Source organism: Engystomops pustulosus, chromosome 1 (genome assembly GCF_040894005.1).
Source record: "Engystomops pustulosus chromosome 1, aEngPut4.maternal, whole genome shotgun sequence".
Taxonomy (NCBI): domain Eukaryota; kingdom Metazoa; phylum Chordata; class Amphibia; order Anura; family Leptodactylidae; genus Engystomops; species Engystomops pustulosus.
The window spans coordinates 62,402,033-62,546,211 of NC_092411.1; the positions used below are offsets into that span (position 1 = coordinate 62,402,033).

The window sequence follows — 144,179 nt, forward strand, 5'->3', positions numbered from 1 at the left end:
TACCAAATTTGCATGTTATGGGTGAAGAGTCAGCACATCATTCTACAGATTGCAGGGAGTCCTATTCTCTTGATTGGATGGCATTGAACCCTCATCAATCAGCTTTTTACCTGTTATTTGGTGGATAAGGGATGGCTTTGAAAGTTGTAGAACTTCTTTAAGGATTGAAAGCCCTGTACATGATCCCTTAAAAATGAATGTATCTGTGTGCTTTCAGTGTTATTCTGTGCAAATGCTAGCTTATCTAGTACAACTATAAATACCATACAATTGTCAGAACAATTGAGACTGAGGCTGTACATGAAAAGTAATTGTTTTGAAATTATATTGAGGCATCCAAAATTTAAGGTACTAATGACACACATTCATCCTATCCCTGTAGATATTGCATTGCATGAAGATGAACCTTATCTTCAGCTGCACTGGTGCACATAGCAAGAGATATCTTTTACCAAGTTTAGCAATGCATATTTTCATTCTCCAGCTTGTCCACTCCAGATGTTTTGGAGTGCTGCCTATTTTCTCCCATCTTTACATATAGCTGTAGATAGATAATAGATAGTCCTTGTAGATGAGATAGCACATAAGGTACAAAATGGCATACACAAAGAATAGTCTAGAACGAGAGCCAAATATCGGAAACCAGAAGTACAGAAGTATACTAATGAAGTGCTGACAATAGAGTGAGAAAGATAATATAACCGGCAAATAGTATAGCATACACAGGGTATTTATTATGGTATAGCTCTATGGTATAGATGATTTTGAGGGGCAATAAAGAGCTAGCTGGGAAAACACAGAGAGGAATGTTGGTCTAGGCCAGTGATTTTCAACCAGTGTGCCGTGGCACACAAGTGTGCCGCGACACATGGTCGGGTGTGCCGCGGGTAAAGTTCCCCAAACTATGGTGCCCCCTGTGTTTTGTTTCCCGGCAATGCCCAGCGATGCGCAGTCACGGCTTCTTACAATGCAGGAGACTTGTACAATAACACATGCGCAAGCTTTGAACCTCGCATGACAAAATGACGTCACCGAGGCCGGCGCATCATCCTGAGAGCGGAGAGACTCTCGCATTTGCCCACTGCCAAGGTAATGGCCACTAATAATGCTGACTATATGAGCTTTTGCCTGAGTATATGAACTGTTGGCAGAATACTCAGCATATGAGCTGGTACTTTTAGTACTCCAGCAGTATACTGCATATAACAATGAGAAATGTAAAATGAGAAATACTATAGTCATGAGGCTGGAGTACTACAAGTACCAGCTCATATGCTGAGTATATGAGCTGGCACTTGTACTCTGGCCTCATGGCCATAGTACTTCTCATTGTACCCCTTTATTTAGCAGTATATGAGCCACATAATAATCAGCACCATATACTAAAAACAGGGAGAAACTGAGAACTGTTGGGGAAGAGCTTTGTGTGTGTCTTTCCACCATTCCTGCCAGGATATCCCTTTTGTGATTATGAAAACAGGCCCAGGTTTCACACTGAGTGAGTAAAATAAATTTAGAATCATATTATTAACTATATGACTGTTTTAGTGTCATTTTGTGATGTTTTGGTTGGTGGTGTGCCCCAGAATTTTCTAAGTATAAAAAGTGTGCCGCGGCTCAAAAAAGGTTGAAAATCACTGGTCTAGGCAGATACAAGAGATGTTCTTGAAGTGGAGGTGGCAAAATGTAGTGGGAGCCTAGATGTGAGGGGAGCAGACTTTTTGGACCAGGGAAAATGTGAAGCAATTAATTGTGATAGTTCTGGTGGGATGGATGTGTTAGGTGGAGGAAAGATCATGAGTTCTGTTTTGTCCTAGAAAATAGCAAGAGAAGAAGAATGTGGCTCACAAGCACACAAAATCTTTATGTAGAAAAAAAAGTGGAAAAATATCCTAAGCCATATGAGCCTTACTGAGGACAAAATGTAGATGTCAAAAACAGTGCTGTCTACAGTTGGGAATCTGTTCCTTCGGGAATATATATACTGGTTTGATTTTAATCCTCATTAGGCTTCATAAGGTCATGCTTGATGTCAAGGGTGCTGCCTTCTTGTCCCATTCTGGAAAACTTATTTTCATAATTTCCCAGAATCCACTAGTGGAGCATTAATGCCTATAAGTCTCCACACACCTACAAGGCGGCCTTAATTGGCAGTCTCCATAAGGATCAAACAATCAAAGATTCCTAATGTGGGACACATGGGTAAGGATCCCTTTTTAGCTATTTTATATTAAAAATAATCATACAATACTTGTACAAGCTGACATATAAATCCAACGCTGCATCTAGACAAACCAAGGCAGAAGGTGAAAGTTTGGGATGGTGGGCGGTGGAAATATTTGAAGCAAGTTAAGATAGTTGTAATATTTCTTACTGTCTGCAATTCATGTCTTATAATCTTTTCTAGTAATGAATTAACATAATGCAGTTCTTTCTTTGTTATACTAGCTACCGGCATTTGATCTAATAATACAATAATCAGTAGGGAGCTGTAACACTGTGTGATCCCAAAGGAATAACAAAGCTATTATGTCATTGCTGTAAGAATAGCGCAGACTTTTTATCAGTCACAGCATTGTTCATTTAATGTCATCATCATTTTGCAGAAATCACATTGATTTCGGGTTTTGAGGGATATCTGAATGTAAAAGCAATTACAATAACCTATTAGTTATTGTATTTTATTCATTTTTTTGTTACTGTAGGTTGTTTTTGTCACCTAATGTAACCTAATGTTCCTTCCCTGGCATAACCCTGAAGGACACACACAAGCTATGTATTATATTTCCCTCTGTACTGTAAATTTTGAATTCCGTATCATCTATTCTTCTCTGTATTTTATGCACAGCCAGACATACTACATAAAAGAGAGAACTCAACAAAAGCAGCATCCACAATGCACATCGGCGCACAATTCACTGCTTATTAAGAACAACATATTAATTTGCAGTAAATGGTTACAGGGATGACCTCAGTATATTTCAAAGCATTCATAATAAAGACAATTTTGTGAACGAAAGTAGAGGCAATGTCAAAGTCTAAATTACTGCCAAAAAGAAATTAATATGAAACAATATACCTTCTTTTTCTTCTAAATGCTTGGGGCAAATGGAAGATTAAAGGGGTATTCTCGTCTGGGCACTCACATTCAGTTTCACTAATCTTCCCTACATAAACATTTCTTCAATTGGATGTTATTAAAAAGAATGTTCCTGTGTGAAGATAATTTCTCATAAATGTAGCCATTCTGTCCCTTAGAAACGAGATAGCTTCCTCGGATACGACCACGTCACACTCTGGCAGCGGTGGCCAGACTTGCGCTATAGGGTCCTGCCATACTACCAGGATTCAGCAATCATTACCTCAGGACGGATGTGGGACTTGCAGTAACTCCCGGACATTTCATATACAAAACCTTTTTGTTTATTTGTGCAATCTCTCAGGCAGAGGTGGCCGTATCCGAGGAAGCCATCTCGTTTCTAAGGGACAAAATGACTACATTTATGAGAAATTATCTTCACACAGGAACATTTTTTTAATAACATCTAATTGAAGAAATGTTTATATATGGCATAATTATCAAACTGAATGTGAATGCCCAGACGAGAATACCCCTTTAAGGCTTCTATCATTTCTTCTCAATACAGATTTTTACCTTTTTTATTTGTTCTAAATTATCCATATTAAAGGGGATTGTTGTCAGGGGTAGTGGACCCACTGAACCACCGCGACCGATGACATAAGCCAACACCTGGGAGCGGAGTCTAGGTGGCACTTGGTATTCACCAGAGCCCGCCACAAAGCAGGTTGGACTTGCTGAGGTAGAATACCACCAGTTTGCTCCACAGGCATGACTTTGCTCACGGTGGTCGACAAGGCAAGGTGCAGAATCGGAAAGGCAGAGAGGGTGTCGTGGTCATGTAGGAGGTAAGGACAGGCGCCACAGGAGTCAGGAACAGGAATCGGGGTCACAACGGGAAATCACAATAAACGAAGGAATAATACAGGGAAGCTTTCTCTGAGGCACGAGGCACAAAGATTCAGCAAGGGGCACAGGAAGGGGCCTGCAATTTATCAAGTCAGGCGGTCGGCCAGCGCCAACGATCTGCATTCTGGCCCTTTAATCGCCAATGATTGGCATTCTGACATGCGTGTGTCCTCGGAGACGGGCACCACTGCTGGAGCTAGAGAATTTGAGTGAGGTTGCAGACTAGCTCCAGGGACAAGAGAGGCCAGAGCCTCTTAGTGAATCCAATGTGCAGTGTGCCGGCAGGATGAAATACAGACTATAGAAGCTGGATCTATGATGCTCTTCTTATCCGAGGCTTTATCGCTAATGCAATTTTCCCAAATAATACACCTGATGAATGTTGTTTTAAATTGTTGTAAAAGAAGTATTTAGAGATGCCCATTAATATTAGGCTGGTGCTAAGAATCTACACAACCACAGGCAGTGTTGTCCAAAGCTTTTTTTCATATTGCTGTATGACAACACATTTTAAAGTGGAGACCACTATATGCTCAAGTGAAATATATAACTCAGCTAAAATGTATCAATTTTGAAGTCCCTAAAGGGAAAGATCCTGATGTGTAATTAAAATGGGATGGGAGAAAAGTAGTTTTTAGTCAGAAGTCTTTGGGGGTCATTTACTAAGGGCCCGATTCGCGTTTTCCCGACGTGTTACCCGAATATTTCCGATTTGCGCCGCTTGTACATGAATTGCCCCGGGTTTTTGGCGCACGCGATCGGATTGTGGCGCATCGGGGCCGGCATGCGCGCGACAGAAATCGGGGGGGCGTGGCCGAACGAAAACCCGACGTATTCGGAAAAACCGCCGCATTTAAAAACCGAAAATGTGTCGCTTGGGGAGCGCTCACCTTCACCTTCTATGGGATGGTGCATTCCGGGGCGTTAAGATTATTTTCGGCGCTGCAGCGCCACCTGGTGGACGGCGGAGGAACTACCATCTTAAATCCCAGCCGGACCCGAATCCTGTGCAGAGAACGCGCCGCTGGATCGCGAATGGGCCGGGTAAGTAAATGTGCCCCTTTGTGTTGATTAAAAACTGCAATACCTTGATAAAAGAAGTGACTTTCAGGGATGACCTGAAAAAAACAGGGAAAAAATGAAAGAGAACAGTAAAGGATAGATGCTGTAGAGCAGGGGTCTCAAACTCGCGGCCCGCGGGCCAACTGCGGCCCGCGGGACAACATTTTGCGGCCCCCACCTGGAAAAGCACCGCCCGCCGTGTATTCACGGCGGCGGTCGGGTCGCGCTGCATGGAGAGGGCTCACGGGCTCAGACAACCTAGGGTTAAAGTACCCTAGGGAGTCTGAAAAATAGTATAAATAAAAATAAAAAAAAGTTTTATAAAAAAAAATTATAATAAAAAAACATTAAATTTCAAATCACCCCCCTTTCCCTAGAACTGACATAAATATAAATAAACAGTAAAAATCATAAACACATCAGGTATCGACGCGTCCGAAAATGCCCGATCTATCAAAATATGATAACGTTTTTTACAATGCGTTTTACCCTGTTACGGAAAATAGCGCCCAAAGTCGAAAATGGCACTTTTTTGCCATTTTGAAAAATATAAAAAAATCTATAAAAAGTGATCAAAAGGTCGTACAGTCCTAAAAATGATATAATTGAAAATATTGTCATATTTTGCAAAAAATGACACCACCCACAGCTCCGTACACCAAAGTATAAAAAAGTTATTAGCGCCAGAAGTTGGCAAAATCAAAAAAATAATTTTTGTACAGGTTTTCATTTTTGTAAATGTATGAAAACATTATAAAACCTATACAAATTTGGTATCCCCTTAATCGTACCGACCCAAAGAATAAAGTAGATATGTCATTTGGGGCGCTCAGTGAAAGACGTAATATCCAAGCCCACAAGAAAATGGCGCAAATGCATTTTCATTGCATTTGGAATTTTTTTCCCGCTTCCGAGTACATGGCATGTAATATTTAATACCATCACTATGAAGTGCAATTTGTTACGCAGAAAACAAGCCGTCACACAGCTCTTTACGTGTAAAAATAAAAAAGTTATAGATTTTTGAAGGTGGGGAGTGAAAAATGGACATGAAAAAACAGTAAAGGGCCCGTAACCGGTTAATCCCCTTCCCTCCGGTACTTGAAGAAGATGAAGTCGCCGCTCTGAACCCACTTGGTGCAGGTCAGAGCGGCGACTTCATCTTCTTCGATGGGAGGGACACGGGGAGGCAAGTACCGGGGGAGGAGGGGGGGATGGAGTGTCCCTGACTGGGCTCAGTGCGGTAGGAGCTTGGGACCCCTCGGTGCACAGGACACGTTCATAGAGAAAACACGTCTCCCCGCTCGGGGCTTTCCTTGCGCTGGGAGACGCCATGACATTTGAATCTGAATAATGATATTTTGTAAGCGCATTTTGTGTGGAAAACTTGATGCGGCTCAGCCTTACCCAGAATCTACCTCCAGCGGCCCCCAGGTAAATTGAGTTTGAGACCCCTGCTGTAGAGGAAAAGCTAGCTAAGCTCTCTAAGGCTGCTATCATTATATTGGTTTTTTTTCACTGTTGTATGGATCATTTTATAATAATCCAGACATGTTTGTAACCTATAACCCTATAGATCTCATACTCCATTTATGGATTAAGAAAAAAAACTCTACTTCCTTTGTATTAACAATTCTGAGGCAACTTTTCTTACAACACTACATATTTTTCTGGATATTAATGAACAAACTGAAAACTTGGCATTGCTCAGTATTGTGACTATTATCCTTTATATACAGATAATACACAGTACTACTACTCTTACCCTGTATATACAGTTACTGCAAAGTACTACTACCCCTATCCTATATATTTAGGCAGTGCAATGTAATACTATTGTTATCCCACATATATGGGCAGCACAGGCTTATCCTGTGTGAGAGATATCATATTTCACTCCAGACGCTATTTTGTCCAACCAGACTTAGATGGGAGCCATGTTGTCCACTGTCCAGTCATACACCAAAAGCTTGATCACGAGTGATATACCACCCAGAAAAATAATTTAGCAACAAAAAAATACTTTATTTGTAATATGCCAAATGAATTAACAATAAATACAATTACTGGACAAACAACATATGTTTAAAACTCTGCATAGTGAAGTAAATGGCTGGACAAAAGCCTCAAGGTAGGTGAGACAGTCATACAGGCTGTCATAGAGCATCAATGCACTGTGATGCAAGGCGAAAAGACAGTCAATGATAAAACATACAAAATAATATGACCATGACAGTAACAGATACCATACCCAATAATAACCAGCAGAGGAATTCCTATTGTAATATATTCATATTTACATGTGCTGAGTGCTTAATACCTTGGTTTTTTTCTATATACACTCACCGGCCACTTTATTAGGTACACCATGCTAGTAACGGGTTGGACCCCTTTTGCCTTCAGAACGGCCTCAATTCTTCGTGGCATAGATTCAACAAGGTGCTGGAAGCATTTCTCAGAGATTTTGGTCCATATTGACATGATGGCATCACACAGTTGCCGCAGATTTGTCGGCTGCACATCCATGATGCGAATCTCCCGTTCCACCACATCCCAAAGATGCTCTATTGGATTGAGATCTGGTGACTGTGGAGGCCATTTGAGTACAGTGAACTCATTGTCATGTTCAAGAAACCAGTCTGAGACGACTCCAGCTTTATGACATGGCGCATTATCCTGCTGAAAGTAGCCATCAGATGTTGAGTACATTGTGGTCATAAAGGGATGGACATGGTCAGCAACAATACTCAGGTAGGCTGTGGCATTGCAACGATGCTCAATTAGTACCAAGGGGCCCAAAGAGTGCCAAGAAAATATTCCCCACACCATGACACCACCACCACCAGCCTGAACCGTTGATACAAGGCAGGATGGATCCATGCTTTCATGTTGTTGACGCCAAATTCTGACCCTACCATCCGAATGTCGCAGCAGAAATCGAGACTCATCAGACCAGGCAACGTTTTTCCAATCTTCTTGGAGCTTGTGCAAATTGTAGCCTCAGTTTCCTGTTCTTAGCTGAAAGGAGTGGCACCCGGTGTGGTCTTCTGCTGCTGTAGCCCATCTGCCTCAAAGTTCGACGTACTGTGCATTCAGAGATGCTCTTCTGCCTACCTTGGTTGTAACGGGTGGCGATTTGAGTCACTGTTGCCTTTCTATCAGCTCGAACCAGTCTGCCCATTCTCCTCTGACATCTGGCATCAACAAGGCATTTCCACCCACAGAACTGCTGCTCACTGGATGTTTTTTCTTTTTTGGACCATTCTCTGTAAACCCTAGAGATGGTTGTGCGTGAAAATCCCAGTAGATCAGCAGTTTCTGAAATACTCAGACCAGCCCTTCTGGCACCAACAACCATGCCACATTCAAAGGCACTCAAATCACCTTTCTTCCCCATACTGATGCTCGGTTTGAACTGCAGGAGATTGTCTTGACCATGTCTACATGCCTAAATGCACTGAGTTGCCGCCATGTGATTGGCTGATTAGAAATTAAGTGTTAACGAACAGTTGGACAGGTGTACCTAATAAAGTGGCCGGTGAGTGTACATGGTTCACAGACTTCAGACGCCTACATGTGCACCACCCGCCATGTGAATTGATGGAGTTTAGCAACACAGAGTTAAGGTGGGCTGGACTGTGCTCTATTTCTACTAATCTTAAATCTTCTTCTCATCAGACCAGAGAATCTTATTTCTCATAGTCTGGGAGTCCTTCACGTGTTTTTTTTGCAAATTGTATGTAGATTTTTATACGTTTTACACTGAAGAGAGGCTTCCGTCCGCACACTCTGCCATAAAGCCCAGAGTGTTAGAGGGCTGCAGTGATAGTTGAGAATCTTCCTACTGAATCTCTTGAGTTCAGCCACAGTGATCTTGGGGTTCTTCTTTATATCTTTCACCAAGGCTCTTCTATCACGATTTCTTATTTTGGCCTGACGGCCAGGTAGAGGAAGAGTTTTTGTCGTCCCAAACTTCTTCCATTTAAAAAAAAAATACCAGAGGATTGCCGAGGTCTCTACCTATTTCACAGAGGACCAAAATACAAGAATCCTCCAAGCATTCATTAATAAAAGCGAGTGAGAACATGCATGCACAAAGTTGATCTCGGGACGCTCAGCGCTACTCACCCAACTGTGAGTAACTTCTTATCAACATATTTGAGTCGTGGGACTTCTACAAACAGATCTTTAACTCAAAATGGACATATAGATCTCGTAATCATTGTTATTGTAGCATGTCTTCCGTTTGACTTTTTATTTCACAATACATGCTACTGGAGAGAAGCATACATTTGTGTGGAACCAAACCACAAAGTTATAAGAGTTCGTACATTTATATGTTCGTCATCATTCATCACCGTTGTATATATTGACCATTAGGTACTGCTGTCACTAGGGCACTTTGTGACCATGTACCTGTAGCCCAGCCTGTATTACATATTACATAATTTAATATGATCTACAATCAACATCAGTCAGCATGTTCAATTCTGTGTGATCAGTAGTATTTGGTATATATATATATATATATATATATATATATGTATTTTATGCATTTTATATGAATTTATGATTTTTAATTTTTAATAGAAAATCATCTATGTATAGTTCTCTTGAATAAATTTGCCAGATTTGTATCATAGCGGAAGTGTGTGCTTACCCATTATTACCCATTTTCGATCCATAAGACACACGGTCAAAATGATAATAGCACCACCTCCACTATTTACATCCACATTTTATCCAGATGGATGGGTTTTTAGTGCTGCTATTTTTTGGAGTTATTTATTCTTCCATTTAAGGATTATGGAGCCTTATGCTCTAAGGAGAATTGAGTGCTGCAGAAATTCTTTTTCAACCTTGGCCAGATCTGTGCTTTGCGACAATTCTGTCTCCGGGCTCCTTGGACAGCTCCTTAGACCCTAGGATTCTCATGTGCTCTGACAGGTCCCTTAAACATATGATTTATGAAAATATGCAAAATTTTCAAGTTCTTAACCTCATAGCATCTTAAAAAAACGTGAGGTTTCTTAAAAAAATGGCAAATGTTCAGTGTACGGCTAAAAATAAATCTTCCCCGAATAGCGCTCCTTCCCTTCACGTCTTGTGCCCACAACAGGGCAGTATTTAACACAAACCGCAGTACTGTTCCTTCATATAAGGCCAATCACATTCACTAGTGGGCAAGTGCCCCGAGGAGGGGAATACCTCTCATAGTATGAGCGTGAAAAGTAATATAGGGCCATTCGGCCAGTAGCTGCAGTGAAAATAGGAAAAATTGACAGTGTGGGAATGTGTGTACATAACAATTAGAGGTATGCAGTGAAGGTAAATCCTTCATTAAAGCCAGTTGGACTCAAAGATTTTAGTCGATGTATCCACCTGGCTTCCAGTTGAAGCAATCTACGGTCAGCGTTCCCCTGACGGGGTCCAACTTGTATTTGATCGATGGCCCAAAACCGGAGGGTGCTTGGCTCTCCGCCATGATATAGTCTCACATGTCTAGAGATAGGGGTGTCTTTGCCAGTTGTGATGGAACTAATGTGGTTAGATATCCTTCTACGAAGTTGCTGAATAGTCTTTCCTACGTATAGTCGCGGGCAGGCACATTGTGCCACATAAACCACAGCTGTGCTTTTACAATTCATGAAGCGTCTAATTGTAAATGTTTTGTTATCCACAGGGTTAACAAATGTTTTGGTTTTGGGCATAAATGAACAGAACGAACAAGTTCCACAGGAAAAGGAGCCTGGGATACGGTCTCTCAGTCTGGCAGTGGGGTCTGATTCTCCTTTAAAATGGCTATGCACTAAGAAGTTTCGCAGGTTAGGACCCCTGCGAAAAGTAATGGTAGGTCTATCCGTCAGTCTTTCTTTCAGATCGGGGTCCGCTAGCAGGATCGGCCAATACCGTGACATGATCTTCTTCATGATGTCAGCGTACGCATCAAACGTCCCAATACACCTGAAAATCTGTTTTGATGGTTGATGGTCTTTGCTGCGGAAGAGTGTTTCCCTGTCGGTATTTTTGGCCCTTGCATATGCTTTGTATAAGCATTTTTTAGGGTACCCCCGACTCCTGAACCTCTGATACAAATTGTCACATTCTTTTTTAAAAGAGATATCGTCAGAGCAGTTTCTGCGTGCCCTTAAATATTGTCCTACCGGGATTCCTGATTTGAGGGGCTGTGGGTGCCAGCTTTGCCATTGTAGGAAGTTATTGGTGGATGTGGGCTTACGATAGATGTCAGTTTTAAGGCCTTTTAGTAAATCTAGGGAGATCGTAAGATCCAGAAAATTGATCTGGCTAATGTTGATCTCAGACGTAAAACGCATCCCAATGTGATTGCGATTCAGAAAAGAGGTTCTGGCCACCCTCCCACAAAATCAAGACATCGTCTATCTATCTTCCCCAGTAAGATATATATTGGGTGTACTTGACCATGTCTTCAGAAAAAAATATGGTGTCCTCCCACCATCCAAGAAAGAGGTTGGCATATGAGGGCGCACAAGTCGCCCCCATTGCCGTCCCTCTAACCTGGTGGTAGAAGGACCCATTAAATAGAAAGTAATTGTGGGTAAGGACAAAGAGTAACAACTTGAGTATGAATCTATTATGTGCGCGGAACTGTATCCCCTTAGTGATCATAAAATGCTCAACCGCTTTAAGACCTAGTCGATGTTCGATATTACTATATAATGATTCAACATCAAGACTGGCGATCATGGTATTAGATGTAAAGGGTAGTTCCTGAATCTTCTTAATGGTATTCCTAGTATCCTGTAAAAAGGAAGGCAGGGCACTCACAAAGGGCTGTAACATTTTGTCAATAAAAACACTGCAGGATTGAGTGAGACAGTCACACCCAGAGACAATGGGTCTCCCGGGGATTGGTAAACGTCCCTTATGCACTTTGGATAGTGCGTAGAAAGTTGCTATTGTAGGGTGTTTATTAAAAAGGGCTTTAAATTCATCATCATTGATTAGATTCTCATTCTTTGCCTCAGAAAGGAGTATTTCCAACTCATGAGTGTAGACTGGTGTTGGGTCCACACGAAGGGTCTCATATGTGGACCTATCAGATAGCAATCTCATGACCATGAGATTGCTATCTGATAGATCCACATATGAGACCCTTCGTGTAGACCCAACACCAGTCTACACTCATGAGTAGGCGCACTAAGTCCCCTGACATGCGCACTAAGTCCCCTGACATGCGCAGATGAGACGATCGGGCTCCGCTCCTCCTGCTGACAGGAGGGAACAGCTGATTAGACCTGCACAATCACCATTGGCCTCCTTGGACCAATCAGTGAGCTGGAATCCGGAGGCTGGTCATTAGTTCACACTGCGGGTTGGCTACTGACCTGAATGTGGGAGGGTTTTTTTCCTTTATATACTCGGCGTTACCTAGCCGACATGCATTATTAGAAAATAGAAAAATAACATTTCTATCTTCAATTTGCTAAAGTTAGCTGTCATACTGAAGACCAAACCTTGTTTAGCGAACCACAAAGATTTTGAGCACTCTTGTTGTTTAACTTGACATAAGTATTTTGAGTGTTATTGAACGTTAGAAAGAGCTTGTCAATCTACTGCCCTTAAGGACTAAGTATGTCAAAAATTGTAAGTGATGGATAGTTTTATGTCTTAGGCTGCTGTCCAAAGCTTTCTAGGAATTAGAACAAGCCATACTCCTCATTTTGTAGCGTGCTCAAATTAATTTATGTCCTTTTACATCCAATGAAGCTAAATCTTAGGGAGGTTCTGTTGTCAAAAAATGTATTTCTTTTCTAGCTATTTCACAAGAATGAACTCAGCATGTCAGTTTATTCCAGTGTTCAAAGGTTTGAGTTGGGCAAAAGTACTTACTGGTAGGAACACACACTCAAGAACCTATGAGTGGGTTGTAAACTTCACAACAGGGGACAGTAAGATCTCTCCATTAGTTCAAGTTAAACTGAGATTAGAAGTTTCTGCTGTAAAGGCTAAGCAAATCTGGGATCAACTTTGTTTTAACCTTTCGCTGTAAGTATGTGTTGAGTGGATTCCTGACCTATACTTACTACAGAAAGCAGCTGTGACATACTTTGCAGGTGTCTGCTGCAAGTCTTGTTCAAGGAATGGATGCCATACAGTAACATCAGTCTCCCATAGTTTGCTACAGCCTCAGTTAAATGAATACTTTTGCTTAAAGGGGTATTCCCGAAGAGACAAGTTTTTTTTAAATGTATGCAGCATAACAAAATAACACATTCTCTAATTCACTGTTATTAACAAAAATACAGCGTTTTACAGATATAATTCCAACCTGATTCATCAGTCCTTGCTCCTAGACTTGACCCTGTAATTTCTGATTTTAGGGTCGGCAGCCATCTTGCCTGAGACTTCACGGAGCTTTTCTCTCTCTCTGCTCTGCAGACAGATAAGTTCTGTATCTGGGGAGTAAGGCTCAGGAGACCTAATGTGTTGTGGAATAGCAGAGATGTAGGAGAGCTGACTGTGTCATTGTGTGTAATAGGCATCTCATGGATCCCATCATCTCTGATCTGTCTCATCTCTCTTTCTATGTGTCAGATACCAGTACAATGTTCAGTAAAGTAAATGAAAGTGCATATAAACCTGTACCCTGATGATCTAAGCACATTGTCAACTCACATAACTAGATATATCATAATGTGTCTGCTTTGAGATTCCCTGTCCACACTCTGGAATATTACACTGCCCAGCCTGGGGAGTGATAGGAGCTAAAACAGCAAAAAACTAAGTGAAATTTTAAAGTAAATGGTTACAAATTATCTTATTGTGTTATCATCACTAGGGGTTGAGATTTGAGAATTTTCTTTCATGGATAAACCCCTTTAAAGTAATGAGCAATGATGAAATAGCCTATTACGTTATTCGATCCTGCCATTTGCCAAAATATACCGACCAGACAGCCGCTGTCTCACAACATAAGCCTATGGACATGCTTAGCATGTACGTTGGGAGCTTTCCTGGCATACACACTGAACTTACACACACAAAAACGAAATCTGAAAAGAGCCTAATTCTCACACAAAATCAGCATACGCTTTGCTTCATGATTACATGCTTTGCATTAGAATGCTGTGTAACAAGCTTTTAAAAAATTTGGGGAATGCTGTGAATTTTTAGAAGACTTTTATACTACATTTATACAATTGCACTTTGGCAATGATATCAACGTGTGCAAATGTAAAAATAGAATACAAGATCCCTCATATACAATACAATACTTTCTATTCAATCTGACCCTGCTACTTTGCTAGTCAGAGGTGTCAAGAAGCATACAAAAAAGAAATTACCGGATCCAGCTAGGTGCAGATTAAAATCGCCTTTATTCGATTTTCAGGGCATCCATCAGATAAAATACAGGTGGCATGGTATAATCGTCAAATGAGTGACGATTATACCATGCCACCTGTATTTTATCTGATGGATGCCCTGAAAATCGAATAAAGGCGATTTTAATCTGCACCTAGCTGGATCCGGTAATTTCTTTTTTGTGGACTACATCGCCCAGCAGCGGGGTGGATCCGTGCTAGCGGACTAAGTTGCCGCATGATCCAGGTGAGCTGGAGGACTTTTTGTATATGTATCAAGAAGCATGCCCATACAGCACATAGCATCACTATTTTGCCACTGAATAAAAGTCACTCCATGCCTTCCTAATGTACTAATTACTGCATAGGTATAGGGTAAGAAACTGCATCTAACACCTTGACAGATAAGAGCAGCCACATGGTTACTGAAATTATTCTTGTTTGTTTTCAAACACACCATAATAAAAAAAAATTATATATAGAATTGTGTAGCATTTTGCTGCATAGTACACTACAAGCATGGATCTAGCCCTATCGGAACACTTTTCTCAATGTCGACGGGTTTTCGATGTGAGCAAGCCTGGAATCATCTGTGGTTAGTTCTACAAGGTTGAACATCTCTGACAAGTTCCTTTAAAACCTATGTACATGTAGCCGGGTTGATGGAGTTTTGAAGGCCAAATGTGGTCACACCTGTGTCAAATTTTGACAGAACCAAGAAGGACATACTGTAACCCCTTATTACAAGCCAAGAACGATGTGAGACCTTCATCAATCATGTCTGCAATGTTCAAAGTTTTGTGTCCAGAGATTGGGAGAATGGACTGGAAGGACAACAAAAGGTGCCCAGATTAGAAGAATGGCACATAGTGATCCATTCTAAACTTCAAATGTTATTGGACATCACATAACAAGTCTAGAGCATCAAACAGTGTATTTAAGAATGCACCAGAGGACGATTACATGCCACTGGGCTATGAGCCAGCTGTAAAGCTACAGGTTTTACATTGACGTCACACCACTAAAAGGCTATTATGGTGTAGAACGAGATGGTAAGGAGGCAGGAACAGAGCTACCCTCTTTAGTGATGAGCTCTACCTATGTCTCTGACACACTTACAGTGGATAATGGTTTGGAGAATTCTTGAGTAACAGCATGAAAAGGACTTCACAAGAGAACATCATACTATCAGGGTTATTGGTGGTGGGTGGCATAGTGTATGGTACCTGGGTTCCTCTAGTCTTCTTTCCAGGTACTATCATTGTTTTTTCCATGGAACCAGTGGGGCAGTCATTTCAGCAAATTTTCCTAGAAACCATCTTTCATAGCAAGGCCAGACTAAATATTGCTTGTGCTACCATCAACAACCTGCATTATCTAAATGTCCTACCATGACCTGCAGCATCTTCGGACTTGGCATTGGTTGGTTGCCAATTGAAAATAGAGCTGCAGGTGGTAAGTCTTGATGAATTAGGTGCCCAAGTGCATTCAGCTTGCCAGATCCCTCATTGAACCTCATTGATAGCATGCCAAGGATAATACCTGCTTACATTTCTGTGCATGATGCTCATATTGGATAATCAGAATTTTTTTGCAAATGACATGTACATTAATTGTTACATTTTCATAATATCAGGAATATTTCCTCTTGGCGTTGGCAACTACTTTCCGTATTGTGGCAGCGGTATTCAGAAAAAGAATAAGACAGCCCTTTAAATTATTTACATCTGGAGATGGAGATTGATCACTGTATTCGGGTCTTGAGACTTCTGCCAACCTGAGTTCTACATTTTTATTATGCCTCAAATGTTCCCAAAGTATACCTTATTTTGTAATATTAATATAGTTTAGAAATGATGACTCTTTATTGTACAAATGTCTGTATCTGCTATTTTTTCTATAATTTCAATTATTTATTATGTCCGCATTGATGTCTTTTCTTCAAGGACATGAAAAAGGTTATAAAAAATTAGTATGACATCTTCTAGTCAGGTCAATTTACTGAGCAGCAATAACTCTTCACATCTGTCCTGTTTTCAAGAAATATTACTGACAGGCTCTTCTAAGGTCAAAATTATTCATGCAACCTTTTATTCATATTATTCATAATTCTATCTTTATCACTTATAGTATATTTACATTTTGTCAAAATGTTTCCTTAAAGGGAGTGTGTTAGGTTCAAAATTCCTCCCAAACAAAAACTTTGTCTATGGACAGCCGTAAATGTTAATCATTGAAAATAATAATCAAAGCTATACTGAAAGTGAATCAAAAGGGAATCAAGGGCTCTTGTAGCTATCTATAAGCAAGTGAGACAATGTGGACCACCCTCATTGCATTTGCATAATGATCTGCATATCCAAAAAAAAATATTATTTCTGCATCGCTTCATTGATTTGTGCCAACAAAGTTAAGTTTTTGTCCTTAAAGGGGTTTTCCCATGAAAGAAAATTCTCAAATTTTAAATCCCTGGTGATGTTAACACAATAAAGATAATTTTTAACCCTTTACTTCACAATTTTAATCAGTTTTATTTTACTTCACAAATTGCTGTTTTAGATCCTATCACTCAGTGATGGTCAGTGCAAAATTCCTGAGTGTGGGCAGGGACTCTCTAAGCAGACACTTTATGATCCATCTAGTTCTGTGAGCTGACAATGTGGTTAGATTATCAGGCTACAGGTTTATATACACTTTCATCTGGCTTCTGAACATTGTACTAGTATCTGACACATAAAAAGAGATGAGACAGATTAGAGATGATGAGATCCATGACATGCCTATTTTACACAATGGCAGGAAGTCAGTGTATGTGTATCAGTGTGAGAGCTCCATCCTGGACTGCAAGGGGCAGGGCTAGAGGCAGGAAGCAGAGAAAGACAAAAATCTCAGCTCTGGGCCATCACACAGGATACAAGATGTCTTCCCCGACCCTAAATCAGAAGTTACAGGGTCGTGTCTAGGGACAACTGAAATTGTGTACACCAGGACTGATAGAAAAAGGTTGGAATTATATCTGTGAAATGCTGTATTTTTGTTAATAACAGTGAATTAGAGAAGATATACTGACCCCCAGACGAAGGCTCATTTGGAGCTGAAACGCGTTTCTTTTTTTTGAGTAGACCTCCATACTACTTATTTATTGTTCAGGCACGGTATTCACTACCAGCATGTACTTTAGAGGTCCCCTCGGTATACATATTGACCCAGTCCTGTGTAACATTTTATACCACCATGTTCCTGTAATGTCCCGGTTCTTGACTGCTATTTTTCTGTGACCCACCACACTGTGTGCTATGTATCCTTTTCATGTATTTGTCATATTTTATGAAATTCTTTCTTAAATAAAATATTCTACTTTTTACATTATTGTCATAAATTAGTCGTTCCTCTCTTCCCTCCACTTTCGTTGGGGGGATACCATTAGTTTCATCAATTGTCTGAGGTACTATGGGTACACCATATGAGGGTTGCCACTTGGGCACTGAGTGAGGGATCCAGTACTATACACTTATAATTCATTGCTTTTCCCCCTTTTTCCTTCCCCTCGATCTGCTCCTTCTCGTTTGGTTCAAATATGTAAATGAGCCTAGAGGCGCTCCAGTGATATCAGGCCAGAGCGTGTCTTGCCTCCACCGGCTCATTAAGTATGCATAACCCCACTCATTATTCACTTCCCTCGTCCCCTTTAAAGATATACCATTTCTTAAAAAACTTTTGGCATCCATTCCTCATAGTGTTCAAGAAATCTACTTGTTGTCCTAGTGTAATGCTGCTGTTAGGGAATGGCCAATACAATGGAAAAGCAGGACAGACATGGACAGTGAGCCCTAAAGCTAGACCCCTCAAACCTCTCCCTACTTAATTGCCCATACTACCCTAAATGCCAGGTGATAACTATTCAATGTTCCTGCGCCAAATGTTCACCCTTCCTCCGCCAAAGTGAAAACATGGAGACAAAAGCAGAACAAAACACACACAGAAGAAACAAAGCAGTACAGAATAAATAGAAAAATGGATGGTCAAAAACAGGCAAGGGTAAATAAATCCAAGATACGGAAGTCTACAAAATGCTAGCATGCTCCAAGGATTGGACCAGTCCCCTGAAAAACAGACAAGCTAGAAGAGCAGGTGATGAATGTGAGTGGGGGAGACATCTGTTCATCACATCTAGTTTAACCAGCTGCAGCCCAGAACAAATTAAATAGGAGGCAGAAGAGCGTGGTGGAAATCAATTTAGACAGCCAAGAGTGTTTAGCAGTGCCACCACTTGAAGAAAGCAAATATTATTACTATTCAACAGTATTAAGTAGAGACTGTAAAAGCAGTGAACAATTGCTACAAAATGTGTTGTAACTTACTAAAAAGTTGCTAATGTGCCTGGTAAATTTGTACATAGTCATAATGGCATGTGCTTGGCTAAAATTTGCATACTGCTGAGAAAAACAAAATGACTTTATTATACCCAAATGTAACTGTTCACAATTTTGCACTTAATGGCAGAAAATTGAGCTGTCATAAAAGATTTATCTACCATGTCAAGGTAAAATAGCTATACATTAGAAATGGGAACAAAGAAAATAGACAAAATGTGCCAACCTTTTTTTTTACTTATGCATGTGCTTTATATCAACCATCAAAGCTTTTTATTTAACAGCAGGCACAAAAACTGAAAACTGCAACTATACTTATCTGAAATTCCTACAAATCTTCATATTGCATAAATGGTTCAGGATACACATCAAAAGATTCCCTGGAAAAGTGGAATACAATATTACCTGGTGTCAGCTTCTAATAGTCCCTTTTGGCGATGGCACTCCAAAGGTATATAAAATATGTTTTCTACCGGTGAAAACATACCGGTGCCTGCGTTCATTGCCCGACCCAGGGGCATGTGTGGTGGCCTCAATATAGTGCTGGGACATGTGTGGCAGCCACAATATAGTGCTGGGGACATGCGTTGTGGCTACTATATACTCCTAAGGGCACGTGTGGAGGGCACTATATACTGCTGGGGCATGTGTGGAGGCTACTATACACTGCTGGGGCATGCGTAAGGGCTACTTTATACTTCTGGGGCTTATGGGGGGGGGGCTACCTGTATACTGCTGGGGAACGTGTGGGGGCTACCTGTATACTGTTGGGGCATGTGTGAGGGATACCTGTTTACTGTTGGGGCATGTGTGGGGGCTACCTACATACTGATGAGCATGTGTTGAGAGCCTGGGGCTACATATATATAGTGGAGAGGCATGTGCTTGGGCTACATATATCTACTATCTTAATTAGGATTTGCTGAATTAATGAGGGGGAATTATATAGCAGTATGTATTATCTGTATATGCAGGGGGTACATTGTGGAACACTTAGTTGTTAGCTAGGGGACATTATAAACTGTTGAACTGGATGAACTGTTCTCCAGCTGTCACAATCACCAGGGTGACAAATTCTGCAGTAATAAGTCACGACTAGGAGATGTTCTACCTGATGGAGAAGGATGAGGAGACTACAGGATGAAGAGCTGAATGGACCAGGACAACACAGACATAGAAGGAAACAGCCTAACAGTAAGTGAGTCAGGAGTCATGAATAAGAGCTATTATACCGCTTGAAAAACGTTGACATTACTTTTATTCTTTGTATACCTGGATGATTTTACAAGCGCAATAAAGAAGTGATTTCCTCGAGCTGGATCTGGTTTTGTTTTTCCTAACAGTAAGTGATGTCTGTGACCCTAGAAGTCCATTAGGGAAATTTGGAAAGGACATTTCATACCCTACCTGAGGATACTAGCAGTTTAGTGGGGTAAATCCTTTAAACCCTGATTATAAAATGCTCTCCAGTCTGACAAGTGTAATATCACTACATCATTTCAAATATTGACTTTCATTCCTTGCTTTCTAAACGCCTGGATATTTGGATCACCTATCAACTATGGTGGAAAATGGAAGACAGGGAGCAGCTTTGTCTGGCCTTCATCCAATGGTCTAAGTCATTTGCTTCTGCCCTGGCCAATACATTAGCATATTGTCCAAGTTGTAAATACTGAGCCAAATTATACATCATACTCAAACAAATATGTCCATTCAATAACACCAAAGATCTTTGATGCACCCATACATCTTCCTTTCCAGCATTTTTCCAACGTGATGTTGAAAAAATAAAATAAAACAAAAAAATAATCTTCTGTTTCTTGGGGTGGGACCCAAAATCCCAAGCCCATAAGTATTTTTCCAGGAATCCTTAGGCTATATTCACACGAACGTATGGGGGACGTATATATGGCCGGCGCATATACTTCCCCCATAGACGGCAATGGTAGTACCATTCCGTAAGCGGGAGAAAGATAGGACATGTGCGCCATATATATGACTATGGAGAGGGGTGGGGGTGAACAGCGCTCACTCCCTCCTCACCACGGCGCCTTGTGCCCGCCGTACTACTATACTGTGGGCACACATCCTGTGAATGTAGCCTTAATAATGATTGTTACTTTAACGCTTCCATCAATTAAATATTTTCAGATTTTCTCTCATCTTCTACCATTTAACATATCAAAATGTGCTACAACTGGAGAATTTGCACAGAGGGAAGGGGGGGGGGGTTCCTTGATAATGAAGTTGACAAGGATTTTTTTTTCCAAAGAATTGTGAAAGACCAAAGCAAAATTCACATATGGAAACTTAATGGTGAGGATTCTACTTTGGGATATTTACTAAGGGCACCAAGTCGAAGGTATATGATGGTATATGGTAACAGAATGCCCGCACCTAAATAACCTGGCATAAGCTCTCAAGTGAGGTGCTGACAGGAACATGCACACACACATACACTCATCGGCCACTTTATTAGGTACACCATGCTAGTAACGGGTTGGACCCCCTTTTGCCTTCAGAACGGCCTCAATTCTTCGTGGCATAGATTCAACAAGGTGCTGGAAGCATTCCTCAGAGACTTTGGTCCATATTGACATGATGGCATCACACAGTTGCCGCAGATTTGTCGGCTGCACATCCATGATGCGAATCTCCCGTTCCACCACATCCCAAAGATGCTCTATTGGATTGAGATCTGGTGACTGTGGAGGCCATTTGAGTACAGTGAACTCATTGTCATGTTCAAGAAAGCAGTCTGAGATGATTCCAGCTTTATGACATGGCGCATTATCCTGCTGAAAGTAGCCATCAGATGTTGGGTACATTGTGGTCATAAAGGGATGGACATGGTCAGCAACAATACTCAGGTAGGCTGTGGCGTTGCAACGATGCTCAATTGGTACCAAGGGGCCCAAAGAGTGCCAAGAAAATATTCCCCACACCATGACACCACCACCACCACCAGCCTGAACCGTTGATACAAGGCAGGATGGATCCATGCTTTCATGTTGTTGACGCCAAATTCTGACCCTACCATCCGAATGTCGCAGCAGAAATCAAGACTCATCAGACCAGGCAACGTTTTTCCAATCTTCTACTGTCCAATGTCGATGAGCTTATGCAAATTGTAGCCTCAGTTTCCTGTTCTTAGCTGAAAGGATTGGCACCCGGTGTGGTCTTCTGCTGCTGTAGCCCATCTGCCTCAAAGTTCGACGTACTGTGTGTTCAGAGATGCTCTTGTGCCTACGTTGGTTGTAACGGGTGGCGATTTGAGTCACTGTTGCCTTTCTATCAGCTGGAACTAGTCTGCCCATTCTCCTCTGACCTCTGACATCAACAAGGCATTTCCGCCCACAGAACTGCCGCTCACTGGATGTTTTTTCTTTTTCGGACCATTCTCTGTAAACCCTACAGATGGTTGTGCATGAAAATCCCAGTAGATCAGCAGTTTCTGAAATACTCAGACCAGCCCTTCTGGCACCAACAACCATGCCACGTTCAAAGGCACTCAAATCACCTTTCTTCCTCATACTGATGCTCGGTTTGAACTGCAGGAGATTGTCTTGACCATGTCTACATGCCTAAATGCACTGAGTTGCCACCATGTGATTGGCTGATTAGAAATTAAGTGTTAACGAGCAGTTGGACAGGTGTACCTAATAAAGTGGCCGGTGAGTGTGTATATATATATATATACATATATACCCACATACATGCACACTGTATATGTATCGCTCTACGGTTCTTGTTTTTTATATCTGTGCTGTATTAAAAACAATAAACATATTCGTATTCTTCAATGTCACAGATTCGCAGTGCTGTCAATTAGCCATTGCTGAGGATACACATAACATAGTCATACGCTATGAAGTGTAAGAGATAATTAGGATAAAAGTCTATGGTGTGTAAATCCGCATCTCCAGCCCTGATAGATTTCATAATGAGCTTGTATGCCTGGGAATATGACATTTAGCTGTCACAAGAAAATGTATTTACAGATGTCCAGACCTTCCTCATTAATAAGAAGATATAAAAGCCACTCTGGGCTGTTTCCTTAGAAAATGTTGAGACGGCATCATGTCTTGTGTATAAATATGTCAGAGCATGTCAAACTTTTTCCATACATAGAGACATGTTATGTGTATAACAAGTGAAGGGAACTTGTACAGTATCATCACATAGAATAAAGAAAAATACTAACTCTGTTCTGTCCTTGTTCTAGCTTGTTCCAGTTCTTGTGGCTTTGCTCATGGCCACAGCAGATGGGCCAAGGAACCCAATTACAGAGGCCAATCACTGGAGCATAGAAAGCACAAACATTTTTCGGTGTGTGAATCTGGGATGACTGGATTTTACTGTGCCGGGAACACAACTCTGAGCATCAGTTATTATATATAATGTAAGAAGCCCCTGCAAAACCTCAGGAGAGTTCAGCAATGTTGTTCTGTGGGAAAGCAGGGACTCCTATTATATAGAAAAATGATTGCTTGGGGCCCAATACCCTGTAGAGTTTGGTCCATGAAATGCAGGATACAGACTGTGTATGGTTGTTCGTTTTAGCCCGAAGGTTGAGAGAACAGGAGACAACACTGGAGTGGGAAAGTAGGTTCCCTCCATACCTCATCCTCCTGGGGTTTTATGGTTTTCCCATAACCACCTTATAACTCCAGGGCCTTACATACAACACATGGAGAAGAAACCTAAACTATATTGAAATCTGTAATCAACTCAGTAAGTCAATGATAAAAAAAAAAAAATGCAATGACCTATCTCTATGTATGTATAACATGATACAACATGTTACTACTAGTGTAAGAGACTCCACACATCCGCAATTATGAGAGGAAATGTACCTGTTTGTCAACGTTACAATTTTATTTTGGTTTTAGCTCCTATAACTCATTGTAAAATTCCAGAGTGTGGGCTGGGACTCTCTGAACAGACACATTATGATTCCTCTAGTGCAGTGGTGGCGAACCGGTGGCACGCAGAACCATTTCTGTGGGCACTCAGACCAGGACAGAGTTCACCAAATGGGACCAAATCCACCAAATCTTCCTGCAGTCCCAGGCAAGAGATGCTGCTCTCAGCGCTATTAAAGCTGTTTGGAACTATGAAAATTGAGAAGGTGTTGAAAGAACTGCAATGCTGGACTCGCCATTCTTCCTCTACTGAGAGACCCTGGAGAGAAGCTACAATGTCCAAGTCTTAATTTGCCCTTCTTTTTTCAATTGTATTGGTTTCCTCAGGGGGCCGATACGATTGAAAGATTGGAAGAACAGCTAACAATAAGTTACTGCTTAAAATGCCATGTTGGCACTTCACAGTAAATAAGTGGTTTATTGTTGTAGTTTGGGCACTCGGTCCCCAAAAGGTTCACCATCGCTGCTCTAGTGCTATGAGATGCTGTGTGCTGACAATGTCCTTAGATTATTGGGGCACAGGGTTTATCTACACTTTTATTTAGCTCCTGAACATTCACTAGTATCTGACGCATAGAAAAAGAGATTAGAAATTATGAGATCAATGAAATTGATATAACACACAATGACACCCTGTCATCACTGCTACATCTCAGCTACACACAGTCAGCCCTGCTGCAGCTCATTCCCCTGCTATAAAGATCTTATCTGTCTGTAGCCTGTAGGTTTAGTCTCCTCACAATGCTGCTTGATGGCAGGAAGTGCCTGCGAGTGTCTGTGTGAGTTTGTCTTGGATTGCAAGGGGGAGGGGCAACACAGAGACACTGCAGGGAGCAGACAGGAGAAGATATTCATGAGAAGAATCTGCCATACCCGACCCCAAGACAGAAAATTACAAATTACATTTTTGTTAATGACAGTGAATTAGAGAATGTGTTATTTTGTTATACGGAGTACATTTAAGAATTTTGTTTACATGGGAATACCCCTTTAATGGCAATATAAAAGCTTCCCAAGGAAATGTACTAGAACTGCTGCAGTCTGCAGGATAAGAATACAACAGCAGTAGGTTTAATCCCAGACAAAAATATACAAATGATCCGTAGCAAAGAGAACAATCCTGTCTCAAAATGAAATATAAATCAAATCTCGAGCAGACAGAACAATAACTGTCCTATAGGCAAGGAGGCCAGAATCAATAGTGAGGGGTGAATGAGCATTATCCTGCTTTGTGAGCCGTTTCATCTACAGGTCTGTCAGTGCTTGGCTGAGCATTTCACTATCTAAAGTATTCTTCTGGAACGGAATATAGAGATCACTCTACCTTGGCAGTGATTTGAATCTTTTCCAAGGGCAGAGGATAGGTGATCATATTACATGATAGGGGTGATCAAGTCAAAGGAGCTCTTCAATCTACCAATGATCTTAGATTTTTCTAAGCAATAAAACTGAGTAAAATTGTAAAGTAAGGGGGTTAAAAATGATCTTTATGGTGTAAACATCACTATGAAATTTTGAGAATTTTCTTTCATGGGCAAACCCCTTTAACATCTTTCATTTTTTGGTTTGTAATTGATAGAGAAGCATGAAACAATAACCACTTAACATAAAACCATCACACCAATTTTGGCCACCTTAGAGCGTGTGGTCCTGCGAGCAAAGCTTAGTGCAGCCAGTCTGGAGATGAAATATGATGGGATCCAGTGCAATCTGCAGTCCTTTGTGAAATTATTTTTACTAATTATCTCTCACGTAACAGATGCTACTAGAATCACCACCATTAGAACCATGAGGCCTCAGTGGAAAGCTAAGTGTGGTAGATAAAGAGTAAATGTCCATTGCCACATATTGCACCTTCCAAGCTCCAATTACATAACACACAAAATAGAAGACGACCAGCTCCATACATACTGGAGAAACAGTCAGTTTATTCATTCTGTGTTCAATGCATCACATGAGATCTTTTGGAGAGGACTATATATTGGGGCCAACTTTTAGAGACAGCATACTATTAGTTTGTGTCTTGTATACTATGGTCCATTAGCCGGGAGGCCAGCCTAGCTGACGCCCTCCAAGAACATGCAGGTGAATGTGGTACACCGACTGGCCGCCATCTGGTCCTTCATTTACAACCATGCGATAGCCATTTGTCAAGCCCAGATCAGCAGCGCATTTTTTGCCAACAATCATCAGATGTCCGAGTAGCTGAAAGAGGAAAAATAATGTGTTAAATTGAATTACGCTCTTGTCTACAAAGTAATTAAAATATTCCACAATATGGAATAAAATGGCAGTGACCCCATCATACAGGGGGTACAGAAATTATTCAGACCCCTTTACATTTCTTCAAAGTTTCATTGCATCTAAATGTTATTATGATTTTTTTTTTCTTTTTATCTGCTCATCAATGAATACTCTGCCCCTCATCTTGACAGAAAAAAAACTGAAATGTTTAATAAATTAGCAAAAGTATCCACAAGAAAAAGTGTAGTATCAATATGGAAGAAAGGTGAACCTTCAGCCCAGTCTGAGGTACAAAACACTCTGAAAAAGGTTTTCATCAAGGATATCTCTGTACTTGGCCGCGTTCACCTTTCCTTCAATTGCAAATAGTCGTTCTGTCCCTGCCCCCATAGCATGATGTTACCATGTGTCACTGTTGGGACTGTATTTGGCAGGTGAAGAGCAGTGCCGGTTTTCTCCACACATACCACTTAGAACTAACACCAAGTTAATTGTTCATTCTTCATCAGACCAGATAATCTTATTTCTCAGTCTCGGAGTCATTTGTGTGTTTATTTGAAAACTGCATGCACTGAGGAGAGGCTTCCGTCGGCACACTCTGCCTTGACTGGTGTAGGGCTGCAATAATTTTGCAGTAATTATGCGAGTTGACTTTGTGGAACTTTCTCCCATCTTCCTACTGCATCTCTGGAGCTTTGAGTTGTAGCCGACCCAAATTTTTCCCAGTTAAGGATTATGGAGGCCACTGTGCTTTTAGGAACCCTGAGCGGTGCAGAAATTGTTTTGCAAACATGGCCCGATCTGTGCCTTGCCATAATTCTGTCTGAGCTCTTTGGGCAGTTCCTTACATATCACGATTCTCATGTGTTCTGACATACACTGTGAGGTCTTGTATAGACAGGTATGTGCCTTCCCTAATTAAGTCCAATCAGTTTAATTAAACACAACGGGTTCTACTCCTTTACTGGAGTCCATTTCAAGAAGGATCAGAAGTAAATGGACAGCCTGTTAGTCAAAAAAATAAATAAATAAATAAAAATTATATATGTGTGTCACAGAAAAGGGTCTGAATACTTATGATAATAGGGGTGCAGAGTGTACATTAATGAGCAAAAAAACTTTTTTGACCCAACTAATTGGGTGCAATGAAACAGAGTGAAAAATGTAAAGCCGTCTGAATACTTTACATACCCACTGTATGGACAGAAATTTTTATGGAAAAAAAATACATTTTTACCATAAAAATTAATAGACAGAATGAACCCCCAAGAATTTACAGTATATACATAAATAATCTCATACCCAATTCAAAATTAAAACAAAAGGTATTACATAGGTAAAATCTCCTAATGGCAAAAATTGTTCTTTTGTTCTATTATTTGGTTGTTTATTGTTATTAACTCAAATGTTTGAAAAACATAATAAATACTCATTTGTATATAGATCAGATACACCCCATCAACCCTCCCCTTCTCCCCTCCCTTCCTAGAACCAACTCACCCCACCAGTCACGATACCCAGTCCTAACCCATACCCCCCTTTTTCCCTCCATCTAAGGAAACTTCTAGAGCAAAATGCTCTCTTTGGTTAACTGAATGATCATTGATATTTGAATGCTCATTGGTGTACTTATATTTGCAATGTAAAATATAAAATCAATAAACAAAGTTTTTTTTTTAAAAAAAGAATTTTTCACTAACTTCTTGGTGTTAGCAAAGGCTCTACTACCATAAATTGGACTACCCTAGATTGTTTGATTGGCTTGCTTGCAGCCAAACAGAAGTTAGCATATGGCCACCATGCAAGTGCATTGGACATAATACAGTGAGCACAAAGAGTGTCACGTGTTCTGTGCCGCAGCCAGAAAAAAGATGTTTGCCATACGTATGGCACGGCTGCATGGCTCCCTATGAAGAGGGAAGAGGAGTGTTCACCCCTCCTCTTCTCTAACTGGCCATAGTGTACATGTGTGAAAGGGGCTTAAGGGATCAGAACCATTTTTTTTTTTACTACCACACCAATAATATAACCACAAAATTCACGACTCAAGCGCAACAATAAAAAAACAAAAAAACATTGATATTACAGGACTATAGCTGGGCGTGGAGCAATGGTGTGTGATAGATCTTCACTGAACACAGCACAGCCCCTCCCTTCTCAGTAACTGCTGTAGTATATAAACAGAAGCAACGGCTTCAAGCAAATGTGAGTGGCAGTGCAGCAGTATAGTGAAGAGATATTACACACAAGTGCCCCAGAGTGTTCTAACTCCAGCTCCAATTCTCAAATATAAATGCATTTTTCACAGTTGTGCTACTATAGACAACACACACAAAGGTATGGTTACACAGCTCTCCAGGGCTAATACCCAACACTGTCTGTACTTTTGTATGATTTAACAGAGTAGCAGTTTCAGCTCTGCTATAACTACAATGACAGATATGTAGCTCTGCTCACGTGTGCCATACAGCGAATAGATCCGATTTGCGTTTGGCTTTGTAACCAACACTTATCTTGGTGTAAAAAATCCCCTTTCCTATTTCTTTCTCTCCAGCAAACAGTATGATTTATACTCGAGGCTTCACGTTAAAAGCAAGTTGTCTTCTAGCTGTGGGTTTTTGTCTTCTGCTCCTGGTTTAAACAGAATACATGAAAGTAAATCTGTCCCTCTGCGATCCGTATGACTCGGGCTGTGTATCCTCAATGGGCTGAACGAGGCGGCTTCATAATCAATATCACAACAAGCATTCACTTACAGCTTCATCAGCAGGATCCGCTTTTGAAACCCCGCTAATGGCTTTCTTAGGCACCACTAGGAAATGTGTTGGCGCTTGTGGAGAGATATCGTGGAAAGCGATACACTGCAAAACAAGAAAATCAAGAGTCATTAAATAATGATGACGTACCTGAGACGCCTGGCGCTCATAAAATACAGGGACAAACCAACTCTATGGATTATGGAGGATTGTAAGGAAGGACGCTCCAGACTGGGGAAAAGGACTGCATATCCCAAATAGAGGCAGATCTCAGAGGATCAACAAAGGAAAGATCCTACACATATAGGGGGAGATGTACTAAGCAAATTGCACCAGAATCCTGGCATAATTTGCACAAATCGCTGACCAACATGCCTTGCCCCTGAAATGATCAACAGAGATGAGCAGACTTTATGCCCAGTTCTGGTTCAGTCGCCTGACCATAACATATTGAGGGACAGGCAGCCGAACAGCCAATCCGGAAAACGAACACAACTAGCCGTGGCTATAGAGTTTTCCAGGATATTGCACCGACACCTACTAAGAGGATGGACCCTCTTCGTAGATCTGTGCCGGAGAGAGGGGGGTTTTAATATCCCCCTATGTACTTCACTCCATGTAGTTTACCAGTGTCGGTGGTATCAACCCATGGGGAGGGATTCTGGGCTTCCACATTATAATCTGTGCTCAGCAGCAGGCAGTACCAAGCCACTACTGCATTTAGTGATTTTACTGAGCATGGATATTATATACTGATTTCACATAAAGAAAACCTCTCACCAGGTTTTACCTCATAAAACTAAAAGCCCTTTCGGGTATGAAAGGTCCTTTCTAGAATTCACTTTATGTGAAATCTCCCATTTACCTAAAATTCTCTTCCAAAGTCAGGTCAATTTGCATTGCTTTGGTCTGTAAATGTTTTACTTCAAGAAACAAGGTTAGAAAATTCTGGACTTTGGGATAAATCCTCTATGGAGGACACGTTCAATGTCTAAAATTTAACCAAAATGCAAGCATGAATGATAAAGCGCAATGAAGAGCATTCACATACAGAAGGAAACGGTTAATATATTGCAATTCCTCTATTATGTGTACACATAGACTTACTAATGGACTAACTATAGCCTGCACCACTGCCAGCGTGGCCGTCTATCAGATATAACAAAAGCCCAAAGCCTCTTGAGCAAGCAAAGGGGCAGTGGTTTCCAAGAAAGGTAACTTCAACTTCATACAAAAAATGTTAGCTATAGCATTTGGTCCACAGTTTAACCCCTTCAGGAAGCAACCAGTTTACAACCTAAGGGTGAAGACACACATGGCGTTTTTGGGCCGTTTTTACTAAGTGCGTTTTCAGATCGTAAAAAACGCATGCGTTTTTGTCCGTTTTTCCGAATTTGCGCAATTAAAAACGGACAAAAAACGCATGCGTTTTTTTGCACATGCGTTTTTTACGATCTGAAAACGCACTTAGTAAAAACGGCCCAAAAACGCCATGTGTGTCTTCACCCTAAGGCTCAGCCCCAATTTTTGGATTCTGACTTGCGTCGCTTTATATGGTTATAACTTTTCAACACTGTTACTTATCAAAGCAATTCCGAGATTGTTTTTTCCTCACATGTTGTACTTCATTTAAGTGGTAAATGTCATCATCTTTTCAGGCAGATAGATTTACCACCTAAATAAGTTGCTGAATAACATTTGCCATTTGTCTACTTTACATTTTCATCATTTTTGAAATGTCTGGATAATATATTTGGATACAAATCGAATATCGATTTTCCGTATTTGCAGAATTGACTATTTTGCAGAATAAATACGGTTTTGAATGAAATTTTTACATATTTAGCATTAAAACCCCCTATATAAATCAACCCATTTGCAAATGTGCACCCCTTAAACTATCAGAAACAGCTTTTAGGAAGATTGTTAACCCCTTTAGATCTTCATAGTAATTGAATCAAAATGGAGGTGAAATTTAGGATGGACCAATTTTGTCAGTTATACGTTCATTTAGCCCTAAAATTTTCACATTTGCAAAAGAGAAAACCCACCTTATAATTTGTTCTATAATTTCTCCTGAGTACAGAGATCCCCCACATGTGGCCGTGACTTGTTTTATGGGCGCACAGCGAGGCGCAGAAGGGAAGGAGCGTCCTGCAGCTGCCAGGATTTTAGTTTTCCCATTGTTCCCATTTTGCAGGCAATAAAATTTTCGCTTTTTCAATATTGGGGCCATGTGGCTGCATTTTTTTGTGGGACAAGATGCTTTTTCCAGTGTTACCATTTTGTGGTTGGTATCCACTAATGTTGAAAATGTATTACCTTTTTTTTTTTTTTTTTTTAGGTCAGGAGTAGAAAAGCATCAATTCTGTACTGGATTTTCCCTTTTTTGTGTTCACCATTTAGCCTAATGATCATGTTATCTTTGTTCTATGGGTCAATAAGATTACAGAGATAAAAGACATGAATATTTTTTCTTATGTTTTACCAAATTTACCAAATAAAACCCTGATGTGGGAAAAAATTTCATTTTTGCATCGCCGTCTTCCAAGTGGCATAACATTTTTACTTTTTTGGCTACGGAGCTGGTTGATGGCTTGTTTTTTGCGTGCCATGTTGTACTTTGCACCAGTATCATTCCGGAGTACATATGTATTTTTGATCACTTTTTATAGCATTTTTTGTGGGATTAGATAGGTAAAAATCATAATTATTGGCAGGTTTTTAAAGGTCTTTTTAAGGCGCTCACTGTGCGGGTTCAATAATTATTTACTTTTATTCTACGGATTGTTACAGATGCGGTGATACTATATATGTGGGGTTTGTGTTATGATTTCGACTTTTTTGAGCATTATATGTCTCTTTATATGTTTTGGGGCTTATGGGCATTTTTATTGATTTATTCATTTATTTTTTATTGAACAACATTTTTTTAATCTTTTTTATCATTTCCACCATGGGACATGAACAAGCAATCATCTGATTGCTTGTTCATGATAATACTCTGCATTACTAATGTGTTGCAGGGTATTAGCAGTGTCAACCTGAAACCTGTCATCAGGTAGTACCCCTGTCACTACTACCTGTTTATAGAATATGAGGACGCACATTTTCTACCACAAACACTCGGCCTCATTTACTTCTTTAGGCTCATGCACACTACTGTAATTTTCACAGCCTCGTGCACAAGCCGACTGCCAGAGTAGCAGAAGATAGAGCAGGTCCTATTCTTGCTAGATTTTGCGTACATGGCATTCATCTTCAATGGTCATCCGCACTTGAGCAGAGCTCATCCATGATTGACACACGGGATACAAACACAGCTCCACGGGAACCACGTTTGCGTCCTGTATATATGAACACGTTGAGTCTCAGCATGGAAATCAGTCCTCCGTCTCTCTGTCTTGGTTCAAATATGCAGATTTTTTAAAAAATCCTGGAGAAAATATTTTTGGCCAGTATAACAGCCTATTGTAGTGATCAAGATATTTTGAGTTCTGTAGTAAAACTGAATTCTTAAAGGGAACCTGTCAGCAGAAATTGACCTAATTGACTTGACTACCGGTATTTTGCCAAGTAGCTGAACAACTATCAGATTATCTTTTTTTCATGACACAGTGTGGTGGCCTCATCCAGAAAGTCAAGTATAAACTGGTTGTATAAAGTCAAGGAGGCGGAGAGTTTAGCACTGAAGTCAAGCTCTCTCTTTCTCACAAAGCCCCCCATCACTATAATTGATGGTCCTGCCTTCAAAGACATCACTATCCAGATCTCCTGATGTCACAGAAGAATAGGCGTTCAGAGCCCCCCCCCCCCCCCCCCTTAACTTCAGTGTAAATCTCTCTGCCTTCTGGACTTGTCAATATACTGGTAGTGATCTATTAGGCCAATTGCTGATGACAGGTTCCTTTTAATCCTCCAAAGGTTTTATGAATGAATATACATCTGGGCATTTTTAGTTTAGGGGCTTTGTACTTATCCTATCCTTAACCTTGTCTGTGCTAGGAGTGGCAACAACCACATGTTAATTTATTCAGAACTGTGTGAGAGAAGTGACAGAAAGGACCCACACAGCTAATCCTGAGCAGCGATTACATGCGTCTCTGGTGACTTTCCCTGTAACACACTAAAAATAAACCTTGGACGATCTCAAGAATTGAGATGAAATATAGGAAGATGAAACAGCTGATGGCGGGAAAAAATCCACTCAATCAATTCTGTGCATTATCCAATGTGGGAGAGGAGCTTGTGGCTGCAGTAACCTGCACATGGTGCCTGCACAGCCGGACCTGCATCGCACTACAGCCAGGACACACAGGCACAACACGCAGCCGCACACGTGTCACGGCTCCTGCTCCGCCACCTACTTGATCATCCTCATAGAAGACGTTGGCCGGGATTTCCTTACGGATTATTTTCCCGAATATGGTGTCGCCACCAGGACGGGCTTCCTGAGCCTTACTGATCTCATCCGCCATAGCTGCAGCCCGGAGGAGTGACAGGGCATGGGGCGTGGCTTATGGAGTGACATACGGCTCATGTGGGCGCTTACTAATGTCGTCACGAATAGAGCATTCGGCGGCCATTTTTGATTCGGGAACGACTTCGACAATAAGTTGCATTTCCCTTTTCAAATATGTCGTGTGAAAGGTCACGGGCGCGACGCGACAGGGGGATAGAGGCGGGGCTATTAAGTCTTTCTGCGATTGGTCAAAGGGAAGAGAGTAGGGGATTTGTGACCTGCTGTAGTATGTGAGGGGCATGGATGGCAAAATGAAGGTGAGACTCGTGTGCTGGTTGTGGGGGCAGCAGTTATGGAAGTTATCATATAGAATGTCAGCTCTTGTGAGCAGGGCCCTCACTTCTATTGTTCCTTATGACTCTGTGTACTCTATAATGCAGTATGTTATTTGTAAAGCGCTACGGAATATGACGGCGCTATAAATAAAGATTATGATTATATCTGTATAGTCTGACCGGTATATACCCAGCATGCAAATATTGTAAAAATGGGACTTTAGTTTTTGTTACACTCACCCTAAGGCTGTAGTGGTGACCTATATCTGTCCGAAAGTCGCAGGATATACCTCCTCAGAGACGGCTATGGAGCCAGGCGGCGGTACAGTGACGACACATGTGACACTTTTCCGTACTGTGCACAGGGAATATATAAAGCACGCTGTATCTTGTGCCATACATCACTATTGCGAGGGAAGGGATGAGCAGATCTTTCCCCTCCAGCGCTCACACGATGTGTGAAGGAATAAGAGATGTAAACAAGGGCACTGTGGACCTCATCCCATGTGTCATCTCCGGTCGAGCTCCACTCACGCACTGATGATCCTTGAAAATCCCAGATTTTGATGAAAACACAGACAGGAAAGGAGCTGTTCTATCTTTTATGTCTTGGAAATCCTGACATGCACGGGACATGATGAGCCCATAGAAGCAAATAAGAACGTGTTCTAGTTGTAGAATATACGGCTAGCATGCGTCATCATGTTTTAGTTGTGTGCAGGTAGCCTAAAGGAAGTCAAGCATGATAAACCAGGGACACTTACCCCTTTAGATCCAGGCACTGTGACTGTTTTAATCTTCCTATATTTTTTATTCATGGCCTCTTTTCTTATAAAATCAACTTTTAAAATTATGATTATTAGCCTGAGGATCTCCCCTAGTTACACTGTGATCTGCCTTTACAGGCTGTTAAACCATGTCACCCTTCCCCCGCTCCCTCAGCACAAGTGCAGTAAGAACTTCCTGCTTCCCATAGGGTTATCATGATTAATTTTGTTAGATTTCCTTAAAATGGAGAGTGTAATTTGAAGCCCATATGTTAGTGTGTAATGGGCCTAAATATATCTATATAGTGTTGGAGCCTCATATGGTTGGCAACCTAAAGGCGTTGTTCGAGTATGTTAAAAAATGTATAGGTGGCTGTATGGGGGGGGGGGCTGAGCAAAAAAAATATGTGTACTTACCTTATCCAGCGATCCAAGTGTATGCGCCGCCGTCCATTGATGCCATGCACTTCCAACTGTCCCAGCGCATGATGCACATTGAAACTATTGCAGTATCAGGCACTGGGAAAGGGGATGGGTGAGTGTGCCTGCCCCTGATAATAAATAGGGACTCAAGGAGCACTGGAGAAGGTTATTTTTTTATTTTGTACAATCCCCTCTAGGCCACATATATATTTTTAAACCTACTCTGACAACCTCTTTAATCTCTCTAGATTTCTGATGACTATGATCATGCATGTTGTTTACTGTATAGGTACTAAGGCTCTTCAAAATGCTGCACCGAACGAGACAACACGTTTTTCAAAATGACTTTCGGGCGTTGGAAGGTAAAAAATAATGAATATTCTATATCTTTTCTTCAGGTTCAGATTATAAGGGAAGGTCTTGGTGTCATAGATTAGCTTCTCCACTCGGTGTGATCCAAGTAATTGAAGCTACCAATAGTCACCAAATGGAAAAGTCCCTGCACACACAACTTCTTCTAATTAATACTATTTTATTGTAACAAATTCTTCAATGTTTCAGGACGCGCTTCAGTCCACCTGCCAGTCCTTCTCAACTGCATAGGTTGGGAACACCTGGCAACACCTATTCATCTTCTCCCTCGATTCCATAGTAGTCTTGCACTCAGCCTGACACACTTAGAATTCATTTCTCGGTTTCTTAATCCGTAAAACCACTTTTTGAGACCTATCGGAAGTGACTGCACAATTCATTGTGAATTTTAACTTTTTCACGACTGCCATACGGTTGTATACACCATATTTGCACATACCCAGTGCGGATAACACATGTATAGATGTGATGCCAGTGGTCCACTTTAAACGGCTATATATTATTCATGGTGGCATCTAGAAACCCAATTTAGTAATATAAAAGTGGAGAATCTTGTCTTTAATATGACATCTTGGATGTGTTTCAGAATTGGAAATATCTACATCCTGGTGTAATATTAAAGGGGAGATTCTGTTTTTTAATATGGCACCAGAACTGTGTTTATTGTGTTTATATTGACATCTGAAGAGTCCCCCCCTCCCCCACGCCTTCATTCTGTCCGCTGAAGGCAGAATGGAGAAGGAGCTGAAGGGAGACAAAAGTTATAGTTTTCACAAGTACTTGCATCCTCTGCTTTTGTAGCTAAACCTTTTTGTTGTTTTTTTTTAATTTCCTTCTCTCCATGTAAGGGGCTTGACCACAACTTTTTTAACTTCCTGAGGTGAAATTCTTTTTTAGATCATTCACACAACTGTTTCCCCTGCCCTACATACATTATATCTGAATTTCATCAGATGTACAATGAAAAAGTAGCTAATGTTCAAATATTAAACACCTTTGTAAACTTCTTCAGCTTATAGATGTGCTGTCTAATATTTTAGCTGCCAGACAGAAAATTAATGAAGAATTCCAGAAGAATAAAAATGAAAGTGCACCTGAAAAAATTTCTGAGGTAAGTACCCATTCTCTTATAGGGATTTTCTTGTTTAAGACTTTTATCCCCTATCCATTTTATATCTGATTACAATGTGCCTGAGACCTGCCACAACTGGAAGAACAGGGTATGAAACATCCCCATATACTGAATTATATAACCATGGACTTCTGGGATTGCATAGTTCTATCAGCCATCTTGGAGGTCTCCTACAAATCCATGGTTGTCCCATTCTCTGTTGATTTATAAAATAAGCTGATCTTGAAAGTCCAAGGCTTTAAAGGGAACCTGTCACCAGAAGGCAGAATTTCACTGGTGACCGGTCTGAATAGGCACTGCAGAGTACATTACGTGACACCTGCATTCACAGCTCTGCTCCCCTCCGTTCCCGTAATATCCCCTGATAAAGATTACCTGACTCCCTGCCAACAACTCCTTGCCATGTCCTGGGGTGATGCCTCTTTTCAAATTGCAATGCTTGCCTGCCCATTTACATAACCTTCTGCTCAGCCCCCGCTGCTAATTATTCATTCCCCCTCGAGCCTGCACGGTGAGCCGTGCAGCCTGGCGCCTGCGCAGTTTGCTGCTGTGCTCGATGCAGCTAACAGCGAACTGTGCATGCACGCCGTCTCTGCGCATTTTAACTAGGCAGTGCTCAGGTACGCAAACTCCCTATGCAGATTGCCTACCTGAGCGCTACCTAGTTGAAATGCGCAGAGACGGCACACAGGTGCTAGGCTGCAGGCGTGAGGTTTCCTGTGCAGTGAGCCGACATTACTATGAGAACCAAGTATGAGGGGAAATAAATTAATGATTAGCAGGTTATGTAAATGGACAGGCAAGCATTGCAATTTGAAAAGAGGCATCACCCCAGGACTTAGCAAGGACTTGTTAGCAGGGAGCCAGGTAATCTTTATCAGGGGATATTATGGGGACGGAGGGCAGCAGAGCTTTGAATCCAGGCCCCTAATTGTGTTGCATAAAGACTAGTGCAGCTGCGCTACAAAAGGCTTGCATCCAACACCTTTGTGGTACAGGCACTTTTGAAATAGACGTGCAAGCAGTTTGCACCTAAAAGAACGTGCAAAGTCCAATGGAAAACTGGCACAAGGGCTTTAGTAAATGTGACTCAATATGTCTGCCGACTCTAAACTCTGAAAGGGGCTTCCAAAATTGTGTACACCAGGACTGATAGACAGGTTGGAATTATATCTGTGAAATCCCGCATTTTTGTTAGTAACAGTAAATTAGAGAATGTGTTATTTTGTTATCCTGAGTACATATAAAAAAAAAATTATCTTTGTGGGAATACTCCTTTAAAAGGCAGGGGACTTGCTGTTCCCTGTTCTACCAATCACTGGGGGTCTCTCTGGTTTGACCAATGCCCGATAGCCCTCTGTCCGCATCAGTTAGACATTTTATCCCCTTTTATAGTGATTAGGGTATAAATGTTATCAGTGGGGAAACAATTATAAGAGAATTGTTTTTTCCCCTGTGCTGTACAGAAATGGAAGAAATAGAAATACACTTCTCACATAGAAATATTTATCTCTACCTCATGTACACATTGTCCAGAGTCCTGTTACAATGTATATTCATGTCTGGTATACGGTACCTAGATGTAGATCAGGAAGAGAGAGTCTAACCCCACAGATAACTAGATGCCACAATGCCGCTCCATTCAGATCAACAACCTGCCTATTGGGGTAAAACCATGTTTATATATTGCAGCATTTAAAATTGTATGTTGGCTTTGATACAGTTAGAAGTAATGTTTTGGGTCACAGATAAAGACCACACTATAATAATGTGACTTCTGAATATCTTCAACTTGAGTGACAAGTTTGTAGTAGGTTTTTGAGTCTTTTGGTTCCGTGTCATAGCTGATAAAGGTTTCAAATTGACATTTAAAGTGTCATTTCCATCAAGGCCTCTTATTGGTTAATAAATCCTTATATAATGTAGCTTTTCAATACTCCTAGCCACAGTGTAACTGCCTCACCTCATGACCCCATACAGACAAGTATTGTCATCACTTCTATAATGCGCTGAGAACGGAATACCCTAATGGCTAGCACAAACAGTAGTAAACCTTTTTTTTTTTTTTTTTTTTTTTACCTTTAGCTGCTAAAAATTGGACAAGATGTTGAACTATTGCTGAGGACAACAGTTATCCAAGGTGTTCACACGGATTCCCATAGAATAGGTAAGAGTAAAAAGGGGTACTGTTCCCAATTGATAAAGTGCAAAGTTATTTTACCGAAAACATACACAAAAATCAAATGTCTATGGTTTCTGCATGTCTTGCAAATGTCTACCTTCTGCATATCTAACAGGAATTACAAGTAGTTTTGACAATACAAAGCTGAATGCAGTTTAGGCAGCAGTTGTGGAAATCTGTGTAACTATATCTTTTGTGTTTTAGTAGCAGCAGAAATGTAAAAAAATCGATTCATATTCCAGGATTGAAGCTGGACTTGGGGCCTCTGTCATATATAAATAGAAGCCTGATATCAGAGTGACTCAGATCTGTACAGCAGTTTAATTAAAGGCCATCTACCACCAGGATGAAGGACTGTATGAAAATGGGACTAAGGGGCTCCACACTCCATAAGCATTAATGGAGCTTGGAGCTCCTCAGACTAATTTGCATACATGCTCCTTAGGAGTGTGCCCAAAGTCGAGCTACAGTCCTGAAATATAAATGCATTTTTCAGTCCTGCTCCTACTAACACGCACAAAGATCTGATCTCCATGGCTAGTACTGAACACGTACTGCAGGTCAAAACTGCTAAAAGATGCCCTTTAAATGTGCTTTGCATCTAAAGATCTGAAAATGAACATTTAAGCCAAAAAAATATTAACTGATGTTGTTTGGTTTACGTTTTGTTCCAGTTCTGCAGCCAAGAGAAGAGGTCCTTCTAGACAATATGCCATATTGTGACAACCCCAAAAAATAACACTACCTGTGTTTGAGTTTTAGCCTTTTATTTGTTTTCATTAATATAGGGAGATATATATTTATTTTTTAATCATTAATGCACAATGGGAAAACTTTTATCTGCTTTTATGTCCATGTGATATTCACATGTAAGAACAAAGCTTCTATTGTTTTATCACCTGGAACATTCTGTATATGATTGTACTGTGAATAAAGTATTTTACCTCACACTGGTTTTGTATGATTAATTTTGTAGTATTATTCTTTTGTTGTATGTGGTAATAAACCCAAATGTGATTTGTAGAAAAAGAGGCTTGATTTTCCTTGTCCCATCCTGGAAAACGTATTTGTTGGTTTTCCCAGAATCCCCTAGTGGAGAATCAATGACTATAAGTCTCCACACGCCTACAATGCGGCCTTAATTGTCAATCTCTGTAAGGAGAAATTTTACTTCCCAACCCTAGATTTATGTTGACATCCAAGTTTATTTCTCTGAAAAGTCTCACATTTAACCACAAGGTGGCGCTCAAACACAGACGGTGAAGCGAATTCCACATTTGTAGTGAAAGACAGTGTTCACACTGAACTTGGGTTCCAGGTTTTCGTAGATCGTAAAAGTTTCATGGCGTCAAGTTGTGCTGTTTTTTATTGCTAGTATCAACAACTTTTATGTTGGCCTAAAATCATATTCCTTTCCACTGAAGTGATGTGAAGTAGTAGGATCAGTACATCAGCGCATCGTTGTGTTGCTGTTCGGTCATGCAGCCTCTGTTTTGGTGTTCTTTGGTCTGGGTAGGTAAGACTTTGCTTTCTAAGTCATCTGTCCATTGTAGGTAAAACTGAGTAGCAAGTTGTCTTGTCATGACTTTCAAAACGAAGAACGAGACAAATAGCTCTGTCTTCAGAAATATGATGTAAATTGTGTGAACTACAAACTCCAGGGGCAAAATTATAATTTTTTCATCTGTTAAAAGGAATAATATCAGTGGCATCTGTATCAGCAATGTCAAGAGCAGAAACCCAGCCAGCTCTGGAACCTGAAAGTAAAGTTTTTTTGGAGACAAATTAGAGGAACCACCCCATCTAAAACAATTGGAACACCTCTAAATGGTACCGACAGTTCATCTCTTAAAGAGTAACCGTCATTTACAAAACCTTTTGATATGTTGTAGGGTAGATAATTTTAAGCCCTTTTGAAATTGGTTTAGTTACACAAATCTTGCTCCTTTCTTTTCTATTCTGCAGATTTTCCCCTGTTATCAGTGACATCTCAGATGGCCCTTCCGTCCTCACTGGGCTTAATACAGAGGGAGAAATTACATGAGACCCACCCCCCTCTCCCTGCTCTCAGCTGATTCCCCTTTATGGCTGCCAGGAGCCCTAACTAATATAATAACCAAACTCCTACACTCTTTTCTCTCCCTCACCTTTCCCTACACTTGTATATAAACAATCCACACAGACAGAATCTGTAGTTCATGCATCACAGTCCATTTACCTCATACTTCCAGCATGTAATGGCGGAGAGGAGAGAGAGATTCTCCAAGTCATGTGCTGAAGTTTTAAATGGATACATATATTAGATCATATCCATACATGGATGGATATTAGATTGAGCAGATAGAAGGTGTGATGGATGGAAGGGAAGTGGGACGTTTCAGTATTACACTCTTCACTAGTTACACCACCAAAAAAGGAAACAAACCCCAAAATGTAGAAAGCATAAATAATAATAGTCTACCATTGGTCAAATAACTAAATATACATAATTAATAAATTGCAGTAACCTGTATAAAAGGTCTAGTCCTCAGAACAAGTCAAGGTATTTACTTGCCGATTGTAGTTCTTTTTAGAGTTGGAAACCCTGGTTGTTATGGGCCTAAAAAGGTACTAAATGGGGTCTGAGGGGCAAAATACTTTGAGGAATGATTCCCTGGATACACCTGATGAGGCCTACGAGTTAGGCGATACGTGTGGGGCGTTTTTCTGTGCTGGACGATCACTGGTAACATCTTTTATGTACTAAGCTTTATAGCAAAGTTTTATTGCCTATGTGTTGTTTCCATCCATAAGTGTGTTACTGAAAATTGTGTGGGGTCACCTCTAATGTACTGTTTGGCATTTATCCCTATATAATACTTGCCATTTATACACTTACAAGGTCTTCCCCTCACACAATTTCAATTTTTATACCTGTTACCTTGCTTTTGTACATGGAGCACACATTTTATATTGGCTTTTTCTATCATGTACACTCGTCCATGCACAGTGGGTATTTTTACCACGATTTGTGTTTTTAATATTCTATTTTTTGTTGCTCAATAAAATTACTTGATTACTTGTACGCATCCTCTTTTTCTTTGTTCTTTATGTACTCTTATGACAATCCAACATACACATTCAACTTGAGAACAAACCTAGAGAATCTATCTTGTACGTAACCCAGGGACTGCATGTATTTAAAGAGGGACATTATTAAAATAGATAGCGTGGAAACGTCTGTGTATAATACATAAAGTATTGTGAAATGTTATTAAATTATCTTGTTGTCTATATTAACCAATCTCTGCATCTTTTTTCTTTTTTCTTGTGGTATTTTAAAAAGAATTATTAACTGGTAACTGTTGAACATTGCATTTATGTTTAGGAGATGATGTAATATTCTTTGGTCTTAGAAACCAACTAGATAATAACATTAAAATGCCAACCTTAAAGCAAAACCTAATTTGTTAACGTTGTCTCTACATACTGTATACATAAATGTACAGCCTATTATCAACAGCAGATTCACATGTTCCTTACCTTTTCATGTAGATTCCCAATATATCCCAGGTAGAGTCTCAGGCTTTCTATTACTGTGAGAATGGTGACAGCTGTTACTAGTAGGAACTGATAGTATCCAGGCAGCAAGTGATACTGGGGATACAGGAAGAGGAGGCAATTCATAGAACAATGGTTGGAAGGGATTGGCCAGATTGCCATAAACAGAAATGTAGCACTTGGGGGCATTTTTCAAAATTATTTAGCTATTGTTTGCACGTTTATTGCAACTTTTGCTACCGTTTCCACATGTTTGATGTATGAAAATGTTGCAAATTTTGGTACAAATCCGCTCAAAAGTTGCACAAAAAGTAGCCAAAAGACTCCAGCTCACTACTGGCGTTTCATGGCAAACAATGTGAACCATCACTTCCAGGGCTGTTTTAGTTACAACATAAGAAGGTTATTAAAACTGTTACTACTAAGGTTACTAATTGTCACAGATGCACTCGCGATCATTGTTGTGGATCGCGGGCATATCCGTGCCCCATGGCGCTGCGGTCCCCGGTCCAGACTTGCCTCTTCACGAGCCTGCTTCCTGATCGTCTAGGCTGCCGCGTCTCTCAGCCTTAAAGGGCCAGCATCCTCCTGATTGGCATTGGCTAATCTGGCTCTGCCCTTATAATCCGGCCCTCCCTTCCTTCCTGGCCGGATCTTCAGCATTCTAATGGAACTTCCAAGGTTTCCACACCTCCCTTCCCACAGCGGTTCCTGTTGAAGTGATTGCCCATCAACGTGACAGCGTCACCAGTGTTCCTGCTGTCATCCCAGGCTTGGATTGTTTCCTGCATATCATGTACCTTGGCTTCCACTGTCGGTCTCATACCATGTCCCACAGTGGTCCAGAGGGTCCACTGGTCCACAGACTCCTCCCTCCGGACTCTTCCCATAGACACTTTCTTCCCAGGTACTCCCAAGTACCTTCTGTTGTCTGTGTGACCGTTACACTAATAGGCTACTTTTTGCCTTTCCTAAAGGATTTTATTTACGAGTTTGTACTTGGTACTCAGGTTTGTGTTTGGAGCTTGGACTGTTTGTAGCATTGTCATTTTGTGTAGGTGTATAGCATTATTCAGAGGTCGCATTAACGCCTCACCACGCGTCATAGACGCGTTAGGAAGCACCATTACCCCCCATAATAATTGCCATGCGTAAAGTTGCACTTGGCAATTATTCCCTGTAGCGCTCAGGCTGAGTGGTTCAGCGCATGCTGCAAATGAGGTAAATGTCAGTAGCGCAATCATCCAGAGAGTCCCGGAGTGAGAGCACCAGCCCCGGGGGATACATGTGGGCCGCGAAGATGCAGCTTTCCGTCCTACTCCAACTCTCCCTGCCCGCAGCTGCCTGCATTTATGTGATCGACGGGACCTAACAGCAGTGCCGGGTGAGTGTGTGCAGTGTTGTGTGTGTAGTGTTCTGTGTGTGCAGTGTTCTGTGAGTGTACAGGCAGTCCCCGGGTTACATACAAGATAGGGTCTGTAGGTTTGTTCTTAAGTTGAGTTTGTATGTAAGTCGGAACTGTATATTTTATCATTGTAATCCCAGCCAGAACTTTTTTGGTCTCTGTGACAATTGGATTTTAAAAATGTTGGGTTGTCATAAGAATCAATATTAACACTAAAGCTTCATTACAGACACATTTGATAACTGTTATAGCTGTTTATTGTAGCTTAGGACTAAAGTAAAATAAATTACCAATATCCAGAGGTCCGTTTGTAACTATGGGTCGTATGTAAGTCGAGTGTTCTTAAGTAGGGGACCGCCTGTAGTGTGTGCTGCGCAGTGTTCTGTGAGTGAGTGCTGTGTGAGCGGTGAATGAGTGTGCAGTGTTCTGTGTGAGTGTGTGCTGTGTGAGTGAATGTGCAACGTTCTGTGTGCTGAGTGTGTGCAGTGTGTGCTATGTTGTAAGCGGTGAGTGTGTGCTGTGCTGTGTTGTGAGCGGTGTGTGTGAGTGTGCTATGTGTGCGGTGTATTACCAAAATTTTCATACTCTTCCTCGGGTAAAAATACTCCTCAAAAATGGTGAGAGGATTGATTTTTACCGTTCTGGAAAAATGTTAGTGCAGCATTATTAATTTGTTTCTCATATCTGCCTCTTGTTTTAATTTCCAATGCCCCTGCATTCTGGAGACAGCTTTGTGACATTTTGAAGTGGCTTGAGACATTTCTGTAACATTTGACAAAAAGTGGAAAAATTAAATGGGATCTGATACCAAAAAAAAAATGTAATACATATGGCTGGGAAAAAACACATAAACAGACGCAAATAAGCAGCAGACAGACAAAAACTATGATAAATGTCCCACGTAGAGCCCAAATAGTATGAGTATGAGTTAGTATGGAGCAGAAAAGGCAGTACCACAACCTCTATTGTTTCCAGTGTGATTGCTGGGCCCTGCCAGGTCTAGATCAGTTCTACCTCTGACTGGGGTCATGACACGGGGCTTACACAAAATTAATGCTACAAAGAGTGAATGTGATGGCAACAATATAACAAACAAAATAAAGGCTAGTCCCCCCTTTGACTCAATACTGTACATATAAAATATCAAAGAGACGCACAAAATAGGAAACTTTGTTATTCAACTTAAAAAAGACAAAACGGAATTAAAAGAGGAAGTTGAATCTCAAAAGGAAGTAAAAGTCCCTTTGTATGATAATAAAACATAACTTTTGTACCCATCATGGATACAAAAATGCCAAAAATGTCTGTTCTTCTTTAAAAACAACTTCTGTAAAATCGTCTATGTATTCTTACCTTTAGTTCCAACATGATGACTTCAGAAATAAACCATATAGGGAAGAAAAACACATTGAAATATAAGGTCATCTGTAGAGGAAGGCTTGACACCACTTCATGTCCTAAAGAAACACAAGATCCAGGCATCCTGAGCTGTACTGGTGTATATAAGGTGGGTCACTTACTAGACGGTAAGATATTGCTTCCATTAGTCAGGCCGATCACATGGTAAATAGTTACCTGTATGATAAGAATGACTTTCCCCACAATCTCTAGTCTTGTTCTGGATGAAAAAAGAACCACTGATACTTGCAAGGCCATGGCGGACATTACTGGGCAGAGGAGTATGAAGAGACATTGTCAGTGCTCTGGCCGCTCAACATTGTCATTCTCTTCTTAGCAGACAGGATTAATCCCATCTATTCTGCTAATGGTGATGTCTTAATGGGATTTTAACCTGCTGCACCACAGGGATTAGCCAGCTGTTGCTGAGAGATGGGATGTCTGAAATTATAAAGTCGGTCTATTTTTTGCAAAAGTATATGTACAACAAACATTTCATGCTTAAAGTTCCAGTCATTTAGAATGTTCAATTAGTGAAGCCCTCCAAGGAGACAACATTAGCATAATTTTAAAGCTTGATTTTAGAAGGAGGGAGGCCATGAATAACAAATTTAAGAAGATGACCACAGTCACAGTGTCTGCCTATGAGCAAATCTCCCTGGTTTATCAGGCTTGATTTTGATGGTAGGTTTCCTTTAAGAAATAAATATGTATAGAATATATATATATATATATATATATATATATATATATATATATATATATATATTAACCATAAATTAATATGTGTTTACATAGAAAACACATAAAAATATATAGATTAAAAAGATGCATCTATAAAGGCCCCTGACCTATATGAATTATCCCATACAGTTATAAAGTTCTGTATACAGTTTTATTTTGTTAAGCTTATATTTTGTTTTATCCAGTACAATATATATATATATATATATATATATATATATATACAGTATATATATTAGTGTGTGTATATATATATATATATACAGTATATATATTAGTGTATATATATATATATACAGTATATATATTAGTGTGTGTATATATATATATATATATATATATACAGTATATATATTAGTGTGTATATATATATATACACTAATATGTACACATGCACATATATGTATATGCAGAGAATGCAAATATGTGTTAAATGGAAAACAATACCTCCTTTTGCTACCTTGAAAGGCAGCCCCCTTAACACCAAGTATGACCTACAAAAGTCTAATACCATGATGTGGGATACATCATAGATATATATACATAGATATATTTGAGAGAGAGAGAAAGATTAAATTATTGGAAAGTAACATAAAAAAGTGTTTTTAACAGTTTATTATAAAAAAGTGAAATTCTACAAAGACTTTTACAATGACATTTTAATTAGTTTAGTATTATTGGCAGAATAATATCTGCAGACATTTTGGCTGACTGTATCAGGTCAGTGCTATATGTGGAGCTTTATAGCTCGTCTCTTGGTGCTTTCAGTGGAAAGTGCTGGAACTCTTTTGGGACCTCTTCTCCTTTTTCTGATCGCTTGTAAAACCCAGCTTCATCCAGTATTGCAGAAATTTGATCAACAGTCTTGTTCCTAATTTTAGTCACCTGGAACACATGCATAGAAGTTGAATTGCAGCCATGAAAAGATTTGGCAATGTAATTAATATACATATACAGTGATGAGGGAGCACAACCTCTTTGAATTCTATGGTTTTAATACATAAATATAATGTCAGATAATTAATATGAAAGCAGTAAAGGTATACTGCATTTTTCACAAATTGCTCTTGCATTTTGGCCTGTTTTCGTTTTTTTTGGGGGGAGGGGGGGCTGTTACTTTTTTTTTTATTTTATAGTACAAGGCAGTAATTCTGCTTATGTATATGCATTACCCACAGGTATTGGTCACATGACTCATTAGGCTCTCACATAAACTGCATATCATAATTAGTAGGGGAGTCACCAACTGGGAATCTGAAGCCTGTAATTTGTTTGATACAACAAAAAGGTAACTGAGTGCCATCACTTTATGTGGGTGAAGTACAGGTGCCAGGCAGGCAGGTCCACGTATAGATAGGGACTTGCATTGTACTAGTCTCAGCCGAGCTGGATTTGTTCTTGTTTATGCCTTTGCTAAGGCTGAATTTATGATCTTTGGTTAAGTGTTCAAATAAAACACTTTATTTGAACTATAACCTGTGTGTGTCTCTGCTTCCTGCACTACTAGCTAGTGTATGCCAGAGCAAATCCCCACAATACCTAAACATCTAAGGTGTTGCTTTGTTCCTTGCATCTTCCTCAAAGTCTGTTTGTCACACATTGGTCTCTTGCCCATAAGTGAGTGGTACAAATCCCACATTATGGCATAGGCGGGCTCCTCCCCAATCCCGACAAATCAATAGACGATCATGGAGTGGGCAACTATGACTGAGAGAACTTTTGCAGCCTTATTACAAGTCCAGTGGAGCTGTATACATATGTACCTTAACCCCATAGCGCAATAAGACGTACCTGTACGTTTTATTGCGCATGGGGTAGTATGAAGAGGGTTCACGGGCTGAGCCCTCTTCATACACGCCGGGTGCTTGCTTCACAATGAAGCAAGCACCCGTCGCTAACACCCGCGATCGGTGCTTGTACCGATCGCGGGTGTTAACCCTTTCATCGCCGGCGGCATTAACGAGCCGGCGGCGCGTAGGCGCCGCCATCTTGGCTCCGATCGCCACTCCCCGTGACGTCATCGGGGAGCGGCGATCCGTTGCCATGACAGCCTGGGATCACACAAAGATCCGAGGCTATCATGTTTTAGACCATCTATTACAATGTGCGATCTGCACATTATAATAGATGGTGTGCAAAATCCCCATATACTGCCATACTATAGTATGGCAGTATATGGTAGGATCAATCAGACAACCTAGGGTTAAAGTACCCTAGGGAGTCTGAAAAATAGTAAAAAATTTTAATAAAAAAAATAAAAAATAAAAAATAATATTGAAAAAACCTAAAAATTCAAATCACCCCCCTTTCCCTAGAACTGATATAAATAAACAGTAAAAATCATAAACACATTAGGTATCACCGCGTCCGAAAATGCCCGATCTATCAAAATATAAGAATTTTTTTTTTACTGCGTTTAACCCCGTAAAGGAAAATAGTGCACAAAGTCGCAAATGGCATTTTTTTGCCATTTTGAAAAATATAAAAAATTCAATAAAAAGTGATCAAAATTTCGTTCTAAAAATAAAAGCATTGAAAACGTCATCAAAAGTCGCAAAAAATGACACCACCCACAGCTCCATACACCAAAGTATGAAAAAGTTATTAGCGCAAGAAGATGGCAAAATGAAGATTTTTTTTTTTGTACAGGAGGTTTTAATTTTTGTAAATGTATGAAAACATTATAAAACCTATACAAATTTGGTATCCATGTGATCGTATTGACCCAATGAAGAAATTAGACATGTCATTTGGAGCGCACAGTGAAAGACGTAATATCCACGCCCACAAGAAAACGGTGCAAATGCGTTTTTTCACCATTTTCACTGCATTCAGATTTTTTTTCCTGCTTCCCAGTATATGGCATAGACAATTAAATGCCATCACTATGAAGTGCAATTTGTTACGCAGAAAACAAGCCACGACACAGCTCTCTACATGGAAAAATAAAAAAGTTATGGATTTTTGAAGGTGGGGTGTGAAAAATAAAGATGCAAAAACGAAAAAGGGCCTGGTCCTTAAGGGGTTAAAGGAAACCTACCAAGAGGAATCTACTATCAAATGTAGATGTGATGGTAGATTCCCCCTGCCTGTCTCTGCCCTAATCTGTAATTTAATACATAGTACATAGTAATATGTAAATTAACTGGGGTCTACTAGCCTAACCGAGCACTGGGAGCTAAGGTACTCCACACCCCAGTAGCATCTGCAGTTAATTTACATATTACTAAAATAAAGTTTTAGGTTAAGTTCCAGGATTATTAAATGAGAGATTAGGGCAGAGGCAAACAGAAGGAATCTACCATCAGATCTTCTTCTAGATTCCTCATGGTAGGTTTCCTTTAAAATTGTGGTAAATGTTATCATTTTGTTAGTAGCTATGGGATTAATACTTACCTTATTACAATCATTAAATAATAATAATAATAATGAATTAATGAATATTGATAATAATTATAATTTTTTTATGCATGGTACATATTATTAATAATACTTAACTTCTTACTAGTTCACGTTTCTATACTTGAAATCACTCAAATACAAACCTTAAGAACCTCATTTTTGTAATTGTAGAAAATAATCTGAGGTTCAGTATTATCATCGGATTCATATTCAAGGTTATGGCTGGAAAAATGTTGTTAAAGGAAACACAAGTTCACACATATTAGATTTTCATGGTAAAAAATGTAACCCCTTGGACACCAGAAATATTTTAGGTGGAGCACTATACAAAGAAGAAAAATGAAGCCAGGTTGGGTCAGTTACAAACATTGGTTTAAAAGTTGCTATTTTTGCCTTAAAGGGGTTTGAACACTTATACTAAACTATTACAAGGTAAGTATAACCCTAACAGAGTCACCCCAAATGTACTTGCCCTGTTAAAGCTTGCCAAGAGCTGGAGTGAGCCAAAGTGAGCAGCTGGACTTCATGTGACTTCTGTGTCCTTCTGGCAGATGGCGGGGGCTGCACAGTCATTACTCTATGCATGCCCCTCCATCATGAACAATCCCATATCAGTGGAGTCGTGCCAAGCATATGCGTGATTATGATCTATGGAGAATGTAATGATTGTATGGCCCCCTCCATAGAGCAGAGGCCAGCAGGATACATGATGTGGCACTAAGTCCAGAGTCCAGCCACCTGGAGCTCAATTGACCCATGGCTCCTGGCAAACGGCACAGTATAAAACAGGTGACCCTATTAGGTCTTATACTTACCCTGCCAAACCCTTTAGCAAGTAGTGCAAAATCCCACTATTTAATTTGGAAAAATAATCATCACAGACAAAACTTTTAAAAATGCACTCCAAATACTGCAATTGCGCACCACGGCTGATGGGAAATTTAGAGATTAAAAAGACATGTCCAGAAGATACAACTACTGTAAAGGATACTATAGTCCCCAGATGTCCAGCATGAATTTGTACAGCTCGGGTTTACTCTTTATAGCACATCCTACGACACTTGGTGCCTGGTGAAAAAATGCAGAAAAATAATAGCAATATGATTGCTGAGTACAGAAATACGGCACACAAAAATAATTATTTTACCATCCCATAATTAATAATAAATTATCTATAACCTATCATTAATAGGTGATTGGTGAAGATGTCACACCCAGCGCACACACAAGGTTACCTGTTTTACACTACAGACGTAACCAGAGGGACATAGCTGTGTCCATGGTGTAGCAGCTATAACAGATCACTGCAGGCTCCAGTCTTCTAGAAGTGTGACACATTCATCAATCATGTATTAAAGGGGTTGTCCACTTTCAAGAAATAATTGATAGTTTGTGTAATGAAATGTTATACAATTTTCCAATATACTTTTTGTATCAATTCCTTGTGGTTTTCAAGATCTCTGCTTGCTGTCATTCTATAGAAAGCTTCCATGTTTACTTCCAGTGCATAGAAATCTGTCTATGGTTTTGTTGTCTGTGAACCGTTATTATCACAGAGAGTAATCAGAGGCGTGTGATACTATGGGCTTGTGCACAGATTTCTTTTCACATTTTTGGGTGGCATAATGGTAAAAAACTTTTAATTTGGACAGCAGTCACTTATGAAACACATAATATGTTTATGATTTAGTTTATTTATTTGTGGTTATATTTGATTAACAGCACTAATCATGGCCATTAGTGGTGGGCCTGCGCCTTAACGCCATATGTGTAGGGTGATAAGAGGTTAAAGGGAACCCCTCAGTTTTTGAGCATAAACTGGTCCCAGCATGTACACAGAATCCACCTTTCTTGTTGTGCCCCTCACTAAAGCTTTTTGTTGCGGAAAAGTCAAGTCGTAAGCCTTTAAAAACTTAGGTTAGCACATGGAAATTGACCTCAGTTGTTAGTTTAGCCTCACAGTATAAAATTTAGTACAGGCAGTCCCCGGGTTACGTACAAGATAGGGTCCGGAGGTTTGTAGGTCCGAATTTGTATGTAAGTCGAAACTGTATATTACATAATTTTAGATCCAGACAAAAAAAAAATTGACGTTTAAATTGGAGTTTAAACATTTTTTGCTGTAATGGGACCAAGGAATATCAATAAAGCTTCATTACAGACACCTTACAGCTGATCATTGCAGCCTGGGACTAAAGTAAAGCATCCAGAAAGCTTCACCAGAGGTCAGAGGGGTCTGTCTGTAACTATGGGTTGTCTGTAAGTCGGGTGTCCTTAAGTAGGGGAACGCCTGTATAATGGCAGCGTGACTAAGTGGAGCTGCTTCCTGCCACTTTGACTAGTTGAGGCAAATTTGATTGAGAACATTCTAAAAGCTTAAAATTTCATTTTTCATCAACAGAAAACTTATCGTAACTTGATGTTGTCCTTGGGAGTTATGTCCATGTGGGTTGGAAAACCCACCCTGTAATCTATTTGATGCCTATCTGTTAACTATAAATAACAATTTACACCTTTGCACCATAGCAGCTTCTCTGGTGGATATGCTGCTGCTTAAAGTACTTCCAGCAACAGCACTTTCCTATAGCCTAATAACTTCTATTGCAGTAAAATACATTTATATGGTTATAGGATAAATGATAAACTTCTAGTTTACACACACATGACCTACTTTGCATTTTAGATGAAAACCAAGCAATTTTCAGAGGTTTATCCTAATTTTAACTTTAATCCAGTCCAGCTGGCTGTATATCTAATGTAGATGATAGCCAAATCAATAGTCAATTACCTCTGTATCACAATGACAGTGATGAGTCTATATAAAGCTCTTCTGAGGTCATTGTTAATCCTGGATTGCACCAAGACATGTACCATGGACATCCTTGACGTGCATCTAACTGCTGTGTTTTAGATTTGTCCATTTTAATTCAAAATAATAAAAATACCGAATATGATATACTCACAATAACTTTGCCTCTGGCTACTTCAGTGTCTTCGATGAGTACTGTTTCTATTGTATCCGTTTTTCCATTTGCATTGACACATAGTGAGAAGGTGAGGACACACAGTACTGCCCTAAGGACCATGTTGCTGGACATCACTAAGCAAAGTAAAAGCTTAGAGTTCCTCATCAGTTTAAATTATAGTAAGACAGGTCCATTATGTAAGCAGGGGTGTTTCTGTCTTACTAACAATCACGTTAGGACACGGCATGTACCATGTGAGAGTCATTAAACTGGGCAGGTGTTCCACAATCACATTTTCTCAGATAGAATAAGAATCTGTCAAGGTTTATTTAAATGCGTAGTTTATCTTAGTTAAATATTACAAAAACTTCCAGAATATTCTCTGACTTCACAAACGTGTGTTAACAATGAGAAACTAGTAATAAAGCATTTAGGGTGCTAGCACACTTTATAAGGGAAAAGCCTCAGCTCTTCTTGCCACAATACCATGGAGCAGTGCTAACAAACCTTTTACAGACCGAGTTCCCAAACTACAATCAAAACCCACTTATTTATCGCAAAGTGCCAACACAGTTATTTAAGCAGTACCTTATGGCTCCCTGTTCTTCCAAATCTTTCCATTGTATTGGCCCCCTGAGGTCATCAATACAGTTAAAAGAAGGAGGGAAAATTCAGACTATCACTGTAGCTTTTCTCCACAATCTTTCTGTGGAGGAAGAATCGTGGGGCCGGGAGGAGGACTCCCAAGATAATCCAGCCACATATTCTCACTTTTCCTGCAGTCCCAAACAGACAAGGTATCACTTTAATGTAGCGCTGAGAGCAGCATCATTTAATTGCCCCGGACTGCAGGAAGATTCTTTGAGTCCTTTCCGCTGGGATGAAGGCCTGAGTGCCCACAGAGAGGGCACTTGACCAAATAAGTGAAGCGGGAACGCAGCCTGAAGATAACGTCTGTACCAGCTCGAAAGCACTGACCTGAGGGTCAAGGTCCCACTATAACACCAAAGAGGGCAATCTTTTTACACTGACATCAAATGATTCCATAGATTACGACAGAACTTGTTCTGTTAAACGCGGATACATGTAGAAACACCCCCCCCCCCAAAAGAGTAGAGAGGGTGTCGGAAGTAATTTTGCATTGACGTCACTGATCATTTTGCCCTTCTTTTCATCCATTGTTTTCAATCGGTCAATAATCCATCAATTTTGCTACTGCCAAAAACAAACAGAAATGGATCCAAAACAGAGATGACCAGTAAACGGGATATTTTCAAGTCCTCTGTGTTCTGTATCCACTCCTGCTTTTGGCTATCAATCCTGAAGCTTTACATTCCTTTTGACAGATGAAATAAAGGGGAAAACCAAACATAGTGGCAACGTCATAGAGTGGTGGAGGGTGTTCCAGGGAGACAGTGGTCAGTTGGCAGAAGCATGAGTAGGCCGCAGAGTGGCACAGTGACAGATTATGGAGGTGGCAGCAACATCATCTGCCACAAAGTGTCAGAATGGCAGAACGTGGAGGTGGCGGCAGCAGCATGAGGTCAGAGAGTGGCACAATGACAAATTCTGGTGGTGCTTCACCCGGCTCCCAAGTGCAATCAACTACATCATCATCGATTTGTGTTTCCCTGTCATTGCTATTCTCCTCAACGGTCTCAGTATGCACAGCTTGACTACTTGCAAGTGCAACATAACCTCCCGTGCCACTCTCCACAACTCTACTTTTCCACCTACTTCACAAAGCAGCAGATGTCTGCCCCACCTCTTCACTGCCAAGCAGCTGCTGGCTGTCCTCAAACAGTTCGTCCTCGCTGTATACTGGCGCTGAGCCCAGACCACCTAGTAGATCTCCGGTTTAGGGAAATGAAGAGGACAGAGGCTAGTTGAGGACAGGTGAGGGCCGCTGACCTGCTCTTGGGCCATGCCAACTAATGGTTGTATCTGACGAACACACGGACTCTTGGCTGAGGTTGTCAGATGCCATTTGGTAGGATTGTTCATCAACACACTGCCGCTAGATAACACCTGCAGTTCTGGCCTCACAGAGTCATGCTTGCTGCGATGTCCCCTAACTGTGCTGTGACCTGTGCCTGCTCCACATGCCACCTCTCTGTCTGACATATTGGTTAATCAAAACCTGACACCCTGGATAATTCCAGCAACTATGTGGATTTGACACAGATTTATTGATATCTACTTTAGCAACAAAAATGAATTGAAATTTGGGGAATACAGAACCCCAAAAACTGACACCCGGGACTTTGAGAAATAATCACTCCACCAACTATGTGGATTTGACATGGATTTCTTGATATCTACTTTAGCAACAAAAAATAGAAATTTGGGGTACAAAGATCCCCCAAAACGGACACCCTGGACTTTGAGCAAAAATCACTGCATCAGCTACTGAGTACAAGCAGCTAGATGCTAGAGACAGCACATGCAGGGGATAGGATTGCAAATGGCCGTCTGTTTTTATAAGGCTGTGACATCACGGTCACTGATTGGCTTACATGTCTGCACATGTGATCGCACCGAACCAAAGTTTTCCTGAAATCCGAAACGAATTCCACTTTGTTAGAATCGATTTGCCCATCTCTAGTTGTCCACTTTCAGCAAATAATTGATATGGTTTGTGTAATGAAAAGTTACCAATATACATTATTTATCAATTCCTCCGAAATTTCTAGATCTCTGCTGGCTCTGCTCTAGAGCTCAGAGCACTTAGTACCTATAAATCTAAAGTTGTAGAGTCCAATGTGCTCAGAACCAGGTGAGTGATATATGACACTTATGACCTAAACTAAAGTACCCTACTCGATGGTGCAAAGGTGGTGGTTGTGAAGTCTGAATTTTTTCCTCTGCATCTATTATATCAGTCATAAACTGATATTTTAGTATATAATGATTTATAGATCCAAAGGGATGCAGCAAGTTCTTAAAGATTGAAAGTCCCACAAAACCTAGGTTAGGCTTTCGCTATCAGAAAAAAATATAGATCTTTATCCGAAATTTACATTTTTTTTTTAATCTGTAGCAGAAATCTGCAGATAAAGTACTGATTTAGGCTCTTTGCACATGAATGATGTTTTTATCCATGTGTTATCCAATAATTCAACATAAATCTCACAGACAAATTCATTTCCATGGGCCCCTACACATGGCCATTTTTGCCACAGCCCCATGTGCTAGACATGTGCTAGACCATGAGGAATTGAAACAGAAATGATATTGGAAAGTTATATAACTTTTCATTACACAAACAAAACAAATTACCGTATATACTCGTGTATAAGCCGAGTTTTTCAGCACAAAAAATGTGCTGAAAAACGTCCCATCGGCTTACACACGAGTCACAACGAGTTAAAAAATACTTAAAAAATAATAAACTTATATACTCACCCTTTGGTGGCCCCAATCTGCAGCGCTGCTCCCCCAATGTCATCTTCTGCAGCGCTGCTCCCCCGATGTCATCTTCTGCAGCGCTGCTCCCCCAATGTCATCTTCTGCAGTGCTGCTGCCCCGATGTCCTCTTCTGGCTTCCCGGCGCCTCTTCTGCCTTCTGTACATCGCGCTGGGCACCGCCATTGCTGTCTCCCGGGAGCCGCTGATGACGTCATACTGGGCGCCGCCCGGGAGACAGCAATGGTGGTGCCCAGCACAATGTACAGAAGACGGGCGCGGAAGCCAGAAGAGGACCCGCGCGGACATGGGGGGAGCAGCGCTGCAGATCGGGGCCACTGGAGGGTGAGTATATAAGTTAATTTTTTTTTTTAATGCTGGGCTGGGCTGTATACTACTGGGGGCAGGCTGGGCTGTTCTGTATGCTACTGGGGGCAGGCTGGGCAGTGCTGTATACTACTGGGGGCAAGCTGGGCTGTGCTGTATACAACTGGGGGCAAGCTGGGCTGTGCTGTATACAACTGGGGGCAAGCTGGGCAGTGCTGTATACTACTGGGGGCAAGCTGGGCAGTGCTGTATACTACTGGGGGCAAGCCGGGCAGTGCTGTATACTACTGGGGGCAAGCTGGGCAGTGCTGTATACTACTGGGGGCAATCTGGGCAGTGCTGTATACTACTGGGGGCAAGCTGGGCAGTGCTGTATACTACTGGGGCAGGCTGGGGTGGCTGTATACTACTGGGGGCAGGCTGGGATGGCTGTATACTACTGGGGGCAGGCTGTATACTATAGGGGGCTGGCTGGCTATATACTGGGGGGGTCTGTGACCAATCCATTTCCCACCCTCGGCTTATACTCGAGTCAATAGGTTTTCCCGGTTTTTGGTGGTAAAATTAGGGGTCTCGGCTTATACTCGGGTCGGCTTATACTCGAGTATATACGGTATTTGGTATCGAGATGCACTAGATATTTATGAATTCCACCTCCAGTTTTAAAATAAACATTGTACTGTATATCTTTAATTTTTATATATTTTTTATTTTTAATAATATTGTTTAATGAATATATTAAATGCATAGCTTGTTAAGTATTTACTATCATAGGAATTTAGGAAATTTACAAAAACGTGTCATATAAATATATTTTACATCCTATCAATCTAAGATGCTGATGTTCAGGGTGTTTCCCCAGTGATATCAATGTCCTCATATGGGCAGTTAACATCACTGTGGTCCTCCCTAACTGTGTGCTCATCGGAGGCCAAGGTGGGTTACATTACTGCTGCATATGCCTCCATAGAATTCAGTGGCCTCTGCTGTGCTCAGAAGGAGGAAGCAGGATGGGAAAGCCACAATGTGAACTTAGCCTAAAAATGTAGTTACATGTTAAACCAATTAGCATAAATCAATAGTAGAGATAATAAATTTGTAATATAGTTTATTAAATCAAAATGTTTATTTGTCCTGTTTTGTCCTTTTTTTCCTGCATTGTGTCTTAAGCAGCATTCACTCCTGTACTCAAGTGTATAGTTAACTTTTAGTGTTTCATAAGTCTGTTTTTTTTAGCTCTTGACAAAAAAGAAGTAAAAATGATATAATAAAACTGCTTATTAAGTACATGTAGCACATTTATTAACCTTTAAAGAGAACTGTGGTATTGAGAACCATTTCTCAAGTCTCACAGCAAGTTAATCTATAATATGATTTCTCCAATTATATTCTCCAAATATGAATTATTTTTACAAAAAAATCAGTGTAAAAAATGTGTTCTCTATTACAATAACTATTATAAATTCTATCCCACCTCTGCCATACGTACATATATATATATACAATATATTTCTTTTTAGACCAGGACAATAAATTACATTCTGTATTACGAATACCAAATAGATCTTGGCTATAGGTTTTAACACAATAAGAAGTAAAGCTATAAACAAAACATATATGTGAACATATAAAAGAAATTTTTTGAAAAAATTATTTTATAAATTAAATTTAATATATACCGTAGTGTTTATAAATATACATATATATATATTGTCATTGAGGGGTGTACTATGTCGTAACGCTGTAAAATCTCTCTTTTTTTCTGTTTCTTAACTTATTTCAATTGTCCTTCCATTTTTGGCTTCATATAGCTAATATTCAAATCGCTTTAATATATTATTACCAATATATTGTGATTGATGAGATCAGTCATGGGTTTATTATGCATTGCTAGGGCACTGGAAAGGGTGTTAGTGTCATAGAGAGCACCAAGGCATTTATATAGAAAACAAGTTATTTAGGTTTCTTTTAATCAGGGGTTTGGCTAAAGTAGCAGAATATGTGAAAGTGATTACTGTTTGAAGAGATCTGTAGAACTTTGCTGAGTAAAGAGCTCAGCCGTCTCTAGTAGACCCAACAATTAAATGGGTTGGAAATGTTCCCCCTCATCCTGCCATTCCTCCAAAAGGGAAAAATGGGACCACATTTTTGTATCAATGTTGGCTACTCCTTTTGTACCCACCATTGAGCAAGTTAATGCCCATCTTGCGAATAGGTGATAACTAGCTAACTTGGTCCCAACACTATATGTTTAGCCTATGTTTAGGGTTGGTTTCCAAGAATTGGAAAAACTTCTCAATGTTTCAACCAAGATCAATGAGATTTCGTCCCATCCTTTGTCATTAAGATTTCATTACAAAAGATTTCTATTGAAATGGAAGAACAAAATAATAATAGACTTTATTTTACTGTCGTTATATCCAATATACTGACCACGAATAGTCTATCAAGTACAATTTACAGATGTTATATACAAAAACAAATTCAACTTCTATTCAACATTTTTGACACCTGACATTTTAAATCAGAAAATATATGTGGCTAACATCATGGATCTACATTTTATTTGTCCATGAAATCTAGAGAAATAAAGTGACAAAATAAACCTTCAACCATTCTAGAGTCTCAAGAAAAGGTTTTTACATAAATTGACATCCTCTGCCAATGTAAAACTTCAATGTTGCAGCAATATTCAGTAACCTAAAGATGAATTGTTTTTGCAGAATTATTTTTTTCCATCTCTGGTCGAAGAATAGAATGGCTTCAGTGTATACTTAAGCTTAAGTTGGATGAGTTTGCCTCAAGCAACCAGAAGCAATCACAGTGTTAATTTGTTAAGCATCACCAGTCCACATGCATTATCTTTCAATGAAGTTCCATCCTCGCTTATGAACCTTTCCCGGTTAGCCAGGAGATGTCGCCAGTTCTAGGACAAAAGAAAATAAAAATCATGGCACCAATAACTAAGAGAGTCAAAAAGTTGAAGGGTCGTACCTGCAAACCATTCGCCAGACCTGTGATTGGCACTTTTGGAGCATTCGCCTATCTAGTTCAGCAGAATTGTTAAATTATTGTATCTATTCTAGTTCCATAAGTATTTTAAACATTGGCTGTGAACCAAAAACAGGAGTTCAATAAGGCCATCATTGGGCATCACCCCCTAATGTGTGAAAAACTTCAGGCTGATTCACCCTTTTAACTGTTTGATTTTTCATGTATCATTTTCTGACTTGTGCAATGTGTTTTGGGCTGCTTCCCCCATTCCTTATACTCTTGCCCTGTTGTTCTATACATTAGAATTTATATATATGAAAAAAACTGGAGTGGAATAAAGACAAATAAGAAAAACTTGGCGGAATCGTTTTCATCCTTCTGTATTGTGACCCAATAATTGGTATTGACTAACTAATACAAAAGCTACCTACTAACTGGAATCGGCATATGAAAGTTGCATTTGTAGAGAAAGACATTTTTGAAAATATTCAAATACAGGCATAAGTAAATCTAATGTGCAATTACATAACAGACATAAAGATGTGTGGGGGGCAGGTACTGAACCTTTCTAATAAATTTAAGTATTAAATATGAAAAATAAGGTACCACCATGTTCGATCTGTGTGCCCTCACCTATCGCTGAGACACTGTAGGTGTCTCAGGGATACTCGGTGTTATAAAAGCAGGTGTATGTTGGCTGAGCATAGTCTTTTGGCAAGAGCCAGCTAACCATTTACGAGGGCGGTTCAATAAGTACCCGTGTTTGACGACAGAGGGCGTTCCTGAAGGAAGTTGGTGCTATCATCACGTGCTGCCATCAAACGACGGCAAAACAAATTGCAGACTGACTGATAGGTTAGTTTGGATTTGGCAGCCATTTGAGTTAGTCGTGTTTTGTGATTTTCGCTAAGAAGGAAAAAGAGCAGTATCGTTCGGTAATTCGCTTTTTGTTTTGGGATGGGAAAAAATGTGAGGAGATAAAAGCAAAGTTGGATGCTGTTTATGGGGACACTTCGCCATCTATGACGACAGCTAGATATTGGTTCAACTAATTTAAATGTGGGCGAACATCCGTTTTTGATGAGGTGTGACCAGGATGCCCAGCAGACGTGGTTACCGAGGAAATCATTAAAAAAATCTACGACATGATACCCGCTGATCGACGAACGAAAGTGTGTGAAGTAGCAGAGACCGTAGGTGTGTTGGCCGGAACGGCAATTAATATTTTACATGATAAGTTGGCGGCCGCATTTGGGGAATTTGGCTCTTTCAACACGATAACGCACCAGCACATTTATCCAGAGTTGCCAAACTGCATGAATTGCGTTATGAATTTCTGCCACACCCGCAACTTTTTCTTGTTCCCTAACATGAAGAAATTAAGGAAAAAAAATTGGGAAGCTTGTCGAGACAGAGGCGTATTATTGAGAGTTCAACAAATCCTATTTTTTGGAGGGGTTAAAAAAATAGCAGGAACGTTGGGAGAAGTGTTTCTTTCTAAAAGGGGACTATGTTGAAAAATAAAAAAAATGTTTTTGGAAAAAATGGGGTTTTCATTTCTAAAACGGGTACTTATTGAACCGCCCCCGTATTGTGGACAGGCCTCCAAACTCCCCAACAGCAACATGCCCAAATGTTTCTTTCCTCAGGGAGATAATCTTCTGTTGGGGGTAAAGAGTAATAGATTTTGACTGGCAGACATATCATGTATATAGCGTTTTGGTATATGTAAAAAAGTCACTAACAATAACTCATCGTAAGAACTTACTTGCAATGACGAACAAACATCCTTTACAGATGGAAGCATTAAAATAGTGAAAAATCATTACATAACACATAATTTGATTTATTATGTTTTTATGTCATATGTTTTTATTTATTTTATTAGCAAACCACAATTCATTACCTGTTTTAGTAAAATAAAATGCAACAAAAAGTTGCAAGGAAAAACTGCAGATGTGTGTTGGATGTAAAGGCCCTCACACTGAATGGCAGAGCTGGTGTTCAGCGCAGGCCTCTATAGGGCCTCTGTACAGTACTGACATGCTTATTAATTGTAAAAAAACAGCGAAAGGGAGAGTTTAATATAGAAAAAGACGTTATTATTATCCTCTCACTGTACAGAAGAACAAGTTGGTGATGGTTTATTACAAGATCCCAAAGTCCCAGTCGAAACCCAAACCATATAAGCTACTGTAATAGTATTTGTCTTGTTTGTTCCACAGTTCTTTTTTTAAAGGTTACAGCGTGTTAGAGTAGTATTGTTCTAGCTTACATGTATTAAAGGTCCAGTTTGTGTGTGATTAGATTAAGCACATGGTCCTTAAAGGGGTTGCATGCAAATAAAAAAAAATTATGTATGTCTATGGTCCTGTAAAAATAATAACCCACTTTTACTCACCACTCTCTGTGCCTCCATTCATTCATGCTGCCACACATTAACGCCTGCCTCTATCTGTACATAGATGCCGGCAGTGACCTGGCATCTACAGCCGCGTGCCTGCTAAAACAGGAGTTTCAGGCTGTAGCAGGTGCATGGCTGTTAACATGACGGCACCGATGGCCAATGTATATAAACAGACGAGTGTGCCACAGCTGAACGTAAGTGCTGAGATAAGTGGTTTATTACTCTTACAGCCACCCAGCCATATAGAACAGTGGTTCTTAACTTCTTTGTTTCATTAGATTAGAACACATAATGGTATACATCAATAAATACTCACTCAACATCCCGCTTGCGTATAGCTTTTCCTGATGCCATGACTTCTGCTACCTTCGACACGATAGGGTCATAATTCATACTGGCAACTGCAATTACTTCATCATTCCTAAAACATACAGAAAAGCACAATCCAGCTTCTTTAGTATGCAAATTTTATCTTCAATATGGTGGTTACTTTTATTTTATGTAGAGTCCCGGTTGCCCATGGAAACCAATCAGAGCACAGCTTTAAATTTATAAAAAGCTGTGGGAAAACAAAAGCTGAGCTCTGATTTGCCATTGGCAACTAGAACAGTTTTACCTCAGACACTTCTGATAAAACTTCCCCACTGACAGTAATTGTAAAAAAAACAGAAGGCCTACACTGTGTTTCATTTCTCACCTTCAATTAACCAGGCAGAGTTCTTTTTTTACTTTTTCTACTCAACTTTTCCTAGTTTGAAATTGTGAACGTGTTAGACATTGCTTGAGAAAGACTCATCAAAATCAAAATTTTACAGTTATGCTGGTTGAACAATTGGAGAAGTTACCTTTACACCAGAAATCATTGGGGCACATTTACTTACCTGTCACGATCCCCACCATGCGTTGTCCAACAAGGATTCGGGTCTGCCGCGATTCACTAAGATCGTGCTTCCAATTTCCTGCATGTGTCGCTTCCCCCGCTGAGGTTCGCCGGAGTTCACCTTCTTCTTGCTGGTGCATGTGAGTGCTGTTCTTTCGACACAATTTGCTTTTTAAATTCCGCGGTTTGTCCGATTCAGTTGGAGTGTCGCATGCAAGCCGACGCCGATGCGCCACAATCCGATCGTGTGTGCCAAAAACCCGGGGCAATTCAGGGCAAATCGGAAAAAAACCTGCTAAACCCGGCGAAAATGCAGCGTTCGGACCCTTAGTAAATGTGCCTCATTGAGGGTTTTTCTTATGGAATTAATCTACAGGTTCCACTGAACGTGGGATTATCAGGTTGTGTGCACACATCACATGATTATTATTTGAAGTGCAGTCTTACTTTTACAATCGCATACCTTCGAGGGTGCCCAAATAGGAGAACCCTCTTTTTAGAATTAGTTTATAGAGGTAGGACCTCTGTTCAGGGTTATTACCTTTTGTACAGATAAAGAAAACACTGTTTATCAGGCCCTGTCCTATCTGGCATTAGGCTCCCAATTTATTTATTTGAATGTGAATTTTTCTGGTGTTCAGTTTATCCTGTGGTGGAGATGTAGGGAAAATAAGCAAGAAGAGGCTGCAGTGGGAGGCGTCAGATGATGGCTCAAGGCAGAGTGGCCAGCTCAAACAGCGGTCAGGAAGTAGGGTAGCTTGACTGATTGGTCGAGCTCCCTGCCTCCTTATTTACATCTTAGGAAGGAATAAAAGTACTTTGTTTGGACATGTTATAGCATTTAAAGATATAAAAACATCTCCTGTAGACTTACCAATAGAGGAACAAGGTACTGTGTGTGGAATTGGGGGGGTTTAATGTGTTGACAGGTTTAAACACTTACTCCTAAAATGACTCCTTACAATCCCTAACCATATGCTCTAATAAATTATCATATAGGGGTCGCTTTTGTGGTAGCTGTAATAAAACAATATGTATTCTTTACACTATATGAGTTGCTTTCCACTGCTTCTCTGGCCTCTCTGGCCTACTATTTGCTGATGTATGCCTCATTTTTATGAAAATCTATGGCAAAAATACATTTCACACAAAATAATTACAAAAACACACGGTTACATAAACAAGGGTAAGGGGTTTACAGGACTTACCAATTTGCCAATTTCTCAATTTCAAATTCAATTCTCTCCTTGTTGAATATTTTTTGTGAATCGTGGAATAGCCACAAAATATTGATTTGTATGGTATTGTTCATAAATAAAATTGAATTGAAAATTTGTTATAATTACTGTATTTATGGATTGCTCTGATTTCATTCCAGATGATCCACACTGACTAATCACTTCTAAATTATGTATGTATCATGTAGTATAGTCCATAAAATACAGCAATTAAACATATATCATGCAAAACGGGGAATGAGTATGACCTTTATATTCTATATAGCGTTACGTTCATGTCACCAGGATTAGAAAATTTGTAATGGTTACAGAAAGAACATCAGAAAGAAATGCCAAATAGATCCCATCAGTTTAGACTAAACAACAGAGTTAACATCTGATATAAACATATCACAGAATTTGCCAGATTTTCATTGTTATAAAGTAATATATCCAGGCAGACTCCTTTCATTTTACAAGATAGTGGAGATTAACGCAAGGGACTGCAAGGAGCAGTACACACTTTTTAACACAGTCAAGCTCAATGCATAAAACTTGGTCTTTGGGTCATTCTGATTTAGTGGCCCTTGGACAGGATAACTCGCCCTTGGGTTAAGAGTTTGTGGCCATATTTCATGCTGCTCTGATATCCCACTTTTTCCAACAGCAATGATGTCACATACATTGTACAGGTAACTGCTGCAGCCAATCACTGGAATCAACTGTAATACTTGTGTGTATGGCAAGTGACAAGCCAGTGACCACAACAGTCACCTGAATGATAGATGAGATATTATAACTGGAGGATAGTCAGGTACCACAAGGATAACATCTGGATTGATGGGGAATATCTTTCTCTTTATGCCAGTTTTGTACGCCTGACATATTTCCTAGATCGGACACAATGCAGGCACTTCCTGTATTACAGTACTTGTTTCTAGGACTCCCTGTCATCCAGCAATGTAATTAATATTCTTTTAGGCTTGACCATAGTCATAGTCATAGTCAATCTAGAGACTCCTAGAGTCATAGATTCTAGGAGCTGGGGTCCTGGCCAGTGTTAATTCTGACTTATATGGCCAACATACAGTTTGAAACAAATTTGTCTGTGTAAAACCAGCCTCATGCAGATTTATTGAAATTCTGGACAACCCCTTTAAGTCTATCTTCATTTAAAAATAATACATGATGAACTTTATATCCCTTACTTCTAGCCTCTTATGTAGTGTTTCTCCAAGGTTATGTCTTGTAAATCTCGACTGACTTGCCGACAGTCATAGTTAAATTGAGAATGGAGCCATAAATTAGATATTCCTTTCATATTTCAAGGTTGCTATTGCGAATGTAACTATTTTTGTTTTCTTATAGTTTATTTTTAAGATATTGGTTTTGATGGTTTTAAGTTAAGTAATATTTCCCATAAAGTCACCAATTATGGGAATAATTAAAGGTTTGTTGGAATTTTTTCCTGAAATTATAACTCATCTCTATCCATGTAACTAAGACTAATCTGTAGAACTAGACTAGGCCCAAAAAGGAGTGCTGCTAGTGTCAAATATCTTCCGATAGCCCAGTACATTTTGAAGGATATCAATAAAATGAAGCAAAGAAGTTAACTCTGTTGTGTAGTCTATAAGAAACCAGAGAGAGTAACCTTCAACCTGGAGACGTGAGTGTTCCTAAGTATTACCTCCATTGATCTACGAGGGATGTCATCTTACTATTGGGGTACAAGCTCCTTACGGCTCTCCTAAATAGTAAAATAATGTATATCTTTACACAAACAGCTTATAAGTTTAGGTAATAACCAGTGCCACTTACCACTTAGGACACAAATAATTACTATGAACAATAACTTATCTTTTAGGACATTTTTTATCAGGATATACAATTTAAAAAACCCTTGTCGAGGTCAAGTAGTTTTCAGTAGTTTTGTGTTTTAAGATCCTTGCAGTGTTTGATTCAATGGGTCCCAAATAATCAAATGAGGCTGCTAAACAACATATAAAGGTGTTACAATATAATGAGGGGAATTATTATCTGTGTCCTAAAATATGACTGAGGTGTTTCCAACTAGCTGTCAGCTTCTACGCTGTGATAGATTAATGTGGCGCACAGATGTAGTATATTTGGTGCACGCCAGTACTATACATGCATCAAAATAAATTATTGTTTTTGGTGCATGGCGATAAAAAATGTGGCAGGAAGTCCAGATTAACAGTGTTTATATCAGAAAAGAGTTGTTAAGCTATGTTTTAACAGTGAGACAAAAACAATCATTTAAGACTGCATGTAAGGCAGCCATTATGTATTCTCAATTGGCAGGACAGATTTATTAATAAAAATGTACCAAAATTCTGGATTTCCACTCCAAAAATTATAACTCATGCCTAGCATAATGTTTATTAAAGAGGATGTACCAACTTTGCAAGTAATACCCTTTCCAGTACACTGGAGGTCCCATTATCATGGTGGTCCGAGCAGGTGGACCCTCATTGATTGCCTGGTTATCCCCTATCCTGTGGATAGGGCATTACTTGCAAATCTGGCACAACTTTTACAAGTTTTACAGGGAATTTAATGTGCTTTTTGTTGCCGTAACCTATACCTTACAGGGTACGATAATCTGGTGCATATTTAGACTAGACCAAGTTTTCAATAGATAGTGTTAGTAAATTAAAAGTTACTATACAAGGGTTTAATAACAGAAGTAGCCATGTTATAACTTAGCGTTGTCTCTTGCATTAGGTTTCATTTGATTCAGCCACCTCCAAAATGGCTTCCAATGCAACAACTGTTTATTTTGTAAATATAGTAAGATATCTGTCCCAAGTAAAAAACAAAGGGAGTATGTAGAGTCATCAAAATCCCTGATGTATAGCTATGTTTCCTCTTCTAAAATGTTTTGTCATAATAAAATACAAGACTCGGTTTGCATACCTTGTATAAAATGCCACAAATTTTAATTCTTCAATATCTCCTTGAATTATGACATCATCAAAACCTTCCCCATTTCCTGAAAAACAAGAGGTATTTTGAGTAGGAGCCTGTTTTTATTTTATCTCCATTTGTACATCCTGATATATTTTATCCATTTTCAGTATTTACTTGACAATGGTGACTGTAATGTAAATAGTGCACTGAATCTTCCACCAACCCTTCCGTTTTATCTCCATATAGTTATAAATAAATGTAAATATTATCTTCATACCTGCATATCGGATGCTCTTCCCAAACATTGCAGTCCACAGATAGGGAATTGTATTGATCTCTGTACCTTGAGCTAACATGTTCAGTGCTGCTATACGACCTGTTCACACAAAAATGTTAAAATGAAAAGGGAGTGGTCAAGATTAAAGAAAAATAGGTTTGGTAAAAATGATAAAAATGGAGAGTACAGAATAAAGACAATACATGGGAGCAAAATAGTTCTTAATAGGCAAAATATGTGCACAGTATAAGACACAGAGTAGTGTATAGACCAGGGGCGTAACAATGGGTGTGTAACCTCCCTCTGTGTCTGTTCTTCCCTGAACGCAAACCGGCCACCCAAACTCAACCCCCGACCCAAACTTCGGCCGCCTGAACTCCATGCGCATCACCCCGACTAACATCCAGACCAGATCTCCCAGACAGTGTAGGAGATCTATACTGATACACCGCGTGTAAGCCCCTTACCATGCTCTCTTGAAAAAAAAATTGGTCATCCCACAAATAACCCATATCTAACCCCAACCCATATAATGTTCCATTTCCAGCAGCCCTCAGTATAAAATGTTCCCTTTCCTGCAGCTTCCCCCTTTTCTGTAGCCCCTACTGATAGTGCTGCTTTTACTGTTGCCTGTCTATATAAGAAGGGTGCTACAGAAAAGGGGACACTATAATACCCCTTTTTCTATAGCCCCCCCCCCCCCAACACCTATAATGTCCCCTTGTCTTTGACCTTTTAAATGACGAAGAAAAAAATCATACATTAAATACTCTTGTATAAGCCAAGGCTTGTATAATAATGTCCATGATGGCTAATAAATTGTTCAGCAGCTGCATCCGAGGGCCCCAGTTGCCTACCTATACCGCCTATATAAAGATCCATCATTGATTGTCATATCTACTGCAACACCCCTTCAAATGGGATGGGCATAAATGTTGCATAAATGTCCTTCAGGCCAGTAGCTACATGGTGAGATTGATCACCTCACTAGGAGGTGTGTAGCATGGGAATCTTAGTAATTGCAACGGGAAACCACTGCCTGGTAAGGCAAGAGTTAAAATGTGAAATGGAATTAACCAATGATATCCTTTTTACTAATGTAAAATGAGCTGGAGGCTGATTGGAGAGTGCTGTGACCTCACTAGAGGAGTATACAAACCCCTTGTGGGTGGGAGCACATGGTCTGAAGTCTGAGAGTTCCAGTAAGCAGAGAGAGAACCAAGGTCCAGTGTGTGGTTCCTGCAGAGTTTTCATCCAGACACACTACCAGGAAGCACCCTGGGCGCACTGCCTGACACCCTGGGCAAGTCAGGAGACTAAGCCCCAGAGCAGAGGTCCATCACTACAACTCGTCTCCAGCTTTACCAGCTCAGCCTGAAGTTACTACCAGGCTGTGAACAACCCTTCCTGCGGACCAGCTACCTCCTACCATCTTTCTAGCCTGTTGATTCTGCTGCTGATGTTTGGCTGTTGCCTGCCGTTTGAAATTGAATAAAGAACTGTGAGTTTACTTGCACAACGTGCCTCCATATGATCCCTGGATCAGGCTGCTTCACCATCATGGGCTCCCCATCCTCCATCAGGATCCTCCACCCAGGGATTACCATATACACCTCAGGGGTTACCTCAGGGAGAAACCTCTTTTATCAGCCTCTCCCACTACTTTTCTTGCACACACCACCTGCTGGAGACCTGCCAGGCTGCAGGCCCGTCCTCCAATCCCAATACCAAGCACCTTGACCATAGTGTGCCCAAGGCCGCATCAGCCAGGCACTCCGGTATTCTAGGCCCCGTCTGTCTAAACCACCAAAGAAAGGTCAGGCATCGGTGGGGGATGTTGCACTACTGTCCTATTTCCTAAAAGGATGCTCAATAATAATTGTGCAATTAAGCAATTTAAATAAAAGAATACACCAGACGTTTCCCTACATTCTTCCCCCCCTCACCGGGATTGACATGCTTCTATGATTGACAGCTGTCAATCACAACTGAGAAGGGGATTGATATCATCACAAATTACCTTGCATATGTGCCATCTGCCAATGAGGAACATTAACTTTTTTGTTATTTCGGAAAGTTAGTGGGAATGTTACAACATCTCCTGCAGCAAAGACACTGGGAACATTGGTCTGCATCATCTAAGAGGAAGAAAAATGAAGTTAAATAATATCACTATGTGCCATAACAAGTTATTGGATGGCATTCGTAGGTTTTCCCTTAGACTACATGCACAAAAACACGACAACTCACATTCCCAAACACTTTATAAATACATTTGAAAGCAGTTTGTAAATTCTTTTCAGTGCAAAGTCACATAAAAAACTGGCGCAAACACTTTATTAAATGTGACCCAACATGTCCCAACATGAAATATAAAACTTAATTCCCTTTCTATGTCTCCCTCTAGTGACAAGAATACAGAAAGTGTAGGTGACTGCTTTTAAGCAAATATCTAATCGCCATTAACAAAGCATCAGATCAGGCAAGATGCCTACCTTCATAATCATCTACAGAAAAAATGATAAAAAAATATCCAAAAAATATCCATATTTGATGGTGGCTATCTTGTCATTATAAACAGTTGCAGCAAAGTAAAGGTTTTTTAACAAATCCAATCCACATGCTGATAAAAAGCAATCAATGTACAGCACACGGGAAAGATTGAAAGCCAAGAAAGTTTTACAAAAAATCTTTCAGATGAGCTGGAGCAAAAAACATCAAGGAAGTTGATGAACAAACATGTTGTAATTGCTCCATACATTTTGCAGCAGTTCTGATCACAGTTTATAGAGAACCAGCCGAGGCAGTTTAGGACACTAGACCAACTGCGATCCCCTGCCATACGAGAGGCGTTTGACTCAGGTGCGCCAAAAGCCAGCTGCCCTGTGTGCATGATTCTGGCATGGACCTGCTCCCATATGAGCGTGCATCCAGCCGGACAGAGAATGATCCCGCTTGCAGCCAGCCGGACAGAGAGTGATTCCACATGCGACATATCGCTGCCCAAGACCCATGTGTAGCCAGTGATGGGAACAATCCACTGCCGACACATTGCTAGATCCCCAACGTGCCTCCGCATTGCTGGAACCCGGCAAATGCAACCAAGGACAACCGCAGGATCCACATAAAGGGGAGCAGATACCCCGTGACACATCACCCAGTTCTTCATCACGAGACCATACCACATGCGATGAGCACCAGCCCAAGGACCCACATGGATAGGGAATGCTGTGAGCCACCAGCTCAGCCAGTGAGGTACCACCAGTGGACCCCAACAGCAAAAACACCGGCCACATGCAGCTCCAAGATGGCACCAACAAGCACTCAGGGTCCCCTCCTGCTTAGTTCATCAATGACATCAGTGGTGGCACATGGAAAGATTTTGCACTAACATTGCTCCGGATCACCCAACTTTTGCAAGAGAGCGCCGTTACCAACGACAGCCAATGAACGGCAGTAACAGGTGAAATCGGATTGCATCGTCCGGAGTCCCAGCACCAGATAGGTCGAATGGTCTACAAAGCGGTTTTGGAGGCGCCTGAAACAGGCTGCTTAAGGTGCAGGCACTTGGCGCCACCAAAGCAGCTCCCAGCATCACTCAACTAAAGCTGTTCCACCATTACACCGTAAGCTACACCAACACCACCAACAATCTCCCCCCACTGGTTGTTAACAGTCCTGTACCCCATGACTTATTGTATATTACTGTTATTTCCATGCATGTCCCGCCAAACCTTATGTAGTCTGTGATATAATGTGTTGCTTGTTTACCTTGTTAAGTTGTTAACGTTTGTATGTATGTAATTAAGTAACTAGTAATATTAAGCAAGTATGTGACAAGCAAGTCTCATAAATGCAACATAACATTGCTAGTAAAGCATGTATATAATATGTCTCTAACAACATATGTAGCATATGTATGTAACCGTGTCTGTAACACATAAGCCTATCTCTAAATGTATGTAACATTATGCCTGGACAGTATACACAAAGGAATTTCCCCCCAGGGGATCAATAAAGTTGTGTTGTATTGTATAATCCTGCTGATCCTGCAGATCCTGTGTTCCTTCCTTGTGTAATGTGGGCATTTGCTTCAAGACTTAATCCCATTGGGATTAATTTACACTGGGTTTTATCACATATTTCAACGTTTGCCATGTAAATACTAAAAGCACCAAGGGTGCTACAGAGAAACCAGAGTTTCTCTGTGCTAAGTAAATCTCTTCCACGTTATGTTAAATATTTAAAAATTCCAAAAACGATATTTTTTTACCTTGTTAACAGGAATGTATCCTTTGGAATCAATGGTAACACCACTCTGTTTTAGAAAACCTGTAGTTGGGCTTGCTCCTAAAATAAAATATTTTTTAGTAGTTAGTTTCAGCTTTAACAGCCATACAGCAAAGTGTATTCATTGTTATTTCTCAGGGGTGTTTATTCTCATTTTAAACATTTATGGTAATATAAATGGTCTGACAACTCTCTGTACCTATTTCTCTGTACCTCTGACACCATCCTGCCTGGTGCAAGGGATTTACTCATGCACTGTTCTTTCCATTCACTTCTACTAAATTCAGATTAGTAAGATTGAATATGTTGTATACAGTAATGCTGGGATGAGAATACAGTGTCCGTCTGGGGTTTCTTGGGTCCATCATATAATTTAGTTTGGGGGCCCACCCTCCTTCAAAACGGATCATTTTGCACCGTAAATTCAAGTCACAGCATGTAGATAATGGGGCACATTTACTTACCCGGTCCTGTCGCGATCCCTGAACCGGACTGTCCGACAAGGATGAAGTCCGGCACGATTCACCAAGATTGCGCGTCCGAGATCCTGCATGTATTGCTTCCCCGCTCAGGTCCGCCGGAGTTCACCTTCTTTTTCCAGGTGTATGTATGTGCCTGTCTTGCGACACAATTTGAAATCATAAATCCCGCGCGTTGTCCAAATCCGTCGGATCGTCCGATGGCCCGACCCCCGATTTGTGTCGCATGAAAGCCGGCACCGATGCGCCAAAATCCGATTGCATGCTGCGATCCCCAGCGCAATACTCGAAAACGTCAGAAAAACCCAACGGAAATACCTTAATAAATAAGCCCCAATGTGTCACCAGTAGTTGATGGGAGCACAGTCACTATACAATACGCTATAGGTAGAAACAGCTGACCATTGCAGGGCCAGTTGTCAGGCCCTGAATGAATACAATTTAGAGATAGAAATCAGACAGTTCAGTATAACTTTCTAGTGGGTATACCTTACCTATGCCAATGACACAAACATCAGCCCTTAGAACCTTTCCACTCTTTAGCACCACTTCTTTCAGCTGAAAAGCAGAAATTGAACCCATTTTAAATATAAGGGTACAATGACCTAACATTTTGATGCAGGTTTTAAGTCAAAACAAGGAGTGGAGGGTAAAAGGAATGAAGTACCATATGTGCTTTATATGTGAAAGCCAAACATGTATCCATTGCCATATTGTAAAAAAAACAAGACATTAGATTTTGCTAAGTGCAATAAAAGAAGGAAGAACAGAGACCTCAGAAATAATGCTAGACTCCTTTGCAGGCTGCAAAAAAAGAAAATGAAGTCTTTGGTTTAGGGTTCATATTAAAATACAAAGATAGAAGAGAGAGAGATAGATAGATAGATAGATGACAGAGATATAGATGACAGATAGATAGATAGATGGATAGATGACAAGAGAGATAGATAGATAGATAGATAGATAGATAGATAGATAGATGACAGAGAGATAGATGACAGAGAGATAGATGACAGATAGATAGATAGATAGATAGATAGATAGATAGATAGATAGATAGATAGATAGATGACAGAGAGATAGATGACAGATAGATAGATAGATGACAGAGAGATAGATAGATGACAGAGATAGATAGATAGATAGATAGATAGATAGATAGATAGATAGATAGATAGATAGAGATAGATAAATAGATGACAGAGAGATAAATAGATAGATTTAAAAAAGTAAAAAGCGGACAGCACTCAAGGGTTCCACATTCAAAGCAGGGTGATCTTTATTGAACAAGTGGCCACTAATTCAATAAAGATCACCCTGCTTTGAATCTGGAATCCTGGAGTGCTGCTTTTTTTGTCTATAGAGGACCAAGCCAGGACCTATGGGGGCGCTGCACCCCTCCTTCTGAGGAGTTTTTCTGCTAAACTGTGCTGACTTGAACTTTACTACTTTCTAGATAGATAGACATATAGATAGCATTTTTATTTACCTTTCCTTCTTGTTCCCTTAGCTCAGAAACTTCTGTTTGCATGTAAAACTTCACTCTGTTGCTTTCAAACAACTAAGAGGAAAATAAAATATTTTCAAAAATCACCTTTTTTCATAAGCCCTAGTAGTACAGCCATAAAAGGGTGTTTTCAATAACCTAGTGCCGTAAAAATAAAACCTAGCGCTTCTCAAAGTCCCCTAGACACTTGCCATTTTTCCTGTTTCCAAAGTATAAACTTACTATTTACATGATAAACAAATCTGAAGCAAATAAGCACCTGTAAAATGGGACATTTTCAAAAATATTCTAAACAGGTCCTGTGAAAAAAAACATGCCATAGCATTTTTAAAATCATCAAAGCATAGTCTATTGGACCTGCCACAATCTAAAAATCACATTCCTGGTGACAGGTTCCCTTTAACTTCAGTTGTCCTTGGAGACTTATATGATCAGTTTTGATACGCAGGTAAGTTCTAGACTGGACCTGGGGGAAGATATGGACGTTGTGTATCTAGACTTTTCCTGGGCATTCGATACAATGTAGCATAAAGGTTGGTGCTTAAAATGAGACTGCTGGAACTGGAGGAACCCATGTGTATTTGGGTTAGAAATTGACAAGACAAGACATAGAAATATTAAAAAAGTGATCCTAATACTGTCCCATTTGGCACTCCACTGGTAACTTCAAACCAATCTGAGAAAATAGCATTAATGACAGAATGTCATCATTGATGCTATTTTCTCAGATTGGGTTGAAGTTACCAGTCGAGTGCCAAAGGGGTTAGTATTGGGACCATATCTTTTTAATATTTTTATGAATTAACTCATAGAGGGTTTGCCCAGTAGAGTTTCAATTTTTGTAGATGATACTAAGCTCTGTGAAGTAATTAATACAGAGGCAGATAGTATAATATTAAAGAAGGATTTGTGAATGCTGGAGGATTGAGGGGAAAATGGGTAATAAAATGGCAAAATGTAAGGTAATGCACTAACTGTAATGCTAAGGAAAGATCTTTCCAGAGATCTTTTTGTACCTGGACCTGTGACCAGGACAAGGGGGCATCCTCTACACATAGAGGAGAGGCGATTTTACCATCAACACAGACAAAGGTTCTTTACTGTAAGAGCAGTGAGACTATGGAACTCTCTGCCGCAGGAGGTTGTTGGTTATTATGGGTTATGGGGATAAAGCATTTGTTTATTCCTATAGGTTGGACTTGATCTGTGTCCTTTACCAAAGTTATCTACTATTATACTATAACGCAAGAGAAAGGATTTATCACAATCTTGTCTCTTTCTTTGCAATTCACATATTTGTAGATTTGCACTTTTTTTTGGCGACACACAAGCAAAGTTTGTAGATCCTGAGTTTTACTCTGTTTCTTCTTATCGTAGGGATACAGATGTTCATGTTTACAAAAGTAACAAAATTTTGTACAAATGGTGCAAAAAGTCACACTCTCCTGCTGGCGTAGGGAAAATATTAAAAGAGGTTGCTCAAAAATGTCTTAACATCTTCTAAGATAAATCAAACAAACTGGACCCCCTCCCCCAAGGTAAAAGAAAAAGACAAATTTCTCGACCAAAGATAAATGATCCCTGAGGACTACAAGAAATGCATCCTCAGCTACTTACTGTTTGTTATTATGACTTTGGTCCTTAGGGTTTGACCAGGATTAACATATTTGTTAACACAGGAGGGGGCGTTAAAAGATAACCAGGATCTCATACTCAGCTCTCTTCTCCCCTCCAGTTCACTGCAGCAGCTCCTGTCACCTGCAGACTCTGGATACCGAAGCTGGAGTGGTGTCAGCACTTCTATGATACATGAACACTGCAGCCTATCACTACTCATAGCAGTGTTATTTTTAAACTTTTTTATATTCCTCCTGACTTCCCTCATACAAGTGATCTCTATTCTCATCTCATCTTAGATCAGGAATGAATGTATACTGAAATTCAACATTACATGACCTGTGTCATCCGGACTGAATTCAGACACCACCATGCTCATTTGATGGTGGCACCAAATGTATTTTGTATTTTTGTCATTATTTTTAGTTTGATCTAGGACACACAATTATTATTATTATTATTATTATTATTATTATTATTATTATTGTCGCTGTACCTTCATAATTGCCAGTCCAACCTTTTCTCCTAAAAATTTCTTAAAAGGAATGTTCTCCAATTCTACGACAGAGACAGAGTGAGCTTTTTCACATAAATAGGCCGCCACTTCCATGCCTAATAAATGGAGGTACATCAATGAAAAGAAATCATTACATACCAGACAGTATGAAAAACACTAGAAGATTTTCTAAACTTGGCTACTGGTCTATTAGATCATTATAGAACAGAACAGCACAATGAAGGGGACAGAATAACTTTGTAAAAATCAAGCTCCAGGAAAACATTTGCACATCCTATTACACAATGTGTCTCTATGGTGACATGGATACTCTTCAGCCACATGCAGTCTGTGAAGCGCCATAGGAGGTGTCTCCATACAGAAACCTATTTTATCCTAGAAATCATATAAGGATCATGTATACTTGGAGGAGGGGGCAGGTATTTATTTGCAGCATATGTTAAATCCTCTACCACCCCAGTGACTATGCTCTTGTGCCCCCTCACTGGTCCTTATTTACTTGCCAGCAATGATGATGTGTCTTACCTGCACTGTCACCACTGAGGCCAGTGATTTCCCATAGCTTTCATGTGTGAGGAGCATTGTCACTGGAATGGTCAAGGATTTCAAATGTTTTATTCATTATCCCAGTTTTTTCATTATTTTTTATTCTTGCTACATCCTTTTTATTGAACCTATTAATAAATTCTGCAAATGTGATATTTTGCATTTCACTGATAAGCTTACCCAAGAAGGATGCCCCCACGATGACAGCGTTCCTGCTGGTTGCCAGTTTTACCACCCTATTGGCATCTTCAGGTGTTCGTATGGTGAATACATTATCAAGTTCTTTTCCTTTACATGTCAAAGTCTTGGGACTGTGAAAAATCAACTCGTTACCACACGTAATTACTTTCTTTCGCAGCTTAAGGGCAATAAATGCTTTTTTTACAGGTAAAAAAAACAGTTTTTACCAATATTAATGGTTATTTTAATTTTTAAAAATTATAACTTGCTTCATTCTGCAATATCATTCCTTCACTTAGGGAACTGCTCCTATTCAATTTATAACCTTCTCCTAGTTAGAGCACGCAGTCATACAGGGCACTAGATTTGAATTTGAGGCAATACTAGTGCCCAGCAGGCGAGCCCTGGCCCCATCACATATGCTTTTGCAGTTAAACGCGCGCGATCGGTACCCAGCACCAGGTGTCTTGCATTTAAACAATACCAGACACTTGGTGCTGTTTACCGATACGCATTTGTGATCAGGCTAGGGCCAGTCCCCTGGTTTCTAGCTTTGCTAGGTAAATGCAATGCTAGCGCCACGTGTGACCACGCCCATAGACTTTTCTCATGCAGGCATGTCCCTCCTATGTATGAACAGATGGGGGCTCATTTACTAAGGGTCTGCGGAGTGCATTTTTGTTGGGTTTACCGACGATTTCCGTTTTGCGCCGCATTTAACAGGGGATTTTGGCGCACACTATCGGATTTTGGCACATCGGCGCCAACTTTCATACGACGCAAATTGGGGGGCGTGGCTGGAGGACAACCCGACGGATTCGGACTACGCGTAGGATTTAACATTTCAAATTGTGTAGCAAGACACGCACTTACAAGCACGGGGAAGAAGAAGGTGAACTCAGACGGACCCCGGCGGGGAAGCGACGGATGCAGGAACTCTGGCGCACAAGCTTTGTGAATCGTGCCAGACTTCATTTTCGTCGGACCGTCCAGGTCAGGGATCGGGACAGGACCGTGTAAGTAAATGTGCCCCATGATGTCAGTCCTGAGCCAATTACAATTGCGTTCTGAATCTTTTCACTCTGCTGGTTCTGACATCATCTCTTCATATCAGGAGGGACATGGCTGCATGAGAAAAGTCTAAGGGTGCGGTCACATGTGGAAATGGACAATATGGGGGGATTTATTAATGCACTTGTGCCACAATTCTGGTGGTTTTGCGCCAAAAACACTGTCTAAAATGCCTTGCACCACAGTTATCAAGGTTTTTAGACCATTTTTCGGCAGTTTTCCGACTTGTCCAAATATAGGGCGTGACCTCTGGGGAAATGGGCGTGACCTTGTGATAAAGGGGTGTGGTTTTCAGGAAAACTTCCGTGTGCCCAAAATTCTGATGCACAGTTTAAAAAGACTAAAAGTAGGTCTAAAGAAGAACCGACAGTCTTATCCTGCACCAGAATTCATCATCACAGGGATAAATCTGGCGCAGCAAAAGACTAGTGTTTTCCATCTAGAAACTGCCGGAACCTGAGACACATTGTTACATCCCCCCCTATGTGTTATATTATTAAGTCTGCACTATATTAGTGACACATAAGGTATTGAACTCACGTGCTTCCTGTAGCAATGAGCAGCTTGTTGTATTCCATTCGAAAGCCATCCTTGAACACAACCATCTTGCTCTTCGTGTCAACGTTGACAACCTGAAATCAATTCTGCACAATGTGAATTTAAGAGAAGTTGGATCTACATGTTTCAAAGAAAATGTAATCAACTAGTCTTGTAGTTCCATATCAATGAATCATCAACTAACAGAACTAGGGCCAAATTTCCCATACGGCACATGGGCTTACATAGATATACGTTCAATTTATTACAAGATTATATTATCTAAATTTCTTACCTGTGATTCAGTAAGAACTTCAATGTCATATGTATGGAAAAATTCTTTAGACCTAAGCAAAATCTGTTCCGCCTGAGAATCCATTGACTAGATATAGATACATAAACAAGGTTACTACAGTATACAACAAAAACAATCAATAATATCTTTCCTTAACATTTTAAAAACTGTATAAATGTTGAAAATGCTTAAGTGGGTCCATTTTTGGGACCCCCACCAATTACTAGAGTGAATCCCCACCGATCACGAGAATAGTGTCCCGTTCTCACTACTTGCTGGAAAAGATGGCTTGTGCATCCTGTCGCTCCAGTCACAGTTGGAGTGTCTGAAATAGCAAAGCAAAATGCTGGACTATCTCTGGGAATCCTATTCACTGTCCATGAGAGAGACATAGAGGGTCATAAATAGTCAAGAATTGGCTTGGCAATTTCTAACACTCCCATGGTACTGGAATGGCCGGAGGCATGTTCTACCTGCCACTTCATCAATCAGTGATAAGGGGCGGTCCATTCTTGTGATCATTTGGGGGTCTGACTGCTGGAACCTTGACCGGTCACAAAAGTGGACTCCCATTGATCATGAGAACAGGGGTTTTAACTAATGGATGGAAAACAAGGTCAATCAGATTGTTATCCCCTACCCTGTGTAAAGGGGGGGATAACAATCAAACTTGGTACAACCCCTTTCAAAAATGGTAATGTAACGTTAGTACTACCAAACACTCAATGCAAACAATTAAAGATACCAGATACTAATATTGTTGATACATACTTTGCTTAATTTGGATCGATCATATGGTAGATACTTCTCAGAAGTACATATCACAATCCTATCTGAAAAGCCCTCTTGTCTCAGGGTTTCTGCACATACTAACCCAGCAGGACCTATAGAAAAAGGACAACATTTATTTGAGAAAATAGACTCTTATTTTTGTGATTTTCTGCATATGATCAGAATTTACCTGCTCCAATGATGAGCATGTTAGTAATTGCTGTACTGTAGTTGCTTAGTGCTATGCACTTGGCCATCACTTTGGTCCTTCTTTGTGACTGTAGAGCCTATGGAAGACAAATGTAGTATAAATTGTTAACATATAACACTGTATGGTAATCAAAACATATCATCTATCCATGCTGTTCAAACTCCAAGGGGCTACCAGAGCACATTGACAAGCACATGCTTATCTACCAGGTGGGCTCCCTCCAATTAGACTCTTATTAACAATGCTGGAGACTGGATAGAGCATTGTGGCACCCTCTTCAATCAAATGATCAGTGGTGTAGCCAGAAGTAAGATTACACCAATCTCATATAGATGACCTCAGAATAGTTCACCATTTCCAAAGTGTTAAAAATCCTAATTAATTAGCATAATAAACAATACTTTTCATCTAGAATGCACAAAATCCGTCCCAATGCAGCCGTCGGCTTGCATCGTTCTGCCAAGCAGACCTTGCCTGATCTGGGCTCTGCATTTTTAATGCCTGGTATGAGGGGGGGGGGGTCTACATTTTAATTCTTTGGTCTATATTATTTATTGTCTGGTGTGGGTTCTGTACTGTTTTTGTCTGAATGAAACATTTGTCTGATTTCGGGAAAATTCAATGCTGTACTTTGGTACTTATTATTTCCGGGATGGTATTATGTGCTGTCCTGTCGTAGTTGATGTTTCTGTAGTTGTGGTTACTAGTGCTGTAGTATGTGCCCCTTGGACCAAAAAAAGTTGTGCTCTACTCTACCTGTAATTTTACAAATTAGTAAAAATGTGATAATGTAGAATACTTGCCTGTTTGCTTGCTCGAATATATACTCTTTCCTTTTCTATTTTAACCTACAGTACACAAAAAAATATCAAGACAAAAGAAAAAAACACACAGCAAAAAGTATTGTTTTCATCTTTGTTTAGTCCACCATAGTTGATATTTTACCATGTTACATTTAATTTAAGTAACATTGTATCTTGAGAAAAAGATTTGATTTCAATGGCAGCATGGACTCCTAGGCCTGTCATGAAGCCTTATATGTAATGGCTATAATGACTGTTATCGTTCATTATCAGAGTAGTATTGCAATAAATCATGTATTAGTGATCAGACACCCTAGTGTTAAATCATAAACATGTTAAGTATCCCTGTGTCCCAAAATGCCCTAACTATCAAAATATAAAAATATTGGGGCAGATTTACTTACCCGGTCCATTCGCGATCCAGCGGCGCGTTCTCTGAACAGGATTCAGGTCCGGACGGGATTTATGAAGGTAGTTCCTCCGCCGTCCACCAGGTGGCGCTGCTGCGCTGAAAAGCATCGGAACACACTGGAATACACCGAGCTGGACCAGGTGAAGGTAAGCGCTTCCCAAGCGACACATTTTCGGTTTTTAAATGCGGCGGTTTTTCCGAATACATCGGGTTTTCGTTCGCCCACGCTCCCCGATTTCCGTCGCTTGCATGCCGGCACTGATGCGCCACAATCCGATTGCGTGCGCCAAAATCCCGGGGCAATTCAGGTACAATCGGCGCAAATCGGAAATATTCGGGTAACACGTCGGGTTAACGCGAATCGGGCCCTTAGTAAATGACCCCCATTGTGTCGTGAACACAATGGGGCACATTGGGGGTCATTTACTAAGGGCCCGATTCGCGTTTTCCCGACGTGTTACCCGAATATTTCTGATTTGCGCCGATTGTACCTGAATTGCCCCGGGATTTTGGCGCACGCGATCGGATTGTGGCGCATCGGCGCCAGCATGCGCGCGATGGAAATCGGGGGGCGTGGCCGAACGAAAACCCGACGTATTCGGAAAAACCGTCACATTTAAAAACGGAAAATGTGTCGCTCGGGACGCGCTTACCTTCACTCAGCCGGCCTCGGTGAATTCCGGCGCGTTCGGATGCTTTTCAGCGCAGCAGCGCCACCTGGTGGACGGCGGAGGAACTTCCTTATTAAATCCCGGATGCACCCGAATCCAGCGCAGAGAACGCGCCGCTGGATCGCGAATGGACCGGGTAAGTAAATCTGCCCCATTTACTTACCCGGTCCAGTCGCGATCCAGCGGCGGGTTCTCCGACGCTGATTCGGATTCTGCCGGGATTCACTAAGGTCCGTGCGCCGATATTCACCAGGTGTCGCTGCTGCGCCGAGGTCCGCTGGAGTTCACCTGCTTTTTTCTGGTGTATGTGAGTGCTTGATCTTGCGACACAAATGGCTTTTTAAATTCTGCGGTTTTTCCGAATCCTTCGGGTTGTCCGGTGGCCACGCCCCCCGATTTCTGTCGCGCGAAAGTCGGCGCGATTGTGCCAAAAAATCGATCGCGTGCGCCACAATCCCGTGAAATACAGCGCAAAGAGGAAATATTCGGGAAAAAACCGACGGATTCGCGGCTGAGGACCCTTAGTAAATGTGCCCCACTGTTGGTGGATAGCATCCAAATGAATGAATCAGAACGTTTTAGCCATTTTGCCACCCATAAAAATTTTAATAAAAAGTGATGAAAAGATCATTTAGGAGCCAAATTGATATAAATGAAAAGATATGCTAGTTCCACAAAAATGACACAGCTTTGTTACAAAAAAAACAGGAACATTTTTATTTTTTGTTCCAAAGATTAATTTTTTTTAAATCTACTAAAACATAATTTAGTATCTCCATGATCAAACCGACCCAAAGATTAAAAAAGAGAGGTGTCATTTGGTGTGCACAATGAAAGCTGTAAATAAATACAGAGCCTACAAGAAAATGCTGCAAACTAACACTAGGAGGAACAATTTCTTAGGCAGAAAAGAAGACCTCAAACAGCTCGGTACACAGAAAAATATTTAAAAAAATGGCTTTTTGATTGGGGAATAAAAAACAAAAAAAACTCAGAAACAGGTCTGAGTCCCATAAGGGTTTATATAGAATAATGTATATATTATACCTGAAATTTTGGCAGACCATCAAGCCCAGGGAAATCTTCAATATCACCAGTTGCAATATTAAAGCATGCACCATGCCAGGGACAGCGCACTCTGCCTCTAGAAAGCACACCTGCACAGCGGAAACAGATGAGTCACATTATGACAACAAAGAACTGGCAACAAGATAGCACTGCCCAGCTTATACAGGAATGTGCACTGTCATTACATGTGGGCTACAAGCCAGACTGTCCCTGTATACAAATTGCTTACATTGGTGAAATCTTTCACTTCATAATATAATTCAACTTTGATTTGGCAATGATCATTATATCTTGTAAACTTTGGCATTTTATCCTCTAGTAGATAAAACAAGTGTCAAAAGTAATCCATATGTATCCAAGAGATAAGAGGTTATGGTTATAGGCACTGAGGGTAAGATGACTTTGAACGTTATTGGCTCATGCCCATAACCCTGTGCGTGAGCAAACTGTCTAGGCCGCAAAAGATTGAGCAAGTTGTATCCAAAGTTTCAAACATGCTCTTAAAACCCCATCTCTTTAGGCAAGCCTATCACACTCCCTCCTATTGTTCCATATGAGTCAAGAAAAAAGCAAAATGTGTACGCATCGGTGTATAGAAGAGGACCTGCCAGGGGGTGTCGGCAGTTGAGTACACTTTTTTTCCCACAGGTTTTATATTGGAGCCAGGACTTCAGGCTATATACTGGGGGGTGGGGGGCTGCAGCCTATATACTGCAGGGGGCTGGTAGGCTATATACTACAGGGGCTGGCAGGCTATATACTACAGGGGCTGGCAGGCTATATACTACAAGGGGCTGGCAGGCTATATACTACAGGGACTGGCAGGCTATATACTACAGGGGGGCTGGCAGGCTATATACTACAGGGGGGCTGGCAGGCTATATGATATAGGGGCTGGCAGGCTATATACTACAGGGACTGGCAGGCTATACACTACAGGGGGCTGGCAGGCTATATTCTACAGGGGCTGGCAGCCTACATTCAAAAGGGACTCGCTGGCTATATACTACTGAGGCTTGCTGGCTATATACTATAGGGGCATGCTTGCTATATACTACAGGGGCTGTCTGCCTATATACTATGGGGGATGGCTGTATATTACAGGGGCTGGCAGGCTTTTTACTACAGGGGCTGGCAGGCTTTTTACTACAGGGGCTGGCAGGCTATTTACTACCATGGCTGTCAGGCTATATACTACAGGGGCTGGCAGGTTATATTCTAAAGAGGCTGGTCGGCTATATACTACGGGGGCTGTCAGGCTATATACTATGGGGGACTGTCAGACTTTACACTGGGGGGGGGTAGGCAGGTTATATACTGGGGTGGCTGTGACCAATGCATTTCCCACCCTCGGCTTATACTTGAGTCAATAGGTTTTTCCAGTTTTTTGTGTTAAATTAGGGGTCTCAGCTTATACCCGGGTCAGCTTATACTCGAGTATGTGGTATGTTTGTACTCTGTAATGTAGTATTATACTTGTATATGTCCCCTATGATTTGTAAAGCGCTACGGAATTTGATGGCGCTATATAAATAAAGATTATTATTATTTCTTTTTTGATTTTGTGGCAGACTTTTTTCTAATGTCATTGACAATTGACTGGTGCTCAGCTGCCGATGACACATGGGCCAAAATCATGGGATCATGTTCCCATGTTTGTGGCCCACAAACAACAGTGTTCATGTGCATGAAACCTAAGGACCCTCATGCCCACACACCTTTTTTGGAGCTGTGTGCTTGCCAATTTTTTCAGTGGCTAGCACATACCACCAGTTTATGGGTTCATGTCCACAGTTGTTGTCATCTACAACCCTTATACATGTGCTGGCCACGTGGACCACAAATGACAGAGCAATTCCTATCTCTGCCTACATTTGCGGCCAGGGTGCTCACCCTCTAATGACAGACGGGTCACAAACAGTATAACAGCGTAAACATTTACATTTTTCCTTCTACAAAGCCAATAAGGACTTTCTGAGGGACAACAAAAACGTAATACAACAAGTCACCAACATGGAATTCTGTCTAAATATATCCTAACTGTGCCAAATATAAACACTTAAGGCAGATTTAATCTTGATGTTGGCACCGTCCCACAGGCTGCACTGCATACATGTAGAGGCTCTTGACTCTTTATATATCCAGTGAGGATGGCAAACTATTGTGTGTCCATCACAGTTCTACGCTAGAATCTGCCTGGTGTAGAATTGTACTATAGCAAGGGCCTGCACCTATGTCTAGTGCTCACACCTGACACCCTCCCCACATACGTGGCGTTGAGGGGGAAATAGTCTCAATTCCTATCTCTGCACCAAAAATTCAGGCATACAGGCTGCATACAATGGCCGCAGATGAAGGGTCATGTGATTTCTGAACTGGCGATTGTTCATGAACAGATGGAGATCACATGACCCTCCATCTGCAGCCATTTTATGGACAGGAATGTTCGACTGATGAGGTAAAAGACAGGAGGCTTCACTTCACATATCAAGAAAGTGGTGCAGAACTAATAGATGTATTTAGGTAAATTACCTAATATCCTGCCCCCCACACTTACACACACATTACAAAAAACATGAGGTTAAGTGGCCAACCCATTGAAAGGAAATCTGTATCAGATCTGCAACAGAAAGTTGACATGATGCAACGTCCATTAAATTTCAGCACAAAACAAATCTTCAAATTGGATACGTGTGCACAAAAATGAATGCACATTGTCTAGATTTATTTGCTGATATTTTACATTTACCCAAAAGTTAAATAGTTTATATAATATAACTTCAAAAAAGACAGACTTTTAAAGTTCCCAACCTTTCACTAGTGGCGCTCCGTAATGTGGGCACTTGTGCCCCATTGCATAGTACTCTCCATTCTGCTTAATAAGCAAAGCTTTACCACATCCCAAGTCAACTTCCCGCATCCTAGAAACACATAAAACATCATTAGCAATAGTAATATTTTACATAGTATACATTCATCTGGCGGTCACATGACTAGCGCATAAATTTCATTGAATATAACAGACTTTTAGGTAAATTGTGCATTTTTCAGTATAGATTTTATTTACTTTTCATGATAAATATTAATAGTTGAACTAAATACATAGTCATAGTATAATATATGATATTAATTACTGTATATATATATGTCATCCTTAATTAGTATGTGGCATACAAGTAAACTTAGCTTTTTAGGTCATATACCATGACACCAGTAAGAAAATAACAGAAGAGCAAATGATAAACAAGTTATGAAGCACATACTGGCCATTTTCCAGGTCTTTGACATGGCACACAGAGGCTTCCACCATATCTTTTGGATTTGTGTATGGATTAAGGTTAATAGGTCTTTCCTCATGATGATAATGTCGAGTTGTCCCATTGGCCTTGTAGGCAAGAGGACTGGCTTTCCCATTGGGAGACATTTCTTCCTTTTCCCTTTCCTTTTCAGGTAGAACAACTTCAACTTTTACTTCGACTATAAAAGAAAATTTATGTTTCATGTCTTAAAAATATTAACAATCAAGAAAATTGCCACAGTTAGGACGCAACGCTCAGAGGTGGAACATTGTTGGATCCCAATGAAAAATCAGTACCAGCCCTCACACCCAACATTAATGTATTGTTCATTGCACTGATCTCTTTTAATAGGGCAAATACACATTATGGACCCCCTATGGCACCCTCGGCAATCCCCCACTCCCGAGATATACCTATGGCAGTGCTATTAATCTCAAAAAGTAAACTACAGTAATATTTCAAGTCTGTGATCAATTGCATTTCAAAGCACAGGGGCCATGGACAACAATGGTATTCAAAATAAATTCCTTTTTTTGTATTCCTGGACAACCCACCTAAAGAGGTGGAGAAGCCAATGAGATTGGTATACTGTATATGTTTCTCAGAGAAGTTTCAGTTCAGTAGTTTCCATCTACGTTTTGTCTATTTACTGATCAGAGGTCTTGGATTTGTTATAATTTGGTTCTGACAGCTATCATTGAATGCATAGTTATAGAGCGTAAGGTGTCTCTCAATAACAGTACTGCTTAACATACGAAGAGTAGATAGATATACATGACATGTTCCTTTTAATAAGGCTTCATGACTTACAGCCACATACCGATATCAAGCTCAAAAACTTTATGGAATTCTGTTCTATATAATATCACATCAAAACACATTTATTCACTAGAAAGAAATAATTCAATTGAGTTAAAATTATAAAGACATTAGTACAGGTGGGGCAAGAAATTTCACTTGTATAATTTATAGGGAACCTGTCATCAAGAACTGGCACAATGAACCTTACTCACCTCTTCCCCACACTGTGCCTTCGTTGAAAAGTGCCGCTCAGGCATCCCAGCTTAAATCTACCTCCTCCCACCATTAAATTCTTTACCCAAACGTTTCCCCATTTGTCCCCACCCACTACCATGTGGCTTTGCCCACCTTGGGGTGATTGAAATGGTGAGAAGATATGCGATTTCCCAAACAGTGCCCACTGCTAAATACACCATGCAAGTGAGAGGAACATAATGCTGGTCAGCTCAGGGAAAGATTTGAATAGACATAGAGCTGTCAGTCAAATAAAGCGGTGTGATTCGCTGGCAGTCTGGCAGTCTGTAATATAGGTACAGTGCCTCAATGGCAAATCATTTTAGGTGATAGGGGGGGAAATTCTAAACCTTCACCAGCAGGTTTTACTAGTGTGAGGGGTAATATATTCTTTAATCGCATTGCATGTTGTGTAATTTCTGAATTTTAATACATGAATGAATTTCTACTTTCAGACACTGTACCACATTTATCAAAACTAGTGCAAACTGCACTATTTATAGTTTGCCTATAAAGGGTGCAGTGTGCGAAAGGTTCATGAAATGTGTCCCATATTCTTCATGAATCTGTCACACCCTGCAATGCAGCGGCAGAATGCACCATTTTTTTCTGGTGCACTTTCTACCTGCTTTCGAATTGTGGTGCAGACAGAATTGTGACACGCGTCAGACAGAATTGTCGTACACGATCCAACTGTGCACCAAAACACCGTTTTTTTGTGTAGCTGCGACACAAAACAGGCGCAGACACTTTATAAATACATGTGTAAGCAGTTTGCGCATTCTTTCTAGTGCAAAGTCAGACAGAAAAGTGGCGCAAACACTTTAATAAATGAGGGCCATTAACTTTTGTAAACTATGAACTCGCTTAATATTTGCTTTAAAACGTATTAACCCATATTAACCGTCTTTGCAATTAAAGAAATAATTCCTTTTTTATACACAACTGCCAAAACTATGCAGCTATCAAACTACCCCCTACTGCTGAAAGAGTGAAAGGATTTAGAATTATTATCATTATTGTAGCCTAGTTTTGCCAAGTACAAAATATATTAGTCCAAGCTCATTATAGTTAAGGTTCTGTGCTTTTTCCAGCTGAATGTTCTGTACGTGAAAGAAAGCAAAGTGTAATTTTCCTTGGATTAATTGTAACCTAGAGCGTTCTTTAATCCTCCCTGCAAGAGCGCAGAATTAACATTCCTTCCAGCAGTCACCCTGCAGAGTTACTACATCTGACCTAGTTCAATCCACATGGCAGAAGTACATGGAACATACAGTAACAATAATGGCCTCTTACCTGGTTTAGGTTTGGAGAAGCATCCCCCCATTATGAGTCAAATACAAGAAAAAAATTAAAATATACAAAACATAAAGATCCCAAATGGAATTCTAAGCCATTTTCTCTTGGTTAGATACTATAAGAGCTTGGTACATAAGTAAAGGACACTGGTGATCTTTATAATTGGGATATCCAATCCTCTCATCTTGAAAGTTCTCTGCCTGTGGAAAACAAAACAAGATATTAGAAGGCAAAAAACAGACCCAAGATTATTTGTAAAAACTCTTAAAAACTTATAATATTTGAAATGACATCTTTACCTTCTGAATCTTTCCAGATACCCTCAACATTTCCCTTACCCTGGCCTTCAGCAAGGATGGATGAGAAAAGCCAATTACTTGCCGGAGCCATGACCTATAGACACCACTGAAGTTAAAGGAAATGTCTCACCGTGATTTACCTACCCTAACTTACTGCTATGTTATGAAGAACTGTGCCCACACATGCCACCCATAACTTTGTTTTTTATTTTCCTGCTGCGTCTTCCATGCCTAATGTGCTTTGGCGGGCTTTAACAGAGCACATCAGGGCTCCGGCTACACAGCAATAACAATGGCTTCTCATGCAGGGGCGTAACTACGAGAGGCAGGGCCCCATAGCAGATGTTTTAATGGGGCCCCGTACACACTTAGAAAATAGACACATTTGTATACTCAGACAATTATAACATTTATATGCTCTTACACACATTTATGCACTGATAAATATGCTGTGCAATGTGCAGCATAATATGTATATAATGGTGCACATCTTCCATTTTTCAATGTGTCAGATCAGATGCCCGGGCCCCCTGACACTGTGGGCCCTATGGTGGCTGCTACCACTGTAGTTACGCCCCTGTTCTCATGCAATACTACTCCCAAGCACCGTCGCTTGTCCTTTACCTTCAGCTATGTCCCTCCTGGTTCCAGCAAGATGTAGAGTCTGAGCCCTACACTGCTTAACCAAAGCAATGTAGCCTAATTTTCACATTTCTAAAGAGAAGTTTGGACATGGAAGGAGCAGCTGGACAATAAAAACAATGGTGTGGATGGCATGTGTGGGCATAGCCCTTCATAACCTATAAGTTAGTTTGGGTAGCTAAATCGTGGTGATGAATTCCCTCTAAAACTTTATTCTAATGTTACTGTCCTAAAATAATCACCGGAGGCCTGGGCAGAAAGACCAGTTAGGGCACCTGGGAAACTTAAAATTAAGAGCAGTTTGAAACAGGTGACTATTATTGTTTCGTAAATATTCTAGAATCAGAAGTCATTTCTACAAAAATTAGGTGACATAGTTGGAAAGGGTAACAGTATATTATCAGTGGATGTTTGACACACTTTCTCCACAAAAACACATATGCTCAAGGGGCCTACAGGCCCCACAACCTGTAGTTAGGAATAAGTCTGACTGTAATAAATTTGGTACTGATAATTTGCATAAATATTTGATCATTCATCACTATGATGCAAAAAGCATCATTCACCAGTGGTTCAGGGTCCTAACCACAGTCATGTACAGCTAGTGTAATACCCTGCAAAAAAAAATATATATACATACATTAAGCTAAGAAAAGTATTATATTGCTGCTATATTGTGGCTATATGAACACAGAAACATCGAAATTTCCTCTTCAGACATTAAAAATTTAGAATCATAGAATTTCAGGAGAAACACATGCTTAGCAATTTAAATAATATATTTCCAGTTATCAGAATTTTTCTTAAGATTCAGAGCAGTGCAGATACATTGAACTGTTCAAATATGTTGCAAACTCCGTCTAAGTACTACCACGGCCCTTTGGGTGCACAGTTTTTATGTCTTGTTGGCACAGTACAACCATAACACAAAACTGGGACAAACATGTGCAAGCTCCAAAAACGGTACAGTCAGGCAGAAAGCTGGCGCAACCAGTTTAATAGATTTGGGCCACTGTGTTCTATTACCTTGTGTTCCTTATCATTCTTTTACCTTCGAGGAGATCACAGGTCAAAGGGCACTAGGCTGGATTTATCTGATTTCAACATGTATCTTTACAGCACTTACCTGTAATCTAAATAACCTCTTCATATCTCAGCAAGTGGGACGCAAGCCTTAAGAAGCTGTTCCAGTGAAACTATGATATTGTCTAACAAAAGTCGACAAAACCAAACAAATGAAGGAAATGTGAATGCTAGAAATGATGGGGAAAGACGCACAGTATCTGTCTCCTCTAATACAATAGCAAGAAACTGGGAAGTCAACAAGGTATTGTTTTACTATGTAGCATGTTACCTCCCAGAGGGTTCATCCACTATAGCTAATGCTTGCCAAGTGTTAGCACAGTACTTGTCTATAGGACTGTGAGCTTGGAACTGTAACAATTTGATCCCAGCTTTATTCTGCAGTTTTTATAATGGATCCTGCGTGCAAATGACTATTTACAAAGTATTATTTTCCAGCACTAATCCTCTTGTGATTTCACAAAGGGTCATATAATTATAAGGCCCATGTTATTACTGTCTGAATTGCAGATTTTTCTGGTTTGCCAAGCAAATCAATCGCTTTTACCTGGACTTGAGTTATATGGAAAACTTAGAACAAGGGTTTCCCGTGAAGCTGTGCTGCAAAATTAAGAATTCTTCTTTTACTTGAAAAATATTAGAATAGCTCCACTATTTAACCTATAGTACCTTTCCATTTTAAAGACGTAAACATAAAGAAAAGGTACAGAGTTGGCTATTAGTGATGAATAATGCAGAGGATCTTGTGAATGCTTGTTTAAGCTCATGTGCTCTATATGAGCCATCTGTCATCCCTGGTTCCTCTAACACATCCTTTATTTCCCATATACTTCAAGCTTCTCAGAGACAGAAGAGACTAGATCAGATCGAACTATTCCTGATCCACTTAGTCTATGTAAAGACACTGGGGGTCATTTACTAAGGGCCCGATTCGCTTTTTCCCGACGTGTTACCCGAATATTTCCGATTTTCGACGATTTTCCCTGAATTGCCCCGGGATTTTGGCGCACGCGATCAGATTGTGGCGCAACGGCGCCGGCATGCACGCGATGGAAATCGGGGGGCGTGGCCGAACGAAAACCCGACGGATTCGGAAAAACCGCCGCATTTTTTTAAAAAAATGTGTCACGAAAATTGCACTTACCTTCACTCAGCCCGGCCCGGTGTATTCCAGTGCGTTCCGATGCTCTTCAGCGCAGCCACCTGGTGGACGTTGGAGGAACTACCTTAATAAATCCCGGCCGGACCAGAATCCAGTGCAGAGAATGCGCTGCTGGATCTCGAATGGGCCGGGTAAGTAAATGAGTGAAAGAGTTCATTGATGTGCAGCTTATGTCCTTTACCTCCTTTTGTGCATCTCCAGCGCATCCTAAGAAATGCAGATTCACACCTCTCCATGTGTATATTACCTAACAGTCATGTGAATACTGTATATGTGATTTAACCAGTGCAGGAAAGTCATCCAAGACCAGTGGGGCCACAGTGGCATAATGCTGGATTAAAATGGAGTGTACAGGTTATGCTTTTAAATTTTCCATATACAAGCGGTCCGCTACTTAAGAACACCTGACTTACAGACGACCCCTAGTTACAAACAAACCTCTAGATGTTGGGAATTTAATGTACTTTAGCCCTAGGCTACAATAAGGAGCTGTAACAGTTATCAAAGGTGTCTGCAATTAATCTTTATTCTTAATCCTGGTTCGTTTGACAACCTAACAATATGACAAAATCCAATTCTGTCTGGGGTTACAATTATAAAAGTTCCGATTTACATACAAATTCAACTCAAGAACAAACCTCTTGTACGTAACCCCCCGGGTTATATTTTTTATACACAGGCATTATCAAATATACAGTTCCAACTTACATACAAGTTCAACTTAAGAACAAACCTCTTGTGTGTAACCCCCCGGGTTATAAAATATATAAAATATTTTATAATGCCTGTATATAAAAAATATATACACATATATACACAGTCTGTAGAGTACCACCGATATCTTTAACACTCCCATGTTCACTGTCCCTTCTTACTTGACAACTACCTTAAATGATGTTCCCAAATAATGTGAGGGATAATGTGAGGGATACATAGAAAAAAACCAAAGCCTAGGTCAGCAAGCCAAATCAATCTGAGTAGTCAGGAACAGCGAATGCAGTGCACAGAGGGCAAGTGATGGTCTGAAAAAAAAAAACAAAGGATAGGCAACAAGAATTCAGATCAGGAAGAATAAACACACCGGTAGGTAAACACACAGGTAGGTAAACACACAGGTAGGTAAACACACAGGTAGGTAAACACACAGGTAGGTAAACTAACAAGTGGTTCGGCAATACAGCTCCAAGAGGCCATTGTAGCTGATGAGAGGATCGGGAGAAACTGAGTGTGAACAAACCACTCAGGACTTGAAGCCTTGTCTACCTCTCTGACCAGCATGTGAATAGCCCCATTGGCTCAGGTGTATAACATTCAGCCGCCAGCCTTATATACTGCTGTTTTTAAACATTTGTGAAAGAATGGATTAATATAAATAGCTGATGAATTTTAGGAAATTGCCATAACATGCTTACAGCTCAGATGCATATTTCATGAAAAAAAAATCACCAAAATTGCTGACTCAATAACTGATGAGCTTCAAACCCTCCATGGCATTAAAATATTTGTGTGCTGAGACGTTCCAATTATGGGCTGCCATTGCTGGAAAACTGCATGCAAGCCTTACAAGCACAATGCAACCTTTGGATGGGGTAGTGTAAAGTCCAATAATACCACCAGCATCACTGTAATGGTGTAATGTAATGTCAGGAGCATGTTACCATCTGCATTGTGCCATCTGTAAGGTTTGCTGGAGCTATAATGATGCTGTGGGGTTGCTATTCCAGGGGTTGATCTAGGATTTTTAGTGCAGGTGAAGGGAAATCTTAATTCTTCAGCATAGGAAGACATTTTGGACAATTGGGTGGGAACCTTTGTGGGAAGGTCTTTTTTGTTCCATCATGACTGTGCCGCAGTGCACAAAGGTCTATAAATGCTAGAGTGGTTGAGTTTGATGCCAAGAAACTCCATTCCATCCAATCAAACAATTTCAGATTAAACTATAATGTGCATCATAAGACCAGACCTTGTAATTCACCATCAGTTTCTGACCTTCCAAATGATGTTGTGCAGGGGCATAACTAGGAGAGGCAGAGCCCCATAGCAGGCTTTTGAATAGGGCTCCCCTTCCCTTTCAAAATATATATATATATATATATATATATATATATATATATATATATATATATATTTGTATACTCACACATACAAGTTCAATTTCACATTTATACACTCATAAAGAGCATATACACAAACATACAGTGCCATATACAAAGGTACAGCAGATATACACACATAAGGGGTTATTTATCATATGCCAGCCTGATATCATGCACAGCACGATGCCCCACTGGCGTGAAGGTGGCAAATTGAGGAAAATAATCGCAAGTGCTAGCAATGAGCTAGCATTTGCGATTATTTTACACCACTGACGAGGCCTGATAGATTTCCCCCATAGAGTATATACACATCACAAATATGTTATATACATATAATGTGCAAAATAGTAAATAAACATGCACATCCTCCATTCTTTAGTGTTGCAAGTCAGATTACGGGGCCCCCTGACACTGCAGGCCCCATAGTAGCTACTAAGCCATTCTGTTATGATTCTGGTGGCTTTGTTATAATGGCCAGTGGGCTATTTGCCCTATTTGAGTCAACCCACCTATTTTTGGTGTAGCAACTCATTATGGACTACTTATTAGTCTTGGCATTCCCTTCTGGGCATTGTTTATTGTGTACTATAACGGTATATGACAATGAATGAATGCTATCTTTATCACATATTGGTTAGAAACATATGTGTTTTGTGGTTATTCTAGGTTATTCAATTGACCTGATAGTATTGATGCCTGTTCTCTTCTCAATTTTCATGCATTAACTTATGGTTTTGGGAGTATTTTGGTATTTTGTTCGTTTGAGTGTATGTCATTACTGGTATTACACTTATACATGTTCTGTTTAGACTTTTGGGACTATATGTCATGTTTCCCTTTCTCTATTTTTCTATCTAAGCTACTGTCTTCTCTCCTTGTATGGATGTATTAAGTTTTACTGTGTATATGTAGCGTTAAGGCATTCCAATGTGGGTGTCTATTGGATACTCCCGTATTCCCGTCAAGGATCCAGCGCAGTGACTTCCAGGTTACATTTTTTATTTGTTTTTCATTTGTTACCCAAGAACAGTAATAACACAATACAACTCGTAGAGATATTCATATATAATTATAATTTTTTAAAAAGTGAGGGTCTCTTGTTCTCTCCACACACATTTGGAGAAATACATACATTCTTACACAACCGCAAAAACTCTGCACATTTATAACGATATCTACATCAAATATTTGGTTATCTACATGTCATCCTGTTCGGCAATCGTTAGTGACAGAATTTAACCGCCAAACCATCCCATTTAAATAGACCACAAACATATAGACAATATAATGCAACTGAGGAAGGATCCGTTTCGGATCCGAAATGCGTATTGCCGGCCATTTTATTTCATTTTAAATATTTGTATTGCTATGTTTTGAACAGGTTTTATAACAATTAAAAAATCTAACCTGGAAGTCACTGCGCTGGATCCTTGACGGGAATACGGGAGTATCCAATAGACACCCACATTAGAATGCCTTAAAGGAAACCTACCACTTGAATTGGCAGGTTTCAGATGGAAATACTGAGCACCAGCCCAGGGTGAGCTGGTGCCGGAGCTGTATTGCGGTTTAAAACACTTTTTAAACTTTATAGCCGGCGCAGGGAGGTACGCGCTCGCAATACAGCGGTTTAAAACACTAACAAAAATCAGCTCCGGCACCAGCTCACCCTGAGCTGGTGCCCGGTATTTCCATCTGAAACCTGCCACTTCAAGTGGTAGGTTTCCTTTAAGGCTTCTTCAGCTCTGTCAGTTTTCACACTGAGAGAAACTCCCAGTGGCAGCGGTTCTTCCTACCTCTAACTAAGAAGGTGAGTGTAAATCTGCATGGGGTAATATAATCTACTCACCTCTGGCCCTCGTCGCTCCTTTTCTCTTTCTTCTATTGTGTACATGTATTTATATTTAATTCAATTTTGCAGTGATTATTTTTTTCTGATATTTAGGTGTGTTTTTCATTTCATATTGTTGTTTTAAAGAATTGCCAGGATAACGCCTCTTGCTAAAAACTCTGATAATTCCACTAAGATGTTAACTAACATGGTTGAAAAGCTTTTCAACGAATTAAGGCTTAAGCTTGAATCAGTAGTACAACTGAATGCGATACATATTGTGGGGATTTGGCCCAATAGAGACCGTGGTAGCGGGGTGCAGGGATGCAGTTCAAGACAGTGACACCAGGGTACAGTCCAAACAGGTCTCGCCTGCGTTTATTGCAGCAAAAATAAACCAGCCTTTACATTCAGGTATTTGAATAAACAAACAAAAACCTACCCGTCAGGGTGCTAACTATACAAATAGTCCACTAACTCACACTAAACCAAGATCACGTGGCTGCTCCAGACACACAGGTCAGGGCTGTGTCCTCTCAGCCTCCTTCCACAGAGAGACAACCCACTCAACTCTGCTGAGTCATTTTATCCAGGCTAATTAGGCTGTTCCCATCACCTGTGTCCAAGGTGCTGGACAAACCCACCTCAGCACTAAGGCCTTGCATAGAAGCAAAACCTAGGGGAAACATACCGCCCATCCACAGTTAACCCCTTCAGTGTCTCACATACCCTCCCCCTCTGTTTGACCCTGTGGGGACGAACATTTTTGGCCATCAGACAGTGGGTACGGGATAGGGCATCGGCATTCCCATGCAGCTTTCCTGCTCGATGTTCCACCGTGAATTTAAAATTCTGGAGCATTAGGAACCACCTTGTGACCCTGGCGTTCCTCTCCTTGGCCTGACTCATCCAGGTTAGGGGAGAGTGATCAGTCACTAGTGTAAACTGCCGCCCTACCAGATAATACCTCAGGGATTCCAGAGCCCATTTGATCGCTAAGCACTCCCTCTCAACTATACTATAGTTCTTTTCAGGAGGTGTGAGCTTGCGGCTCAGGAATGTTACAGGATGTTCCTTACCCTCCACTACTTGGGACAGGACAGCCCCCAAGCCCACGTCAGAAGCGTCAGTCTGCACAATAAAGGTCTTGGTGAAGTTAGGGGTGATCAGTATCGGTCCCTCACACAAAACCGTCTTAAGTCGCTGAAACGCCCCCTCAGCCTCTTCACTCCACTTTACCATCACCGCCCTGCTACCCTTAGTCAGGTCAGTCAGGGGTGCCGCTATTGTCGCAAAATCGGGGATAAATCGGCGATAATAGCCCACTATGCCCAGAAAAGCCCTCACTTGCTTCTTGCTCAAAGGTCGTGGCCACTGCTGGATCGCCTCTACTTTATTTACTTGGGGTTTGATGACCCCTCGCCCAATACGGTACCCCAGGTAACGGGCCTCTTCCAGACCCAGTGCACACTTTTGGGGGTTCGCTGTCAGCCCTGCTACCCTCAGGGAGTCTACCACTGCTTGTACTTTGGCTAGATGACTCTCCCAGTCGTTACTATAGACTATGATGTCATCTAAGTAGGCCGAGGCATAACTCCGGTGAGGTTAACCTCTGGAATGTGGCGGGAGCCCCATGTAGCCCAAAGGGGAGTACCACGTACTGAAAAAGCCCATCAGGGGTAACAAAAGCGGTCTTCTCTTTAGCCCTGTCAGTCAGGGGTACCTGCCAATACCCTTTCGTCAGGTCAAGGGTGGAGAAGAACCTAGCCTGTCCAAGTCGTTCTATCAACTCGTCAACCCTGGGCATGGGATAGGAATCAAATTTGGACACCTCGTTCAACTTCCTAAAATCATTGCAGAACCGTAGGGAACCATCAGGTTTGGGAATCAACACAATAGGACTCGACCAGTCACTTTTAGACTCCTCGATAACCCCCAGGTCTAACATCTGCCTGACTTCTTCGGATATGGCAAGCCGGCGCGCTTCAGGGACCCGGTAAGGTTTTTGGTGTACCCGGATGTGGGGTTCGGTTATGATGTCATGCTTGATGACTGAAGTACGTCCCGGTAACTTAGAGAACACCTCCATATTTCGGAGCACAAACTCCCTCGCTTCCTGAATCTGGGCCCTGGAGAGGGACTCCGAGATCCGTACTTCAGGCACCTTGGCATCGGGTACACCTACCTCCGGTGTCCCCATCTTGGAGACAGACGCCTTCTCTACTCCCATGGCCATCAGGGACTCTCTTTCCCTCCATGGCTTTAGGAGGTTCACATGGTATATCTGTTCGGGTTTCCTCCTCCCCGGCTGAGATACCCTGTAGGTTACCTTCCCCACTCTCTCCATGACCTCATATGGCCCTTGCCATTTGGCCAAGAACTTGCTCTCCACGGTGGGCACCAGAACTAGCACTCTGTCGCCTGGGTTAAAGGTCCTGAGTCTGGCTGACCTATTGTAAACCCTAGACTGGGCCTCTTGTGCCCTTGTCATGTGCTCCTTTACAAGGGGCATTACCGCCGCTATGCGGTCCTGCATAAGGGAGACGTGTTCTATCACACTACGGTGGGGGGTCCTCTCCTGCTCCCAGGTCTCCTTGGCTACATCCAAAAGCCCACGTGGGGAACGGTCATATAACAGCTCAAAGGGTGAGAAACCCGTGGAGGACTGGGGAACTTCACGTATGGCAAACATCAAATAGGGCAACAAACAATCCCAGTCCTTCCCATCTTTGCTGACCACCCTCTTAAGCATCCCCTTCAAGGTCTTATTAAACCTCTCGACCAGGCCATCTGTCTGAGGATGATACACAGAGGTGCGGAGCTGTTTTACCTGTAGTAACTTGCACATCTCCTTCATTACCCTAGACATGAATGGGGTACCCTGGTCAGTCAAGATTTCCTTGGGGAGGCCTGTGCGTGAGAACACCTGGAACAGCTCCCTAGCAATATTTTTGGAGGAGGTGTTCCTTAATGGAATCGCCTCGGGATACCGCGTAGCGTAGTCCAGGATAACTAGGATGTATTGGTGCCCCCTGGAGGATTTGACTATGGGGCCAACCAGATCCATTGCAATCCGTTCAAAGGGCACTTCTATGATCGGTAGCGGGACCAAAGGACCCCTGAAGTGGGAGACCGGGGCAGTAAGTTGACACTCAGGGCAGGAGCTACAATACCGGTTTACCTCCTCCCACACCCCGGGCCAGAAAAATCTCTGCAGGATCCTTTCTCGGGTCTTCTCAGCACCTAAGTGCCCTCCCAGCACATGTTTGTGTGCCAACTCTAGCACCAGCCTACGGTGAGATTGGGGTACTACAAGTTGCTCAACCTCCTCACCCCGTATCTGGTTGACCCTGTACAACAGTTCCCCAATAATCACCATTCGGGGGTATATTTTATCAGCCCCTGGTATTTGGAGTACCCCATTTATCACCTTAACGTTCTCCCGTGCTTTAACCAAGGTAGGGTCCTGTAGCTGTGCAGCCCCAAAATTTTCACGGGAAATCTCAAGGTCCAGCATGTCGGCCACCTCCTCGTGGCCCTCGACCTCACCAGCTAGGACCTCTAGGGGAGAGAATTCATCACATGGGGTCACCCCTACTGCTGGTGTGTGTACATCGGCCTCAAAGGGTTCAGGGGCCAAGGCCGGACATACCTGATGTCCATTATCTGCAACAGCACCTGAGGTGGGTCTTCGTCTCCAGAGGTCCCAAAACACCGGTAAGTCTCTGTCGATAATAGCCTCATGAAAAAGGGTCCCCACCACCCCCACTTCATGGGTAACAGTACCACAAGGGGTATGTAGGTTGATGACAGCAGTGGGATATTCGCGAGTGTCCCCATGTATACACAACACTCCCACTCTCCGCCCACTGTATAGTCCAGGATCAACCAAAGTTCCCCGCACCAGGGTGACCAGACTCCCTGAGTCTAGTAAGGCTTCCACTGTGTGACCACCGATTGTGACCATGCATACTTGGGGTTCTGCATCCGTGACTGACTCAGCCGCCAGAACTGGCCGGGCAAACAGTGACACTCGCCGGGTCTGGTTGCAGTCCATTGGCTCCACTGACAGTGGACAGTTGGCAGCAATATGGCCCATTTCATGGCACCGCCAGCACTGGATGCGGCCATGACCTCTGTCACGAGCCTCACTGGGTTTCTGGGTATCCACGCCCCCCAATGAACCCCCAATGTCTCCCCTTTTCCGCAGTAGCAGTCTTACCAGCTGGTTTGGTGACCCTGTCACTGGCACTGCTTCGTGTCGGAGAGGTAAGTAGCAGGTCCTCCGTAGCCCGATACCTCTCTACTAGGGACACAAGCTCCTCAGCTTTTGTGGGACCGGCCTGTCCAACCCACCGCTGGAGCCGAGAGGGCAGAGAACGGGTGAATTTGTCGAGGACCACTCTCTCTACCATCTGTGCGGGGGTGCAGTCCTCTGGTTGTAGCCACTTCCGGACAAGATGGATCAGGTCATGCATTTGGGAGCGTGGGGGAAATTTTTCTGAGTAAGCCCACTGGTGGACCCGGCTGGAGCGAACTTGAACGGTGACCCCAAGACGAGCCAGAATCTCCGCCTTTAGCTGGGGGTACTCACGGGCCTCCGTTTCACTCAGGTCGTAGTAAGCCTTCTGCGACTCGCCGGTCAGGAACGGTGCCAGGACATCTGCCCACTGCTCAGCCGGTAACTCCTCTCGCTCAGCTACTCGCTCAAACACTGTGAGATACGCCTCCACGTCGTCGGTCGCCGCCATTTTTTGTAAAGCCTTTTGTACTGCAGCCCGTGCGGAACGCTGGACAACCGGGTACCCTTGTAGACCAGTATGGGACCCCTCAGTAGTCGACGCTTGCGGTGCTGCCATAATGCCAGAAAACTTCTCCATCATCAGCTGGAACATGGCTCGGGACTCCTCCTGCTGTTGCTGGAGCATGGCTTGCTGCTGTCGGGACCTCTCCTCCTGCTGCTGGAACATGGCTTGCTGCTGTCGGGACCTCTCCTCCTGCTGCTGGAACATGGCTTGCTGCCGCTGCCGATTAGCCAGGGACTCTTCCTGCTGCTGCTGCCGATTAGCTCTGGCCTCCTCTTGCAGGTATTTAATAAAGTCCTCCATCTTGGCTTTATCCTGCACTTTGCCTGCTGTTTTCACCCAGGCCATGCAATGTTGCAGGATGTAGCGAGCCTTTCAGGTGTATGTCTTTTTGAACTGCCCGCAATCCGAAGCACCATATGTGGGGATTTGGCCCAATAGAGACCGTGGTAGCGGGGTGCTGTGATGCAGTTCAAGACAGTGACACCAGGGTACAGTCCAAACAGGTCTCGCCTGCGTTTATTGCAGCAAAAATAAACCAGCCTTTACATTCAGGTATTTGAATAAACAAACAAAAAAAACCTACCCGTCAGGGTGCTAACTATACAAATAGTCCACTAACTCACACTAAACCAAGATCACGTGGCTGCTCCAGACACACAGGTCAGGGCTGTGTCCTCTCAGCCTCCTTCCACAGAGAGACAACACACTCAACTCTGCTGAGTCATTTTATCCAGGCTAATTAGGCTGTTCCCATCACCTGTGTCCAAGGTGCTGGACAAACCCACCTCAGCACTAAGGCCTTGCATAGAAGCAAAACCTAGGGGAAACATACCGCCCATCCACAGTTAACCCCTTCAGTGTCTCACAATATATATAAATATACAGTATATATATATATATATATATATATATATATATATATTATTCTGAGCTTACTTTGGCTCGTATCAATCTTTTTCTTTCACTCCTAATATGACTTTCACTCTAAACTCTCAGCTGAATTCCTTTTTGCTTGGAAGATTGCCAGAAGCTAACTAAGGTGTCATACAGAGGCTACAGAAAAGTAGTATTCTGTTTATGACTTATTATATGCAGCGCGTTTTATGTATTACTTTGTATGCATCACAACAACAGACTAATGGTTCTTGGTGTCTAATATAAAGAACCTTTTCGGTAACTTACTGTTAGGATCCTGATTAATGTTTCATCATTAGTTGATATGGATGTTATTCAGACTATATAAATTACAGCCTGCATTAGAGGCTAGATTAGTGTTTATCAAAAATGATTTGCTATTACATTTGTCAAGATGATAGATACCAACAGAAACCTGACGACCCCATGAGAGTCTATAGGGATATTTGGCTTCACTGTCCCTATGACAGGACGGGCAGAAGTTATGTTAACTTAACTGTGATAGCCTTACAGCATTAACTCCTTTAACATCATATGGATATCACAGTATTAACAAATACAGCTTAACCATAGAGAAAATGGAATTAAGTCCAAGGGAATTTAAAGGACAATGACAAGAAGAATATAAAATCTGAATGCCTTATTCCCATAGGTTAATGAATTCATGCACAGCAGTAAGCAAAAGGAACAAAGTCACTGTAACCCTGGCTGGCAATATTATATAGTGAGAGTAAGGGCAATTATATTTCCTGACAATACGGCTGATAATTCTCTGAGTTTATTGTTAGAATTATAGAAGGACAGAACAGGGTTTTGCAATCTTCATACATTAGTACTTTGTGACTTACCATTTCATTTCAGTTATTGAACAATGTCTGAGAACAAACATTGATAGTCAACAACAGGCTAGAAAAAAGGTGGGATCAACAAACTAGTTAGGACTGTCACTATTTCACCGAGGGCATCTCCCTGGCACCTGTAACACTAAATGTTTCACTACTTCACTGTAATATTTGTACATTTTGGGTAAGGCCATAAACAGTACTCGCATCATTCCCCACAGATTTAAGTCTTTGTATTGCGAAGGTTTAAACCGGGCTCTTAAGTTAGAGATGCCCAGAGACCAGTGGCGTAACTACAGCGATAGCAGCCATAGCAGCCGCTATGAGGCCCACATTGTCAGGGGGCCCCATCATCTGACCTGACACTAAAGAATGAAGAATGTGCACCATTATATACATATTATGCTGCACATTGTGGTATATATATTGTTTATGTGTGTGTATTTGTGATGTGTATATGCTGTATGTGTATATGGTGTATGGTGTGTATAAATACAGTACGTTATGTGTGTATGTAAGTAGTATTTCTGTATATGGCACTGTATGTGTGTATATGTGAGGTGTATATGCTCTATATGTGTGTAACAATGTATAAATGTGTATGTATGAGTGATTAACTGTATGTTTATGTATATAGGAATGTAATATATGTATATTTTTTAGACGGCAGGGGGTCCCCTTGGGAAGTCTGCTATGAGGCACTGCCTTTCCTAGTTACACCACTGCCAGAGACCCCTATCACCATTCACTGTATTGCAAAGACAGTGCTATTCCTAAGCAGCTGATGCTGTGTTTCTTTCCACATAGGCACGAATTGCGGCTATAAGCTCTCCATATCCATACCATTATATGCAAACTGTGTTTGAAGAAGGTCCACTGACCGAAATGTCACATTTTGTTAGCTGAAAAAAATTTCACTTGAATTAAAAATACACTTTTTTTATACAACACAGTGACTGGATCCTTATATTATGCTACTCAAGGGAGTGGGTCCTTTCCAGAGCACCAAAAGTGTGCAGTGAAATTGCGTATATGTGATGTATTGCAACGACGTCCTTCGCCACAGGGGGTCCCTAAAAATTATGAAAATGGTACTTGCTATGGCCAGATTAGGCCACTCAGTTATTACTATAACAGTATCTAAAATAATCAACTGTATCCATATCATTAAGGCATGGATACAATTGATTATTAGAGTGGAACTGGGGGAGCTTTCCTCTGCAGGTGCAGCTCACCAGTCATAGGTGGCATTAATGTTGAGGGCTGGGGATTGCTGCATAACAAATAATTAGGCAACAGTATATATAAATTAAATGGGTAGTGTATAAATTAAATATATGTGATTTCTTCTGTGGCGGTGTCGCTATATATAAATAAGTCATGTGTCTCTATTAGAATATCTGTGCTGTTCATAACCATAAACTGGAGAAATACACTGTGAAACACTGTGGATCTGCAACAACACTTGACAAGTATCACCATTGTATCATGACACTTGAAAACTACTATTCTTCCCCATCTACCTCTGAATGTGCATCCTAAGATTTTAAGTGGGGCATACCAAAGTAGACGTATGTATGACGCATGACCTCTTAAAAGCTGCTTTTTTAAATAAATATTTTTTAAGTGAGTTACAGAGAAAGTTTATCATTCAGCAAATGTACAGTATATCTAGCCAGTGCTGGATTGTTTGCCAGAGGGTATATATCAGTGTTACACCTTCCATACATAGTAACCCTTGAGCTAATTTTTCTGCTCATTTTCTCTGTATAGCTAGTCTTCCAGACAGGTATTTCAGGGAAGTTTGCATACTTTCCAGTATTCCCTAGTGGAGCATCTATGGCTTTAAGTCTCCACATGCTTATAATGCGGCCTTAATTGGCAAACTCTCCATAAGGAGAACTCTTATCTTCTGACTCTAGACAGGTATTTCAGGCAGATCAGGGAATCAGTTTACACACTTATCCATTCTGACATCAAGTGGGATAACACTCCATTTTTTGGATCGGGTTGTGAGGGCCAACTTTTGCTAACTTCAGGCAAAAGACAGGGGTAATCCATGTGCAAAACCATTTTATTGTTGTCTCAAAATCCAATCTACAAACAAGCTTTCATACCCAATATCTGTGGGCTTTGTCAGTGATTTTATTTTTCCAATACCCTCAAAAACATGTAACTTTGCTGGTGGCATACCTATTTCATTGTAAAGAGTTTTTATAAATTCACCTCTTGTCAAAGGATTATGCTTATGAAAGTATGCCCAAACGTTTTGCTGCAGTTCAGGAGAAGCAAAGCGACTATGATACAGATTAGACTACCAGCAAATTTTACATCTGATATCTGATGTGCATGGGCCTGGGGACACATTGGGGCACATTTACTTACATTGCTGCTGGAGTTCACATAAAGTGCATTGTCCAACAATAATGCACTCTGCCGTGATTCACTAAAATCGTGCGCCCGAAATCATGCATGTGTCGCTTCCCCGCTCGGGTCCGACGGAGGTCACCATCTTTTTAGTGCTGCATGTAAGTGCTTGGGCTTGTGACACAATTTGGAAGTCGGAATCAGTGGGACCGTCTGACGGCACGCCCCCTAAATTGTGTTGCATGGAAGCCAGCGCAGCTCCACCACAAAAGGATTGTGTGCGCCACAATCCCAGCGCACGCACTTCTTAAATACCTGTACAAGCCATGTAAGCCCCGAAAAAGGTGTACAGTCCGACTAAAGTGCAGCGTGCGACCATTAGTAAATGAACCCCACAGGGAGTAATTGTAGTGCGTTAGCAGCTGGACATTTACAGTAACAAAAAAGGGGAAGGGTTAAAACAAATCTGATCCACGTGATACATATAAAACCTGCAATGTGAAATGTTTTGGGTAGCAGGTTGTCAATACCCAGCTTGTCCATTGCTGTGAATGCTCCTTGTTGCCTTCTACTCCCAAGTGCTGAGAAATTGCAGCTGAAAGTCGCAGAAGAAACCTGCTGTTTTCACTTTCATGTTGATTATCCCTAGACTATTCCATCAATATTAGATTGGCACAGGTCTTATTCTCAGCTCCCCACTGATCACCTGACTGAAGGTACCTCAGAAAGTTCACTGTATTTAAGTATTGTCCAATTCTAAATATGCAGGTATTCAAAACAGTGTATACATGATTCAAAAAAAAACATTGTAATGATATCATAATATATATCACAGAAGGAATTCATAGCAGAACTGATATGGAGAAAATAGGCTGATTTTGTGCCATCCAGAATCTCTAACTTATCAATCACAGATAAAGCACATGATATGCATTAACAAGAGAACCTCAAATTAGAAATCTACACCTCACACCAGTTACTTTGCCACTTTTGTTTCCATTACAAAGTTCAATTATGCAAGAAATATTAAAAGGGATTCACAAAGTAACAAGTATTTCTGTCAGGTGTGTAAGCTCTAACAATTGAAGTAGAAGATTTTCCTGTTCTTCTAAATATTTTTGGTGTTTATTGAACAAGATATTCTGGTCAGTCTTTGTCTGAAGTAATTCACCTACAATTCTACTTTTAAAGGCTAGAAATTGGATGTAAACCGGTCTAAACCAAATGAGAGCATATTGTACAGACTTTACATCATGAAGTATCTGAAGAACTTCTACACAATCAGTGGAGGACAAAACTACTCAAACAGCTTCTTTCCAATCATCTGATTGAGCGCTTGACCGGGAAGGAATGTTGATCCAGGGATTTATTGTAAATTCCATATTTGGAGTTGGAAATTATTTTTTTCCCTCATGTTGGTCCAATTGCACCAACCTTATGGGTATTTTTCTTACAGCTGGATTGACACTAGAGTCGGATATAATGGACCTGAGTCTGTGTTCAGCCTTATCTATTATAATCTACTATACCATGTTCTACGGTGGCTATAATCATATGTCAGGGTTAGGTCACCATTAGTATTTGATATTAGAGTTTTGATAGTATCTGATATTAAAGTTTTTCCAAATGCACTCTGAGGCTTTCTGATACAGATTTTGATTGACTTTCCCTATATGTCAAGTGCTATCTGTTGAGAGGCTGTCCAGTATATAGGGTATGTTGCTTCTTTTTTCCACAAGCAGCATAATCTGGAAAGCCTTCAATTGATTATCATTATTGCTCAATTAAAGCATTTTAACTAAAAACTACCTACAGTAACTTCAATTGGAACCTACGGGTCCTACTTGGCGCCTCGCGTATGTTTCAATTTGTATAAAAAATGCTTGTAATTTCAGAAAGTTTACAGCTGGTTGAGAGCTATGCCTACTAGAGCAGTAACTTTAGACTTTTCTTTATTAAATGGTTACACTTTCCATATGGTCGTAATTCTCTATATGAGGTTAATCAGCACAGTTTCTCTTTCAGAGTCTATGAAAGTGTGAGTTAAGCATATTTATATGGACACAGGACCAATGCACAGAATAGAACTATAAAGTGACAGCACGGGAGGCTACTGGTAACACACACCACAATGAAGGAGACCCTGGATTACCACAGTCACTATGAGTAATGGCCCTGGTTTATCATGCTTGGTTTTGACATTCCTTTTCTACAGTCATCAACTTGTGTGTTAACTTCATACCATGAGTTCATTGTGTGCAGGTGTCCTTAGTTTGGAAAGTCTTCTCCCAAGCAGTACTGGGAAATTTCTTTGAGATAAAGCCACCCATACCTGCTCAACGAACATCTTCAATGCTTTCCTTGAGAGCGCAGCTTTAGGGTTCCCTGTAACCTACTCCTAGTTATAGGACATCAGATAACCTGATGATAGATGCTTATACTCCCCTTTCCTTCCCATCCTGATCACCAATAACCTTCTATTTTTAGAAGTAACTAAAAAATATATATTACTATTGCATCTTTGCATTGCCTTTTTGCAAGTTACACAATAGGAGTCAGTAAGTTCTTTATTTTATGAAATAAAGACAATTCATTAATTAATTTTGTTATTTTTAACATCTACAGCCTCAGAGGGGGAAAAAGATTATGAAAATCTTGAAAATCATCTGAAAACAATAACTTTTCAGTGATGTTCGGAATTATTCACATAAAGGAAGGGTGGAGGGAAGTGGTGCCTCAGCTAAACAAAATAAAGTTGATACCATTCATGATCAAAATACTAAAGTCACAAAATATTTTGGTTGATAGCAGTATGTGTATGGTCAGTCATCCATGGTGCTTTTCTTAAAGGAAACCTACCACCACGGATCTACCTATTAAGGTAGATCGGGTTGTATGTGCCTCTATTGTACGTGAGAATAGCCCTGCTAAGGGCTAATCCTCAAGTCCCCTGTGTCTTTTTATAACTTTTATATGCTAATTTTCTAAAGAGGCCACTGGGGCGTGGAGTAGCCGGAGCTGAGCCTACATGGCGTGGCTACTCCACGCCCCAGTAGCCTCTTTGATCCTCCTATCCCTACATCTTCCTTGTAGTTGTGCACCCTCATCCGCGAAGCCTGCATTCTGAGTATGCGTAGTAATTCCAGCTTCAGAGCAGTGACCATGCAGCCGTGGGCCTGCATTCTGCGCATGATGCCGGCTTCGCGGACGAGGGCACGTTTTTCCTTGTAGCTGCGCACCAAAGATATGGGGGTAGGAAAATCAAAGAGGCTACTGGGGCATGGAGTAGCCTCTGGTCCGGCTACTCCACGCCCCAGTAGCCACTTTAGAAAATTAGCATATTAGAGAAATAAAAGTTATGAAAATATACAGAGGACGTGAGAGTTTTCAGTTTTCCATAGACATACTAATCTTAGTTTAGCTTTGCAATATTTTACACTATGGGCCCTGAATATTAAAGGGGCATCTATTATTTCTATATTTTTATTTAAATTATGCTCTGAAAATGTTGCTTCTATATATTACTGCATATAGCTGATTAAAAACTACAACCGTAGAATTTATTAGCAATGTATATACACCATACATACCGTAAGTTCTACACTTACTATAAGCAATCCGTATCCATTGTTTTAGATGTAACAATTACCATCAATTAGATTGTTTTGGGTTATGGTTTCATCCATAGCCACATCAACTCTACTATGTCGCTTAAGTCTTCTTTATTTGATGTATATACTACTATTACGCATTAATTTAATTACATCTATTGCAAACCTATTCTCAGAGTTCAGAATGGGATTCAGCACTGCTGCATTTCCTACATACTGCATGCTATAAAACATGACAAATGCACATTTCATATGCAGGTTTCCTATAGTGGGGTCAAAAGTACAGCTATCTGATCGTTTCATAGCTTTGTGGAGCATGCATAATACAAAATCTGCCATGCATTGGTTGTCACACTCTATGCAGCATAGCTCGGAGCTACCTACTGTATTGTGGCATGTACCTGCATTCTGTCAAACTCCAAAGCTGCATTGCAATAGAAAGTGTGCAGCCCTGTATGTACAACAGACTGCAGCTCTGCTGTCCTCTCTGCTATCCACTTCACAAGTTTACTGAGCCGATGATAGAATCAGAAGCCACTTACCATTGAAGACAGATGTCAGTTCTAGCCTCTTCAGGTTCCTGGGAGAACCTGGCATTACCAGGGCTGTGCCACCTTTACGTTGTATTCCATTTAGTCTGCGGTGATGTTGATGGTATTTTGTGAATGGGCTAAGAAAAGAATAATTGCTAGTCCTGGGTTTGCAGCAGAGAACACAGGCAGCTCCCTACAGCTGCATGCAGTATTGATGAAGAAAGTCAGGATGCAAGCACAGCAAGAATTGTCAAACACTCTGCTCCCTCCCTCCCAGTCTATCCCAGAGCCAGCCCCACTGCCAAGAGAAGAAATCCCTTGAGTAATAAACCTACTGTCACTCTCCAGACTTAAGCATACTGGTCTGACAGTTCACCTGAGAAATGATAACCATGTTACCTGGATGAGCAACGCAAATCGAAATCCACATTGAGAACATTGTGGTGTGCAATATGGACATAGGTGGACATTTATCAGGGTTTCTATGCCAGAAAACTGCCATAGAAGCCCTGAAATAATCGTAATTGCTAGCGAACCACCAATAATAATAATTCCCCCTTCATGCCATCTCACCGCCAAAGGGGGGTGAACGGGCCAGTGGGCAGCAGTGGAGTGGGCTGGTGGTGGGCATTTCTGGCTGCGGAATATTTGCATGCTAGGTAAGACTTGGGGGAGATATATATATACGCTCCAGATAAATCAAGAGGCTGGATGAGGGAGGGCAATGATCATATGGTAAATCTCCCCCATAGTGTTGAGTACTGATTGTAAAGTTCAGAAAGGGAAAGTCCTGTGCTGCAGGATTCAAACTCTCTGTGATGGTCCCATGTCCTGCAGACTTCTGGTGGATTAACGGGCCAAACACTCATTAGTGTAAGCAAACCCAGTCTGAGAACGCCGCTCTCATGTCAGTGCTTGGAGGGACCTGCAAGTGTGGACCCCTCCAACTAATGAAATGGTAGTGCGGTAGTGTGGTTTACAGAGGAGTATTTCACTTATAGTGGTAAACTTTGTTGGCCAACCCCTTTAAGAACCTGCTGTTCATGCTGGTGTAGTCTCCCAAAAGCCTATAAACAGTGCCTGTCTGCTATCAGTCAAGCCTTTCCTGACAAGTACAGCTTCTTTTCTCAGAACTTGACATGGTGCTATTTATGTATTATCCCTCCTAGAAATATACAAATAACTAAAATGATGTATTCTGGCACAGCCTCACAATGTCCAATCAGTGCACAAAGTGAGTTGATAAGAGGAATGATAACATCCCCATTGCAGATGTGTGAGAAAATGGGGCACATTTACTTAACGGTCCAGAGGAGTTCACATAAAGTGCATTGTCCGATCTTAGTGCCGCAATTTACTAAGACTGTGCGCCCGATATCCTGCATGTGTCGCTTCCCCGCTCAGGTCCGATAGAGTTCACCATCTTCTTCCTGGTGCATGTGAGTGCATTGTCTTGCGACACAATTTTAAAGTTAAATCCTGCACTCATTATGTGGCTGTGTGAATGTACCCTAAGGAGTTCATTTTTAGTCTCTTCTCCTTATTTATTTCATGTGTACCAGCCTCACAGTTGCTTCTCCTTGTAATACTAACTGTAGGGGTAAAACAAGTTTTCTATTACCACCTGCATTATTTGTTTCCATAAGGTTGTTACACTTAAGATATTGTTATGTCATATAACTTTGCCCCACTAAACATTACTGTGCCATTGTACACTATTTATTTTTATATACTGGATATTTTCTTATAAACGGGTTCCCCTGAATGTACAATTATCTGTCATGCTGCTTTTTCAGGTCCTAATTTGAAGTCTGATATTTAACCCCTCAACACAGCAGCCATTCCCCCCTCCAAAAACAATAACTTTTTAATTTTACTCTTTAACCCCTTGACACAGCAGAGATAGTGGGAGACGGGAGCTGAGGGGGGGGGGGGCGGGAGTGGAGAGGGGGGGCCGTAGCGGAAGAGGGGCGCAAGCTGAGCGTTTGGGGGGGGGCGGGAGAGAGCTTATGCCTGGAACGGAGCGTGGGGGGGGGGCGGGAGCGGGGCTTATGGCGGGAGCAGAGCAAGGGGGAGGTGGGAACGGAGGCGGGAGCGGAGGCGGAGCGGAGTGGGGGCGGGATCGCGGGTAGTGTGGGGGGGAAACCTGGCAGGCAGTTGCATGGTGCACCTCTGTTTAGCTTTATATTAGTTCTAGGGAAAGGGGGGTGATTTGCATTTTTTAATCTTTTTTTTTTCACTATTTTTTGACCCTCTAGGGTACGTTAACCCTAGACGGTCTGATCGTTCCTACCATATACTACTATACTACTCCATTTCCAAGTCGCAGGCTCACCCGTGCCCCTCCGTGTTTGCAGGCATGATGCTTGCGCTGCTCACCTCTCCCTGCTCCTGATTCCCGTCCGTGTGTGCACATCCCCGTCTCATAGGGTGCGCAAACACCGGCTTCAGAAAATTTTATTGCCACTGGCCATTTCCCAGTGGGCTATTTAAATCTGCCACTCCCATAACACCATGTCGAATCTTTGAGCTATGCCATAGAGAAAGCTCCCCTGCGATATCCCTGAATATTCCTGCATTCCTGGTTGTTCCTGTTCCTACATTCCTGTGTGTTACTGCTCCTGAATTCCTGTGTTCCTGCGTTCCTGTTCCCGTGTTCCTGCATTCCTGTTCCCGTGCTCCTGTGTGTTCCTGCGTTCCTGTGTTCTTGCGTTCCTGCTCCCGTGCTCCTGTGTGTTTCTCTTCCCGTACTCCTGTGTGTTTCAGTCAGTTCCTGTGTGCCCGTTTCCTTCTGCCTGGACCTCCTGTTGCTGACCCCGGATTGGACATGGCCTTGCATCTCTGCCGCCTCCCTGACCCTGTGCCTGAACCTTACCACGAGACTGTCTCCTGCTAAGGTACCTGACCTTGGATGCCACCACGGGCTAGTGGCACCTGTGGAACGATTTGATGGCACCCTGCCGCAGAAGACCATCTCACTTTGCGGCGGGCTCTGGTGAAGGTGCCACTTAGATTCCGGTCCCAGGTGTTCGCTAGTATCACCTCCCACGGTGGTCCAGAGGATCCACAGATCCTTCACCATGACTGTAAGTTCCGGCCATGGATCCCACCGAGGTTCCGCTATCTATTCGGTCCGATCTTACAGATTGCCGTGCAAGGTGAACAGTTAGGACAAGTCACCTCCATGTTGCAGCAATTGATGGCAACCCCGCCACAGTGTCAAGCTCCTGCAACTCCTCCTGCTGCTCCAGTTAGCCTGCCTGCTCCTGAACCTAGGCTATGTTTATCTATGCCCGATAAGTATGATGGGGACTCCAAGCTGTGCAGGGGCTTTATTACCCAGTGCTCCCTGCTCATTGAACTCATGACGTCTCAATTTGTCACAGAGCAATCCAAGGTGGCATTTATCATCAGTCTCCTCTCCGGGAGGGCCCTGGCCTGGGCTACCCCTCTTTGGGACAGAGACGACACGGTCACGGCTACTAACACGGCATTCCTGGCGGGATTCCGTTCCGTGCTCGAAGAACCTGTACAAGCCGCATCTGCTGAGACTGTACTGCTCAATCTGCACCAGGGGAACTCTTCCGTGGGAGAATATGCTGTCCAGTTCCGAACCCTAGCTTCAAAACTCTCCTGGAATGATGCAGCCCTGTCCACAACCTTCAGGAAAGGTCTCTCTCCACAGGTCAAGGACGCATTGGCCGCTTGTGACCTGCCATCTACCCTGACTTGTCTCATCACTTTGGCCACTCGGATTGAAGTGCGGTTTATGGAGTGTACTGAGGAGTTATGTTACAATCAACCCCAAGTCCCTCCACGACGTCTACCTTGCCTGGCTCCTGCTTTCCAAAGGCCGCTCCAGCCTCCGGCTGTACCGCCTTCAGAGGAGCCTATGCTCGTGGACAGAGCCAGATTCTCCTCCCAGGAGCGTTCCAGAACACGTCAGGGGAACCTCTGCCTGTATTGCGCCAGTCCGTAGCACTTCATTGGGTCGTGTCCTGTTTGTCCCAAACATTTGGGAAACGCTAGCAACTAGGGTTCTGGGGAGAAGTGTCCCTAGCTGGTGCATGGCTTCTCTACGTCTGGTCATTTCCGTGCTCCTCAGTGTTGGCACAGGTAGCCAGTTTCAAGTGTGTGCCTTCTTGGACTTTAGATCTGCAGGAAACTTTGTGGATTCTGCCCTGTTTTTGCAGCATTACATCCCAGTGGTCCGCCTTGAGAGGTCCCTAGTCATATCCTCAGTCAGTGGCCAGATTCTCTCTGATCCAGTCCGGTACCGCACACAGCCCTTGTACCTGCAAGTTGGAGCCCTACATAAGGAGAGACTGTCCTTCTATGTACTGCCTCACTCCACCTCGCCCCTCCTGCTGGGTCTTCCGTGGTTGCAGAACCATGCTCCTGTGCTTAATTGGAAGAAGGTGGGAAATTCATTGCTGGGGGCCAGATTGCCAGTCATATTGCATGGCAGTTCCTAATCTAGTACCCAGTGGTTCCCACGCCTCTGGAGTACCGCCTTTAACACTCAGGACGGACACTTTGAGTATTTGGTGATGCTGTTCAGACTTTGCAATGCCCCTGCCGTTTTCCAGGAATTCGTCAACGACATCATCAGGGACCTACTATATACCTGTGTATATAACAACATTCTGGTGTTCTCTCTGGATCTCAAGTCCCACCAGTCACATGTACGGCAAATTCTCAGTCGACTAAGGACTAATCACCTTTATGCCAAACTTGAAAAATGCCAGTTTCACCAGCGGAACCTTCCTTTCCTTGGCTATATTATCTCCGACAGCGGTCTTCTGATGGATCCTGCCAAGCTGACTGCAATTCTTCATTGGCCCCATCCTCTAAGACTACGTGCTATACAGCGGTTTCTGGGCTTCTCAAATTACTACTAGCAGTTCATCCCGCAATTCTCCTCTCTGGTGTCTCCTAAGAAGGGTGCCAACCCCCGACTCTGGCCTTCGGCAGCTCAGGAGGCCTTCAAGAACTTAAAGTTTGCGTTTGCTTCAGCTCCAGTTCTTATATGTTCCGACACAGAGAAGTCTTTCCATCTGGTCGTGGTTGCGTCCTCACTAGGGGCTGGTGCGGTGCTCACGCAGAAGGGTCCCAAAGGCAGAACCCTCACCTGTGGACTTTTCTCTAAGACTTTCTCCTCCGCAGAGAGAAATTATTCCATAGGAGATCGAAAACTGCTGGCAGTTAAGCTCAACTTAGAAGAGTGGCGTTGCCTCCTGGAGGGAGCTCATTTTCTGGTCTACATTTACACAGAGAACAAGAATCTCCTCTATCTCCAGACTGCTCAGCGACTAAATCCACATCAAGCTCGTGGGTCACTCTTCTTCTCCTGATCCATTTCCATCCGGCTGAGAAGACTTATTATGTTCGACCTGCCCTTCGGAAGAAGATTCTGACTTGGGGACATTGCTCTCGAGTGGCTCGGCATCTTAGGGTGCAGCCCTCTGTAGCCTTCATTTCCGTTACTATTGGTGGCCAGATCTGGTCCAAGACATACAGGATTTTGTGGGTTCCTGCTCCTCTTGTGCTCCTGGTCTCCTGATGCCGTTGCCATAATCCAACTGCCTGTGAACCACGTTTTATAGGTGGTGGAGTGCATAAACCCTGTGGCATTCAAACTCCCTCCATGCAAATCCCGAACTCCTTCCACCTCTCTCTTTTGAAGCAAGTCATCCGTAACCGGTACTCTCAACAGGTGCATCCTCCTGCTCCTGAGGCTGATTCCACCAATGTCTTCCAGGTAAAGGAGGTTCTGGATATGAAGACAGTGAGAGGTAAGCGATTCTTCCTTTTTGACTGGAAAGGGTGCGGGCCTGAGGAGAAATCATGGGAGCCCGAGGACAATATCCTGGACCATGGCCTCTTGCAGAGATTTCTCCAGCCTTAGAAGAGGGTAAGCCAAAGGGGGAGGGGTTCTGTCACGGGGGTCACTGTGCTCCTGCGACCCATATCACAGGTCACAGGCTCACCCGTGCCCCTCCGTGTTTGCAGGCGCAGCGCTAACACTGCTCACCTCTCCCTGCTTTGAATCCTGTCCGCGGTCCGTGTGCGCGCGTCCCCATCTCCTAGGGCTCGGTGCACCGTTTATTAGTGCTGGCCATTTCCCAGAAGGCTATTTAATTCTGCCTCTCCCATAACACCCTGGCGGTCTCTGAGCCTATGCCATATAGAAAGCTCCCCTGCGATATCCCTGAGTATTTCTGCATTCCTGGTTGTTCCTGTTCCTACATTCCTGCCTGTTCCTGCTCCTGAGTTCTTGTGTTCCTGCGTTCCTGTTCCTGTGTTTCTGCGTTCTTATCCACCTGTTCCTGCATGTTCCTGCGTTCTTGTTCCTGTGTTCTTGCATTCCTGTTACCGTGCTCCTATGTGTTCCTGCGTTCCTGTTCCCATGTTCCTACATTCCTGCTCCCGTGCTCTTGTGTGTTCCTGTTCTGTTCCCATGCTCCTGTGTGTTCCAGTCCATTCCTGTGTTTCCGTTCCCTTCTGCCTGGACCTCCCATTGCTGACCCTGGATTGGACTTGCATCCCTGCCACCTGCCCTGACCCTGTGCCTGAACCTTACCACGAGACTGTTTCCTGCAAAGGCACCTCGACCTTGGCTGCCACCGCAGGCTAGTCTCAGCTGTGGAACGACCTGGTGGCACCCCACCGCAGCAAGACCATTCCGATTTGTGGCGGGTTCTAGTGAAGAGTAGTACGGTGGTCCAGAGGATCCACAAATCCTGCACCCTGACAGATCAATTCACTCACACACAAACACACAGCATATCTTCATACCCAGTCCCAGTCACAACTTTTTCAGTAGCATGCTTCTGACATCACTCTAGGTCCTTCAGGTAATACACATGTCGGAACCAGCATGGAGAGGAAGAGAGCAGTCCAGAAGCTCTGCTCTCTCAGAGGTCAGATGAAGTGCTTTGTCAACGTTTGTTGGACTGTGATCGTGGGGTCTGGCATTGAATGATCCTCGTAAGGTCAAAACTATAAGACAGAGGCTCTTCTGACAAGATTTGTGCTTGTTAAAATGTGTGTTTTGTAGCCGGTAAAATCAATATGTGTTGTGTTTTAATAACTCTAAAATAGATGAAAATCTTGGGGAACGAACCGATGATGATAGGCATCATTTGGCGAATGTATGATCTTTCACAATTAGGACATTTTCACTTTTTTTTTTTCATCATGTGATTCACCACATAGGATGATCATTGTTATATTTCAATATACACATCACTAATTTGTATACACATAAAAGTCTTTATACATTCCAAATTTGTATGTACATGACATAAAGATATAATAGCATTAATAGAAGTACAATGGTCGGCTCAACATAATTGGAATTTTTCGAATTTGCGCTTATTATTTTAAGAGGCTGTTTTTCTCCAAAGTGCTGCTTCCATTCACAACACTGACAAATACTATAGTCTTCTTAGTTTCCTCTATTTAGAAATCTAATGTTCACTTTCTAAAGAAGGATTTCCTGTAGAGATTATCAAGTCTATTCATCACATTTGCCTGTCTGTAACATTTAGGTTAAAAAAAACTATTTATCTAGGTCTTTTGGCCATATAGTAACTGCAAAACATCAGTAGCTTATTAATTTTTATTCAACGTACACACTGGGGCTCATTTACTGAGCACATTCTCCGTTTTGCACCAAATTGCCCTGGGATTTTGGTGCATCGGCGCTGGCTTGCACGCGAGAGAAATCGGAGGGCGCGGCCGTAGGAGAAACCCGAAGGATTCGGACAATGCACAAGATTTAACATTTAGAATTGTGTCGCAAGACAAGCACTTACATGCACCCTAGGACTCCGGCAGACCTAGGCGCAGAAGCAAAACATGCAGGAACTTAGTCGTATGATCATAGTGAATTGCAGCAGACGTGAATCTTCGTCGGACAACGCACCGCGGGATCGCAGCAGGACTGGGTAAGTCAATCTGCCCCATTGAGTATTTATTGTCAATGTAAATATTTAGCAAATGTTCACATGACTCTTAACACACTAATATATATATATATATATATATATATATATATATATATATATATATATATGTATATATATATATACTATTTCAATGGTATTTTATGCATGAAATGTCACATTAAAGGGAACCTTTAATAGCCTTTATGCCGACAATCCACCTACAAAAAGGTGCTTTGACAGTGACAGAATCCCAATGATGTCCATTGATCTCTTTGAAAATTGTATTCAAAGAGCAATAGGGAGACCTTGGGGAATATAGGAGTCCTGCTGGGATTATAGAAGGACATCTCCCACCAGGATCAAGGATTGTATATCAAGCACACTGACATACTGGTGTGTGCGCCCTCTGATAGGATCTGCTCTTCTTTAAGCTTCTTATGCCCTTGCTTTTTTAAAATAAAAACGGCTTCAAAAATTATGCAAATTAGGTATAAGGGGCTTCCGGCTTTTTTTAGCCCCTCAGGCTTGTTTGCAAAATTTTAAAATCCATTTTTAAAAAAAGGCATAAGTAGCAAAAAGAAGACCAGATCCAACCAGAGGGGACAAAAACCAGTATTTCAATGATGATACCACTTGATCATAGTGGTAGATTTTTTTTCTTTAAGATTTTTTTTCTCTAAGAATTATACAATATACACAGTGCATCTGACACAAGTCTGGTTTAATACCCAGATTCATAAAATAATTAATTATTATTTACTTACTTAATGTGAAACTGGATCAGCTACCAGAGCTGGCCAAGGGCAATAAGAATACATCATTATACACATAGCCCGTGGACTTCTTTCTTGTAACACACATGAATAAACCTTTATGAGTTGATGTTTGTGAGTAATTTCCCATTTCAACTGTAATTGTTATTCTATTGTTATTTCAACAGTAATTTTAATATGGTATTTGAAGGAATTCCAGAATGAGAACCCCCCCCCCCCTTTGCTTGCAAGCTACTAATCACTCTGGAGGTATTGATTCCAGACTAGGTATAGATTATTCATCCTTATTGGGAATTCAAGAGGAGGTAATATAAAATCAATCCTGCACAGAATCTAAGAACTTCAAAGCCAATACTAACTAACACAGAGACATGTAGGTGTTTCTGCTTATTATTGGAGCACATTTAAAATAAAATGTGTTCATTGTGATTGCAACTATGAGGGCTATTTATCCTAGCACCTAGAGCCAGTTTATGCTATAATCACTGCCCCTCTGGTGACCTGGATATGTCGGGAGGCTTTGGCCTCCTGATATATCTGGCAGTCCGCTGGAAAATTGGCGTACACGCCCCTATAAATAACTCCCTATATGTTTATCTAGAGCTTTGCTCAAGTACTTTCATTGGAAAATAAAGTGCAAATGAAGTGCAAGTGCATCAGGAGGCGTCTCCAGAGCCCCTTCCACTGTCTGCTGAAACCTCACAGCAGCACATTGCTGAAACTCACTGTGGCTGCAACATTTATGTAGGGAGAGGAGGGGAAGCACCAAAGGAACAGGGAGCTGCGTTAAAAGTGCTTTAGGGGGCGTGTAATAGCCAGAGACCCCGGAGCCTAAAGCAGCACTTATAATAAACATATATCCAGCAGCATTCATGATAAATACACAAGTAATTCCTGAAGAAATCCACTGGTATTGGGTTACTCACAGCAGTATATCACCAAAAACAGAAATTGTTATCCTGGGGAAGGGGTGAAAAGGATGGAGAAGAGGTAAGTACAGTATTTTTCGGACTATAAGGCGCACCATCAATAAATGTCTGCTAAAACGTCTAGGTTCATATATAAGGCGCACCGGAGTATAAGGCGCACCTGATTGTAAGGATGAATGACCAGCAGGTGGCAAACCTGTGCACAGTTCAAGGCAGCTGTTGTCTGTAAGTACGGTTCATATATAAGGCGCACTGGACTATAAGGCGCACCTTTGATTTCTGAGAAAATCAAAGGATTTTTAGTGCGCCTTATAGTCCGAAAAATACGGTATATAAAATCTACCTTTTATTAAATATTAATTAAAATGATCAACGTGTAATTCTTATTTTGTTATGATATAAATTCACAAAAAAATGGGTACTACCCTGTAGGTGTAAGTTAAGCAGCCAGGGACTAAACAAAATTATGATCATCCCCTCTTACTAAAACATGAATGAGATAGATGATCCATGCAGCACCAGCATTCACAGTATAATTATGCACATTTTATTGTTGCTCATATAATTCAGACCATAAGTGCTGTTAATGTATTGGTGTTGTACAATCAGATACACACAGGTATCCCTCTACCTCTATGCATAAACGCTTGCAGCACACAAATGGTCTGTGAGATTCTGACTCAAAGGTACTGTCCTTATGTCTACAACGAGACCCTAACTAAACTCCCAAAGTACATTTTCTGTGGTCAACCTGAAGCGATAAATTCACTTTTCTTTTCTTTTTTTTTTATTTAAACAGTTTTTATTGAGTTTTTTAACAAACAAAAACAAAAGTACAAATACATTAAGACAAGATGCAGTGTTGTAGTGTATATCTTATCAAAACTAAATATAATGAGTGACATAAACATGTATTAATTTCCTCTTATAGTATCTCAATATATTGTATTTATAATACATCCATTTTTCCTTATTCATATGAGGATAATCACAGTAAATAAATCCAATAATCGCATACATATAACAGTATATCTTAAAATGACATAAATTGTCATACAATTCCTGCTAGACAATGCTATTGAATATCACAAATTGACATAAATATTTATAATTAAAAAATTATATATGGTATACGATAAGACATTGATGTATAACAGAGGACACAACTGGAGAAAACGGCACATTACGAAATACAGCCAAAATTATATGTGAGGGCAGGTTTGATCGTATGCAGACCAATAGCACTTATTACTCAGGAATGGCTAAAGAAAAATAATACAACTGCACTAGAATCATTGTTAGAATTAAGAGAAATGGTTTGGTAGAGATTGTAAACGGTGTGGTATTTGATGTTTGAGATTAATAGAATTTACTTTGAAGGAAATCTACCACTTGAGAGTATTTTAAACTAGACATACCTTAAGATTTCTGTAGACATGCTGAGGCCGAATCTTAAGTTGTGAAGGCATAAAACAGAGTGATTTTAAAATTATTATGTCATTATGACATTATTTTTATTAACAGTTAACCCCTAGGGGACACAGCCTATTTTGGCCTTAAGGACGCGGCCCCATTCTTCAAATCTGACCTGTGTCACTATAAGTGGTTATAGTTTTGGAACGCTATGAGATATCCATGGGATTTTTAGATTGTTTTCTCGTGACACATTGTACTTCAAACTAGTTAAAAAATTTGGATGATATCTTTTGTGTTTAGTTATGAAAAAAAACAAAATTTGGAAAAAATTTGGAAAAATTCTTTATTTTCAACGTTCTAAATTCTCTACTTTTGATGCAGATAGTCATAGCACCCAAATAAATTCATAACTTACATTTCCCAAATGTCTGCTTTATGTTGGCATGGTTTTTTAAGATTCCACATATTTTACTAGAATGTTATGAGGCTCAGAATTTAGGTATCATTTTTCACATTTTTTGTAAAATCACCAAAACCTGTATTAGATGGACCTGCTCAACTTCTAATTGACACTGAGAGGCCTAAATAATAGCGAGACTCGTAAATTACCCCATTGTGGAAACTACACACCTCAACGTATGAAAAACCACTTTTAAGAAGTTTGTTAACGCTTTACGTGTTTTATAGGGGTTAAAACAAAATGGAGGTGCAGTCTGCAAATTGTAATATTTTTTCACAATACACCCATTTTGGGTGGAAAATTAAACATTTACAATGGATTAAATAAAAAAAGGCTCCACAAAGTTTGATACCCAATTCCTCCCGAATGCACCGATACCCCAAATGTGGTGGTAACCTGTTGTATGGGCGCACGGCCGGGCATAGAAGGGAAGGAGGCGCCATCCAGATCAGATTTTCTATGTCACATTGTACAGGCTATAATTTTTTTCTTTTTTTTAATGTGGACCTATAGGGGCTTATTTCTTTTGCCACATGAGATGCACTTTTCTGGTACGTAATTTGGGGGAATCTATAGGCTAATTGGTGAGATTTTATTAACTCTTTGTTGGTGGAGGAAATGAAAATCATCACTTTTCAGGAAGATTTTTATGTTTTTTTTTTGCCCGTTTACCATACCATAAAAATAGTATATTATTTTTATTCTATGAGTCGCCACGATTACAAAAAGACCTCATTTATATAGATTTTTTATTTTTTCCCATTTTTACTGCATAAAAAGTAATTTGGCAAAAATGTTGTTAATTTTAGCATCACCGTCTTTCATATGCATAACTTTTTTATTTTTTGCCTCACAAATCTGTTTAAGGGCTTATTTTTTGCGAGAAGGATTGTTCTTTTTAGTGGTCTTATTTTAGAGTGCATAACATTTTTTAAATCCCTTTTTAGAGCATTTTTATAGGGTATTAATTGAAAATGATCTTTTTTATGGAGCTTTTTTTTGTTTTGTTTTTTACGGGGTTCACTTTGCGGAACTAATAACGATTCTGTTTTATTATGCAGATTGTTACGGACGCAGGGATACCAAATATGTGGGGGTTTTGTGTATTTTATTCAATTGTACTGAATAAAAACCAATTTGGAGAAAATCTTGTTCATTTTAGCATCACCATCTTTTCATATGCATAACTTTTTTATTTTTCGGCTGACAAATCTGGTTAGGGGCTTATTTTTTGCGAGAAGAGTTGTTCTTTTTAGTGGGCTTATTTTGGAGTGCATAACATTTTTTAAATTACTTTTTAGAGCATTTTTTGATAAGGTATTAATTAAAAATTATCTTTTTTCGGAACGTTTTTGCGTTTTTTTTCTACGGCGTGTACCGTGCGGGTCCAGTAACGATTCTGTTTTATTATACAGATTGTTACGGACGCGGCAATACCAAATATGCGGGGTTTTTTGTGTTTTTGTGTTTTTTATACTTTATTAAGTGTTTTTATGGGAAAGTGACATTTTAGGGGCTTATATTTTTATGTATTTATTTTTTATTTATTATAATGTGTAGTGTTAAGTGTTTTTGCATATTTTTACTTCTACATACTTGAACTTAAACTAGTGATGCTCTGATCACTGGTTTAAGTTCAATACACTGCTCTACAATACTATTTTATTGTAGAGCAGTGTAAACTGTCTGAGCAAGCTTGCGCATGCTCAGACAGTTTACAGCCAGACCCGGAAGGGGTCTGGCTGCCATGGAGACTGGGCAGCTCCGGGGCACATGCCAGTCCTCGGAGCTGCCCAGAAGTGGATCGGATCCCCCGGTAAGCGGCACGGGGGATCCGATCCACAGCGCAAACACCCTTACACGCCGCGGTCATGTTTGACCGCGGCGAGTAAGGGGTTAACACCCGCGATCGGAGCCGGCTCCGATCGCGGGTGTTAGCGCAGGCTGTCAGCTGTACTAGACAGCTGACAGCCGCTGCTTCTGGTACCGGCTCCGTTCGTGAGCCGGTGCCAGAAGCAGGACGTTATAGAACGTCCCCGTGCGCTAAGCATCTAGCGCCGGGGACGTACTATAACGTCCTGGTGCGCCTAGGGGTTAAATTGTTCTAACGTTATTAGACTGATCTATGATGATCATTTTTATCATCTCCAATATCATCTTTAAACCAAAACCTTTACTAAACCTGCCCCCTCAGGGAAAGCATGATATTCTAATAGCCAGACCGCTGATTAATTGATGAATCTAACTTTATCTTCTCATTCACACGGGAACATCCCTACAGAGAGAAGTATACTCATTTCTATGGGTATGTACACCAATAGAACAGATGACCTCTATGGAGAAACACCCGCAATCTTCAACATTTATAAATACCTCTTTCGTTCAAAATAGCAATTGTGCTTGTTGTCTCCTAAAATTATAGTTTCATTTATGTCCCATCATTTCCATAAATCAATATTGCAGATGATAATAATAAACTTTTTAATTAACCTAATTAAAGAATTCTGTTTGTGTGCCCTTTGTTTTCTCCTGCCTTTCTTCTGTGTTTAATCAGTTTGCACAGGACAGCATTCTGTCCCATACTCTCATGAGAGCTGAGATATAAAGGAACCTGAAAAAATGTTTATTGTAGCCTAGGACTAAAGTACTGTAAATTACCAAAATCCAGAGGTCCGTTTGTAACTAGGGGTTGTATGTAAGTCAGGTGTTCTTAAGTAGGGGACCGCCTGTATTCTCATATGATAGCTGAATCATGAAGTGCAATATGCTCTAGGTATGGAAATAGTTGATCTGTCTACCAGTTCCCATATAACTCCAAAAATATGAACAGTATTGTGTAGGCTCCTTTATAAGACTTCAAAGCATAACCTTTCTTGTTCCCTGTGAATTGCTTTTTTTTACAGATAATTCGGGTTTAACGTTATGGGTAGTCAATGATTGGACCAATTATAAAAGCGCCAGCACACTACCAACAAGCAAGGTGTTGTATGATTGCATATTCTCTGGAGTGTGTAAAATCATTGGAATATATCTTATCTTACGTCAGTTTTATTGAGGGTATTTGGAGCTCTTTTGGCATAATGTTGTTTAGGCAACTTGCTAAATATGGGTTTCAGTTTACGCACTGCAATTCTTCTTTTGAGGGTAAGTAAATCTAATGCCTCTACAGGACTAGGTTGTTTGTGCCTGAATTTGACACTTTTTAATGTAACCCGTCTTAAACATGTAAAGATGTCTGGAGTTAAAACTGCATTGTATGATTGCATTGCAGTGCAAAAAGTAACATACAGTGCAACATATTTACAGTGCAAAAACTACATAACTTCAATGATTCATGCCCCCATGTTTGTTGGCAGCACAAAGCCCTGTGTAAATAATGCTCTATGCCATAGACTGATAAAAAGTGTATGGGCATACACAATTTATACATCCATTACAGCAACAGGGAATTAACTTTTAACAAAAATGACATGATCTGCTACAGCTGGTGGTCTTTTAATGTGTTCACTATCTCCCCTAATTCCCATTTGTAACATGAATAATACTACGCAGCATTTAGGGTATAGGAGAATGGAAATGTGTTTCTTTATTAGACTGGATACACCAGGTACGTAAAGGGATGTCTCCGCTTCAGCAAATATATGTTGTATGATGAAAAGTTATTCAATTTCTAATATATTTTCTGTATCAATTCTAGAATCTAGAATAATGTGAGGAATTGATACAGAAAATATATTGAGAAAGTGCATAACGTTTCATTATACAAACAATTTATTTGCAGAAATGGAAACACCCCATTGACAGTAAAAATACATAAGCGGTTTGCTCACATGCAATGACACAAGTTATAATGCTAGTAATATCAGTCATAGCCCCCAGCTCTCTCTCCCCTGTATGAAAAACTGTGAAAACTTGATTTTCTTGATCTTTGCTGTCACCTTTTGCCCATATAGTTAGTACAGAGATTTGTAAAGTCTTTTGGAAAATGAGACATCACTAAAACTATGATAACTAGATAATGAGAATTATGAAGACTGCTATACATTACACATGTAACTGGGTGAATGGGTGGCAGTCGTATCCAAAGACCTTGGATGTTTTTTGTCAGAAACTATAGGTGGCTCTAAGGTTGTTTACACCATGGTCTAGGGAATTATCAGAAATTCTGTATCTTTTATATCAATTACTCATCCTTCGATAATCAGTCTGTTCAAAAACATCCATCTTCCCTGAATTTTGACAGAAAACTTTACTTAATTTTTAGTAGAGGTGATTTTCAAAGTGAAACAAGACTTTTGATACAGAGTTTTCATATTTTTGATAACACAATGCTTATAGTATTCCCATCCCTCATTTTTTTCCAAATTTTTAAATGTTACAGCCCAAAATGGAAATGCATAATATTGATCATTTATGTGACAGCGGAACAAAAGTATCAGGTCATTTTGAAGCGTAAAGAAAATTAGATTTGCTTCTGCAATTTAAAAACCTAACATGCATATATGACTTCAGTCTCCCCCCTTCTCCAAGTCAATATTTTGAAGGACCGCCTTTAGCTGCTATGATAGCTGCAAGTCTGTTGGGGGATGTCTCTACCAACTTTGTACATCTGGAGGCTGGAATTTGTACAGGGTGATGTGCAGGGTTCGCTTTCCCCCACACATATTGGGGCACATTTACTTACCCGGTCCAGTCGCGATCCCACAGTGCGTTGTCCAACGCTGATTCGGGTCTGCCGGGACTCACTAAGGTCCGTGCCCTCGATATCCAGCAGGTGTCGCTGCTGCGCCGAGGTCCGCCGGAGTTCACTTTCTTCTTCCTGGTGCATTTGTAAGTGCTGATCTTGTGACACAAATTCTTTTTTAAATTCCACAGCTAAAATATAGCTGATATCATTCATCAACCAAATTATCAAATTGATGTGGCCAGGGATGGCAGCTTTTGGGTGGCAGCCTTGCCATCCTTCATCATATTAAGTGAATACAATCTCAAAGTAGCAAATGCTGTTGTATTTATTTAAGACTAAGACTATGGTACCATGCCTTACTAGCCCCACAACTGCCAAAGTTACTCAATTGCAAGCGGGCAGTTATAGTTATACATTTCCCACATGCATTGCTGGCTTTCTGGCAAAGAAAATTCTATGTTTATTTAATATTTACTCATAATTTAATGAATAAAGATATGTTTTCAATTTGAGAATAACATGAATCCAGCTTTATATTTGTGTCTGGAATATGAGAGCTCATGTCTCTGGAGGGTAAGATTTAGCACTCTACCGCAAGAAGTAAATTAGATATGTGTAGAAATGTAGACTTTACCAATATTACTTCATGGATTTTAATAAAATTGTTCATGAAAGATGGCCAGTCCTGACTGTAGTTTAATTTCCCAATATATGTGGATGGTCATACTGAGGAGATTTGGTTGTTAGGCAACTGTATCCTGGGAACTAAAAAATTAAGACTCTGTTGAGACGCCAATGTATATACTGCATCAAAATCCTATCGAGCCTGCATGCAATTATTTATAGAGATGCTGGAGACACCGCTGTATATTTGTTTAATAAAGATTCTGGGCTATATTCAGTGAATACAATAAAGCATCACTTTAAAATTCTAAAAGAAGCTATCTGTAATTGAAATAGACCACAGTCTATCTCTCTTCTTCAACCAACTTTGAGGAATATACATATCAAATGCCACAGACATGTTTTGTCTGAAGCAGACACTTCTTCTATACTTATCTCTAATGACCTTCAATTATTAACAAATAAGAAGAAAATTCCTACTTCTAAGGAAATCTTTGTGACCACTATCTGGTATGGTTGTGTATAAAAATATGTGTATGACATTCACAATATACTAGCTTTTATATATTGGGTGTTGTTTTTCCATTGTTAGTTATTTCATAAGATGCAGTGTCCACAAAAAACTACTGATGAATTTTACAGTACATATGTTGAAACCTCAACATAAATGTGGTTTGGTATTTATTGTTCTGCTAATGCACAATGTCCAAAGGGTTGTCTTATTAAAAGACATCTACCACCAGATTGCTGGTGGTGCTCGTTCTGTCTAGGGCATGAGGAGACTGTTTTTTGGCATCTTTAATGATGAAATATTAACTTTGTAAAACAGCTGAAGGCAATCAGGTTGATGGTGCCCGAGTGCCTCTTGACTTTCCTAGCTTATCATTTACGCACACCCCTGCTGCAAGCCTCCTTCTGCTTCCAGCCGGGGAATTAGGATCCAGCCAGTGATGCCAGAGACGGGGTGTGTAGAGAGTGGGGCATGTGCACTTTCTACCAGTTCCCTGGCCGGCAGCATGGGGAGGCTTGCAGCAGGGGCGTGCATAAATTGAAAGTCGGGGAAGCTTTTTTACAAGTTTTCTGGCAGCTTTAATAATGATATATTAACTTTGTAAAAGAGCCGGGGGGGGCTCAAGCTGACGGTGCCCAAACGCCTCTAGCTGTTTTACAAAGTTAATATCTCGTTATCAAATATGCCAGAAAACTTGTAAGAAACAGTCCCCCCATCCCCTAGACTTAACGAGCAGCCTAATTAGGACACTATACCAAAAGTAATCTGGTGGTAGATGTCCTTTAAGGCCCCTTGCACACAAATTGCAGCACACAGTCACACGCTCACCCCTTTTCACTCCATAGAGAAGCAAGAGACTGGCGTGGTAGTACAGCTAAAAATAGGACAAATAGACAATGGGGCACATTTAGTAAGGGTGCACAGACCGAGATTCCATTGGGTTTTCCCGAATATTTTCGTTTTGCGCCGTTTTGCGGCCAATTGCCCCAGGATTTTGGCACACGCAATCGGATTGTGGCGCATTGGCGCCGGCTTGCACGTCCGACAGGGCATGGCCGTCGGACAACCCGACAGATTCAGAAAAGACGTGGAATTTAAAAAACCAATTGTGTCGCAAGATCACACACTTACATGCACCAGGAAGAAGAAGGTGAACTCTGGCGGACCTCGGCGCTTGCAGCGACACCTGCAGGGAATCGCGCCGAATCCTCGTCGGACAACGCACCGCGGGATCGTGACAGGACTAGGTAAGAAAATGTGCCACAGGTGTCTATGGGGACCAATATTCTGTCGAAAATGGTGTGGATAGATATTTTGTTTGTGTGCATGGGGTCTAGATGCCATATTAGCATATATGGGTGCCATAAAGGGTTCCCTTCAGAAAACCCCTCTATGATGAAGGAACAGCTGAAGAATGGTAGGTCCCCTTGGTGGAGACTCTGAATAAAGTTATAGACTTTAAAGTGTAAACCAATATAGAGTTGTTCAAAGCTGATAGCTCCTGCTCATAGTACTTTTGTACTATGGGATGGCAGACATTTTGCTGGCCTACAGGAAACCATTCATTTAAATAGTCATCAGATGTTTGACAAAAAGGAACCAAAGCAGATCAGCCACATGGAAATAGAAGCAATTGGTTCATAGCACACTATCAGTGTATTAGTGGTTGTTGGTTTCTCTAATCTAGTAGTGCCTTGGATTTTGATAAATAATAGTCAATTGTATGTCATTATGACAAAGTGGTATAAGTGGGTCGTTCAACTAATTGACCAGTAATAGATAATATATGAAATGTGCTGTGCCAAGGGTTTCCTTAATCCCTTCACTTATCCAATACACATCAGAAACCAGCACTCACATCATGATTTAGCAGCCATTTGTCTGTATTTAGAAATTCATTTGCAAAATACAAAAAGTTTCTCCATTTCATTTATTCCCTTTAGTATTTGAAATAATGGGCAGTCAGTCCGTTTTCTTTCCATGGAGTAGAAGAGATAATCACGGAGCTATAATTGAAGACAGGCATCAGTAATAAAGATTCAGTTTTGCTTGTGATAAGACTCATCTTGGAACTGAGTACTAGGCGAATGGTTTTTAAAAGTCCAGAGAAAAGTATTTTCATTTCCAGAGCTCTATTATGAATAAAGTGGTCCATGTTTTAGCTTAAGGGGCAAAGAAGGATGTTTTATGTTACCCACAGGAAGCATGGTAATTTCTGTATCTGAATAGATGGCATGTGAATAGTGACATCTGAGGAGTAAGATGCAGAACATGGTGGGGGTTCATCGATGGACTCCAATGAATTTATTTTATTACTTTGGATTAGTTGTATTGGTATAATTTGTTGGGTTAATCTACCAAGTCATAAGGAAATACTTAAATATTGGGGCAGATTTACTTACCCGGTCCATTCGCGATCCAGCGGCGCGTTCTCTGCGCTGGATTCGGGTCCGGCCGGGATTTATTAAGGTAGTCCCTCTGACGTCCACCAGGTGGCGCTGCTGCGCTGAAAAGCATCGGAACGCACTGGAATTCACCGGGCCGGGCTGAGTGAAGGTAAGAGCAAGCTCTGCGACAGATTATTTTTTTTTAAATGCGGCGGTTTTTCCGAATCCGTCGGGTTTTCATTCGGCCACACCCCCGATTTCCATCGCGTGCATGCCAGCGCCGATGCGGCACAATCCGATTGCGTGCGCCAAAATCCCGGGGCAATTCAGGGGAAATCGGCGCAAACTGGAAATATTCGGGTAACACGTCGGGAAAATGCGAATCGGGCCCTTAGTAAATGACCCCCATTATTGTTTGTACAATGCAAAGTTAGACAGTTTTCCTGATCATGTGCCATCACACAAAAAAGACAATTTACAGAAATAGTCTGTTATATGTTATACAATAACCAACTGCTGACTCAAATCTTTAGACAAAAAATTAAAATTTGACTCTGTAAGGAAATTGTCATTTCCGATATTCAACATAGTTCTTAAGTACTTCATAGGAATAAAACAATGAAACAGTCAGAATAAAACATTTTCCAAAAAAGTTATTCCAGTGTACTTTTCTATAAAACTAGTCCTCATAAATTTTAAAGGGAACCTGTCATCAGCCCTTGAATTATCAACCCGATGAAAGGTTCCTATGATATAAAACTTAGCATTCCTGTTTTAAAAGTCAACCTAGTCTGCCTAGTAACCACACCAGCTAGTAATGTGGGTGGTGCACAGGGCATGCAAGTCATCTTCACTGGAAGGGAGGAGGAGAGAGGGAAGCTGCTCTGAGGATATATGTGGATGACTCGATGACTTGCTTGCTCCAAGCACCACCCCCAATACTTCTCCTTATGAGTGGAAAACAGACATGTTGACTTTTAAACTTTATTTTCTCTGAAACAGAGCAGAATCATTAAAAAAATACTGGTGGTATACCATAGGAATCTGGCAATTAATGAAAATAATTGTAATGAAAGTCAGTAGACTATTTACCTACTTTGGATTTTTACAGAAATTAAATACTCAATAAATTTTGCATAAATAAATAGTATAAGCAAATGTAAGAAACTCTGTTTTCCCATTATGTGGCTGTTTTTATACTTCTTCCTCCCTCCTAAAATTATATTATAAATATCTGCTGAATACCTCTTAGTTAGCTCAGTAAAGTATCAGATTGCATGTGCGCATGTACTGTAGGTCTATGTAGACTGGAGGAAGATGAGGGAGGAGGAGTTTAGCGAGAAAAAAGCACCGACACAAGCTGAAAGAGGATGATAGAACTGGGTGTAAGTTTCCCGATCTCTCTGAGCACTTATTCAAGTGCTGTACTGTTCATGGTGGTCATAATGTTCTGTATTTTGCCGTTACTTCCATATTAGTTAGGGAAGTTATGGAGCAGAATCTTCTGTTTTCCACATATAACATTATAGCACATAGTATGTATCCCTTAGTTTAGGGACTAATTAGAATTAGAAAGGGAGAAACTGCTAAACACTAAAGAATACTTGTCATGAATTTGCCAATTAGTAGTGATCTTTCTTATGTTGTAACATCCATGCCGAAGTCTTCCTCTGTCCGCAGAGTGCGGTTAAGTGCCGTTAATTTTTCTCTGTGTTTTGTGTGTGTGAACTGTGGCTAAGGTTGCTGCTGTATTGAGATTGATTGGGACACACACAGTTCCTCTGCAGACCAGCCCTGTCCAGAAAGGGTTACTAGAGTGATAGATGGCCGATCTAGGCAGCTGCTGGGGGTGGCGCTCAGGAACTCCTTTAAATACTTGCCCTTTTCATTATATCTTGCTGGTTCTACCAATATCCTTTTACCCTTTCCCATTTTTTCTGCTAGTTATTACTTTGCTATTTTGTGAATACAACCTCTGCTACGCTTTCTCGTCCGCTCTCTAGTCATCCGATTCTGTGCTTCAACGCCATCTAGGTTTTGACCAGTTTCTGTCAGACTGCTTATTGTCTGTATCTGTTGTCTTTCCCTCTGCCTCCTTGTGCATAAGCTGATCCATCTCTGGCTTCATTTTACCTGTCTGCTCCACCATCCAGCAGCTGCCAGAAAAAAGTAAGCTCTTCCAATCCCCTTACAGGGTCTCTTAGGGTCTGTTAGAAGATTTCTGGTAGGGGGTTCACCCTTATCAGGGTGGTTTATCTACTTTAAGCAGGGCTGTAGCCTGCAGGGACTTCGCAGGGGTAGTTGAATTTGTCCACTAAGATGATATGGTAATTGGGCACTTGGCTAAGAAACTTTGAGCAATACTGGCATAAAATACAGAAAAACTGTTGACAATTTTAAAGTAAACTATTTACCCTATATTATATTGTTAGTCAATATAAATGAATCTATATATGAATTTCATTTTAACTTTAAAAAGTAACTATAAAGGTTTTTGTTTTTCTACAAATCAATAGCTCTTGAGATGTAAAACAACATGTTTGCAACATGTTTGCCTATTATCTTTGTTACCTATATGCAGCAGTTTCTTTGCTATACCCCTCAGATTACCTCAGGGATGGAATGGCTGTTCCCTCTCCATGTGCTGAAAAACCCTGTGAATAGTTTGTTTATAGTTTGTTTCTGAGTCAGTTTCATGGGAGGGGAGGAGCTGCTGCTCCCTGCTCACAGAGTAGGAGGTCATGTGACAGTGTATGTAGCAGAACTAGATGTGAAGTACAAGATCTCCTTTGTTCCCTATCAGTCCCTCCACCCCAGTCTGTGATTCTACAGGACTTTCTCTGTTTCTCTCTACACCTCATGCTGCTCCCCTCCCTCACCTTGTAATCAGCTCTGTGTAGATAACCTATTAACGCTTAGTACTCACACAGCACAGGCTAAAGACTTCATGCAACTGGTTTACTTGGATTCCCACCACTTATTACATGTTCCCTGATCTTCCTTGGGATGGAAGCTACCAGGCTGGTCACCATATGCATCCTGTTTGTGCACTGTACAGCGTTCAGCGGATTCACTTGTGGGAAACTAAATGGATTTAATGCTAAATTACTTTGACAGAGAACACAAGCATCATGGGCTAACTGGCCTCAGGCTGAGGGCATAGACAGACATTAGTCTTAGTCTATGGTTCACCCCACCTACCAATGTTCAAACCCTTCTGTTAACTTCAAGATTTCAGTTTACTTCAATGAATGCTTTCCTTATATGAGCTTGGAAAACACTTACACATGGTACAACAGCAGAAGATATGAATGCTCTCATTCATAAGAGTCAGACTTTAATTCCCCTCATTAGGGGAAGGCTGTACAAATTCCCGTCAGTTTAGTAAGGTGTCTGCACATACAGAATCAGGTGGATAATCGGTCCAGTTAGACTTTTGTTTGCCAGAATTCCAAACAGATTTGAGATTCAAAGATTAGAATTTTGACTGGAGTATTTTGAAAGCAGATTACGTAAAAGATGTGTTCACCGAAAACAAATATTTATATCATTTTGTCTGACTGTATTGTTTTTTTACAACGATTGAAAACCTGCTTTGATTAATTGCTTAAAAGGGGTTGTTAAAAGTTTGCAAGTTATCACCTATACACATAAAAACACTAATTATTGAGGGTTTAACTGCTGCGACCGCCATGATCAAAAGAACTGGACCCCTTGCAATCTGTAGATTTGTTTTTATATGTACTTAAAATCAGAAGCCATAAGGTGAAACTGCAGCAGGTCTTATCTTTAATTTTGACAATTTCCTCTGGATTCCATCCTTGCCTTGCCAGTTTTATGGCGTACAAAGCATTGAAAAGTCACAATTTCTGGACCTGGAAATTCCCCCTTTTTTGAAAAGTGGAAGTAGTAGGGCAGGACACAAGGCAGGTCCACCCAATCTACTGCAGGTTATTAAATCTACACCAGGTTGGACCTGATGTAGATTTCATACTGGTGCACGTTGTATCAGTCTTAACTGGTTAAAGACAGAGGATGAGATAACTCGTCCTAATTAGCCAGTGCCTGTGGCATTTGGACTATCTATATGGTCCTGCAGCTAAAGTGTCACCCTGTGTAAATAGAACAGTGGTGAAAGCTGTCAGAGATGACTTATTTTTCAGGGTCATCATTTCCAAGACCTCTCACAGCTGTCCCTAGTCATTGCTAAAAAGTAAAAAGATAGAAAATATCATGCCTCAGCAGCTCTGATCTCCTCATTCGATCGCAACCGGCCCAAGAGGCTTTGGGGGCCCATAGGGTCTCAGTTTCCCATTTGCGAAGACTAGTACTAAGAACCATACATCATAGTCGGGGGGTGGGTGGGGGGGGGGTTTGGCACAGACTTTGCACTGGGGCCCATCTCCGTCAAGTTATGCCACTGAATGGAAAACGGGCCATATGTTATGCCACTGATCAGAGATAAGAGCTGCCTGAAGTGGTTTGTGGCCATTAGAGTTAAAACTGAGCACACACACACCTATCTACATACTTGTTGACCCCTTATATTTCCCAGTAAACCCCTTCTGGCACCTGTTACCTACTGCTTGCTTCCAATTTTTTTGAATTAAAGCATAATAATGCCTTACAATAGGTCATGACATAACATGAACTCATAGAAGTAATTTTGGAGTGATGCATAGGCAGCTACAGTATTAACCAAACTGAACAAGTGAAATGGGGAGGATTCCACAAAATTGGATAAACTATGGAAATCCCCCCTAGTTAAAACCCGTACAGGCTCGTCTATGCAGAAAAACTCTGAAAATGATAGTCATGACCCAAAAAATAAATTAGGCTCGAGATCTGCCATGTTAGAGGGGGAGGAACAGGACGGGGATGAGGTTAATGCCGGGGGCGATAACGAGATGTTAAGAGAGATACTAGATTCCATAAAAACATGCAACTCAGCAATACTGGGACTTACAGATCAGGTGGGAGCCCTAAGAGGAGATGTTTCTCTTCTGAGAGAAGAGTTGAATAAAGTAAGAGATAAACAAAAAACGGCAGAAGATAAAATTATGAATATTGAGAAGGAGGTGGGTACTCTCAAAAAAATTACCTCCCGGTTGGAGGTAGAGAACAAGGCCCTTAAAGGGAAAATTGCGGATATGGAGGATCGCTCAAGAAGAGCCAATCTAAGACTAATAGGGGTACCAGAAAAAGTGGAGGGAGAGAACCCTGTAAGCTATATTAAAGAATGGTTTGTGAAAGAAATAGGGAAGGAGTATCTTTCCCCGAATTTTGATATTGAGCGAGCTCATAGAATCCCGGCGGGCCCGCATATTCCAGGGAATACCCCCCGTACCTTTATCTGCAAAACTTTACTCTCGAGAGATCGGGACATGATATTGAGACGAGCACGCGAGTTGGGGGAACTGTCAATTCAAGGCGTCAAAGTTGCTATATATCCAGATTTTTCTAAGGATACCCTCCATAAAAGAAAAAGTTTTCTGGAGGTAAAAAAAAGGCTGCGAGATAAGGGAATCATTTATTCATTGATGTTTCCGGCCAAATTAAAAATTATTTTTCAAGGGCAGTCCCAGTTTTTCAATACGCCAGAACAAGTCTCGGATTGGCTAGATCTTAAGGGACTATGAATGTAGACACTTAGGTGATTATATTTTGGTATAAGTCGGCAATGGGAGGGAGGGAGGGGAGGGGGGGGCGGGAAGGTGGCTGAAGTAGGAAGAGTTGTACTACGGTAGAACAGGTGGGGGGTTTTGGAGGGGTGGGTTGAAACGATGCTGGGGATGTTGCTTGGTCGCAGGGTGCTTTTTATTTTTCTCCGCTGCTCTATTCCTCCCTTTCGCATAGATATAACACATGGGTACTAGGTTTATATCGTGGAACATAAGAGGACTAAAAGACCGCTTGAAACGCTGTATTATTTTTGACTATATTGTTAAACAACTACCAGCAATTGTTATACTATTGGAGACACATCTTGATAAAGAGTCCTGGGCTCTTGTAGATAGGAGGTGGGCGAGTTCTGTGTATAATTCAGTTTTTACATCATGCTCTAGAGGTGTCTCTATTCTGGTCCATAGATCAGTTGGCTTCCAGGTATTAGAGGCAAAATGCGATCCAGATGGAAGATATGTATTCTTGCTAGGTATACTAGACGGCATTAAATGGGTTGTGGCAGGAGTCTATATACCGCCCCCTTTTAGATATGATGTTCTTATAAGCCTGTTGCGGTTTTTGGAAAAGGTGGGGGACTGCCCTGTTCTAGTTCTTGGAGATTTTAATGCTGTAATGTCGGACAAGAAGGATCGCCTAGGCCAAAGAAATTCAGTAAGGATAGAGATGGGAGACACTCCCTTTGCCAGGTTCTGCCAGGAAGTGGGCTGGAGAGATGTGTGGAGATCTTTAAAGGGGGATCAACAGATATTTTCATGTCATAATCGCTCCCATAATACTTTTTCCCGGATTGACTTAGCCTTGGCCAATGACTTCGCTACTGACCGGGTGGGGAGAATTCGCTATGATAATCGTTCCATCTCCGACCATTCCCCGTTGGTCCTGGAGTTGACCGGATCAGGACAACCAGCCCTTAGGTTCTGGAAGCTCAATGCGCATTGGTTAACTCTATTGACTGATGAAGACAGAATAAAAAAAGAGATAGGTAGTTTTATTGCGGCCAATAGAACTACGGAGAATCTCGGGCTAATGTGGGATGCTTTGAAATCTTTTATTAGAGGGATTCTAAATTCAGAAATCATATACCTGCGTAAGCAATGGGCTAGACAGGAGAGGACATTAAAAAGGGAGATGAAAGAAAAAGAAAGGGCCTTTCTGGAGAGCGGTTCGGAAGAGCTGCATGACAGCTTTAACAGGGTACAAGAGGAATATAAGAGATTAATGACAGATAAGGCGACGCAGAAATTATTCTTCATGGATCAGAAAGCACATTGTGAGAGTGGTATACATTCAAAAGGGCTGCTGCAGAAAGTCAAAAAACAACAGGAGGCAAATAGAATAACAGCTATTAAAAATAATTTTGGGGACATAACCACTAAAGCTGAAGAGATTAGAGAAACCTTTTTAAAATTTTTTCAAGGTATTTACTCTTCAGATTTGGAGGCGTCAATGGACGACATAAGGCAATTCCTAGATAATATTCAATTCCCTTCTCTGTCGTTGGATAGGGCAGATGCACTATCTCGCCCTATAACCAGTGCGGAGTTGGAAGAGTCTATTGCTTCTTCCAGACGTAATTCTTCCCCGGGTTTGGATGGGCTGCCTCTGGAAATATACAGTAGATTTGGTGCTATTCTCCTACCTATTATGGTGGAGATATGGGAATTCTCTCAAAAGGAGGGTAGGTTGCCTGACTCATGGTATGAGGCAAGTATAGTTTTGATCCAAAAAAAAAATAAAGACCCATTGGAAGCGGAATCCTATAGACCGATCTCGCTTATTAATGCAGACACCAAGTTAGTTGCCAAATTAATGTCAAACAGATTAAAGCAGTATGTTCCAACACTTATACATGAAGACCAATGCGGCTTTGTGGCCGCTCGTCAGAGCAAAACTAATATAAGACGGCTGTTTGCGGGTCTACAGATGGGTCAGGGGGGATCCCGCTCCATCCTGTCATTGGATGCCTCTAAGGCCTTTGATAGGGTGGAGTGGGACTTCCTTTGGGAGGTGTTGCATAGATTTGGGCTTGGTAGCCGGTTTGTGGAGTGGGTAAGACTTTTTTACAGGGACCCGAGGGTCTGCATCAGAGTCAATGGGGATTTTTCTCCTTTTTTTACATTGTCTAGGGGTACTAGGCAGGGATGCCCCCTGTCCCCGATGTTATTTGCGTTTTTTATGGAACCTCTGGCAATAAAACTTAGAGCAGACAGGGAGATAGAGGGGGGAGGCTTCGCTGGATCTGAGGATAAGATTATGCTATACGCGGATGATGTCCTCCTATGCCTTAATGATTCTAAAAAATCGGTGCCTAAAGCCTTGAAGACCATTCAGGAATTTGGTAGATTCTCGGGTTTCCAGATAAATAATCATAAGTCGATTTTGGTCCCGTTGGACGGGGCCCCACATTCTGATTATCTACAGTTCGATTTGAAGGTTTCTTCCTCATGTGATTATTTGGGTTTAAAGATTACAGCCAGGGTCGATGACTATATTAATCTAAATCTTGTCCCCTTACTAAAAAAAATTAAAAATAAGGTCAATACATGGAATACGCTGCCACTAAATCGTGCAGAGAGAATTATACTTACAAAGAGTGTTTTGTTACCTCAAATTTTATATGTACTATCTAACTCTCCTTGCTGGATAGGTAAGAGGTGGTTTGGGTTTATTCGAGCGATCATTAATAAATTACTTTGGGGGAGAAAAAAGGTGCGTATCAAACAAGAAACGTTAATGATAGATAGGGAGAGGGGCGGTCTCTCGCTCCCTTCCTTCTATCATTATTTTTTGGCGGCACAGATACAGTTCATTCTGGAGAATAATCAGTCTAACATATTTTATGCGATTGACTCTTGGCTGGATTGCAGATATGAATCATTACTGGCTTTGCTGGAGTCCGGTCAATTGAAGGGTCTTAATGCTAAAAGAATCCCTTTGGTGCGTTTATTAGAGTTGACCTGGAGAGACCTTAGGAGGTTATTTGATATTAAGGGGGGATTTAAATTTACTCCTCTGTGGAGAAATATTAACTTTCCGGAGCTATTTAAAATGGAAGATGTTAGGTTTTGGGAAAGAAAGGGGATTAAGTCTCTGGAGCAGTTGGAGGAAGATGGGGCATTGCCCTCCTTTCAGGATTGGTGTTCTAGGGGTATTTTGGAGGGAAGGGATTTTTTCAGGTACTGTCAAATTGCACACGCATATAGTAAAGAATTATATCACGAGAGATTTAAGATACACTTAGGGGGTAAATTAATGGAATTATTAGATTTAAATGTGTCACAACTTAATTTATCTAGAATATATCGCCGGCTTAGGTCCACTATAGATCAGAATTTTAGTCATATAACCCAAGTGAAATGGATAAACCAGGTTGGTTTTATCTCTGCGGCACAATGGCGAGATATTTACAAGGGGGTGGTTAGATCCTCGATTAATTTAAATCACAGATGTACACAAATTTATATATTATATAGAACTTATTTTTCACCATATTTAATGTTCAAAATTGGTTTAAGTGAAAATTCCAACTGTAGGAGGTGTAAAAGTCCCCAAGCGGACATCCTACACGTTCTCTGGGACTGCCCGAAGATCAACTCTTATTGGGAGGAGATCTTTAGGAAAATAGAGAATCAGCTTCAATGTTCTTTCCCTCGAGTAGCCACTTTTGGGGTTCTGGGCTTGCTCCCAATCCCCTTAGATAATAGATCCAAAAGCGATTTGGCTCTGAAGACCATCTTTCTTGCAAGACTAGTATTAGTTAAACATTGGTTGGATGAAAAATCCCCTTCAGTGAACGAATGGAGTAATTTAGTTAAACGTATAAAATCATATGAGTGTGCGTATGAGAAACGATATAGGAAGGGCAGCAGACTCAATGATATTTGGAATCAGTGGAGACTCTAGAGATTATCTAGGTAAGTTACTCCACTGAGCTCTTATTGCGGCCACTCAATATCTCCAGCATCGGTATAGGGGTGGGAGGAGGGGGGGGTTGGGTGGGGGAATATGTATACTGATTTATATGCTGATGGAAAAAAATTACGTTGATGTATGTATAGATATAATAATGTGTAACATTGGCTGGTCTTAAGTTGTAGTCTATGTTTAAAATAAAATTAAATAAAATAAAATAAAAAAAAAAAAAAAAAGAAATGGGGAGGAAGGTGGGGGAGGGCAAAAGATTGGGGAGGGTTGGAATAATCTGAGAATAGTACAAGATCAGTATAGGTGATGGCCAAAGGGCTTAAGGTGAGTGTGGTCCTAAGCATGCGTACTGGTGATCCATGTGTAATTTACTAATGTCCTTATGGGGACAAAGTCAGAGACCTCTCAAGGGTAGGTGAACTCTGCAGTGATCCGCGAGTGTAGTGTGTGATTAAGCCAAACGTGTTCAGAGGGGGGGGGGACTTCATATTTAGTAATAATTTCATTGCTAGTTACAATTTTGCCCCCAGAAATCAGGTGCCTAATGTGCCCTACCAACTTACATTTCACTTCAAAGATGATTTTCTGGTGGATGGAACCATGTTAGGCTAGGAAAGAAACCTGATCTGTAAGGTGTACAGCTGCTAGACAACATACTGGTAGTAATTTATTTGGCCAGTTTCTGATGACAGGTTTCCTTGAAGAAGATCTTTGTCCTTAAGGTGTTAAGGGGATCATGTAGAAATATAATTTTTCTACATTTAAAGGGGGAGGGGGTTAAAGATAAAATCAGGACTTATACTTACATCTCTCTTCGCTCCCATTCTATCATGGTGCCACCCATCACTGCTGTCTTCTGTTTGCATACAGAACCCCCCCCCCCCCCAGCCATATATAAAAATGTATATTATATGTATGTATTAATTCTTTCCAGTGAGTGTACAGAGTGAGTGCCCTGACTGCTGTTCGTAAATACATTTACCGTTTTTGGCCCCCCACTCCTACACACTTTGATAATCCCCCGATCCGTCTGTAAGCAGCTCCTACTGTAAGCAGCTCCTAGTGCAGTTTTTACAGGTGTGTGATGAAAAATAAAGCTCCGCTGATACAACACATGAACAAGACGGTGTGATCATGCAATAATGCAAAAAGTTAATTTTAAAATTGTGAAAAAAATGTATAGGCCAAAATGAGATGTCCCTGTTAAGCTCTGTTCATCATGTATATGTCTGTAATAGATTCAAAAATGTATACCGTAAATTTATTGTTCACTTTCCTTACTGAATATTGTTGCAAGGGTACTGAAATATGCTATATCTTTTTTTTCTCATTTGTAGTAGATTTACTGTATATACAGTATACCAACTAGGAGGCCAATAGAACTTTATTGTCCTCCATCTAGCTAATGAAGTCCTATGTACCTCAAGGACTTTCCCAGCCTGCACACTTAACATATATCACAAATACGACGTGAACCCAACATAAGCAAACAAGCACAGTAATTGCTACTGAGATATAGGCAAACATTGGATATTTGGATTTTTTCTAAATTACATTAATGCCATATTTACTCTACCTTAAATGAGAGGTTCTTAGCAAACATTTTAGTTGACAAAAATTGTTGGCATATTTGCTTATGGTAATTGACTTTCCATGAAGCTGGCTTCTATTTCGGGGTGATATCACTTCGGAGAACTGAGGCAATATTTAATAATAATAAGATGTTTAGGACATTGATCTTTCTACCTTGAGGTATTATCACATAATTGACAGGTATACCTGCTGATTACTTTATTGGAGTGGGTTAAAGTTTCGGGTATTTGTGAGATGAAATGAAAGTGTGTCTGATATTTGTAATTGGGGGATATGCAGTGTCAGTAGATACCACATATTTCTGCCATCAGGAGAGTGCTTAATACATACCTCCCCACCCCCCCCCCAGATTCTGCGCAACAGTCCCAGTTTTTGGTCTCTGTCCCACTGTCCCGGGCGGCTGGGAGATTGTCGGGGGTTTCCCCTGTCTCCTCCGCATTGACCCAGATCCATCTGGCTCCATACATTAGAGCAGCAGAAGCATCGGAAAAAGGAGGAGGCAGGATCAGCTCCCTGCTACCTCCCCACATGATGTCTGCACAAGTAATTTGAGGAGGTAGCTCTGTACCTCAGTTAGCCCCGCCCCCTCCGTGAGTCACTCGGAGCCTGAGAGAGTGACTGCAGGGGAATGAGGGAAGGTAAGAAACAGTTTTTTCTTTGTTTATTACCAGACGAAAGGGGGCCACAAAAAGAGGAGGCTAGAGGCAAGGAGGAGGATGGAGGACAGGAGGAGGATAAAGGACAGGAGGAGTCTGGAAGCTACAGGAGGAGGCTGGAGGAAAGGAGGAGGATTAAGGACAGGGGGGCTCGAGGAAAGGAGGAGGAGGATGGGGAACAGGAGGATGCTGGTGGACAGGAGGAGGTGGCTGGAGAATAGGAGGAGGAGACTGGAGGACAGGAGGAGGGGGCTGGAAGACAGGGGGAGGGCTAGGGTACAGAAGGCGGATGCTGGGGGACAAGGAGGCTGGAGGATAGGAAGAGGATGCTTGAGGAGGAGGAGGCAGGAGGACAGGAAGAGGCTGGGGGACAGAAGGAGGATGCTGAAGGATGAAGAGGCTGGAGGACAGGAGGATACAGCTGGAAGAGGTTGGAGGACAGGAGGCCACAGGATGAGGAGGTTGGAGGACAGGAGGCCACAGGATGAAAGGGCTGGAGGACAGGAGGCCACAGAATGAGTAGGCTGGAGGGCAGGGGAAGAAGAAGGCTGGAGGACAGGAGGATACTGGAACAGGCTGGCGGACAGGAGGAGGATAAAGGACAGGAGGAGGCTGGTGGACAGGAGGAGGATAGTGGACAAGAGGATGCTGGATGAGGCTGGGGGTAGGAGGAGGCTGTACCATGCTAGTAACGGGTTGGACCCCCTTTTGCCTTTAGAACTGCCTCAAGGTGCTGGAAGCATTCCTCAGAGATTTTGGTCCATATTGACATGATGCCATCACACAGTTGCCGCAGATTTGTCGGCTGCACATCCATGATGCGAATCTCCCGTTCCACCACATCCCAAAGATGCTCTATTGGATTGAGATCTGGTAACTGTGGAGGCCATTTGAGTACAGTGAACTCATTGTCATGTTCAAGAAACCAGTCTGAGATGATTCCAGCTTTATGACATGACATGATGCTCAATTGGTACCAAAGGGCCCAAAGAGTGCCAAGAAAATATTCCCCACACCATGACACCACCACCACCAGCCTGAACCGTTGATACAAGGCAGGATGGATCCATGCTTTCATGTTGTTGACGCCAAATTCTGACCCTACCATCCGAATGTCGCAGCAGAAATCGAGACTCATCAGACCAGGCAACGTTTTTCCAATCTTCTACTGTCCAATTTCGATGAACTTGTGCAAATTGTAGCCTCAGTTTCCTGTTCTTAGCTGAAAGGAGTGGCACCCGGTGTGGTCTTCTGTTTCTGTAGCCCATCTGCCTCAAAGTGCGACGTACTGTGCATTCAGAGATGCTCTTCTGCCTACCTTGGTTGTAACGGGTGGCGATTTGAGTCACTGTTGCCTTTCTATCAGCTCAAACCAGTCTGCCCATTCTCCTCTGACCTCTGGCATCAACAAGGCATTTCCTCCCACAGAACTGCCGCTCACTGGATGTTTTTTCTTTTTCGGACCATTCTCTGTAAACCCTAGAGATGGTTGTGCGTGAAAATCCCAGTAGATCAGCAGTTTCTGAAATACTCAGACCAGCCCTCTGGCACCAACAACCATGCCACGTTCAAAGGCACTCAAATCACCTTTCTTCCCCATACTGATGGTCGGTTTGAACTGCAGGAGATTGTCTTGACCATGTCTACATGCCTAAATGCACTGAGTTGCCGCCATGTGATTGGCTGATTGGAAATTTTGTGTTAACGAGCAGTTGGACAGGTGTACCTAATAAAGTGGCCGGTGAGTGTATTTTATGGGATTTTGCTGCCAATTAACTAGGCATCAGGTTCAAGTCATGGCACGATGACTACATTGCAACAATAGAAAAAGTTGCACATTCTGGGGACAGAATAAAATAGAAACAACACTAAGCTAGTTCCCAAATTAAAATGTAATGTAATATTTTCCGCATGTAAACTATTGTTATTTAATAAACATAAATCCACAGTCGAACCATTTGTGGGATTTTCATTATGGGTTAAAGGGATTGGCCACTTTACCTGATTTCGATTTCGTGTGTGTCACGGGTGGTCCTGCGGCCCATAACGCGGGTCGTGGGCTCACCCACGCCCCTCGCTTTCCCCAAGCGCAGTGCCAGCACCACATTCCTGAGTCCCGCCCTCGCTCAGTGCGCACACGTCCCCGCGTCCTAGGAAATTTTAAGGGCCAGTGCACCATTAATTGGTGCTGGCCATTTTCCCATAAGGCTATTTAAACCTGCCTCTCCCATCACACCCTGACGGATCTTTGTGCTTAGAGCCCTAGAGAAAGCTGTGTTTATGCCTTGCGCTGTTTCTGTAAATTCCCGTTTTGACCCTGGTTCCGTTTCTGACTTCGCTCCTTTGTCCCCTGCCTTGACCTGTTGCTATGTCTCCAATCCTGTGCTCCCCATCTGCAACATCCCCCACCGGGGCCCAGCCTTTTCTTGGGGCCTGGAGACAGCCGGGGCCCAGAATACCGGAGTGGCTGGTGGTTGCGGCCTAGGCACGCTAGTGTCACGGTGCTTGGTATGGGGACCGGAGGGCTCTCCTACAGCCTGGCAGGTCTCCAGCAGGTGGTGTATGCAAGAAATGATATAGAGGGAGAGGCTGTGGTACTGATTCTCCCTGGGTCAGCCCTTAGTGGGGCAGCCCTTAGAGTCTGTAGTATGTGTCCCTGGTAGATGGATGGGGCGCCCTTGATGTTACAGCCGTAGCAGGGACCAGACGGAGGCAACGTTGTGCAAAAATAACGTACAGTTCTTTATTTGAACAAACAGCGACAGCAGGCAACGTGCCCAACGGTTCCTTACAGAGGTAGGATACTGGGAGTGCTCTTGGAGAAGGAACCACAGGAGTCTGTTCACCAGCCTGGATGCAGGTGCAGGCTGGGATGGAGCTGTGTCCAACGTAGAAAGCTTCAGCTTTTATCCTGAAATGGTTCAGTGTTAGCCCTGAAGGTGGACTGACACTCTATAGAGCTGCTGAGGCCTAGGAGGCCTGTGATCAGAGCACAAGCTCTGAGGTGGTGCTTCTCAGTCAGAAGCTGGGTCTCAAAAGATCTAACTCCTCCCCTGACTAAGGGTTTAGTTTATCCCTGGTTAGGTGGTCTCCTCCTCCAATCACTCTCCAGTTCACAATTAAATGCATTGAGGTATATCATTGGATGACAACATTAAATAATGTTAACTTTTGCCTATCCAGGAAGAATCTACCTCTGCACAATTACCTAAATATATGTGTAGTGTCCTGCAGAGAAGCTGATCAGACTCTCTATTAGAGGAACACACATATTAAGGGCTTATTCGCAACAACTCCTCTGCCTTGCATTGGCAGGGATGTTGCAGATCCTTCCTGCCTGTCCCCGACTACGAGATTGCCTGCCATTCCTGTACCTGGGCCTTGGTTGTCACTGCAGACAAGTCACGTCTGTGGAATGACCTGGTGGTACCAGGTCATTTGAAAACCGGGGTCTGGTGAAGACCGGGTGCCATTTAGACTCCGGTCCCAGGTAGTGGCTTGTGTCATCGTCCGCAGTGGTTCAGAGGATCCACAACCTCTAAGCCTGACAGTGTGTAAGTGTGGGGGCTGGATATTAAGGAATTTAACAATAAACATGTAATGAGCCTGTCCAGCAACAGTGTAACCGCAACTAGGCTTGGCGCTAGCTGTCAGACTTGCTAAGTGGTGGCGAACTCACCCTGTAAGCCCTGTCCTACAGCAAATAACCCGCCCTGACAAGGGTGAACCCTCTTTTAGGAGCCTAACTAATGGCCTGAGTGACCCTTAGGTGCTGCCACACGTCGCATTCTTGGACTGTTTTTAAACTGACTAAAACCACATGCTTTAAAACAGTCCAAGAACGCAACGTTGCGGCAGCACCCTAACAAAGTGACAAGGAAAACTTACTTTGTCTAGCAGCTGCTGGATGGTGAAGTGGACAGGCAGGGCCAGATTGAGGTTGGTGGGGGCCCCTGGGAGCAAAATCTGGTGCGGGTGCCCTTTGAATGTAGTCCAGGCAGGGAACAGTGCCCAGTATTCACTCTATACAGCCCCAAGTAATCACTCATACAGTCCCCCAGTAGTCACTGTATACAGCTCCCATTATTCACTATATACAGCTCCCACAGCAATCACTGTATACAGCTCCCCCAGAAATCACTGTATACAGCTCCATCAGCAATCACTGTATACAGCTCCCCCAGCAAACACCATATACAGCTCCCCAGCAATCACTATATACAGCTCCCCCAGCAATCATTATATACAGCCCCCCTAGCAACCACTATGTACAGCTCCCCCAGCGATTACTATATACAGCCCCCGGCAACCACTATATACAGCCCCCCAGCAATCACTATTTATAGCCCCCAGCAATCACTATATACAGCCCCCAGCAATCACTATATACAGCCCCCAGTAATCACTATTTAAAGCGCTCACAGCAACCACTATATACACCACCCCAGCAATCACTATACACAGCCCCTCAGCAATCACTATATACAGCTCCCCCAGTAATCACTATATACAGCTCCCCCAGCATCCACTATATACAGCCCCCCAGCAATCACTATATATAGCTCCCCCAGCAATCACTTTATACAACCCCCAGCAATCACTATATACAGCTCCCTAGCAATCACTATATACTGCTACCCCAGCAACACTATATACAGCCCCCCAGCAATCACTGTATATTTCCCCTCAGCAATCACTACATACAGCTTCCCGCAACCACTATATACAGCTCCCCCATCAATCAATATATACAGCTCCCCCATCAATCAATATATACAGCTCCCCCATCAATCAATATATACAGCTCCCCCTGCAATCACTATATACAGCCATCCATCAATCACTATATACAGCCGTCCATCAATCAATATATACAGCTTCCCCCAGCAATCACTATATACAGCTCTCCCAGCATTCACTATATATATATATATATATATATATATATATATATATATATAGCTCCCCCAGCAATCATTATATACAGCTCCCCCAGCAATCACTATATATAACCCTCAAGCAATCAATATATGGAACCCCTCAGGAATCACTATATACAGCTCGCCCAACAATCACTATATTCAGCTCCCAGCAACCGCTATATACAGCTCCCCCAGCAATCACTATATACAGCCCCTTAGTAATCAATATATACAATCCCCCAGCAATCACTATATACACCTCTCCCAGCAACCACTATATACAGCTCCTACAGCAATCACTGTATATTTCCCCTCAGCAATCACTACATACAGCTTCCCGCAACCACTATATACAGCTCCCCCATCAATCAAAATATACAGCTCCCTCTGCAATCACTATATACAGCCGTCCATCAATCACTATATACAGCCCCCCATCAATCACTATATACAGCCCCCCAGCAATCACTATATACAGCTCCCCAACAATCACTATATACAGCTCCTCCAGCAATCACTTTATACAACCCCCCAGAAACCACTATATACAGCTCCACCAGCAATCACTGTATACAGCTCTCCCAGCAACGCTATATACAGCC

General features: G+C 41.4%; 5 protein-coding genes across 10 annotated transcripts; 1 reads left to right on the forward strand and 4 right to left on the reverse strand.

Annotated features, from left to right (window-relative positions):
* Window positions 1-25,600: 25,600 nt before the first annotated feature.
* On the reverse strand, window positions 25,601-33,221 carry HINT1 (histidine triad nucleotide binding protein 1). The gene is made up of 3 exons (XM_072141825.1): window positions 33,060-33,221; window positions 28,693-28,797; window positions 25,601-25,897 (listed from the first exon to the last, which is right to left on the reverse strand). Exons 1-3 carry the CDS (start codon window positions 33,168-33,170, stop codon window positions 25,733-25,735), a joined length of 381 nt encoding a protein of 126 aa, XP_071997926.1. The 5' UTR covers window positions 33,171-33,221; the 3' UTR covers window positions 25,601-25,732.
* A 93-nt stretch (window positions 33,222-33,314) lies between these two features.
* On the forward strand, window positions 33,315-39,313 carry LYRM7 (LYR motif containing 7). Of its 2 annotated transcripts, none has more exons than XM_072141836.1 (5): window positions 33,315-33,471; window positions 34,969-35,041; window positions 36,092-36,162; window positions 38,269-38,350; window positions 39,040-39,313. In XM_072141836.1, exons 1-5 carry the CDS (start codon window positions 33,454-33,456, stop codon window positions 39,102-39,104), a joined length of 309 nt encoding a protein of 102 aa, XP_071997937.1. In that variant the 5' UTR covers window positions 33,315-33,453; the 3' UTR covers window positions 39,105-39,313. The 2 variants fall into 2 exon arrangements, with proteins under 2 accessions (XP_071997937.1, XP_071997946.1); XM_072141845.1 differs by having other exon boundaries at window positions 33,448-33,471; window positions 36,064-36,162.
* Window positions 39,116-45,055, reverse strand: LOC140121776 (transmembrane protein 17B-like). 2 transcript variants are annotated; one of them, XM_072141802.1, is made up of 4 exons: window positions 44,886-45,055; window positions 44,664-44,767; window positions 41,888-42,001; window positions 39,116-40,122 (listed from the first exon to the last, which is right to left on the reverse strand). In XM_072141802.1, exons 1-4 carry the CDS (start codon window positions 45,001-45,003, stop codon window positions 39,808-39,810), a joined length of 651 nt encoding a protein of 216 aa, XP_071997903.1. In that variant the 5' UTR covers window positions 45,004-45,055; the 3' UTR covers window positions 39,116-39,807. The 2 variants fall into 2 exon arrangements, with proteins under 2 accessions (XP_071997903.1, XP_071997912.1); XM_072141811.1 differs by lacking the exon at window positions 41,888-42,001.
* A 997-nt stretch (window positions 45,056-46,052) lies between these two features.
* Window positions 46,053-51,997, reverse strand: LOC140075101 (selenoprotein M-like). The gene is made up of 4 exons (XM_072120643.1): window positions 51,818-51,997; window positions 49,846-49,922; window positions 48,998-49,076; window positions 46,053-46,337 (listed from the first exon to the last, which is right to left on the reverse strand). The coding sequence occupies exons 1-4, from the start codon at window positions 51,983-51,985 to the stop codon at window positions 46,194-46,196; spliced, it is 468 nt and encodes a 155-aa protein (XP_071976744.1). The 5' UTR covers window positions 51,986-51,997; the 3' UTR covers window positions 46,053-46,193.
* Window positions 51,998-57,927: 5,930 nt separating this feature from the next.
* AIFM3 (AIF family member 3) lies at window positions 57,928-107,305 on the reverse strand. Of its 4 annotated transcripts, XM_072141857.1 has the most exons (22): window positions 107,068-107,305; window positions 86,867-87,069; window positions 84,500-84,713; window positions 84,048-84,157; window positions 81,216-81,325; window positions 79,086-79,130; window positions 78,262-78,358; window positions 78,072-78,184; window positions 77,301-77,387; window positions 77,009-77,100; window positions 75,398-75,528; window positions 74,651-74,766; window positions 72,520-72,591; window positions 71,805-71,834; window positions 71,525-71,588; window positions 70,535-70,611; window positions 68,282-68,399; window positions 66,262-66,360; window positions 65,991-66,066; window positions 61,270-61,374; window positions 60,315-60,335; window positions 57,928-58,478 (listed from the first exon to the last, which is right to left on the reverse strand). In XM_072141857.1, the coding sequence occupies exons 2-22, from the start codon at window positions 86,895-86,897 to the stop codon at window positions 58,439-58,441; spliced, it is 1,848 nt and encodes a 615-aa protein (XP_071997958.1). In that variant the 5' UTR covers window positions 86,898-87,069; window positions 107,068-107,305; the 3' UTR covers window positions 57,928-58,438. The 4 variants fall into 4 exon arrangements, with proteins under 4 accessions (XP_071997958.1, XP_071997975.1, XP_071997965.1 ...); XM_072141874.1 differs by lacking the exon at window positions 71,805-71,834 and having other exon boundaries at window positions 107,068-107,304; XM_072141864.1 differs by lacking the exon at window positions 60,315-60,335 and having other exon boundaries at window positions 107,068-107,304.
* Between the last annotated feature and the right edge of the window lie 36,874 nt (window positions 107,306-144,179).

Coding starts and splice junctions, on each gene's coding strand:
- LOC140075101 (XM_072120643.1), bottom strand. CDS start 51,985: ATGAGGAACTCTAAGCTTTTACTTTGCTTAGTGATGTCCAGCAACATG. Junction 49,923..51,817: donor TAGCCAGAGGCAAAGTTATT/GTGAGTATATCA, acceptor TTTTTTCACCAG/GCACCAAGTGTCGTAGGATG. Junction 46,338..48,997: donor ACAAAAATGAGGTTCTTAAG/GTTTGTATTTGA, acceptor CATGTGTTCCAG/GTGACTAAAATTAGGAACAA.
- AIFM3 (XM_072141857.1), bottom strand. CDS start 86,897: ATGGGGGGATGCTTCTCCAAACCTAAACCAG. Junction 84,158..84,499: donor AAAGACCTGGAAAATGGCCA/GTATGTGCTTCA, acceptor ATGTGTTTCTAG/GATGCGGGAAGTTGACTTGG. Junction 78,185..78,261: donor CATGCTCATCATTGGAGCAG/GTAAATTCTGAT, acceptor CTTTTTCTATAG/GTCCTGCTGGGTTAGTATGT.
- HINT1 (XM_072141825.1), bottom strand. CDS start 33,170: ATGGCGGATGAGATCAGTAAGGCTCAGGAAGCCCGTCCTGGTGGCGAC. Junction 28,798..33,059: donor TCTTCTATGAGGATGATCAA/GTAGGTGGCGGA, acceptor CTTGTTTTGCAG/TGTATCGCTTTCCACGATAT. Junction 25,898..28,692: donor CGGATCCTGCTGATGAAGCT/GTAAGTGAATGC, acceptor TTCCTCTTTCAG/CTACTCGGACATCTGATGAT.
- LYRM7 (XM_072141836.1), top strand. Junction 35,042..36,091: donor TGACTTTCGGGCGTTGGAAG/GTAAAAAATAAT, acceptor CTAATATTTTAG/CTGCCAGACAGAAAATTAAT. Junction 38,351..39,039: donor CACGGATTCCCATAGAATAG/GTAAGAGTAAAA, acceptor GTTTTGTTCCAG/TTCTGCAGCCAAGAGAAGAG.
- LOC140121776 (XM_072141802.1), bottom strand. CDS start 45,003: ATGTCTCTTCATACTCCTCTGCCCAGTAATGTCCGCCATGGCCTTGCA. Junction 44,768..44,885: donor AAGTCATTCTTATCATACAG/GTAACTATTTAC, acceptor GTGTTTCTTTAG/GACATGAAGTGGTGTCAAGC. Junction 42,002..44,663: donor TCATCATGTTGGAACTAAAG/GTAAGAATACAT, acceptor CTGTATCCCCAG/TATCACTTGCTGCCTGGATA.